The sequence below is a fragment of the Phoenix dactylifera genome, chromosome 7 (genome assembly GCF_009389715.1).
Source record: "Phoenix dactylifera cultivar Barhee BC4 chromosome 7, palm_55x_up_171113_PBpolish2nd_filt_p, whole genome shotgun sequence".
In the NCBI taxonomy this organism is placed as follows: Eukaryota; Viridiplantae; Streptophyta; class Magnoliopsida; order Arecales; family Arecaceae; genus Phoenix; species Phoenix dactylifera.
The window spans coordinates 7633268-7775253 of record NC_052398.1 but is presented as its reverse complement, the minus strand read 5'-3'; the positions used below and the strand labels follow the sequence as shown (position 1 = coordinate 7775253).

Sequence of the window (141986 nt, the reverse complement as noted above, 5' to 3'; positions counted from 1 at the left end):
TCCTAATAAAGTGACTTGAATACTCACTCATTACACCATTTTAATAGTTCTAAAAGTAAACTTATTGTTGTAAACAAACTAAGCGCAAGCAGGCTAAGCCTAGCTCAAGCTTGGTTACTTTTGTAAGCAAGAAAAGCTTATATAACTTGAGCAAAACTCATGAACACCTCATTTAAGAAATCTTGTGAGAGCCTACATACGTATACACGCACGTGCCAATTTATATTTCCAAAACTGAACTTAGGGCTGAATGGAGCTCAAGAAGCCTAGCTCAAGTTCGGTTCATTTTGTAATCAAGAAATGCTTATATAACTTGAGCAAAATTTGAGCTGCTTGTGAACACCTCATTTAAGAGATCTTGTGAGTGCTTGAGATCTCTTGGTGCTTATATATACATATATGTATGTGTATATACACACATATACATACATATATATATACACACATAAACATTCACATATATATATATATATATACACATATACATATATATATATACACATATACATACATACATATATACACATACATATATGTATATATGTATGTGTGTGTGTGTAGATATAATGTATAGACCCACACGTACGTAGATACATACGTGCACCTGTCCTTACTAGAACCTCCTCAGGTTTTTGTTGTATGTGTCCACACTATCTTAAATTCTTAATTGATTTTCCGTCCATCTGTCTTTAATTTGTGCAACTCCTACGGCCTTCTTATATATTCATTTTTCAATCTATCATTTCTAGTTTTACCACAAATTCTTCTTAACGTTCTCATTTCTGCTACACTCAACTTGTTTTCATGTACTTTATTGCCCGACACTCCAAGCCAAACAATAGTGCAGGCTCTATGTAGACAAACCCACACTTGGAGCAAATTTCCGCTGTTATATCTCAATGTTATAGTTGAAATACATTCTTTAATATACATATTATATTGTCTTTAATAATTGCAAATACAAACTAGAGAATATATTGTATTTTAATTATTTATCTATTTCAAGGATTTCTGTTGTTGGAAAGGAGATATCTGGACAGTGACCAGCATGGAACAGCATGTTCAATGCTGATGCAATTGCAGAGATGTGCCAATGCATGTTTAGAGCTATACTAAAACAAAAAACAATGTTAAAATTAACTTAAGAATTTAGAAAAGTCTTTTTGTTCAATAATAAAAAGCATTTAGTGGATGTTGTATTACCTAGCGGCAGTGTTGGTGCTGGACTGACATGGGCAAGCACTTAGAAACCTTGATTTATTTCTATTTCAAGCTTAATTAAGCTGATTGCAAGTGAGGCAAGCTAGCTCTAGCTTGGATCATTTACTAATCATCTGCACTGATAATACTGTAAAAAGCTCTTTTCTGTTTTGGCGAATTGTTTATTATTTCTTAAACAAATTGAAATAGATGAACTTACAGAATGCGAGAAACCATAAATTTAATGGAAGTTGATTGGAAGTACTCAGTTATCAATCTTTTTTTTTTTCTCCCATTGCTTCAAACTAGTCAAATTCTTACAAGCTGCAAAATTTCCAATCCAGGTGAAAACATTGGTTTTACTGGTGTTTTTCGTTTAATCTTTAAACCGTTGGTGGAGGAGTTTCCCTGCTTTGGTGCTGTCTGTTATTCATTGAGAGAGAAGGTGAAAACACTATGTCTAATGTTTTGGTCTTGTTAGTTACTGTGGTATTGTGTATTATATAACGATATACCTTTGACTGTAGAAAAAGCTGGATTTCACTCTCCAAGGTTATTGGTGGTGAAATATCATCTCTTCCTGGAATTTCTGATGCAATTGAGGTTGATAATTCCTTCCTTAGCACATTGCATCTCTTTTATGTGCATGGACACCAATACATACCTACTGATACTATGAAAATAATATGTTCATCTAGGGAACAATACGTGATGCTATTGAAGACACCTTAACATGGCCAGTAAGAAAAATTGTTCCCATTTTACCTGGGGATTACAGGTATAGTCATTTATTGGTGCATTTGTATTGAAAATTGTACTTCCACTTGTTTCACAATGTCAATGACAGTTTATTGCTGCTTAGTGACCTAGAACTGAAACCTGTTGGAATTTTGGAAGTAAAGCTTGTCCAAGCAAGGTCCTTAGCTAATAAAGACATAATAGGAAAATCCGATCCCTATGCTGTGTTGTATGTACGCCCATTACGTGACAGAATGAAGACTAGCAAAACAATTGTAAGTCTACATGCAAATTCTTTCCTTGCTTTTCAGATCTTGTGTCTTTTATCTGGAGTTAACTTCATATCTTATACAGAACAATGATTTGAACCCTATCTGGAATGAACACTACGAGTTCATAGTTGAAGATGCGTCTACTCAGCATTTGACGGTAAAGATATATGATGATGAAGGGATCCAACCATCCGAACTTATTGGTTGTGCTCAAGTGAGGTTAAAAGACCTTCAGCCTGGAAAAGTGAAGGATATCTGGTTGAAACTAGTCAAAGATCTGGAATCCAGAGAGATAGGAAAGAGAGGGGTCAGGTTGGCTTGCATATCATAGATTTTTTTTTTTCTTTGTATCTTTTTTTTTTGTTGTAACAAAATCAAGTATTTTAAAGATCACATATGGTAATGACATGCTAAAGAAGAAACATAAAAATGGAGATGCCTTTCACAAATTCAAACTTCTGAAGTACAACAAGTATCAGACAAAAAAGGTCAGATACTTGTAAAGAATGGATAAATAAAAAATAAATTAAAAGGTAGTAATTTAGTCCGTCGCCTGCTATTTGTTGCATTCTGTTTAATATGAAGATAAAGATTTTCACTCTCCAATTTCACATGCACTAGTGTCTTTATTTATGAGTTTTTGTGTTTAATCCTATTTCTTGATTTAATATTGGGTTCTGTGGTTGGACCTTTGGGCATGATGAAGATCTTAACTCTTAGTACCAAAAAAAAAAGAGAAAAAGATCTTAACTCTAATTTAAAAAGAAAAAAAAACTAGCATGTAGTCTGTTATAGATGCCTGGACCGGATTGCATGATCAGCAAAGCATTCTATTGGAGGCCAGCACACCTGTAGCTTAAACTGGCATGCATTTTACAAATAACTAAATAAAATCGTAACTAATAAATCTTTAGCTTTTCATGGATATAATTGGAAAATGCTCATCCTTATCTATAGATCCATCATTGTTTTTGTTGTTGTTTACTTCTTCTTTTCCTTTCACAAATTCTGGAGCTGGGCAATGAAATGACTGACCGATTAGCTTAAAGGAATTATCAACCTGCATTTTAGGAGAAAATGTGAAAGTAAAGTAGTTGGTGCTGTTCCGTACTTTCCTGTTATTTTGTTTTATGACAGTTATAATAAATAATTCTATATCATGTAGTTTGATTTATAGTTATTTACTAATATTGTTTTCTTGTATTCTTGTCTTGAAGTTTTTTGAATATGCTCTGCAGTTGAATGAGCTTAAACTGCAGATCCGTTAGAGTAGCTCTGTTTCTCCCAAACTGACTGATCTTTTAGGTCTAACCATAGACTCCTCAAATAACTTTAGTAGCCTGGCTCTCCCTCACTTTCATGTTTTGGTGCCTCTTCTTAGGGTTCTATTTTTCCAATGAGGCTGGTCTTCCCCTTAAATTTTCGAATGGTTTTTTTAAGGTGATTTTGAAAAATGTCCTATTGTGTAACTTTCTAAATTAGTGTATAATATTTTTGTAGAATTGTTGTGATCATGCATATGATTGCTTGATATCACTTTTTCTTCTGATATTGTAATATGTTTACCAGACTTCATTTTAATTGGGATCTTTTGCTTCATTTATGCCTTAAAAATCTCCATGTCTGTCTGGAGTTTCTCCAAATGTAGGGCAATCTTGAGGAATTGCTTTCTAGTTGCATGAACTTCAACCGTATGAACTGTAAGGTGGTGCCTTGATTGCTAACTGGCCTTTACTTTGTGGCAAGGCTTCTCTTTTGTCTGAAGCTGCTGTTTGTCACTAGGAAGCACCAGTTTGGGGAGTTGACATCAGGCTGAGGGGTAGTCCTTTTACATTCTCAAACTTTTGTGGATCATAAGTTGATTTATTCAGCCAATCCCATATATGTGGGATGCTTTGTTGGTTAGGGTAAAGGTAATTCTTTCCTAATGCTTTATAATTCAACATGGGAGGGTGCATGTCAGACTGATATCTGGTTGTAATATCTGGTCGCCTTTTTTATCGGTCCTTCCTGGCCTAAAACTTATCAACTGTTATTTAATCTGTGCTGATGAATATTCTGTCAGATTAGGTAGAACAACTTGCTGGGATGAAAGTTGAGGCTCAACTAGTTTACTATTGCTCAAACTTTTGTTCATTATCGATAATACATACTATTTATGTGCATGGTGTATTTTGGACTTCTTGAACTGCCTGTAGTTCCAATAAACATGTTGTGCCTTATCGCTTCAGGTGCATCTAGAGCTTCTGTTACTGTCCTTTTGGCATGGAGAATTGAGTTTTTAAATCCTTTTGTCAGTCAAAGTTTTTCAATGACTTCATTGGAGAGGCCCTCAAAAGTGGGGGTGATGGAACGATGCTGCTGTGACTGACAGGGACAGCATCTCTTAGGAAAAAGGATGTCATTATAAGAGGAGTTCTCTCTGTGACAGTTATATCTGCAGAAGATTTGCCTGCATGGACGTGATGGGGAAAGGCAGACCACCATTTGTTGTTCTGAGTATGAAGAAATTTAGAAACAAAGAATAAAACAAGGGTAGTTTTCTGATCCTCACGAATTTTGAAAACCTTGTACTCTTTTGAAATATGAAAAACTGTGGCCCTGTTTTGCAGGTAGTAAATGAAAGCTTAAATCCAATTTGGAACCAGACCTTTGACTTTGTCGTGGAAGATGGACTACATGATATGCTTATTTGGAAGTCTATGACCATGATACCTTTGGAAAGGTGAGTTCTCTTTCGATCTTTTCATTTTGGCTGCAACAATTAGCTGCATGCGAGTTTGCAAAAGCTTGGGTAGCTTTTAATTATTCCTATAGTATCCTTAAGTACAAATGAATCTTGAAGGAAATTCCCCTTGGCTAAGTTCTTGTTTGTTGTTTGTAACGTCTCAGAGTTCTGATTTGAATGCAGAGAATAAAGAAAACAACAACAAAAAAAATCGAACCTCTAGTCTTTGCAGTTGCATTCAAATTTGGCAAAAAGAATGTTTCTAACAATATCATTCGCCATTATAGGATTACATTGGGAGATGCATCATGACACTAACAAGGGTGATAATGGAGGGAGAATTTACTGAGAGTTTTCCTTTAGAGGGGGCTAAGTCTGGAAGGTTGAATTTGCATCTTAAGTGGACGCCGCAGCCAATTTACCGGGACCTATAAATCATAATGGATGAAAGCCAAGCGTCTCTCTCTCTCTCTCTCTCTCTCTGCCGTGGATTAATCCTCTTATATACCAATTCCTGGATAAGGCCTCGGCTTCTCACTAGTGAAGAGTTGTAAATTTGAATTTTTTTTTTTTTTAATCTGTAATGTGTCATCAAGTCCTCATGGTTGATTGGTTTCTGTTTGTTTCTGGAATCCCTGCTGAGTGTAAATCATGATATACACGAGAATGAATAGAAGAGTGAAAAATGTCATAGGAACGTTCACAATTTGTCAGCACTACGGAACTTATTATATTGTTGAGTAAATAGCGTAATGACTCGCAATTTACCTATCACTCGTTTCCCCATCTAGCTAGAAGAATCGCACCTTGTAGCGGGACTGGAAAGCATCTGGTGCGGTGATGCGTTCTCATAATGTTTCATTTTTGCAGTATCGTTTGAAGTCTTGTAGAGGTCGCTGGTGATATACGGTTGACCGTGGTAAATGAGAATATATATATATTCTGTTTCGTCAATTGGTATATTGGCTGCTTTGTTGTCAGCGATCTCTATCAACTAATTGCTCTCCTTTCGTGTATCCTACTTCTCTGCCTTTTTTAAAAAAAAAGAATACCTCTCAGCCCTATGAAAAAGTGGTATTTTTGATTGCGCTGCAGCGATTGATGCTTCATTGAGTATGCTTTGTTTTCTTGGTCTAAGCTAGAAATGTTACTTCTGTGACACTGATTTGTTTTATTAGTTATTTTTGGTTGTCAGTGTGGGGAGAAGTTTCCGTATAAAAACATATACATAGATTGAATTTTTCCTTTTTTTATATCAAATCTAAAATAATCTTGAAGGTTGTCTCAGCACTGTAGCGTCATGTCAGAACCTCGTAGCCAACGTTGCACCTTGCAGCCTTTATTTATCTGGCTATTTTCATGTAGATGTAATCTCTCGCCAATCAACACGAGCTTAAGGTTTAATTTGGAGTAATCGCGGCTCCATATATAACAATTATGAAGTTGCTCGAATAGGGTTACCAGGTTGTTTGAAATAAATCTCGTGTAGTTCGTGATGCTGCAAGATGGTGGTCCTCTGTCGATCTGTGATTTTCATCTCCCTCTACAAATCAAAGCGAATCCACACACCAAGTGATAAAAACGATCATGGCCATTCGACTTCAATCAGCAATGGGGGGGGGGGGGGGGGGCGGGGGGGGGGATTCATTGTTTGTAGCTTCCCCGACCGCACTCTGCAGAACCGATGATTCTTTTACCCGAGAATTTGTTCCAGGGTTCGAGATGCAGTAGGGATGTGTGCGCACGTCAGCATCCTTATGGCGGCTTCACCGCTATCACCCAAGATCTTCCAGCCAAATGGTTGGAGGCTCCGTCCCGAGCATGAGAAGCTGTAGGTGTTTTGAGTCGTAAACTGTCGTTTCTGGAATCTTGAGATAAAAAGCGGGTAGAATCACACACGCATAGGGATGAGGTGTACTGATCGTTATGGAGAATATTTTATGGGTCCTGCTAGCTAATAACAAGCAAAAAGGCTCTACAACATGAATTGTTGATGTTTGGGTGCTATAAGTGGGATTATGCATATAACAAATGCATGCAAAAAACTAACCATTTAGGGGACAATCATGGTACCAAGTGTTGTTTTGGTACAGTGCCATTGGTACCATGTTTACAATAATAAGAGTTTTGTTAAAAAGACATAAAAAAAAAAAACAATATCAAAATGCCAATTGAACTCATGTAATTAGAGGAAAAGAACATGAACAAGTCTTTTCCCCCCCCCCCCCCCCCCCCCCCCCCCCCCCCCCCCCCCCCCCCCCCCCCCCCCCCCCCCCCCCCCCCCCCCCACCCCCCCCCCCCCCCCCCCCCCCCCCCCCCCCCCCCCCCCCCCCCCCCCCCCCCCCCCCGTTTTTTTCCTTATCCTTTTTGCCGCAAATGAGACTAATAAAACACTCGAGGCATAGTAGCATTGAGTCTGGATGAATATAAGCATTTTGGTAAATATAGAGCAACATTTTGGTGACATGAGGAATTGAAGAACTTCAGCATTTAGGAACTCATTCAGATTACATTTGCTGTAACTGATGTGTATTATAACTAGAAGTTGTATACCATCTGCCGTTGCACCCTTCAAAATCATAGGGTTTCTGTATCAGCCTTGCTGATGGTATTGATGTATCCCCACAATGATATTTTTTTTGGATTTTCGGGTCATTCACCTCGTAACCAAAATCAGATGTAATCCATCTAATTTCTCCCTGCTCAATTCATAAAGGCAGTACTGGTATATGAATCTGTTTCAACTTTCAAGCAATGTTGAAACAACCATCCAAATAATTACGAGATGTTCAGAAGCCCACCTAAAATTTCTGCTCATAGAGGGCTCATCACCCAGGCATTTTGCCATTCCTGTTAGTTTAGCATTTTAGGTAAACCTGATGTCACCATTTTCATCAAAAAGAAAGGTGCTGGCAGTATATCTCGCAACCAAAAAGAGCCCATCAAAGCAAAGAAGATAATGCAGGTTCTGCGTCAATGCATTATTTGCAGCTTTTAATTACCTCGTGGCACGTACGGAGGCATCATCTGCCAAGATCTGCATATAAATAATAGTACACCCATGCAAAGATGAGTTGTGCAGGCTCAAAAAAAATCTTGAAGGAGCTTTCTTTGCCTCTAAAATTCATTAGCATATCCACTTGAGTCATCTCCCATCACTATTGTTACATTCATGGGCCCTTGAAGAATCGGAACGGTAGGAGGCATGTCCAACAGGAAAAAAGCCGCACCACTAACTTGTCTCTCAGCATCACAAGAAGAACAAAAACTATTGGTACTTCTATTCTGTTTATTTATCAACTAATAGGAAAACTAATGTTTCTCCATCAGCTCACAGCATCAGTCGGCCTTCTCCGAAATAAGGCCTGAACTAGCGAAAAAACTGCTACCAGTGCTATCTCAACATGTTCTGAAGTGCTGGTCCTTACGCAAACCTGACCCAACCTTCTATTGTTCAAATTGGCACTAACAGACATCTTCATACCACGGCCAACTCTTAAGTCTGACTGAATACTTCCCCCTAGAACCAACTCTTTATCCAAGGAAAGTAAAGTGGCGGCAAGCACCACTCTATCATCCCTAACAGGTAGTCTCTCCCTCGCATGGTTGCTTCTAAACCCCCTCCATATGCTACCTGACCACAGCCCCCCATCCGCCCAGCGTTCAGCGCCAGCAAAAATCTCCTCCCAACTGAAATGGAGTCCTCAAGTTTGGCACCAATAAAGTGCACACCACCAAATTTGGTCACAGAAAGCCCACCTCCAATTGTGTTAAATTGAAAGTTTCTAAACCTTGCATCTCCATGAACAGTATATACTAAATCCTTACCAGCAGTTTGAATGTCAATTCCTGAAAGCAAAGCATGGCCTCTTGGTTCCACGTACTTCACTGCAGATTCTGCTTGAATAACAAATTCCTTTTTATCCTTGCTTACCTGTCCCGCAAGTGTAGCCTGGAGATTCTTTTTCACATCCAGAGAAGCCTCCAAATTGATCCCATCAAACCCAACATCATGATCCCAGCCTTGGGGATCCAAAACGGGCCTCACAAGCCACTTATCATTGCTAAGAAAATATCGATATCTATAGGTAGGACAACCAGAGTCAAAGCTTGGTGGGACAGTCATATCAGACAATTGCACGGCTTCTTGGGGAAGCACCATTCTCAGAATCATCATTGCCTACAGATGTACCATTTGGTAGGAAGCATGCTTTCTCTTCTACTCCTAAGTTCCTCTTTCCACTGCTTCTTCAGAAACAAAGTTTCGCGATAGTCCAGCTCATTAAGATAAGCATTCCTTGAGCTCTAGATAATTTTTGAAACTGAGCTTTTGTTAATATCCGGATAGGGGGTAGCTGATCATAGTCATCCTCATCATTGTCTGAGAGCTCATCCACCTCATCATCAAAGCCACCGCCACTTGATGAAGAACGGGTGCGAAGAAGTGATGACAGGAGATGTGGCAGTGAAGGCAATCTGGTGCTTGTTGGTGTCAACTGAAAAGCTGTCCTGAAATTTTAGAAGGGAGTTTGCATCCCCCAAGACCTTAGTGGCTATGCACAATACCAAAAACTGAGACATCCAAACGTGACCATTTGGTAGAACCTTTTCGCCTTTTGTATTTCTCATACACAATGAATGGTTCTCCACCAAAAGGACAGGGATCTCAAGCTGCGAGTTGGAAATTACCTGGTTTATATAACGCTGCACCAAATGTGTACGCTGGTCAACGAATGTTTCAAAGCTCACAGGGTAACCATCAGGTCCTTCGGAAGGCGGCGAGGAAGAATGAGTCATGACAAGCATGGTGTTGAACCAGATGGATGAACAAAAACATCAGTTATAAGCTTCAGTAGTGGGTAATCACTGTAGCCCCTGTTGATGGCATCAAGCCGTTCAAAATATAGAACAATGTCTGGTGGAGATTTTCTTATAAAACTTCTCACCGCAAGCATTGAGTTCTCTATTTCGACGTTGGTTACCATGTGCAGGTGAAAGGCCTGGTGTATCTATTACTGTAACCTTGATTCCTTTAATAAATCCAACAAACTTCTTGGATACTATCAGTGGCAGGTTCAAATGCATTAGTTGCTGCCTTTTCTTCATCAAAAATTGAATTTATGGTTGCACTCTTGCCTACACCAGTTCTCCCCAGGACAAGAATCTTAAATGAGAAGTCCACAGGGGGTCGACCAGCAGCCTCTTGCTCTACTGCTATAGCTTTAGCCTTATTGATCGTAAGACCAGGTCTCTTCACATCTGACTCCCCAGCTCGTATCATGCTTGCAAGTTGCAACCTGTATAAAACCTGTGCAACTACAAGATTTTCTGGTGGCTGTCCAATCCGATGGACAAGACGCAAGAACTTGATTTGAAGAGCTTCAAACTTTGCTTAGCGGGTCTGCATTATTATCATCATCATTATATTGCACTAGATGAGAAGCATCAGCTGTAACATTCTGCGGGCTGGCCGGAAATTCAGTTACTTGGTTATTACTGGACCGGGGAGCACCAGAAGATACTGTTCTTGCCATGCTCACCGCATCTATCGTAGCTGGAACACAAAGAACATTACTTGGTAAACTTGCTGAAAGTGCAAAAAAGTTTAGCATTTGGAACATGGAGCTTTAGCAGAATAGCAAACTTGTTCTGTTATTTTAACAAATTTATGAGACAGAGTCATAATGGCAAGGCATAACTCATATATGTTTAACATCCATTATACGAAAATAGATTATACATGAAACCTTTCTTTCGTTAAAATTTACGCTTTTAAATAGTGATGGAGATATAATTAATGGGTTTGACAGATGGCATTGGATGACTAGGTTTAGAAAGTCAAGACAACATATTCTCTTTCATAAATTTATTTCCTTCAGTTTTATAAAGTTTAAAAGGTTTAATTAACCACACATCCATGTGTTCCAAAAATTCCACAGATTTATGCTTCAACAAAGCAAAGGAGATTCAAAACATAAATCAGTTTCCCACTAACTTTTCTCTGAAAACATATTGGCAAAATCAGGGGGAAATCAGAATCCATTCAAAAAGGTAATTATTTTAAAATGTGTTTTCAATTTGTTCAGAAAATGAAGAAGACTTGCCTTGGATTACTGATGTAGTCTACGTCTTAAATTAGGTTTAGTTAATTTGTTGTTTTCATCAAGTCTTCAGAAGGTTAGGTATTTCTTACTTTCTTGCAATTATCGTACTACTTTTTAGAGATATTATTTTTTTACTGGATTATGCAGTCCTGTTATGTGTAGGATTATCATCTAAAAGTCCTATTTTAGGCCTATGTTGGTTTAGTTTTTAAACTCATTAAGGTTGTAGCTTGAAAAGATTTGATGGTCTTTTATGTGGGATCCTATGGAATTACGAATTTATTAATTTTAGAAAATCTTTAGTTATCTTTCTTTTGATATGATGGAGTTTTATGTTGACTAAGAGTCTTATTTCGTAAGTTAGTAACCTAGGTCTATTATAGCTAACTTGGGAGTCTTTTTATGATTAGGAAAATTTGTTTTAAAGTCATTTGAGTGTCCATGAGTCTGGGTCCATGGGGAGTGACAAATTCTATATGATTTATGGATTTTATTGAATAAGCGACTTCTTTGTCAAGGCTTGTCATCCAATATTGTCTCTCTTTTCTCTATACTTCTTCTTCCAACCCCTTTTCTCTTTTCCTCTACTTTTATGCTCTCATCTGCTCTATCATCTGTCAAAAAAAGGAAGAAAATTCAGATCCGTCCAGATCTGAAACCCATTTTAGCAGACAACTATTTTATTTGCACAATAGTGCTAAAGAGGCTGTATTAATTACTTAGACAAGATCTTTCGCTGAATGGGTTTCAAAATTCATGCATCATCAAGAAGACTTCATATTCACTAGAGATTGGAGGACATGAGGCTATACATACTAGCAGCAATGTTTGTGGCTAGTCAAGGGAGTTCAGATATGGATGTAAAAAATTCCTTTTCCTGAATGCTTTGCTTGTGGTAAGATGAATTTTGTGAAACCTGCAAGAATAGTGATCCCCCTTTCTGCCTCTTCTAAATTTATTTATCATTTCCATAATCACAATAGGCATTATCCATGTTCTTCAGACTGCATATCTACACCCTTCAGCCACAGGCAAATTGCCAGCATAAAGTTGATAGCTGTTCTCAAAAGTTGAAAGAGCAAAATGCATATCTGAATTTCACATTCATAAACATCAACAAATGCATCGGTAACTGTTTAGCATGTTCGAATCTTGCTTTTCTTATTCCATCTGTTAAATTCAGCTTTTAGTCCAAATCATGGAATGCCGTACCGGTCCGGTCCTAGACCGGTACCGGAACCACAAGAAAACCGGTATTTTCCGATTTTTTAGCTGAACCGGCCGGTACGGAGCCTGTACCGGTCGGTACTAGCCGATACCGCTTGGTTTTTTTTTTTTGAACCACAGCGCCTCACGCTGTGGTTTTTGAAACCACTGCATACCGGCCGGTACGTACCGGACCGGACCCGGTACCAGTATGGCGGACCTTGGTCCAATTATCTACCTACAATGCAGTAACATTTCTGTATACTATACCTTCTTTTGTAACAATTACTAATGTAGTATGCTCCAACTAAATAAAGACTATTGATTTGTTCTTTGAAGTATACTATTATAATCATCCCCAGTCCAAGCTCTCATAAATTTAATTGCTTGAAAATTGTAAGGAGTAACTTATTTTTTTCCAAAAAACATATAGTAAGTGCATTCACTATGCATATCATGTCATGTTGGTACCAAATGTTACTTCATTTATATTTTGATATCCATGTTCATAACAGATGTCATATGCTGCGCGGTTTGTGAATGAAAAACAATGTGCAATGTGTTATGCAGCAGTTTGAAAATAAACATGAAGAAAGGAAGAAACTTGCATGAGAAATTAGTAATTTGATGGAACAACTTGGTTAAAAACAAGGACAGATAATCAGAGAAACATTTGACATGTTAAACCAAAATTTTCATGAAATATTGCTTTTTGATGTACTCTTACAGGTGAGTGTTGGATAAGCTTCAAGGTACATGCCTATGTTCTTTCATTAAATCTTCCAATTGAATAGATGTTGGTATGACCATAAAAGGCTGTAGATGTTCAAGCCAGAAAAAACATATCCAAATTTGAAAATAAGCATCAATACAAAGTCATTGTTGCTTATGTTCATGTGAGAACATTGCTATTCAGTCATCCTTTTGATTAAATTTTCTATTCAAATTTTTCTACAAAAAAGGGTTCGTTTCTCTACGATTCCCATAATCTTTCCCTCCTTTCTCTTACAATATTCACTAACAAGGTGATCAAACTAAATAAGTATCAATATCTTAAGTAATTTTACAAGAAGCATTGGCCTAGCTACAGTATTTATTTTGATTTTGCAACATACATTCTTGAAAGTTGTAGCATGTGTTTTATGGGTTTGAGTTGCCGAAACTTGACAGGTATAACCTATATAAGTTATGTTTATCACCAACAATTTACACGTAGAAGAATGATTTCATAACAAATGTTATTTGGATAAGCAGAATATGTTGCCTAAATGTTCACAACATTTATACTTATCATGACGAGGCCAGACCTTGTCATATTGATCGGTGCCTGTGCCTAGCATCATGCTGGACGATACATGTGGTCTGTTTGGACTAGATTTTATTAACTCAACAAAAGGCAGGACAGTTGGGACATAGAAAGTGCACAATAAAACAGACGGAGCATGATAAGAAAGGAGTGTTGCAGTAAGTGAATTTTTAAAGCTAGAAACAGAAAAACTAGAAATAGGTAAGGGACAAGTTAAGGATTGGCGCAAGGTAAAAGAAAGAAGATTTCTCTAACAAGATAAAATGTGCCATGAAGATAAAGTAGTTTCCTGTAAAGAGAAGGGTTAGTGCGCAAGGGTCTGAAAAGTTGGGCTTGCATCTATAGATGAAAATTTGCCAAAAAAAAAAAGGTTTGTATTTTGAAACTCAGACATTAACTACAATCAGCCATGATAACGATCAATGGAGAAGAAGGATTCGTAAACGGTAGGCACAGATCATTGGTATTGGATGTATCGTTAGGTTGTGCCGAGTCAAGTCTGCACACAGGCTCCCTATGGATTCTTAGTACATGACAAAGAGCATAATATATGTGAGCACAATAAGAGGATGCAACAAGGTCCGCCGTACCGGTACCGGTCGGTGTACCGGTGGCGTCCCGGACCGGTACGAAACCGGTCCCGTATCGGTCCGTACCGGTGGCGTATCGGTCCGAACCGGTGGCGTACCGGTCCGAACCGGTGGCGTACCGGTCCGAACCGGTTCCGTACCGGTTCTTCAACAATAAATTACCAGTACCGGATTTTACGCTGATCCGGGTACCGGTCCCAGGCCGGACCGGTACAGCAGACCATGGGTTGCAAAACAGTCAGGCAAATAAAGTTTCAAGCCTTGTCTTGTTAAGTAATTACTCCTTGATTTTTTGGTGCAAATCAACATGCACATTATTATACCTTTAAGCAATCGAAGGTAAAGCAGGCCATGATCAATTGACTTTCAAGCATAGCCTACATATTTTTATAGCTTTAGGCAAATCAACCTGCACAGCTATATATACCTTTATGCAATCCAAGGCAAAGCAGGCCATGACAAATTGATTTTCAAGCATAGCCCACACTTTTTTCTTGGATAAGCACCCCGCTTATACTCATTTACAATTTCAAGAAGAATAAATGCTCCATTATTTTCAGTTTGATATTCCATCACTAAACTGAATACCTATATCCCCAAGCAAGGATCACTAAAGATAACCCCTACCACGGTTAAAACCCCCATACATGCACGTGCACATGCAAAAACAAGAATATTTATCTGTTATGCAATAATGCAGGCTTGAACTCAATATCATGCACATAAATAATTGGGTTCATAGATATCTAAAGAGAAAACTGATAATATGGCTTTGCTAATGATCATAAAGAACAAGGATAACCATTCAATAACATGAGATAACTATGTCGCTTGAAGGAATAAACACCTCGACTGCCAACATCCCCATCTGGTGACTCCTCATCAAAGAAGCTGAAAGGTCTTGCTGACAGAAATGATTTAGAAACCAGTTGGCAAGAAATCCACTTTTTAAAGTTCATCATCCTGTATGAAAATGGGAGAAAATCACACTCATATAGTGTAAAATTTCAACAACCATATATCAACAAAATTTACTCTTCTATCATGCTGAAAAGAATTTACAAAAGAAAAAAGTAGCTGTTAGCAAAATTGCCTCAAAAAGCCCATCAAGGTAAACTAGGTTTTCTATATAGATATACCTTTAAATCATAATTTCCTCCAGTCATAAGCAGTGGTTTTGCTTTTTTCATCTTTCGAGTCCTTCTAACATGAGCATTACTGATGAACAAACAATCTTTGTTTGACAAAGGATACACCTAAGATTATATGGTAACATCATCAATCATTTAGTATCCCTTCATGGGTCAGTATCATTGTAGCAGTGTAAAACAATGGTGGTTCCCCAAAGATAACAAAAGTCTAAGTGTTATAGCATCTTTTAAATAATCCAAATCATCATTCCAATATTTGCAGGGGAAAATGCATCTCATCAATTTGTCATTGAAAGACATGTCAGAAAATGGTTTTAGTACGATCACATATGAACATTCTCAAAAGAAGAAATACTTGCAATGCGACTACATATCTGCTGCCATTAGATCATATAAAATTAAATTTCATGGAAAGCAGATTGCATGGAGGTGTCAGGTGTGGGGAGGCAACTTTTATATGTCATGCAGTCTAAGCAAATGTCTACTATGTGCTGAAGAAAAAGCTACGATAATAGACTATTGCTCTAAATGCTTGATGGGCTATAGGATGGAGATCGATTAGTTATAATCCTAATATATATGCATGACATCAACTACCGAACACTGGAATGCAAAATAGGTCAAAAGTGTCAATTTCCAACCCAAGAACATAAACAAATAGAGCTAGAGTATTACAACTCTGGTAAGCAATATATAGGCATTGGTTACCCAATCCAATTTAGCCTTTCTTTATCTCCACAGGTCCTAGATTTTTGTGAAACTCTTCGTTGCAATGACTTGCTTATTCAAGAAACTACGAGTACAAGGCTGGGTTGTGCATTATTTCAGTCATGAACAAAAATCAGAATTCATTTTACAGTTTGAGCTTCTTTCCACAACCAGCTATTTACCTATACCAGAACTCCACCTTTCCATCCGGGCTGTGACTGGCATTACCAGTATACTGAAATTGTTAACAGCATGTATGCTGAAGCAGAAAAGCATTGGCTGTAGTTGTGGCAAGACAAAATAATTTTTCAGTCGTAGTGGGACTTACACCAAGGATCAGCATTGTCAGTACCAAATCAATAACTCTTAACACTTGTCAATTGTCACAGATGAAATTACTCCTAATACAAAAAAGGATGTGTCATAGTTTATATAATTTGCAGATGATACTGTTTGGCCTGATGAAAAAGATGACAAGGTTTTTCAGAACAGGATTAATGGAGGAAAGCCTTCAAGGATAAGGGTCCAAAAAATAGTAAAACAAAATAAGGGTGTAAAAAAGCAATTTTAATGGAAATAAAAAATAAATTAGTAGCCCATGAAAATTGGTGACCATGTGATAATGGTGTCTCCATTTTACATTCTTGGGTATACTGCACATAGAATTAAGAAAGGAGAGAGAACTCATACATGAAAACATAAGAAGCAAAGAGGTGCTCAGATGTGAAACATAATTGGTACATTCCTTGGTCACTTAAAGAAAACATCACAAAACAACAATAAAGCATGGAATAATGAATAATTTAAATGTTGGGCAACTAAAAGGATCCAAGGAAAAACATGAATGTGAAAAAAATGAGATTGTTGGGTTAGGTATGTTGCAAAATTAGGAAGCACAAAGTAAAGGACAAGTATGTTGAAGTCAGATCCAATGAAGATCTGACCTGCTCAATTCTATGTTGAAAGGTCTAGAAAGAAAAAGGGGGAAGACTTAGGCTACTACCGGTGGAGGCTAAAAGAGTATGGAAGAGCTTGAAATGACACTAGAACATAGCCCTTAACAAGAATATGTGTTTGAGGATTCGTGAAAACAACAGCAAGTGTATGGGATAAGGATTGTCTTTTACAGTAATGTAGTGACATTGAAGGCAAACTATATACACTTCTATATACTTTGTCTTAGGAACGAGAAGCCTCTCCCACATACATGCCATATAATTTGGAATAAAATCATAAATTCACTTTACATGGAATCACCAACATGATAAAATGATACCACCATTTAGAATTATTTTAAACAAACTATATTAGTCTCCGCATATGGTATCTCCACCAATCCCCATCATAAAGAACTTGAAGCTTTTGAACGATCAGGAAACATGTCGTGCTATTATTTTGGATCATTTTGGCCTCCTTTTGGCCTGTGGAAAACACTAACAGTCTGCATTTTTTACTTAGTATTTTGCCAGGAAATTTCTTAAGATATTTATACACTTATTCTTTTACTAAGCTCCCCAACATGAAAACTTTGTTTTGAATACCATTGTTAAGTTATAACGATATATAAAGGTTATATATACATGCATACGAATATACATGCAGATAGGTACATAGATGGCAACTGAAAAAATCCATAACGGATAATTTTTTAAATATATATTTGGGACAAGCATGTAAGCTTGCTCCTTCTAATAATACAATCATTAATTTCTTTCTTTTTCTCTTTGAAGAAAAACAAGCTATTTTCCATATCCAAGGTACAGATAAGAGAATTTAAAATTCAACCTCCAACAAGCTAACTAACCAATATAATGGCCTCCAATATCATAATATATTTCCTCCAAGGATGACCAACAAAAGGTGATGTAGTTTAAGTTTAAATTGGGTTTAGCTTAATTATTAATTTTGGATTTTTGTCAATTGTTGCTGTTTGGGGGACCTAGGTAAGGTTTTCTATTTTCTGTTAATTTTTCTACTTAGTTTAGGGCCTAGTCCTTTTAATGGGTTCTTGAGTGAAGTAGGATTGGTGTCTAGAGTCCTGCTTTAGGTTTAAGTTGTGCTAGGAAAGATCTAAATCATTAGGGTTGTGTTTTGGATTTATCTGATGGCTTTCTCTGTGCAGTTCATAGAGATATGAGGTTTGCTATGCATGAATCCTCAATTGTTCAGTGAAAGAACACCCTTCTCTTTTAAGTTGGTCTTAGGAATCCAGACCAAATCTGATAATTATCTGTTTAAAGAAACAATAGACCATGACAGGGTCTAATCTATTCTAGAAGAGTGCCCTAGTTTGTCTCATATATTGCTTTTGGTGATTGTTTAGGATCGAAAGTTCTATCAAGAACCGTTCCAAACCGTCCGGTTCGTAGCGTCCCGAGCCGTAGTCCGAGACGGCTCCGGCGACGAAAACGAGACCGGCGCCGAGAAAAAAGAGGAAAAGCGAGAGAGAGAGCGGGGGGAGGAAGAGGAAGGAAGAGAGTGGAAGGTCGAGGCCAGCTTTCGCAGCCAGCTGGCGAAGGCCGGGGAGCCGCCGCACGAAGGAGGGAGTCGCGGAAGAGGGGATCGCTCTGGTCCTTGTTTCGAACGAAACAAAGGACCGGAGGGAGCCCTTCTTCCGCGGCTTTCCGACGGCTCTCCAACCCTCCATTGGCTCTCCGCCAGCCTCACTCACCTCCCTCTTCTTTCTCTTTTTCTCTCTTCAAAACAGGGGACCGGAGGGAGCCCTTCTTCTACCGCTTTCCGATGGCTCTCCAACCTCCGCCTCCTCCGCACGGCGGCTCTCCGGCCCTCCGCTGGCTCTCCGCCGGCCTCACTCGCCTCCCTCCTCTCTCTTTTCCTCTCTCGTTCTCTCTCTTTCTCGCCTCTTCTACTGTGTCGGTACGGGCCCGGCACAAAACAACGCGGGTCTATACCGGCTCATCCCGCCGAGCAATCGGTACGGTATCTAAAATCGGTTCCGCCGACCCTGCCCCTAACACTATTTTTTTTGGTAGATAATTCCCTCACGCTCTTTAATAAAAACAAGAAGGAAAGGGGGGAAAAAAAGAGGATTGTTCCCTGCATATCCTCAACAGATTCCCTCTTTCTCCAGCTTTCATAAATTAACCTAATTTTCCCTGCCCTTTGCCACCTTATAATATGAAAATGAACTTTGCAACATATATATCATTTCAAGAGCATTGGATTAAAGATAATTATTCCATTAATAATGAAAGAAATTCCTAGATGAAAGAAATTTGATGGCAGTGTTGATCAAATTGCAGAAAATTGAATGGTTCGCTCATTCTATGATAACAAGTTTATGCGATCTTCATGACAGAACTACTTACTGTACCTGTTTGTCGTCTGCAATACTAATAACACAACCTGAGAAACAATGTGTCAGCTCTAATAGATCCCATGTTACTCCTTTATAAATGTGACATGCTACCATGCATTCCTGTCAAAGGTTTCACCTTCTGATGTTGCAAAGCTCTTTTAAATTGATATTAATCTTGATGCCAAAATATTGTCACGAATTGCTTTCACCATTGGAAAGCATATAAATTTCCACATTCTCATTACAATCATTTTCGCCCACTCATTATCTTGAAACACACAACTATGTCAAACCTAAAACTACTACCACATGTTTTCTACACTGACATATTTCACAGGACATCATTCCAAGCCATGATGATATTGAGATCAAAACAGTTGCACAGATCAAGTGGCACAAAAATTTAGTGATTGTACAAAACTAGAGCAAGAAAATATAAGAGAAAAACCTAAGCGTGATAAGAAGCATAGGACATAAACAGACCATCCTGCCTCTTTAGTCCTAGTCAAAAACTAATGAGAATTCGTACAGCAAACAAAGCAACCAAATTATCCCCATGAAGCAGAAGCACCGACGAGTACAGCATGCTTAGCATACGCATCAGATATCGAGAAAAGAATCGACCTTTATGGCATCTGACCAAGGAAAATCAGTTCTGAAGGTTTTCTATGATCAGAAAGATTCCGATGTTAAAAGAAAACTCATTCTTGAAGTCGTTTATTTTGGAGAATCATTTGGTTCCTTCTTCTTGGTGCATTAGGGCATAGCATGAATGAATTCAACATCTCAAACATTAAAAAAAAGAAGAAGAAGAAATAAGCAATCTTGAAGCCATTTAATTAAACAGAAGCCATCGCGAAGATTTGTTCACGTTCACCAAGATTCAATTTTGAAACTATATTTTCCGAATTGACACCTTATCTATCCTAAGAATCACATGATCCGAAGCATTCGGTATCGGAGAAAGAACAAAAGGAGGGATTGAACAAACTACCTTCTTGAGAGGAGAAAACTAGATCGAATCCACCAGGGTTCATGGACGCAATCGCCGCCGCCGGCGCTGGTGCAAGCCCTCTAGGGCCCCTCGGATGCTACCGTTTTGATTGGTAAAAGAATACCTCTGTAATCTATGCACGTCTATAGAGAAATAATACTACTACCGCACTTGGTTATTCGGAGAAGACTCAGAAGAGGGGATAAGAGAGAGAGAGAGAGAGAGGTGCAGACTTGTTATGGCGGCTTCCTTCCCTGACCATCCAACCATTCTAATTTCTTTTTTGTCTGGTCCGACCCCTTCTTGAGTTTTGACGAGAATTCTTATGTAGAAAAGACTCTACAACACCTGACCCAAATCCAAACCCAATGGGATTAATATGTTTGGTTTGGACCTAGTCTTGGTAAAGGATTAGTATTTGTTACACTTTTCTAGCAACTTAGCAACCAAAATATCGTTATAAATACCAGGAAAGATTGGATTGGGGATGATAGTAAAAGCTCAGAACAGATTTGTTTGAGCAAGATCCTGACTGTTTTTCACGTAGTCTCTCACCAAACAATCAGGTGTTAGTGCCTTCCACTAATCTCTTTTGATTATTTTATCTGATAATCATATCTCTTTTTGGTCTCAAATTTTCAGTCTTGGATGATGCATCGTAATTAAAGTGGAGAATAGTTCTTCTTCCTTTGCTTGAAGAAAGTAATTTACTTGGAGCCAGAGACGTGAAACGAGTTACACATGTATAACATATTTGAATTAGACTTCTGAGTCAATTTAGCATTGTTCATCCTTGACAATGTTGGATTCGTGCATTGGAAACTATTGGCAAATGAAATGCTTTTTTCCCCACAAATGGACGGTTCGTAAAATCCAACATTCTCAGGATCCAACTCAGACATTATTGCATTGTGATTTTTCGCACGTATGACGCACATTTAAGTGGAGTGAATTGAGAAGTGGCTTTTTAATTTTTCCAAAAAAGGTGGCGCATTGAATTGCCCATCAACAATGGAAGAATGGAAGATTGGGCGGGTTAACCCGAACCTAATCGGAGTTGGACTGGATGGATGGGTTTAGGCACAACTCAAATTGGGTTCGGGTTGAAAATCCTGACCTCATTCAAATTCGGGTTGGATTTGGATTGAGATATCATGGAACCTGGCTTAATCCGGACTCAAACCTAGATGAATATACAATATACTCTACTCCATTGTAGCTTCATTGTTTGAGATCCCGCTTGCGTTTGTTCGATTATATAAAATCGGGATTGATATTATCCTTTCATAGTCACATGCTACCATTCCTAGCTTATTTTATTTTACTTTTAGATATTATTCAAATGATTTGGAAAAATTAACTGGTGTTTAGCTAAATCGATCCAACAGATCCAACCTAACTCAAACCAATCTGATTTTGAAACTGAGCTCAAAAAAATTGAGGCCGTGTCGGATTCAAGTTGGAAAGGTCGAGTTAAAGGTTGGGTTGGATTTTTTTTTTTTTTTTTTGGTAAATCGGCAACTCACATATGACGGGTGTGAAGCCTGGCCAACAAAATCAGAAAACAAAATGCTACGCAAGGTCGAAGGCACAGCCTCGTGGCCTATCCAAGAAAAGTCTCCCGAATGATGAGCCGCGAAGGAAGCAACTCAATCAGCTGCACCGTTTGCCTCCCGATATACGTGCGAGGCTTGGTAGGAGACAATCTCCCCCAAAGCTCTACGGATATCATGAAGCAGCGGCCGGTCCTCGACTGAGCACCCCCTTCCCGGATCCACCCAATCACCGTGGTCGAGTCCCCCTCGAGAAGGATGTGACCCGCACCAAGTACCCGCCTCGCATAGGAGACACCCTCCCAGGCCGTCCGAAGCTCTGCGGTCATCACTGATGAGTCAAAAATCCTACGTCCACCTGCCGCCACAAGTCTGGCGTCATGATCCCTAATAATAAATCCCACACCTCCGCAGCTCCCATCCGCTGATACGCTGCCATCGAAGTTCACTTTGAGAAAGCCAGGAGGTGGGGGCACCCAGGATACTAGTATCGTCCTGGACGCTGCAAGAGCAGAATGGGGGCCCCAGATGTCCCCGGCCAACCCAGTAGGTGTAGCCTCAATAGAGCCAGTGATCTCCGCCGCAAGCCGTAGAGCTCGGTCCGCCACCAACCTCGGATGGTGGCTCTCACCATTGAAAACCCATGTATTCCTCTCCAGCCAACACTGATAGGCCAGGTAGGCATCACGAGTCCCCCTCTCCTCTCGTACAGACCCCCGGACCGAGGCCTCCAAGTGACGTAGGAACTCCTCAATGGACGCCCACACCTGCCTCTGGTCGGGCTGAACTGAAGCATGTCCTCCATATCTGACTAGCTCTAGGGCACTCAAAAAGAGCATGATAGATGGTCTCCTCCGTTGCCTGACAAGCTCCACATCCGGCCGGGACCCTCACTCCCCGTCTCACCAAAACCCCACTAGTAGGTAAACACCCCCAAGCCACCTTCCACAGGAACAAGGCCACTCGGGGGTGAATGTGCATCCTCCAAATCCAGCCGCAGTCCATCTGTCTCGCAGAGGGCCCTCTACCAATTGCTAAGAGGTCCCGAACTCTCACAGTCGTCCTACCTGTCCTGCTTCATACCCTCCTATCCACTGCCTCCCCTCCGGGATCGGCAAAGCCAGGACGCGCTCAGCAAGGTGCTCCCCGAATACCTGTCGAACAAGACTCGCATCCCACCTCCGCTCCCCCTGGGCAAATAAGGCACCACACTCTACGTCCCTCCAGCCAACCATGGTCAATCTCGGTGGGCCAACCCCTGCAATGCTACCTCAACCAGCCATCTGTCCTCCAAAATGCTGATCGACCGCCCATCCCCAATTTCCCACCTGATGTCTGGCATCACTCCTGGGGCGCGAACGCAGATCTCTCTCCAGATAAAGGAAGCTCCTTGGCCAGTACGTAGGACGTAGTGGGGGGCAGGATCCCCGTACTTCGCCCTCAACAATGAGCCCCAAAGGCCCTCAGGCTCTAGGAGAAACCTGGCTGCCAACCTGGTCGCCAGTAACTCCCTCCCGCTCGACCAATGAGTGAATACCAAGTCCTCCCCCGTCGGTCGGCTGGCAAATAGACTCCCAAAGCCACCAGATGAACGCCCGTCTCTGCTCCCCGCCGTCCCCAGATGAATGTGCGAAACATCCTCTCCAATCCCTGGATCACAGCAAGAGGGACCAGTGTATTGGAGAGCAAGTAAATGGGGATGGAGCTCAACACTGACCGTACCAAAATGACTCGGCCCATCATCAACAATGCACCCGCCTGCCAACTCTCCAAACGGTGGGTGACGCTCAGCTCCATGGATGTACACTCCCTCCGACGTAGACGGCGTCCCGTAATAGGCACCCCGAGATATGTAAGGGTCCCTCCCTGCTCTCCAATTCCTAGAAGACTCATAATAGACTGCCTCACCCCATGGTCAGTCTTCGGGCTAAAGAAAATGGCAGACTTGGTCAGATTAACCTGCTGCCCCCGACATACCACAATATGCCCCCAAGATCCTACTAATGGCCCGTGCTGATCTGCTCGTCGCGCGAGCTAACAGTATACAATCATCAGCGAATAACAGATGCAAAACCCTAGTCGTCCCGGCCGCCGGGCCATAGACCTCCAACTCCTGCTCATGGACGGCCTGTTTGAGTGCACGGGACAAAGAATCTGCACATAGAATGAACAAAAGTGGTGACAAAGGGCAGCCCTGTCTCAATCCTACCGACGACTCGAAGAAACACGATGGTGAGCCGTTAAACAATAAGGCAAAGGACGGGGACAATATGCAACCGAGCACCCATCTGACCCACTGTGGGTGAAATCCAAACCCCTCCAAGCATCGCCGCACAAACTCCCATCTCATCCTGTCGTATGCATATCAAGTTTGACTCCCATTAAGCACCTACACTTAGGCGCTTTCTGGAGGTCAGCCATGAACTCATGAGCAATGAGGACGTTATTCGAAATGGATCGCCCCCCAACGAAAGCCCCCTGCTCCGGGCAAATGAGTCTGGGTAGAATACCCCTCATCCTCTGGACTAGTACCCTCGCCACCACCTTATACAAGGTGGTGCACAAGCTAATCAGTCTGTAGTGGCTCGGCTCAACAGGGTCCTGTCTCTTCGGAATCAGTGTGATGAAGGTCCTCCTCCACTCCACGGGCATCGCTGTCGACACAAAAAACTGCTGGACCGCCGCAATCATCTCCTGTCTGACTATGTGCCAGTACCTCCTAAAAAAGACAGGAAGGAAGCCATCTGGGCCCGGGGCTCTGTCCTCGCCCAAAGACCAAAGGGCCGCCTGTACCTCATCCCCGGACACTGAACTGACCAGAGCTGCGTTCTCCTCCACTGACACCTGCCTCCCTGGTACCGGTCCGCATGCTCCTCCATCTGTACCACCTGACCTCGGTCTATCTGTCACGAAAAAACTGCACCAAGATCCTCCTCACTATCTCCTGATCCTCGGACACCTGCCCACTACTGTCCCTAATCCGGCCAATCCGGTTCCGATGTCTCCTGATGATGGTCGACTGGTGAAAGAATCTGGTATTCCGATCCCCCTTCCTAATCCACTAGATCCTGGACTTTTGCCTCCAAAACACCTCATGCTGCCTCAAAAGGAGGTGTGTCTAGCCAATAGTCCCCTAAGCTCCCCCTGATCCACCCTCTGAAAGACCGCCCCCTCTGTCCTCAAGTGCCTGTAACCTAGTGATGGATGCCTCCGTCTCCTCCACCCTCCTGAAGATATTCCCCACCTTCTCCTTATTCCACCTTTGCAGTTGGCGTCTGGTTAGCTCAAGTTTCCGAGTAACCCTATACATCACATCCCCCCTAACCGGCATCTGCCACGCCTCTCTCACCACCTCCCACGACCGTGGGTAAGACAACCATACCTTCTCAAAGCGAAAAGGACAATGAACTGAAAAAGTATAAGAGGTACTCACCAATACTGGGCAGTGGTCAGAAGCAATCCTGGGCAGGTGGCGCACCCAGAAATCCGGAAATCTCTGAATCCATCCGGGCGTCGCGTACACTCGGTCAATCCGCTCCCAAACACGTGCCATCCCCAGCCTGTTGTTGCACCAAGTGAAGCGCGGGCCGGTGAAACCAAGGTCAGCCAGCCCATTGGACTGTATAAAGTCCTGGAACTCTCTGACCTCAATGTTGTTGGAGAAGACCTTACCCCCTCTCTTGTCCTCCGGGCTGTCAATGCAATTGAAATCCCCTGCCATCATCACAGGGTGGCCAAGCTGAATGAGGTTGGTGGCCTCCTCCCACAAGACTCTCCTCTCCCGATAGTTTGTACTGGCATATGTGGCTAAAAGGACCCAAGGAGGCCCGACCCCCTCAGAAATAACTAGGATCACCTGTTGGTTGCACTTGTGGAAGACATCAATACCAACACCCCCCAACCTCCATAACACAATGATGCCCCCTGAGAGGCCCCGAGAGTCCACCGCATATGTCCCCCATGATCGCGGGATGGGCACGCCTAGCTCGTTCCAAACTAGATCCCGACAATCGGGTCTCAAGCAAAACACAAACATCTGGGTCATGCAAACTCACTAACCTACGGAAGGCCGACCGAAAGGAAGGCTTCCCCGCTCCCCGACAGTTCCAAAGAAGAACCTTCATAACAACCCTTGGGTTGGAGGCCAACCAAGGCGCAACTCGAGATCCTAAGACTTTTACCTGCTGCCTAATCCAACCCAACCTAGCAAAAGAGAATCTGGGTTAGGAATACCAGAGAGGAGAGAGAGGAGAGAGAGGAGCTTGGCTTTTCACCGAGTAGCTGGTGGGTTCGCCGGATGGCAGCTTCCGGCGGGCATCTGACCGGGGGAAACGGGATGTCCCCTTGCTAGGCCTGACTGAGACCACACCACGGTGGGTTGGGGTGGCGCGAGGGCTTCCGTCCCAACCGGAGATGGGTTGCCACCGGTTTACCGAGGAGGAACTGGTTGAGCTCGAGCGACGCTTTCCCCGGGTGGTGACGCTGCCGACGGAGAGAGTGATGCTGGCAAGGAGTGATTGGGAGGGGAGAGCTGTGCACGCCAAGAGCTTGGGGCGGCGCGTTCCGGCAGAGGTAGTGGCTCGCGAACTCAGAGGACGGGCTAAACTTCTGCAACCGGTGGAGGTTCCTTCATAACAGAGTCTAATGTTGATATGAGAAAACCCAGGTGAACGACAGAGTAGTCTCAACTCTTATATATACATAACCAGCATGATCCAAAGTACAGGTTGGTCTGGGTCTGCTACATATTAACCCAATCCAAGTGGCACCCTGCTAATGCACTGAACGCATAGAAAATAAAAGAAAATTAAATCAAAGCATAGAGAATAGAGATTATTATTCACTTCTAATTCCTTGATCCACTGCCTATCGAACATTTGTCTCTTAAAAATCATCATTCAGCTTCTTCTGCAAATGAATACAGTTCACACGAGACACAATTTTGTGTATACGATCCCAAGAGGCGAAGAACCAAATTTTACTAGCATGCATAGAAAGATTTCTTATACTTCGATGAAAAAACTGGTGTAGAATACCTCAGAACAGCAGCTAACACCATGTCGAAGGTCGCTTAATATCATGTACTGCTAACTGCAAACAGGGATATAACCATCCCCAATTATCCTGCAAGACAAATAGTCTGAAATATTTACCTGGAATGGATCTTCGAAGCAGCTTTGTTTGAATGTCGAACACTTCTTGATACCATTTTCCTTCAAGTGCCGTCATCATAGTCTCCTCTTCAGACAAACCATTGATATTGTACATCGAGGATAGGAAATCAGTAAATTCTTTATGGTATAACTGGCTAAAAATTAGAGACACCATAAAGGAACAGAAAACTAGTTAAATACTCAATTTAAAATTCCTGAGTGATAATTTTAGCATCAGTTCTGTCCATCAAGCAGACAGAAATGAGAACTCATAACATCAAATTCTCAAAAATGGACAGGCAATGGACCACGTTAACGAACTGCAACAGAGCACATCCAAGCTTCATATAATTGATGATTTGTGTCAGGAAAAAAAAAGTCAAACAAAGATATCATGAACTGCTGTCACAAATTCATAGCAAACTACTTATTTATGATCATAGAAACAAGTGTCCAATTGTTGGAAGGAACACCTCAAAATTTAGGTTCCCTTTAATCTTGAAAGGCAGTTAGAATATACTCCAAAAAGATCAAATCCATCACATTTGTCGCGCTGTACTAGTGATTGACGACTCATTGGTTAAAAAAGACAGATTGAACAAATAACTAAATGTATCTATTTCAGTTGTATAAACTGGTCAAGTATATGACTTCAAGATTCAAAAACCTTGGCACTCTCTTGTTCCAGCAGGAGTATTTTTACGACCGCCATTCCAAAGATAATTCATGAGGCAAACACATGCTGGCTTGCTCTGTAGTAGAGTATTTTCTGTACATAGAACAGCATATATGCCTGTGAAGCTCTCACGATACTTTCACTGACGTGAGAGACCCATGCATCATCACATTTATACCAGTGATTATTGAGCCGCAGATAAGTTATGTAATGGCCGCCTTCTAGTTTACCACTGTGCGTCAGCACCGCAAATAATTCAAACTCTGAAGCCAGGTCAGTAGATGCATCTGAATCATCCCGTCAAAAGCAAATATGCGGTTGCCATATCTAGCCCTCAAGATGGAAGATGAGAGGTACGGGCCCATGTCAAGAGAAAACGGGAAGTGCAGATGGGCGGTCGACCTTTCTTGACATATTCCTAATTAAGGAGTGTTCAAATCTCTTAATGTGAAAGCAAGTGACCAATGGAATCTTTCTAATGGACATCTGTTTCAAGGATTCTTGCCTCGCTCGACAGTTTTCACAGAAGAATTTCTGATCAGCTCCTAATTTTTCTGGCCTCGTAAAGTGCTCCAAACATCCCATGAGGGTGGAAATTCCATAGGCTTGGCTTGTTAACATCGATTCTGTGTCACTCTCGCATGTTTGAAGTTTCGAGGTAGCTATCTGCACAGCATCCCGGCTAGAATCCAAGTCCAGGGAGATGTCCACACAGGGGTCATAAGTGGTAGATGTGAACCCACAGATAGTACAAGTGACATCAGATCTCAAGATACCAGAGAACACTTTATGAGCAATGCAACAGTCCCCATTGCCTACTGCACAAACATAGCATAGATTAGAAAGTCTGACCAAGGAATTTTAAACAGGGAACCTCAGTTACAATGTATTGATACAGGCATTTTCCATGCAATAATAAACAGGCAATTGAAAAACATTTATGGATGGTCAGAATGGTAGACTACAAATCTCTTCTAAGGAATTCCAGATTCATCTATCAAATGAAGTTGGCAACAGAGATAATAGTCAGGGTCTGAATGGGATATACTTACTACAACAATCATAGGCTAAAGTCCCACAACATCCATGAATCAGGAAAACTCAATAATACCAGGAGTTCTGCAAGATGTATCGATAATTTCTGAGTTACATGCAACTCCATATAACACATGGAAGGGTTGATCCGTATCACACGTTACTGTGCTGTGCAAAGTTCCTTTATAGCATGAATTGCTTCGGTGGAGTATTTTGTAGAAATTCTAATGGGCATGCAAATGAGAGCACAGGTGTTTTTGTAGATGTCCTGAATTGTCCTGAATTGCTGGTGATTCAACATTTATAACCAAATTTCCACCTCAAAAAGTTCGGAACAGTTTGATGAATTATTATACAGGCTTATACAACACTACTTCTAGTACATTCGTGTCCAAATTCGATCTTTTTACTTCTATTAGCTCTCTGGTCCTTCTTATCGCTATGCTACGCATTCATAGACATAATGAAAGGAAAGCATACAAAGGAACGGTCCCCAGTTTTTAGTTTCACTTACAAGTACGTAGAATACATAAAATAAAAAAATAAATAAAAAAACTTAGGTGAACATCAAGAAAAGGAAGACATGCATGCAAGTTAACATTGTAAGTCAGATAGATTTAAGGGACACAACCCTCTCCCCTTACTTTTATCGACATAACAGGTTGTCTAGAATCTTAAAATGTTACATATTTGCAAGTCTAGAGATATATTGCAGGCAATCTTTATCTGGTTTGGCTTTATAGTTTCTCCTCAGCCATTTTATTCCTGTCAAGGGCAAAGTCCTTCATCAGTCCCTCAATAGAAAATATTAAGTTGAAATTCAGTTTGTAGATTAACTTTTATTTTATAGTAGCCTCATAACCTTTCAAGATTGAGAGACTGTAGATTGCAATATCTTCATGGCCTAAGCATATTAACATTGCTAGGGCCAAGTGTGTGAGTACATGCGCGCGAGAGAGAGAGATAGAGAGAAGCAGCATGGGGCAAAAAATAACTGCTAACAGTCTATTCTAACTCGACTAAAACTAATTGCTGTGTTATAATGGATAATATTATAACCATGCAAACTGATTATTCCACAACTCTTAACATGACTAATCTTTTATGATGGAACTCAACATGCATGTGTATGGGTAATTAAAATAAAATCTCAGTAATTATCATAAACTTTAGATTCAACTACAATTAGTTCTTTAGACCTCCAAACATGATCAAAGTTCGAAGAACATGATACCAGCTTGCTTAGAACTGCACTTGCCACAATGGTTTTCTTACATGTCTAACATTAGGACCAGAAGCACAGAATAATTAACATGGAAGCCAGGCATTCAGATCAACATGGAAGCCAGGCACTTGCCACAATGGTTTTCTTGCATGTCAATGCTAGAGAGGCCACCAGTTTATGCTTTCCCAGATACAGTCATATAATGCCTTATGTGCAGATTATGTCCTGCATAGAAAAAGAAAAGCTACAAATTTATAATTAAGCTCTGCATCCTGCTTATACATTTTTTTTCTTATTTGTTGAGTTATTACCCTGATAATTGAGTTCTCAATACCGAGGGCACAGCTTAGACTATGAATGATATAAACTCACACATACCAAGCAAAATGACTAAGCTTATTAAACCAAGATTGTTAAGTGGATGGCTTGTCGACATGAGCATTGAGAACAGAGATTAAGATGTCGACTTGTCAAATGGTTAAGCATAAGCCAAAAGCTGCAGAAAATGCTGAGAGATGGACGAATAAATAAAGTTTTGAAGCATATTACCATGGCTCTGATGTTTGCATTGATCTTGCTCCTTTTCATGGATCCCATCAAGCATGGAAATGAAAAATTCATGTGCATCCTGCTGTTCATAACTAGCAAGATTTGATGCATGTTGCCACCAACTGTGAAAGACAAAGCAATCACCAAAAGTTGATACATTACCATGCTGACATCATAATTTGCTGATTGAAATGCCAAGTGGTGTTATAAGTGTCCATGTGTCCAAGTGTCCAGATACAGCAAAGGAGAACAAAAAACACACACAGAATTTGAAGTTTCTGGGTGACACTGCTTATTAGGGTAACATTGGTAATAAGGAGTGTTTGGTTCGTATTTTTATCATCTGACAGATATATACAACAGGTTCTGATACAAGACAAACAGCAAGTTGAGATAGTCCAATCCATCAGATATGCCAAACAAAATGTCTCAAATGTACTATTTAAGGTGTAGACTACTTGTATGAAGTTAGTCCAAATAAAAAAGTCATGCTATTATTCAGGATTTTTGACTTCCAAAAGAGGTGGTACTTTGGAGCTGTTCATGATGTGAACTGTGACATGCAAAGTGTAGAATCTCAAGGGTAGGGTGGGGGTCTACATAAATAAACATAATCAAAGTTTAGTAGCTAATTCTAGGAAGGAAAAGAATATATCAGAAAAAATGATGGAACTTTAGCAAAATCATCGATGCAGATATCCTGTGGCTGAAAAATATGAACAATCAAGCATCAATTATACGTTAGAAAATCTTCAATGAACAACTAGAAAAGCAGGAGCAGGTAATTTTCATATAATATTCCTTGAATTTGTGATCAAGCCACAAAACCAGCACCATTTCCATTAAACAGAAACTAATTTGCTCTCTCTCTCTCTCTCTCTCTCTCTATCTGCTATCGCTGTGTGACTGCGCGTGTTCTTTTGGTACAAACTCTCTCAACTGTAGCATTGCCAAAAGAAGACATCAGAAAATACGTAAAAAAACCTTCTTGTTCCCATACATACTTAGCCTTCTCTTAAAGGCCTTATCTCTATCTAATGGCGGGAATACCTAATCACAAATCCAGCAACAGTTGAACAAGATTAATCTCCTTCCCTCCAACATTTTTTTTTTGTTTTTAAAAAAATCATCTTGCGGTCTCAAAATTAAAAAAAAAAAAAAACAAGGAGAGAGATACCTATAAAGAAAATTGGCGGGGCTGAAAGGCTTCCTATCTTCGGAGAAAACGGCCGCGTACATTGTATCAAGATCACAGGCCAAGCACACATGCGACTCTCGGGCCGGATTCTTCCGCTCAACCACATTGCTCTTCTCTTTAATCCCACCCTTCTTCTTGCTCTTCTGCTGGCAAACGTAGCGGTTGTGCCGATCGCTCAAGAAGTAGTTCCTCAGCAGCGGCGTGTGGAGCAGCGCCTGGAGGACCGAGTTCATGAAGCAAGTGTTACCGAGATTATTGATTCCCCTCAGTCCCCTCGGCAGAGAGGAGGGCGAGGAGGCGGAGGAGGAGGGCGAGGAGGTGGTGGTGGTAGTGGAGTTGGCGGTGGTGGTGGTGGAGGAGGCGGAGGATGCGTTGCCTTCTTGGACGAGCAACGGGCTCGATCTCCGCCCAATCACCGCCCGCCCCTTCGGATCCGGCACCCACGGCCGGTACTCCACCCTCCTCCGCTTTGCGCACTTCTCCGGCGGCGGCGGGGGTGGCGGAATCCGGGAACACGATAAGGAGGTGAGGGCGATCACGACGGCGGCGTCGAAATCAGGGTCATAGACCTGATCGCGGCAGGCGGCGCAGAACAGCTCGGCGCGGTCGACGTCGAGGGCGATCTCGTGGCCGGGGCGGAGAGCGGCGTGGTCAGAGACGTGGGCGTGGCAGGAGACGGCAGCGCAGGAGAGGCAGGCGTAGAGGCGCAGGCCACGATGGGCGGCGGCGGGAGGGCAGGAGGCGCAGAAGGGGACCTCGCCAGGGTCGCGGCGGACCTCAGCGCGGCTGGGAGGGCGGGGGCGGAGGCAGCGGTGGAGGGAGCGGAAGGGGGTCCCGCCGCCGCCTGAGCGGTAGGCCGCGAGGTGGGGGCACGGTGGCGGAAGGCGGATGGCGCGAGCGGCGGACGAGGAGGACATGGGAGGCGGATCTGGCCCTCGGATCGGTGGGGCGAGAGGGAGATAAGACTCATCGGTCGGCTCGGGCCGGACCGGACTCGGAATCGGAACTCAGTGAGTCACGTGACGCGGGTACTATAAAAAAGAAAGATACTATAATTCAACAGAAAACGCATATGTAGAGAACAAATAAGAATTTTTTTTCGCAAAAAACATAGACTACCATGGAAGAGATTAATGGAAGACAGGTTATGTTTAATCAAAAAAAAAAAAGAATTGGAGAAAATAAAATTGTTTTAATAATTTTGTAATTCGGAGCGAGTGAGAGCGAGGGAGGGGGTTGAGGGTGAGTCGACTCGGTGAATAGGAGCACCGGGAGGGCGGGTTGTCGTCGCTGGACTCAGAGGCGGGGGTTTCCCTTTATGCTCTGCTGGGTTTAGAGGCCTTGAGAGAACGAGTACAACGAAGGCTCGTGCCACCGCCAGGGGAGGATTGGCCGTTTGACGCCGAACAGCGGGGAGACGTTGAAGATTGCCGTCACTTCGTCGCACGTGTGAACCATTTTGGCTGCGGACGAATCCAAGTAGACCTGCAACCTAAGGTGAGCTCCGCATTCCGCGGAGTATTTGTAGACATCTATAGCAGAGCTCCTGCCCTTATTGTACTCTTTACTTTCTATTAACTTGGCAGGATGTACTTATATTAGAGCTATATGAATTGTCGTTTTCGCCCAAAAAAAATAAAATAACTGGGGAGTATGGGTCCCTATGAGGATCCGTGCGGGCGTGTGTTTAGTCCCACATCGGTTATTTGCTGGATAGATCTTGGGTACTTATACAGAATCAAAGAACCCAAATAATATCTTTCGACTAGCCATTTTGGGTGAGGTCCTGGGTTGTTACAAATGGTATTAGAGCGAACCCGGCCTATAACCTATGGGGAGTATATGAGGACCCGTGCGGGTGTGTGTTTAGTCCCACATCGGTTATTTGCTGGGTAGATCTTGAATACTTATACAAGATCAAAGAACTTAAATAATATCTTCCGGCTAGCCATTTTGAACGAGGTCCTGCGTTGTTACATGTCCATATCACCTACGGAAGGACCATGATGCTACAAGGAAAGTCAAACTTCTGTGTGTACGTGTTTTGGGACAAAAGATTTAGCTTGCTCAAATGTGAATCTTGAGCGAGTAGAGTCCCATTAATAGCAAGACCAGCTTCATGCGCGGGATTCCTGCTTACTAAAATCTACTCAAAATCCAAGTTCAGGTGTTACAAGGCAAAGTTTAAGTGCCTGCTAATCTAGCAAGAGTCTGATGAAAAATATATGACTAAGATTTCTAGCAAGAGTCTGATGAAAATTATATGTCTAACATTTTGGGTTGGTCGGTTGGCCGCTTTTTTCTTTGCTAGGGAAAAGGAGTAACGTACATCTCTGGCAGGTTCATACAAGTATGTAGACGTGCCACTAATGTCAAAAATCAGAAAAAAAGAGGGAGTAGAGGATTGGTAGCATGATTTTTATTGCCTTAGGCTTCCCATTTGATATAACAGATAAATACATTTCTAATGCTGGATACTGGGACTTTCTACTTTAACAAAATTTTAGTTTAGGATGAGATTGGAGCTAATTATGAGCCGGATTTAGGTAAAATAAATTAAATTTTAAATATGTTCGATCCGAAAGTCTAATTTTAAAAAAATAAAATTTAGACATGAAATTCGGCCAGTGATCATTCTAGATGCAATGAATCTACGATAGGCTTATCTAGCATGACCCTTCATCATGGTAGATCAAGAGAACGGTTGACCAATTCTGGGTCAAGTCTCATGTAGTCGAGGCATCATCTAATTGTTTTAGCTATAATTTTTGATCTACAGTTTCTTCTTATTTTTTTTTTTTTTTTTTGCTAAAGTAGGTATCTCATACATACAAGTACGGATATATCTAATAAAATTAAAAAATAACAGATCGCAAGTGCCCTAGGCAACTCTCCTTTCCGACCCTCAAAGTGGCTGACCACATAAGCAACCATCTAGTCCACAATCCTATTAGCCTCTCAAAATATATGGTTAATTTGAAAGGCTATTTCATTTCTCATCATTGTCCAAATGCCTCGAATCAAAGGTAACCCATCCACCACCGCTCGGAGATGTGCAGCCCTGGAAGCACAAACCGAGGACTAAATAATTTTTTATGTATATCTCCCACGTGCCTCGCACGTGAAGAGTATTGGCCGATCTCGTATCAGAAGCGCCCCGAAAAAGCCGAAACGGCTCTCCCCGGGAAAGCCGGCTTCCACCGTGAATGATGAGGAGATCCGCGGAGATCATCGCATTTCTTCTTCTTTTCTCCTGCGTTCTTCCGTCCGCCCTCGCTGGTCCCTCCGGGTACCCTCTTTTTCTTCCCCTCCCCCTCTTCTTCGTTCCCTTAAACCCTAATTTAGCCCTCTTTTCCCCCTTCTTTAACTTTTTATGTATTTTTTTGTTTTTCCTTATAATTTGGCAGCCCTGGCGATGGGTACACCATTGCAGGTCATGTGAAGTTGGAAGGTGAGATTCCGCTTTTTTTCATATTTTTTCCTTATTAACTGCGTTCTGTCACGGCTTGATGAGGTCGAGCCCTAAGCGGCACAGATTGTTCCATAATATTACACCAAGATGGAGCTAAAAGTCTTACAAGGTTTTAATTTGATGTGAAAATTGATTTGGTGATCGACAATGTCGGAAAATTCTTGCTTCTGAAGCTTGCTGCTTGCTTGAGTTTGGATGCCGGGTAATGTTTATCGCAGTACCAAATTCCATCTCTTGGAATATTGTCGATTATTCAACATAAAGCTGGGGGAAAAAGTTTGAATCTTGCCTGGAGTTTATGGAGGAAACTAGGATTAGGACATCATTCACCAAGTCTTTTCTTTGATGGGTCTTGCGATAGCTTGCCATATTTGATTCATCGTGGACACGTTCACTTGTAGATCTGTATGTCTGAAGGTAGTTTGTAAGCTGCTTTGGGGCGCCTTTGCTTTATCAATGGTATCATTGGCCACTTGTAAGCGTTGATGGGTCATGGTCTTCTTCAGTACAACTACAATCTCTTGCTTGGTCTTAAAAGAAAAAGAAAAAAAAAATCGAAAACTTAGTAAACTCATAAGTTATTATGGACTGAGATCTTTCTTTTCTTTTTCCTTTAAAAAAAGAGTTTGACTTAGATTCATAACGGTTTATGTTCAAGAATTGTGTTTCTTTATGACCGTTTGTCAAGAAATTCATTTATATTGACTATTTCTCATATTCTCATAACAGTTTTCCCATTTTGTGGTAGGGATGTAATTTATTACCTGGAATATTCCATGTTATCGACTCGTACAGTAGTCTGAAAGTTTTTCAAGATAGTTTTTCACATTGGCGTACCAGATTGTGCGACTGAGTTTCATGCAAATTATCTTGTGCTTTTAGACTCTGTACTTTTAACTATAAGATTCTTGCATCACATCCATTTCATTCTTGGGTTTGAATAAATCTCTCAGTTTATCCTAGAATTTTTCTGCTTGCTTGTTCCAACATTTTGAAGACCTTGCTTTCTTGATGTTTCTTGATGCTTTGTGGAGCTATGAAGAGACAAATGGCTGCACTGTTGGCGAAATGGTGGCCAAGAAAACTATATTACAGAAATGGAAATTTTAACTAATTAATTTCATACGAAATTGAAAACCATGATGATTTATAGAGATGTGTTGGAACTACCATATATTTGCCACATATGCCTCTGAGTTATTATGGAAATCTTTTACAGGTAAGTGTGTTTGGTCAGTATGTGGGTATAAAGAGGGTCAATACACAAAAGATCGGATTTGCATAAGTTAGAATGATAAGGTGGACGAAACGGTAAGGATAGGGAGAGCTTAGGTGTAAGCTATTATCCAAAAGGTAGTTTAGTAGTTGCACCTCAACGGAGATGGAGATTAGACTAAGATGATTACAAGTACTTGTGGTGACTGTGAGCGATGGTGAGGATCTTTCTGAGCGGTGCAAGAAGAGGAGTCTGCTGGTAGGAATTAAGTGATCAGAGTACATGATTGTACAGTGTGAAGTATCTAATAAGAAAATTTACTATTGCAGCAGATCAATGTTGGATTAAGGAGAAAGCAATAAGAAGGCTGAGGTAAGGTATTCTGATGCAGCGTAAGATTGCTTAATTAACTTGGAGTTGTTATGAGCGACAAAGCAAATAGATCATAGACAGAGGAATTAGGCAGCTGCTTGGAGTCAGTTATTCGTTGAAACCTTCTCAATTTAGAGATGCCTCAATGATAATTGTGACCCTGCGAAATTGTAAATTCACAAAATTAGAAAGAATTGAACGTGAAATACTAAATCGATCTATACTTTTGATTGTCTTTCACATTTTCCATTCTTAATTTTTTTCGATAATTTTATGTAGATCGTTTACCTAAGATTATGAAGTCAGCAAGTAACTAAAACCTTTTCATGTAGCTAGGGCTTCAGGGAGGTTCGATCCATGTTCCCAATTTAGGATTGCAGCCTTTTGTTTACAATAATATTCTTGATGGTAGTATTAATGGTTTACAAGGGGCGATACATGCAAAGCCAGGATGATAAAGTCAACATAACATGCAAAACTAGGATGATAAAGTGAACATACCTTAGGTATATAAGAATACTCTATAGGGATGATGGGGTTACTCTCAATAACTCATCACTAGTTCATTTTATGGATATCAATGAGGTTTCTTAGCTGGGATTCCATGCACATATCGAAAGATCAGGTCATAATTTACTATAATTCTTAATCTGTCTAGTTATGACCTAATACTTTTTAAGCACCATAAACAGATAACGTAGACTTATGTCAAAACCTCTTTCTTGTGTCTTGTTGAAACTGGATAAAAATTTCCTGTGTTGTTCAATGGGACATGTCTTGTGGTTTGATTACTGAATTTGGCTGTTGACGTTATTCTATGTAACTACCCTACTCTGAACAATCACCAATATAAGTTGAGTTAGCTTGGTCAGTATATCATATGGATGTTTTATAGAAATTTGTCTTCTCTCATGTCATTTGAAATGGCCAATATTGGCTATTTTTGTTTATTAGCTCCTAAAACAAATTAGCTCTTGTTAATTGATTTGTATTTTTTGGATACTCTGAATGTTAATTTTTATGGTAAAATTTTTCCCTGGAAGTTATTTCTGTGTTTCTTATTACTAGCCATTTTTGACAGGTGCGACATCCAAAGGTTTTACTCCTATGGAAAAGTCAAATTCAAAAGTGATACTTAATGGTGGTCAGAGGGTCACTTTTCTCAGGGCAGATGGTTATTTTTCATTGTATCCTATGTTCACTATCTTTTAATGCTTTTAGTTTGCAAATATAGACTCCATAAAGTTTTTGCTTCATTTGTAGAATTTTGATATTTATATGTCTGCATATTGCATGAAGTTGAAAGCTTTCATAATAATGTATGCATTGCTTGCTTGTGATTTCTTGCAACATAAATGTTCAATAGAAGCTAGCCCGAAGTAATAGGTTCAATTCATGACCATGTCTTATTCAGAAATGATGTAGAAGAAATTTGTGATAAAAGATAATAGAATGAAAGGCTTTTTTTTTTTTTTATTAAAGCAAGTGAACTTGGGTAAAGAATAAGATGCCAACATGAAAATAAAATGAAACTAGAGGACCTTGTCTTATATCAAATCATTGTTTTCATTATTGTATATAGTTCACATAAATGTGCACCGAAGTGAGTATGTTATCACATATAGGGTTTCATATGTACAAAATCCTGTTCATTTTAGTATTGGTAGATTTTTTTTTGTGTTAGCTTGCTTGAAATTTCAGCATACTGAATATAATTTTTTTTCCCTTTTCAAGTTACATGTCGAAGTACTATATCAAAATAGGTTCTAAAATAAGTTCTAAAATAAGTGCAGAAGTTTATACATATATGTATATATATGTACATATATATATATATATATGCATATTATATATATGTATCTTTTATTCTCTGTATGTTTACTTAATTACTTTTGATTATTGACTTAGTGTTATCTACTTATATGAGCCTTATTTAGTTTTTATATATCTAGAATGCCTGCATATGCACTCACATACTGCATACAGTGTATGTCATACTCTCAGCAGGTCACAATTACAGCCACTTTTGAAAACTTTTGCTAGCACAAAAGCCAGCATTTAAATAGCAGAATATAATTTTAAACCAGAAAACTTATGCTCTTGCAAAATGCTGATGGTCAAGGACCTTTTTTTATTACTATTTTTTCTGGGAAAGTTACAATGTTTGAATGTTAAAAGAGACTGAACAGGTAAGCAAGTATGTAATTGCTTGCATTACTCTAATAAAAGAGCAATATCACAAATAATATCATTTGCAATATGCTTTCCATTATGATGTTTAAAGAAAATTTTAGGCTTGGTCTGGAAGAATATTTATAAGGAATATTTATAAGAATGCATCTACCATTTGTTTGGAATGGTCTTTCTCTGGTCTTGCCAGGGCTTTGTAATTCTTTGACCTATTTACTTGAGCCACAATGTGCCAGCTGGGACTCATCTTATTGAAGTGTCTGCAATGGGTTATTTCTTTTCTCCGGTAATTTCTCTTTTTATCGCCGAGTCTGAATTGATGAAAACCATGGCCTGATTTCCCATTTCGATTTTGTCAGGTACGGATTGATATTAGTTCCAGAAATCCTGGTAAGATCCAGGCTGCACTGACAGAGAATAGGAGGGTTCTGCATGAGCTAGTTTTAGAGCCTTTAAGAGAAGAGCAGTATTATGAGGTAGAAAGACTATTGAAAGCTATGCTACTTTCATCTCTTATTATTTTCTTCTAATTCCTTGCTGTTGTTATCGTTTTTGTCGTCATCTTGCAGATAAGAGAACCTTTTTCCCTAATGTCTCTATTGAAAAGTCCCATGGGTTTGATGGTGGGTTTTATGGTGTTAGTGGTGTTCCTCATGCCGAAGTTGATGGAGAATATGGGTAATATTCTACTAGTATAATCGGCTGCATTCTAATTTCCTGAATAATCCACACATGATGCATTGCCTGTGACCCATGATCAGATTCCATTTCTATTTGCTGTTCAACAGTGTGCGACTTTTCTTGTGTTGTTAACAGATCCAGAAGAAATGAGAAGAGCCCAAGAGGAGATGAGGGCGCAAGGGGTACCTTCTCTCTCCAACTTGTTGCCTGGAAGGAGCAGCTAAATTGCAGGATTTTGTGGGACTCGAACAAGGCTGTGCCAGTGATTAGCTACCTGAATGCTTAGGAAGAAATGGTGAGGCCTTGGAACATTTTCTTTTAATCAAAATGGAAGTTTTAATGCTGTTGTTCTTGCGTGTAATCACAATTAATGCCAGTGGCTCGCCATTTGTTTTATGAAGTTGATAGGAATGATACACTGATAACTGATTGATCATGACAAAACATAGATTAGAAACTATGCAAAACTTGAGGATTTTTTGCACAAAGTGATTCTGAAAGTGAGAGTGATTGCTTTACCAAATATTGTTGTTATTAGATAAGTGCTGTGCATTGTTTTGATTCAAATCAGTCAGGTATTACATTGGACAATGAATATCTCATATCGATGATCCGTGCTATTAGATATGATCTACTATATCGAAATTACTTGCATACTAAAAATCATATGATTTGGAGATTCTTAGTCCATGCATCAAACCAGGGTATGCCGGGCAGAGACCGGTACCGGATCAGTGTGGGATCCGGTACCGAGAGCTTTTCATTGAAAAACCGACCGATACGACTATCGTATAGGTACGGAAACGGTATGTACTGGTTGGGCCGGCACCGGTACGCCGGCCGGCACTGGCACGGTGGATCTTGCATCAAACGATCAAAAAATTGAACTGTCTAAATAAAATAAAATTATATATATATATAATGTTTTTTTTAATTACATAATTTTTTGTAAGCAATTTATCGGTAGTAGATCATATCCAACGGTTTGGATTATCGATGTGAGATTCTCATTGTTAAATTGAGATCCGACTGGATCTGAGTAGAGATCTATTTGGGTGCAACCAAGAATAAGAACATCATATGTGGCCATAAAATGAGTAAAATGGAACTTGAAGATTAGACAAGAACGAAGCAAAGGACAACAAGAAGGAAGAGATCGCGGAGATCTTGCACTTTGAGAATCAAAATCACACAGCCTGAACTTCGGGAACCAATGGGACCCCATAAAAAAAAATCAATGCTAACTGTACGCTACCACACTTGCTGGATGTTAAAGGAATACATCCAATTCGCTGAAGGTGCAATTAAATTGGTTATTTTATATGGGGTACGACAATGATGAAGTGAGAGAATAGGAGATACCGGCCATCGGCCCACGCTGCTGGACCAGGAGCTGGTGTATGTCCTTCACGATATCAAACACCGCACCAGGTTGTGCCAGTTTGAGTGCATTCCTTGAGAATTTCTTCAGCTCGTCTCTGTCAGGGCCAAACCACCGAGCAACAAGGCTGGCTGTTTCCTTGGGGCTTTTGGAGAATAGTCCAGCTCCATTATCTACTACATATGGGATATTTCCAACCTCCTGCAAGACCAGAATGAGACCCAAGGCTAGAGTCATCTTTCCAAGGAGTAAATGCAGATGGTCTTGTACTTTGGTTTTTATGAAGTTTGAGATACAGATATGCATGCATACACTTGTGTACAGATTCATGCATCATGATACATCATCGATAACTTCATTTTCTTTCTTTTTTTCTTTTTTTTTGGATGGAAATAGCTTCATTCTGTAAATACCAGTCTTGTTACAATTCTCCATGCACTTAGAACATGGCAGCTAGCTAAACACCAATCTTGTTGATTTAGATAAAGAAGGAAACTACCATGAGCTGGAGAAAGACCTCAGAAATTAGAAGAAACACAAGCCAGCAGATTCAGACTCCAACAAGTAGTTTGAATAAGAGGCCTATCTATGGCATATAGCCCTTTTAATGGAGAACATGTCAATAGGGACTTAATGAGGTTGGAATGAAACAGAGATGGCAGGACAGTAGGAAGTAAACACTGACCTGTCCAGGTATGAAGTCATTGAGGATAATAGGAAGTCCCCTGATCAATGCCTCAGCAATTGTACCAGGCCCTGCCTACAAACACAAGAGCACATTGAAGCCATCTGAAAAAAAAACTCCTTAGCAGACTGATCTGGACATCAAGGAAACCATGGTACCTTTGTTATGATACAATCACAAGCACCCATCCATTTCTCCATCTGGGTCTCAAATCCTCTAATCTGACAACAGAGGCAATATTGAACAGCTCTCAACAAACAAAAGCTTAAAATGTACTAACAATGCAGGCTTGTTAATTATTATCTCAGACCAGCTACACCACCTTCACAGGGACCCTCCACTTAATTGACTGCAATGTGGAACTCAGTATCTGGTTGCGGCCACATACGGCAACAATCTGCCCTATAGGTTTGCCGAGCTCTTCATCAAACAGGGCTTCTCCTAAAGCCATTGCAGTCTTCTTGACTGGACCCATTCCCTCACCACCTCCCATCAGTAGAACTGCAGGCAAATGAGGGTCCATCTCCAGTTCTTCTCTCAAATCATCCTGTAATAAATTAGGATTCAAATTCTTTTCAGCAGAGTGAAAACTGAAAGAGGTGCAATATCAGCACTCTACGCTTTGGCCATGGCACAAACCTTGTTTAAAACTGCACGACAGAAGGATGGTCGAATCGGCAAACCAAAGACACGGATCTGAGAAGGCTTTAGGCCTTCTAACAAAGCCCTGTTCGACACCTCCTCCGAAGGGCAATAGCATCTGTTCACACCAGCATGGAACCTGAAATGCATTGCAGTATTTTTATTGCTTGGAGATCATAAGAAGGGAGCTTATGTTTTTGAGACTGTCGAAGGAAAACACAGCGGACCACCGAGGTGGTAGCACGGTTGGAACAGAGCTAAGATTCCACCGGAGTGGTTCGGGTTCGAAATGCACAGACGTCGATTAAATGCGGAGATCGGTTGCCCCCCTCCTGATTTGTCTGATGGAGTCGCCATCTGGTCCGCTGGTACTTAGGTAGTGCTGATGTGACGTACTCATACGTGGGGCAATCCACGGGTGGAGAGGGTATGAGTAAAACTTGTTTACCCACATCGAACATTCTCCAGCGGAAAGGAGGCTCAGTGGGAGTTGCTACGCGGGTGAGGTCTTCCTCCCCCCCCCCCCCCCCCCCCCCCCCCCCCCCCCCTCTTTCCTTTTTTTTTTTTTTTTTTTTAGCAACAAAAAAAAAAAAAAAGGAAAACACAGCGGCGATCATATTTTCAGATGAGAAGTCGAACATACCACGTCGGGTGGCAGGTGTTGAGGTCCGTGATGACAGTGACAAAAACGACTCTCTTTTGAAGGCTCTGCCATTTGAGAACCCATAGAGGTATGTGCTGCATGAGGGGATGCACGCTTATGATAATGTCTGGCTTGTACTTCATCAGACCAGCCTCCACCTTCCTTCACTCACAAAAATCAAACAACTTAGAACCAGAAATGATCCACACCCCACCCTTTTGCTGCCATCTCCATTAAAGTCCAATAGAGAATAAGAACACGAGCGGTATAGAGTTTTCCTTCTCTTATCCAATGGAGCATCACTTGTGGAATATTATATGGAAAATCCCGAAAGTTTCGAGACTTCGGTGTCAACTGGTAGCGGCACTGAGCAGAGAACTACTACACTATGAACAGAAGAAGAACAAGAAAGAGAGGCCATACCTAGCATAGAAGGCAGCAAGGGCGGCGAGATAGGAGCAATGAACCCAACGAGGATAGGTGCTATGGAAAGCGACCTTCCAGAGGGAGACATGCTTCGTCATGAACTTGTAGGCCCTCTCCATGTCGTTCAGCGGCCAACCCGCATGCTCTTTGCCCAAGTCCTTCACAAAGACCTGTGAATCCAAGCAAGAAAAATGGTAAACCAAGCACGTGAAACCCAAAAGATACATGAAAAGGTGGATTAAGAAACATCCTAACTTTTTCTCATGCATGATAGGGAGGCAATATGCCATCCGATATCGTCTAGAATTCCTTCAAGAAATCAAGCATATATATATCGAGGGGAAAAAAAAAAGAAGCGAGCAAAAAAAGCCAACCACCATCAAGGAATCGGGCTATAGATACAGGTTGCAAAAAAGAGAAATGGCATCTTTACGGACTTCGAAAGAGATTTTGAAGATGTAGAGGGCAATACGTACGAACCCTGTATTCGTCTCCGAATTCAAGGCGGAAGGCGTCGCGGATGGCCTCTGCGGAGGCGCGGTGGCCGCCACCGGTGTCGCTCATGAGGACGAGCACGTTCTTGGGGCGGTCCGCCCCGAGCTGGACCAGCTCCATCGTGCACTCGTCCTCCGCCCCCCACGCGGCCGCTCCGTCCTCGTCCCCTCCACTGCCACCGGCGGCGCCTACATAGAACGAGCACCGCCGCGGCTGCTGCTTCCCGCCTCCGCCGCCTCCCTTGTAGGCGAACACGCTGTGGTGCACCGCCTCCCGTATCGACCTCCTCGGCGCCACCACCGACCTCACCATTGCTCTTAAGAAGAAAAGAAGACGAGAGAGAACCAAACTTGGGAGTATGGTTTGGAAGGAAACAGAGGGAAGCGAGGCCCAATTACGAGCCAGCCGAGGTCCGGATTCAGTTTCCATAAAGCATATTTGGAAAGTTTGCTCCAGTACTAATTGCAAGAGAATATTTGGAATTGGTACACAAATCGTACACCTGGACTGTAAGAGTCATGCATAAATGGTAAAGACTATCTTGTCCATCGCTCACGCGAATTGGAGGGTTTGAGTTTGTTTTTGAGTTGTGGAGTTAATTTTCTCCTGGGGATGGATTCGGTGTTAGATTCGGGAATTATGCCGTTTTATTCCTCTTTCAATATTTTATTTCCGTTTATTTCTTAAGTGGTGGGGGAGAACACGAATCATTAGCCGTTTGATTCGCATCCCGCCGCGGAATCTTCTCCCTAAAAAGATTCGCTACCGCAGCCGGGGAGGAAGCGAACGGGTTCCGGTGTCCCTCAAGCAACTCCGTGTGACTCGGCGCGTTTAGCAAACGGGACACGGCTAGCCAACGGATAAGATCGACGGGAAAGGTACTCCCGAGATCGAAACTTTTTTTTGAGAGCTACGGAAGGAGGGAGAGATCCACTGCACGGCCGCAAACAGAAAACGACAAGCAACGCCTAGAGGTGGCAGTGGGGCCGCATGGAAGGTCCACGTGTCAGCTGATGGTTTGCCGATGAGTGTGTGTGGACTTTTGGATGCGGAGGTCAGATCCAGTTGGACTAAGAGCAGTGGGAGCTTTTCTTTTTTATCCCCTGGGATTACGAAGCAATCAGGGCCGTTGGCTTTATATGAGGATCTTGATGGGTCCAGATTGGGGCCAGCGATCGCAGGGGTAGTGTAAGAAAAAGGATCGGATATACTGAATTTATCAAATAATAGTTTTAAGAGGCAAGGCAAGGAGAGGCAGGGAAAGAATTATCTTTGATTTTATTGCTAATATATACAAAAAATATCTTCCCATTGATAACTTCATAAACGGTCCTAAAATATGAAAACATTGAAAAGTGTCAGGGTTGCCTTAAAAAAATTGTGTGCATTAGGACACAAGCTGGGTTGACCTAAACCTGGATCCGTCCACCTAAGCATAGGGTTAAGTTTAAGTTTTCATAAATTTGGATTGGGGTTGGACTTAAGAAGACACTAACTTGACTTCAAATAGGTTTGAGTTAGAACTAATTTTAAATCCAACCCAAGCCCAGCCCTAACCCAACCTAGACGGATTTAACCCGACCTAATATAATATAAATAAATGAATAATTTATATTTTGTATTTCATATGGATTATTTATATGTTTATAGTTATATCTTCAATTTTGTTAAATTATATATAAGTGCACTATTGAAGTTTATGAATGATTTGGATCTCAATTCAACCAGATTTCTCACGATTAACATGGCGCAATCCAACTAACCTGACCCTGGCCTAGTAAACCCGATAATGTGATAAGTCTTGCATGTTTCACCAATTTATGTGCTATTTCATTATATGATTAAATATGCATTTCATGGAAGCTTTTTTAAAAGATTTCGCCTTCTTAAAACTCAAGTTTGAAGCTGCGCTACTGAGATATTGTACGTTGACAACAACAAATGGGTCTCCTTGCAAATTAACATTAGGAAGACCCAAATTAATGCAAAAGCACAACCTTTCTCTAACTGCAAATTCTTTAATCATAGTGCTAATACGCGTGAAACATTTTCTTCTATAACAAATCTGCAACTAACTCATGGTTTTAGAATTGCTTATTTTAAGTATATAACAAATATATCCTAAGACCACTAGTTTTTATTATAACTCAAAAACATAAGAAAAAAATCTCTAATTTCCTATTGATATTTTACAATAGTCACTATTAGTCATTATGGTGGAAGCTAATATCAAATTATATTACATTCTATGATAATACTTTCAAAAATCTCTTATTACAACGACCGTTACAACATAACGACGGTCATTATCTTAAAAATCTCTTTGCCCACATCTTCCACTCCATGTTTACCCTGGCAAGCATGATTGTGGTCGAATCTAACCACAAGAAGTCGAGCAATCCCAATTGGCTCATGGCTCTCTATGATGGACCCTTGAAAGGAGGATGAATTGGAGGGATGTGAAGGTAATCACGGAGTGGAAGATGTAAGCCATCTCATATCTTGGAAAGAATAAGCGAGCCTACCAAGCCAATGAAAAATATATCAATTATTGTGCATGGCACCAGATCTCAAATTTGCTAGTCTCTCATATCTATATCTATGCCTTCTTTGCTGCCCCACCATTAATAATTACAAGAAAAGAAATGATGCTGCAGAGCAGTCCAAATCACACAACATTACTGTGTGATTCACAGCTTCTGAAGCCATGAACCCAATCATTACAAAGCACAAACAATGGGACCATTTCCTGCAACTGGGGTGTGATCTCCATCTGAACTTGTAACCAGGCAGCAGTTACTTTTGCCGGTGGGTCACACACTTCAAGTGCAACATTAACTAGATGTGCTTTCTCGTTTACCTCATTTGACACTCGTGACATTAGTTGTTGGCCATCCAAGACTCATTTGATTTGCAAAAAAATAAAAAAAAATGAAGAAAGACTATTTTTTTTAAAAAAATATTTTTATAAAATTAGAAAAAAAAAATCATAAGAGACATGAAAAAACTATTTTCTCATTAATTAGAAATTAGAATTTTTTTTCAAAATTATCTTTAACCCTCAACTTTTTCTTTATTAAATGTATAATATATATGCCATACTACTTTTTTATTAATGTAGATGCTCAACCAAATATAAGCTACTCTAAAATGTACCATTTTCTCATGGTCAATCAAACATACTAAAACTATTTTTTCAGGTATCATATTCTTAGAAATTAACTTTTAAAAAAAAATGTTTGGACGAGGATTGCTAACCAAATGAGTCCTTGAAGACTAATTTTACAAATCTAAAAACATCTAGGGAAATTTTAGCATAGAGCTTCTTGATGGATTCTATGATACTTTCCCTTCCTTGAGGGGAATTCTACTTTTCATCTTCTCACCTTTTTTTTTTTTTGAGGAATATCTTTTCACGGTTCTTTCATGCTTCATACAAAATAAATATAAAAAGATAAAGGAATCTCAAAAAGATGTGCATTGGTGGCCGTTTAGCAAGAAGAGTAGCCTTTTGCAAACATTTATAGATTGCACAAGGGGTTATTTGGAAAGCAAAAAAAAGGAGGATGTTATAAATTTCAATAATCTAGGAGCTATATGGGAAAACACTAATCACCTTTTTTTTCCTTTTGTTTTTGCAGAGAGAGGATGCAGTTTGGTTTTTGCTCCTCCTCCATGGACAAGAAAGGGAGGGATCATTAACTTTTAACATTCATAATAAACATAGTCACGCATGTGCTTAATTTACTATGATTAATATAAACACCCTCGAGATATTCTTATTAAAGCATTCATTCACATCTAAGGGATCCCTTGCTCCCCACAATTCCCACCAATCCTGCTATCCCATGCTGAGCTGTGGAGAGATACACCTTGGAATACCTTTGGAATGTAGCAAAAGTGAGCTACTTGATGTTAAAAAAAAAAAAAAAACATTTGTTAGGCCTTTTAAGTAGCATACCCATCCAAATCAACCTAATATTATTTGCAGGGCAATCACATGAAAGCACTTTGTAAACTAACTCACACCAGCATATGTTAAAAACTTTCCATCCCCCTGGAAGAAAAAAAAAATCAGTCTATGTTGCAGAACTTATTTTAGTGTTTGCTTTCCTCTTTGTGAAGCTCATGAAATGCCCTCCTTGTGCTTTGGGCTGTTTGGGGATTTTGGAGATGAAGCCAAGCTGGATCAATTGTTTGGCTCATCAATGAAGTTATTATCAAGCCAAAAATAAATCATTTATATAAACTTTTGAGTAAATTACAAAATTAGGGGTAAATTATACTTACATGTAATGGTTTGAAAAACTCACGCTTAACCCCAAGATTTATTTTTATCCAATACTGTAACTCATAAATTAACAGAATATTAGTCAAATCATTAATCTTAAATAGAACCTAATTACCACGTTAAATTTTTTTTGAAATGACCAAAATAATCTTAGGTGACATGCTAAGCACCCAAAGATATAAAAAAATGTATGCATCCTCCCCCTCACCCTATAAATTGTTTCATTAATATTGTTAATTTAACTGGATGTAAGTGTAGATTTTATAAATTATTGGATGTAAGTATAATAAATATAAACCTGAAGAAAATTTTTAAATTTTATTTTCAACTTTTTTTCTCTAAAAGTAAAAATAAGTGGATCTCTCTCCTAAGATTTTACCCTTTTTTTTTTAATGAAAAGATGGTGATATTGTTTCATTAGTAGCCTAACACTTTGATGTGTCAACGGAAACAAAAAAAAATCTAATATCTTGCTTTTTCTCATGTGCAATGCACGTGACTCTTGCAGCGATGTCACCTCACCATCAAGGAAAAAAATGGAAACCCTCGGTCCTGAGTAGATGTTAAAGGGTCGGCTAGGGTGGGTCGAATCAGATCATATAAAGTTATAAAAATTATTTTTTTAACATACAAATCAATATTTATTTTGTAGAAAAGGGTGAATATATATATATATATATATATCAGATTTTAGCATTATCTTCGAATCCATTGCGGGTCAAACTTATCTCGTTTGGATCGGGTCAGATCAGATATTTGATGGAGCGGAGTAAATTGCTGCCCCTAAAACTTGTTCTATTGGCTTCTCAAACATGCATAAAAAACTAAGATCAAAGCATGTAAAGAATGCATCAAAATAAAATTCAATAGTAAACTTTGATGCTTAATTATTATTATACTTTACTAAGGTGATGTTGTCGCCACCCTAGGTTGCACATTGTGTTGTTGCTACCTATGCCACCGACGCTCAACATCAATTTACGAAGGTCATCGGTTGAAATGGTGTCCAAATTTTTGCCTTTGCCTTCATGATATGCTTGAAATAAAACTGAAAGAAAGTTTTGTACAAATTGAGGCTAGAAACAATCTTCAACATTTGCATCCTCGAACTCAATTATACTATAAATACAAGCTAAATTATGAAATAAAAGGAATCCTTCGTGGTTGATTGCGCACTAGGATGAACAAAGAAAGGCCACAAGAACATACTTTTGTCCAATATGTGATTATAATGGACATCAACTTGAGCAACATTGTAGTGTAAATTGTTTCTAGTTGCTCACCACTTTGCCCTTCCTCACCACCTTTTTATTCATAGATATACTCATATTACCAAAGATATAAGAGGTACATCTATATGGATTAAGAGAGGTTCGATAGAATGTCCCAACCTAGGATGGTGACTACGAAGTAGATGAAGATTAAAATTATTAGAGCATGTTATTCGTTTTGATATATGTCAAATTGAAAGTTGGTTACATAATGATCCCCACCCAATGACCATCGTCGTGGAATAAGAGAAACCACCAATTCAAGACATTGCATCAGAGAATGGATGAGAAGGGAAGCTCATCGAACCGGATCATCATCCATCTCGGCATGTTATCAGATGATAAATGGTACCATATACATAGGTGCAATGCTTCAATTTACTAGTTTGAATGATCATATACACATGCTATTTCATCGATGCTCTCCACTAGAAGATACAATTTTGTTAGGTCATTTTAAACATGTATAACATCTAGGGTATCAATTGGGATTTAACATCCCTGATAATGTTGATGTTCGGGCCGAATCATGATATTGTAAACATTCCTAAAATAAGTAAGATTTTGTTTGTTGCCTTACTGCGTCCCTTATTTATATAGGTTGGGCCACGGTGTGCATGCTCTTCTCTTGTAATGGCTAGGTCAATCATGTGATACCCTTTTCATGGTGATGGCCTTCTTTAAAAACAATTCTACAATTGTATGTCAGAATTAAGTTACACTTCATGATGTAACTTTGCAAGGGTTACATTTTTTAATTGAATGATTATTAAATTTAATTTACTATTTCTAAACTACTTACATATTAAAAATTATATAATTTAAAAAAATTTAGCTTAGGCATCAAGCAGTAAAAAATATATATTATTATATATATTTAAATTATCAAATTTTTGATCATTTCAAGCATAAATTAGGAGTCTCTAAATTCTATAATTTGAGATGATGGATCAAATTCAATGACTTAGATCAATGGCATGAATCATTCATGTAGGATTCTTCATCTAATTAAAAAAAAAAAGAGGGTAGCTTGAATATGGCTCCACGATTATAAAGTAATAATTAATTGAGTGTTATGCTTTGAGTGAAATGTGGTAAAGGGTTGACAGATGGCAATTCCATCAAATGGTCCCCTTTACGTAACCATCCCACGCTTCCACAAGTTCCGGATTTTAAAGAAAACGGAAATCCTGTTTCCCCTTTTTCTTATTTTATTGTTTCCTCCGTTCGTTCCGTAGGATTTCATCCTTCTAGGCCGCCGTTCCGCTCACTCGTTCCACGTGTGGATATCTTGGTCTCACAGGAAACATAAACTAATAGCACTGAAACGCATCTCTACCGTCCATTTAGAATATTTATTTCACCAATCTGGACCGTCCAGTGTTTTGCGCCCCATTAGCTGTCACGAAGTTTCTCTCCCCGAAGGCGCGTCAGCACAGCGAATCATTAAAACGCGCGAGCCATGTGATCCTCCAGATCATTTTACTTAACGTGCCCTCCAGAAAAACCCCGGGAGCCGAAAAACCCTTTGCAACGCAGAGAGCCAGCGATTGGGTGTACGGTTAAGCAAAACTGTACCGCAGCCAGAAAGGAAGAAATTCGTAATTGTTTGGCTCTTTCCGGCCTCGAACTTTTTACCAGGCCCTCCTCTTCGGGAGTCTCCAATCTTATATATGACGAACCGGAGCTCACGTCAGGAGGCGCTGCAGGAAGCCCTCGAACTCTCGTAGCCCTAGTTTTAACTTTCCGGTGCTGGGTTTTGCGTTTCTTGGGGGTTGGGTGCGGCCAGATCCGGCAATGGGGGCGGCGATCCTCTCCGATCTCCTGACGGAGATTCTGATCCCGGTGGCCGCCGTCGTCGGGATCGTCTTCTCCTTGTTCCAGTGGATGCTGGTCTCCAAGGTGAAGCTCTCGCCGGAGCGGCAGACACCGGCGAGAGGGAACAAGAACGACTACGCTGACTACCTCATCGAGGAGGAGGAGGGCCTCAACGACCACAACGTCGTCGTCAAGTGCGCCGACATCCAGAGCGCCATTTCGGAGGGTGAGAACTCTTTGATCGGATCTCTTGCGACTCGATGTTTCTTTCTTTTTCATGTTGCAGATCTGTTTGTTTTATAGTCTGATCTTTCTATCCTTGTAATCAAAGATTCCATGAAGCTTCTTGATTTCGTTTAGATCTCCCTGAATGTTGGAAAAAAAAATGGATTACTTTTCTTTTAATCTTGACTATATCTGCTCGTTATTTTTACAAGCCTCCTTGTGCTTTTGGAAGCTTTTAGCTGATATTTCGGGTATTTCGGGTAGGTCTTTGATATTTTTGGAAGTTTTAAGCTGATTGTCGGCAGCAAAAACAGTTTTTTCCTTCTGGGGTTAGGGTTTCTATGAGTGTGATTACTGTAGCAGAGCTTTTGTGTACCTCATTTTTTTTAACCTGGTTAAGTATAGTTTTCTTTCCTTATCCTAGTTCTGCATAACTAATTCTTTTGCGTATGCCTTCCATACGGGCCCTTTGGTTTATTTGGTGCTTCAGAGATATGCCTTATTTTATATCAGATTATTCCTTTTTCTCTTCATATAAACTTCTTCAAACCTGTATTTGCTGCTGTTTTTATGATATTTATGACTGGTATATGTTAGTTTTCGTCATCGATTACTCTTTTCTCTCCCTTTTTTTTGATCTCTCATATTTTTATTCGTCTCAGAGTAAATTTAAATATTTAAATATTTGTTGAATTTGTTCCATACATATATGTTCGGTGGTCAAAGAAAAAGGTTGTGTATTGTGGTCCTCACAAAAATTCTGGCTTATGTTGGGCACTTGTAAGGAGATAAGCAGTTGCTTATTATGGTCCTCAGAAATGTTTGTTAGACTAGATTTGTCCTGACTTCTCTCTGGATTTTTTTTTCACTCTGCAGCCTTCCTATCTCAATAATTCTCGTTTGTCATCAAGGGATGTGATATGGTGTCAAGTTGATATTATAATATTATTTGTGTTCTAAATGTGGGGTTAGTTATCCTTATAAAAATGCTCAATTCTTCTTTTTTGAATGGTAATTATGGTAGTTTTCTGTCAAATGAGAATGTACCATTTGCTAGAAGGTCGTTAGAGGATGTCCTCAACAGAATTTTGTTAAATGATATGCTAGATTGATTTTCATCTATATATTCCGATTGTTTGACCTTTATATCTAATGATTCTTCAGTCTTAATTTGTAAGGACCCGTGCAGGCGTATGTTTAGTCTCATATTGGTAATGCATCGGATAAATCTTGGGTATTTGTACAAGGTCAGTGAATTCAATAATTTCTTCCGACTAGTCTTTTGAGTGAGGTTTTGAGTTGTTACAAATGGTATTAGAGTAGACGTGGTCTATATGACCAATATGGATTAAAGGACACTGCAAGACAAGCTTATTTAGGTTGACCAATTTTATCGTAGTATTTGTGATTGGATTTGTGATACTTATGATTGGATTTGAATGGACTGATACCCTTAGTTTGGCGAAGATACAAGGACTTCAATGGAGGGAGGATGAGAGGACTCGTGCTGGTATGTGTATAGTTCCACATCAATCGTGCATTGAATGGATCTTGGATACTTATGCAGAGTTGAGAAATCTAAATAACACCTTCTTGGCTAGTCTTTTGAGGTTAGGTCCTTGGTTTTTATATAATCACTGAATCTTATGTGCTGCCAATTGGATCTTGCTATTAACGTTGTGAATTCTAGTACTCTATGATTCCATGAAATTAATCTTCTCAAAATTTGCTCAGTAACCTTATGTCAGATGCTCAGAAGTAGTAATGCACTGTGCTTCTCATAAAAACTCATCCTTTCTTTGATGGTTGTGGAAGAAAACTAATTTCGACCATTGATGTCGCTATGCATAATTCATTTGAGATTTATTTTAGGCTGACTGATCCATGTTTTCTATCTGGTGTCCATTATCCTATTAACAGAAAACACATCATGCCCCCGACTTACTCTTCGCCCTTTGGCCTAACCTGAACTGTTCTGCAAGGGCCATACCCATGCTTATATTTTATTATACAATGTATTCTTTTTATGATTGTATCCATTACCATTTAACAAATTTTACATACATTTCTGATGAGATTTGTGTATCAAATTCACTGCCTGCTTTGTCAAGTTAGTTTCTCTACTATTAGCATTGTAAAACAGAGGTGGAAACAATTTATCTAAAATTTGTTTTTGGAGGGTTTTGATCTATCAATCATAGTTCCCCAGCTGGTCAAAGAGTTGATTGGCTTTGGCTCGGATTGTGTAGAGTGGAAGTTCAAATTATGTTCATAGCTCTGATAACATGTCAGTTGTTATAAATCAATATTATTCAATAGAGTCAATACCATGGATATTATTGTTGATATTACTGGAAAATGACTATATAGTTAAGTTGTGTTGACTATGTGTTTGAGTACCCTACAACCTGATCGTAAGTTATTGCAAAATGAGATATGAACTCTCTAGAGTCTTGAAATTGCTATCTTCATTTCTTTTCTTTTTGCTTTTTCAGTCCGTTCATGGTGTTAAAGTAAAAATAAAATTTGCTTTCTGTGGCATGACATCTGTGGAAACTAATTTTGACCTGTTTATTTATGCAACAGGTGCTACATCTTTTCTTTTCACTGAATATCAATATGTTGGAGTGTTCATGGTTGCATTTGCAATTCTGATCTTCCTCTTCCTTGGCTCTGTGGAGGGCTTCAGCACGAAGAGCCAGCCCTGCACCTATAGCAAGGACAAGACTTGCAAGCCTGCCCTTGCTAATGCCATTTTCAGCACTGTGTCATTCTTGCTTGGTGCAATCACCTCTGTGGTTTCTGGTTTTCTTGGGATGAAGATTGCAACATATGCAAATGCCAGGACTACTTTGGAGGCAAGGAAGGGTGTTGGAAAGGCTTTCATTACTGCATTCCGCTCTGGTGCAGTTATGGGCTTTTTGCTTGCTGCAAATGGGCTTCTGGTGCTTTACATTGCAATCAACCTATTCAAGTTGTATTATGGGGAAGACTGGGAAGGGCTTTTTGAGGCTATTACTGGTTACGGCCTCGGTGGTTCTTCCATGGCCCTTTTTGGGAGAGTTGGTGGAGGTATTTATACGAAAGCTGCTGATGTTGGTGCTGATCTTGTCGGAAAGGTTGAGAGGAACATTCCTGAGGACGACCCTAGAAACCCTGCTGTAAGAATGTCATCTCTTCATGACAACCTTTAGTTTTAGTACATTCATTCATCCTTGGCTGCATATTATCATGATGTAGGTTCTGCCAAGGAGCCCTTATGTTGTTTTCGGCCCGTAACATTATATGTTCTTTCGTCTTTCTGTGCCACAAGCATTTCAACTATTTGTTAGTGCTGATATCTATATCAACCGATTTTTTTCTTAATATTTTCAGCACATTCTAGTTTTTGTTTAATTGCAGATATTTTCTGTTCTTGCCATGGAGGTTGATGTATTTTTGACATGATTTACAGGTGATTGCTGACAATGTTGGTGATAATGTTGGGGATATTGCTGGTATGGGGTCGGATCTGTTTGGCTCATATGCTGAGTCTTCATGTGCTGCCCTTGTAGTTGCCTCGATCTCTTCCTTTGGAATTAACCATGAGCTGACAGCTATGTTATACCCCCTTCTCATTAGCTCCATGGGTATCATTGTTTGTTTGATCACTACTCTCTTTGCAACTGACTTCTTTGAGATAAAGGCGGTGAAGGAGATTGAGCCTGCACTAAAGAGGCAGCTCATAATCTCCACTGCTCTTATGACTGTGGGCGTTGGAATTGTTAGTTGGATAGCTCTCCCATCAACCTTCACAATATTCAATTTTGGTGTCCAGAAGACGGTGAAGAACTGGTAAGCCGCATGTTACTCCTTTTCTTGTTTGTCTGGTAAGGTTTTGCCGCCTTTTCATCAGCACCTTGTTGCATCATGTTGGACTTGTCAGGGAGCTTTTCTTCTGTGTGGCAATTGGTTTGTGGGCTGGCCTGGTCATAGGTTTTGTCACTGAATACTATACAAGCAATGCATACAGGTGCGCTAATGAGTTTTCTTTGTCGCAGCGGTAGCCAACTAGTTTCTGTTACCACATGTTCTAGTTTACTTATTTCCATATTAACTCAACGTCCTCCTATGCAGCCCTGTGCAAGATGTTGCTGATTCGTGTAGAACTGGAGCTGCCACTAATGTTATCTTTGGACTTGCTTTGGGATACAAATCTGTCATCATTCCAATTTTTGCTATTGCCATCAGCATTTTTGTTAGTTTTAGTTTTGCTGCCATGTATGGTATTGCAGTTGCTGCTCTAGGAATGCTGAGCAACATTGCTACTGGGCTTGCCATTGATGCATATGGACCCATCAGTGACAATGCCGGAGGTATTGCTGAGATGGCTGGAATGAGCCACAGAATTCGTGAGAGAACTGATGCTCTAGATGCCGCCGGAAACACCACTGCTGCCATTGGAAAGGTGCAGCAATTACTTCTTGCGATAAAATCATTTTCTTAATCATAACATGTCTTGGTTGCGCATTTCAATTTTTGGTACTTCTGTTTCCTTTTTCAGGGATTTGCGATTGGTTCAGCAGCCTTAGTGTCTCTGGCACTTTTTGGTGCCTTTGTGAGCCGAGCATCAATTTCAACTGTCGATGTTCTCACCCCCAAAGTCTTCATTGGGTTGATTGTTGGTGCCATGCTTCCTTACTGGTTCTCAGCCATGACCATGAAGAGTGTTGGCAGTGCAGCTCTCAAGATGGTTGAGGAGGTCCGCAGGCAGTTCAACACCATTCCTGGACTCATGGAGGGAACTACTAAACCAGACTATGCAACCTGTGTCAAGATATCCACGGATGCTTCCATCAAGGAAATGATTCCTCCTGGCGCTCTTGTCATGGTCACCCCTCTGATCGTTGGAACTTTCTTTGGTGTGGAAACTCTGTCAGGAGTCCTCGCAGGCTCTCTTGTTTCTGGGGTTCAGGTTAGCAGCGATTCCTTGTATCCAACATCATTCAAATTCTGATGTGGTATTTTTCAGTCCTGAATTGGTTTTAATATGGGACAGATTGCTATCTCCGCATCCAACACTGGCGGTGCATGGGATAACGCGAAGAAATATATTGAGGTAAATTATTTCCAAATTTGAATTTTTTGTTTCCCAGGCCTTTTGGAGCCATGGGGTGTGAATTAACCAAGCCTTTAACCTTTATCATCAGTAAGTGAGAGTTGTAAGTCCTTGAAGTGTGAATTCCATTTTCCCTGTTTTTGTCTAGGCTGGAGCTTCGGAGCATGCCAGGACCCTTGGTCCCAAAGGTTCAGATGCCCACAAGGCGGCAGTGATTGGTGACACCATTGGGGACCCCCTCAAGGACACATCAGGGCCATCGCTCAACATCCTCATCAAGCTCATGGCTGTGGAGTCGCTTGTATTTGCTCCTTTCTTCGCCACGCATGGGGGTCTTCTCTTCAAGATCTTCTAAACGAGAAAAGAAAGAAAATTAAAGCACGCATCCTACCCGTCTACACTGCTACATCCTTACCCGATCCTATCTTCTCTTCTACTTACCCTTTTCCCCATCGTCTTTTATACTCCCGACTCCCATTTTTATTTTTATGTTCGGTGCTTAATTTCACCTTGTAGGCGGTGTCGTGTCTGAGTGCCCAGGCATGGCTGGACGCGAACGGTTAAATTTTCCTTTTGCTAGATAAATTGCGATGATGATGATAAATTTATGAGGCTTAGCTATGTGCGGTCTCTCTGAGATCGTGTAAGGGTGTTTATTGTCCCTTTTACTTTAGCCAGAGAGACAGAAAGAGAGGGACAGTGTTCATAAAATCGTGGTTTACCTGTTTGTCGCAATTCTTGTGTGCCCAAGCTCAAGTGATCTTTCCGTTGTATTTTCGTATATAAAATCTGACTGCTACTGTGCCAAGGGTACGAATCTTCTATTAGGTATCACATGCTCACCGAGTACTTCAAAGCCTCGTCGTATTTGGTGTCAGGACATCCCAATAGAAACTACAGCTGCAGGAAACTTCTGGGAGGCATGGAAGCCTGCTCTGTTTTTCCTTCATCATCGTTCTCCATCTGTCCTCAGAATCGTTCTAAAGATGGTAATTTGGAATATGCTCCGGATGGGTTCGGTCCCCTTCCAGTCCACAGCATGAAAGGGGGCAGTCAGCATCTTCTGAAAATAGTGCATACTAATTTTGTTAATGATCTAATTGGTGATATAAAAATGTCAATGTCTTTTATAGTCCAACTTGTAAAGTGAATTGAAAAAAATGATCAATTGGAAACATGGATACTTCTTGAGAAAGAGAAAGTGCATGCATCACACAGAATGATAATTAGTTGCATGGTGAACAAAAAGAAAAAAGAAAAAAGGAGAGATTTATCAATGATAGGTATGGTTTAGAAAAGGATTGTATGTAATATGTCACCTTCCAAAGTAAATTACACTTATGTTCCACTTGCAAAAAAATTTCTTATTGGAGTTGCATATCGGAATTTTAATAAATAAATTACTAAAAGTTACACTCATGAATAAAATGTAGACTCTCTTGTTAGGTTTGCCAAAATGGTCGGCTTAGATATACAATTGATATGGTGAATTTAATTCGAACGCCAAACTTGATATTTATTATCATAAAATTACACAAAAATTTATAATAGAGATTCATCACATTTTAATATTAAGAATTATCATAATAGAAAATAATTATAAGAATATTTTTTTTAATTTTTGAATCATTTTACACATTGTCCCCTTTCGTCCTATAAAGTCAGATATCATTGAAGACATCACTCTTTTATTCATACTTTTTTTTTTTATTATTGCCCTCATTGTACATTTCCATGTGGAATATGTACTTGTGGTTATATATATATATATATATATATATATATATATATATATATATATATATATATATATATATATATATATATATATATATATATATATATTATAAGATGACATACTTATATTATCCTACCATAAATACTGCTCATAGTATTAAAAAAAAAGGCACATTCAACAAGGATCGTGGAATCGATGTGGCCAAGTCCCAGATGACTGAACTAGTATGGTTGACGATACATAAGATGACCTAATCTACTATACTGTTGGTTTTCTGTAAACATAAATTTCTAAATGATTGTAGCATAGAATTCATTTTTCTTATATCAGCTAATATAGGGTGCAAGTTGCCATATATGGTAGTTATCTCCGACATTTAATTAATCACTATTTTGGAATCACCCTCGAGCACTATATTGGTGGCCTTAGGAGCAGAACTTGTATAAACGAGGCTTTTCAAAGCTCCTCTTAACTCCGCAAATGATACTGATACATGCAATAACCTCTAGCCACCGTTAAGCCCCTAATTGGAGATAACAAATACTACTTCTCCCTCTAATTCATTATCCAAAATATTACCGTCGAAATTAATCTTAAGAAAATCTGTGGATAGAAGCTCTCAGGTGAAGTGAATCACTCTAGCAAATGTGGAGCCTGCGGCATGAGAGTCCAATTTTTTCTGATTGTTAAAGACCAACTAGCGATATGAGCATGGATCAACTCGGATGCCTGCACCTGAGACTTCATAAAGGTTTTGAGAAGACTCTGATCTTTCCCCTCCATCACACAATTATTTCTGGATACCCAAATGTGGTTTAAGTATGCAACTTAACGTGTTATTGGTCCCTCATTTTACTATCAATCCTTGATTCTTTAAGAGCTCGTTTGGTTTGCGGAAAAAGAAGGAAAAAAAGTATGGTCAACGGAAAAGTAATGAGATACCTCTTATTTGGTTGGAGTTTTCAAAGGAGAGAGACGGAAAATTTGTATTCCTACGGGAATATGATTCCCACATTTCATGAAAAAGTTCTTCCCATGAGAAACATGAGAGAAAGTTACTTTCAGGCCGGAATCACTCCTTTTTTACTTTTTTCCAAAAAAGCCTTCAGCATTAAAAAAACATTAAAAAAATATTAAAGACCTAATTTTTATTAAGGGTATAATAGAAATTATATATAACTTTTCCAAAAAATGGATGGCCAACCAAACATAAGCATGATCAACCAAACATGTCAAAAATACTTTCTTAAGCATCCTCTTCGTAGAAATTTGTTTCATAGAAATTATATTGGCCCTAAATCATCACACGCCTCTCCTCACGCGCAAGTCACGTGCCCCCGTTGTTTGATCCTCTCCTCTCATTCTCCAGCTTCACGAGAAGCATAAAAACCATCAGCCGCCGGAATGAGCGAAGAAGAGTAGAGAACCAGAGATAGAGAGAGAATGGGAACCGCGTCGCTGAAGCGCTACTGCCTCCTCCTCCCCTCCGCCTCCTCCCCCTTCTCTACCGCGAGGACGAGATCCCGACTCCCCTCGCCATCTCTCCTTCCTTCTCTTCTCCTCCAATCGAGGAAGACGCGGCCCTCGTCCTTCTCCCAAGCCCTCTGCTCCTCCTCCTCCTCCTCTTCCCCCTCCCCCCATTCCCCACCCCCCTCCACTGATGACGCCGCCGGAACGGGGCCGATTCCTGCCAGATCGAAGCCCTCCGCCGAGCTCTATCTCTATAACACCATGACCAAACGGAAAGAACTCTTCCGGACGCGGGTCCCCGGGAAGGTGGGCATGTACGTGTGCGGCGTCACTGCCTACGACCTCAGCCACATCGGCCACGCTCGGGTCTACGTAACCTTCGACGTCCTCTACCGGTGACTTCCCAAGCAAATTGGTGATTTTAATGTTTTTTCCCCCCCGATGTCCATCTCTCTGATTTCAGAGTTTTTGTTCGTCTGAGTGGTTTGGGATTCACGAACTGTGGTAGGGAAGTGGAGTGATCTTTGGATTGTTGGATGATTGATATTGTAGTATAGTTTTGTATCTGGTGCGCTTATGTTTTTTTTTTTTTTTGGTGAAAAATTGAATTTTAAAATTGGGTTCTGATAAAGATACAATGTTGCATGATGGGTTAAGTTATCTCAGTGAAATGTTTTGACCTATATTCTGGAAAGTTGTCAAAGAAGGATGGAATATAACCTGAAACATGACAACTAAACCTTTTCTAATCGTTTGAGGCAGAACTCTGAATCTTGCCTCGTAATTAATTCGTTATTCTAGCTTTGTCAAATTCTTTTCGCTCACCCTGAACTTTTCTTACGTTGTATGCAAAGCTACCTCAGGGCAAAACCTAGTGTACTCGAGTACTTTGCATGAAATTGTTGTTTATATCTATAAAAGAGTAGTGATAACTGTTGAAAGTCGTCAAGGAAAGACAATGTGCAGTTATGTTGCATATGAAGGTTAGCTTATATAACTTTATATTATCGTGGGTATATATATCACTGATGCACAAGAGAAGTTGCTCGGGTGCAAGTTTTTGGCAAATCGTGTCATATTTATTTATGATACAAGAAAGATGTTTGATTATAATTTGAATATTGAAGTAAAACTTTGGTCAACAAGTGTTTGGCAATTAGTAGAATTAGAATAAGTTATATTAGATGTGGTTTTACTTGAGACATAAATGGACTCGAGGGATGAAAGAATTAGTGGCCAAAAGATCATCCAAAGGGATAGTTTATATTATCTTGGAAGATTATTAAGAAAAAATAGCAAAGAGAACAATTACATATAGAATGAAATTAGTGCCAAATGGATGAGGAATTGCTTCTGAGATGTTATAAGATAGAGATATGCCTTTGAAACTTAAGGGGATTTTTGTTTTTGAGATAAAGAATAAGGGATGTTGTTGTATTCTTAAACATATTGGGTCCAACGAGGGTCTAAGCACATTAGTGGAGGGCAGTAGAGATGTCATAATTAATACTCCACCAAGTTGCCCTCAATTAGTGCAACTTCAATGATTCTTCTAATATTATCATTCCTCGTTATATGCTTTTCGGTTTTAGAATATGCTCCCCAATATAAAGGAGAGGGGTTTGGATTCAGGAAAATAGAGCTGAGGACTTAAGATAAATGAAAGTTGTGGGAAAAGGATGGGGAGAATCTAGTGTTGATAATAAACTTACTCCTTAATTTGAATGGATGGAAAAGGACTTACAAAATGATGATAAAGATTGTTGTTCTGAGAATGCTTATGGATTTAACATGTACCATATACCGCAAGCTTATTTATCAATACGCTTGGAGCACAATATCTCATCTGTATGGTTCATATGATCCATCAAAACTTGCATTTAATTGATTGGACTGCCATCTGAAATTAACCCTATGAGTCGGTGCTGGATTCTTGGTCAATGCAATTTTGGGTGATGCAAGCTTGCATGCAACTGTTGCAGTATGAATCTCTTAATAACTCAAAAATAGGACCTTGACCTCCTATCAGCCACATTGTTCAGTATTTAAGAAGTAATTGGAATATTCTTCCGGATATGTAGTTTTCATAACATCTATTTGTAATTATGGTGCAAACCATGTGTGAGCACATGTTTTTTTTATTGTTTATCTTAAGATCATATTGCTGATTTTGGCTTCTTAGTTTTTCCATAAGATATAAATATATCTATTATGTGATAATATGTTTTGTACTGCAAAAAAAAATTCATTATGTTTATACTCATGCATTTGCATATCGCACACTCAAACTACTTCAGTTATTTGTTCTTACACAGTGTTGTGAATTTCTTACATACCTGCTTTTATGAACGTGTTGTTATTATTTTGCTAGTCAAGCCATGTTGTTCGAACTGATTGGTAATCATTATATAATTTTGATAAATTTGTCAGATATTTCCAGTATTTGAAATATGAAGTCTGCTATGTGCGGAACTTCACTGATGTTGATGACAAGGTGACTACTCTAGTCTCTAGTTGATGTGCATATCTGTTCTTCCATTTGATCAATTCATCCAAATAGTCTACTAAATGCATGGTTCAATATTAGAAAAGCTAGAATTTTCTTATTATATGTTTAATTTGAAAATTATAACATCATGCTTCTTGGAACTATTGTAGAAATTGAGCTGGCTTGTAATTCATACTTTCTAATTCAATAAAGTATTTGTTATGCAAGTAAGAAGCTACTAACAAACATTTGAATGTTGATTGCCACACAACCCTCTTTCTTGAACTTGTGGTGATGTGGTGTCAATATGTTCTATGAAAGTGCCGCTAGGACTTTAAAACTTGCTAACTTTTGTAGGTGTTGAGCAAGGTTTGTCGTTTTGGTACCGGACCCCATACCAGTACCATCCTATTATAGTATCGGTACATAGTATGTACGAGACGGCGGGGCATACAGAGTGTCGGTCTCATGCTAGTTAGGTACCAATACGGTATGACAAACCTTGGTATTAAGAGTCTTGGACACCTGATTGACCGGCCTTATAGTTAGTGGAGATCAAACAAACTAGTAACTGCTACAGTAAAACTTAGAGGAATTTGGCGATTGGGAAGAGACTGAGATCCATATTGTGTTGGTTGTCATTAGAGTATTTTCCTAAGTTCATATTTGAGATAATTTGGGATAGGTATGGTTGAGCTTTCTTGTCGACAATTTTCAGGCAATGGGCTCGTCGCTGAATCAATGTAAGAACAAGATTATGCGAGAAAAATATACTAATGTGGATAAATGGATGGAATGAGTTCAACTTGTCTTCTTACCTTTTTCTTTCTCTCTTATGTTTTATTTACTATCAAGATTAATCTTTTATTTTGGCTTATTGACAATCCACTTTAAAAGAATAAAAATAGCTTTTATTTTATAGTCACAGGTTGTTGAATTTGGAAGACACTTTTGCAAGCTATTAAACATACTATTCGGTGATACTAAAGGCATTGGCATTTTCATAGAATTAAAGATACTGGATCATTAGCTTACAGTAACTAGAGTTAAAAAGATTTGGTATTTGATAATACAAATGAAATTTCATGAAATCATGCAAATCATGAAATCAGAAATTTCTATTTTGAGTAGAATTTTCTAAGTTCACAACTTTTGCCTCTGTCATTTTGTAACTTTCCATTCTTAAACTTTGTTTTCTTAGCAACCAAACATCTAAGAAAAAAATCTGAACTTTTAAAATTAAAATGCATTTTTTTGAAATATAAGATGTTTGAATGCAGCTTAAGATTAGTTACCTTATTTTAGAAGCTGTCTCCAACCAATAAAGGAGGTGAGGAATAGCAGAAATTTAGGGCGATAGGCCGTACTGGATTTTTCAGGAGAAAAGAGGCCATCTTTTATCAAATGGATATGCGGCCATCGCTGAGAGCATTTTCAGTGATGGATGCATGTCGCTGCATGATCCTTGCCATGCAATCTAGTGTTTTTACTTTTGTGATATACTTTTAGATGTAAATCTAAATCTCGCTATGGCATATGTGAATTAGACTTATTCTAGGAAGTGCCAGAGGGATCGGATTTAGAACAAAAAAAGATAGAGGACATACAAGAACAGTGAAGTGCACTGGGTTAAAGTCTCAGCATATAGCAAATATTAATATCTACAAATGTTTATAATGAGCAGTGGCATCAACAAGCTGGTGGACAGGAGAAAATGCAGGCCTATATAAGGGGACTTGGAAGTTTAAGTTATGGTATAGCACATTGTATTAAAGGTAGCCAAAGAAATCTTAGGATTCCAAGTTAAGCAACACATCTAATCATGGTAGTGGTGTTTCTTTTCTTTTTTGGGGGGTTTAGGTGGGGGAATTTGGGTTTGTTTTGTTTTGGGGCTCTCCAAGGAAGAAAAAATAACACTTTGGTCACATCATTCAGCAGTTATTGTCGAAACAACGTATGAATCTGCACATATGTATAATAAAATCTAGATTTTTGATATACATGGATAAGCAATGCAGAAAGACCATCCAGTATGCGGCTTGCATGTCCCATACATCTAGCTCCAGCTGATGACTCGGTTCACAAGTTACAATCTGGGTTCTTGTCTGTTGCTTTTTTGTTTTTTTTCTGCAACACCTTTCTTGCTGTAGTCAAGGATCAAGAAGCTATCTTGGTTTGTGAAGACTGGTTTTCGCATCATGCTGCGCTATCATATTCTTTCACAGTTTCATAACAAACTTGTAAACCGACTACTTTCTTACATATGTATGACAGGAAACCTGAGTTCTGCACTTTTGGAATTCTGTAGATAATTATTAGAGCAAATGAACTTGGGGAAGATCCTCTAACTCTGAGCAGCCGCTATTGTGATGAGTTCCTTACTGACATGGCTTCTCTTCAATGCTTGCCTCCAACTGTCCAACCACGTGTTTCTGATCACATGAACCAGATTATAGATATGATTAAGAAGGTAACTTTACAATTTATGTTATGCATATATGTAACTGATATGATTATAGACATTGACTTGGTGATGTAATTGTATTGTTTTTATTAATTTCTGTTGGGGATTAACCTGGTTATTGCAATTGCGTGTGTCAAGTATTACATATAGATTTGACCATATTTTCCTAGTTTAAACTAAATTAAATTTTCATATTTCATTAATTTTCTTCAAAACTTGTTCTTAGGTATCACCTTCTTGCCTCGTCACTAAACTTTCAGGTATTTTGCAGTCTACCTTATGTATAACTTGGATCTGTTAATGCATTAATTCCTTCACATAAAGAACTAGGCAAATGTGAATGATGCCTTAATATCACAATGCTACATCTGAAAGGAGTAAATGGAAAGAGGAACATGATGTCCACTGTAATCCTTTCTTTTTGTTTTTTGTTAAGTAACACTGTTTTTTGGTTGAGTTGAATTAACACTTATTGTTTATGAATGCCACCATTTTCTTGGTGACTTGAGGCATTTGTCCTTTTGGCCCCCTCCTAAGTTGCACTTTATTTTACTTTGATTGATTTAGTATGCTTGCTTGCTGTTCATTGCTTGCTGCACTGGTTTATGATTACTTGTTTCTACCAGATTCTGATATCTGGTCTGATGTTCAATGGTGTATTTAGTCTTGTCAGTTGTCACAAATGTCTCTTGACAGGACACTACAGCTTTTAGAGTTTTCCATCATCCTTTCCTAATTCTGCACCTTTTTCTTTGTTCAAGATTTTATTTCAGGCCAGAATGTCTGACCTTCAATCTTATTCAGAAAATGATTCTTCATTTATCAAAGTAACCATTATGTCAGTGCATAATCATAATGGGCAGGACATTGATGAAATAGTTGTATTATTCTCTAGCATCCATGGGTTGATAGAATTCACAAAAGATGATAGACATTTCAAATCTTTGACAATTTTTTTATGATCTAAAATAACAAGGATATGATGCCAAACTAGTGATCATATATTGTAACAAAGTTTTGCTGTATCAGTCGGTACCATACCGTGCCGGTGCCGAACCAGTACGCCATCTCGTACCATACCAATATTCAGTATGCTTCGTCGTCTCGTACCATACCGTGTACCAACATTGTAATAGGATGGTACCACTATGGAGTCTGGCACCGAGATAGCGAACCTTGATTGTAACAGTAGCAATATGGCCCAACCTGTGACCACCTGTTCTAGTATGCAAATGATGACATAAATGCGACTACCAGAGGTTACTTAAGGTATGCCCTGCAAATTTGATTTGTCAAAGCCTTCAATAATGGATCTAATCTCTGCATTCTTCATATATGCCCATCAGCTCCCAATGAAATTCAAAGACCTTGGACTGCTAATCCTGAAAAGACTCTCAATCTCTTTTTGACTACTGATCTAAAAAATAATTAACAAAAGATATTTATTTTGGGTAGGGTCCTATTCCTGCTACTGCAATCGAATCTTCTGTTATAGTAGTTCACTTTTGCAGGAATATAATTAACTATGGATCTTTTCTTATTCATTGTGATGCATGTGGTCTATGTTTACCGGGAAGTCCTCGATGACAATTTGTCCACCTCCCCTTTGTGAGAAATGAAGTCATGTTTTGAATCTGACATCAATAAGAGCATCAGCTTTTTTCTATACCAGTGATATGGTCACACAAATATTGGTATCACTGCATAAGGGGGTTATATTTGTAACATCTGCACATAATATAGTTAGTACACTGTCTAGCTGAATCAAAATGTTCCAGTGTGCAATTTCTTAGTGCATACTAGGAAATGAAACTTAGTAATCCGTTAATATTTGATTTCATCTTTCTTCTTAAAAAAATAATGGTGTAAAGAAGGTCGGCTCATACATCTTTTTTTTTTTTTTTGAACAGATTATTGATAATGGTTGTGCCTACAGAATCGATGGGGATGTTTACTTTTCTGTTGACAAATTCCCTACTTATGGCCGATTATCTGGACGGAAACTAGAAGATAATCGAGCAGGAGAAAGGGTTGCTGTGGATTCAAGGAAGAAAAATCCTGCTGATTTTGCTTTGTGGAAAGTAAGATAGTGTCTGTTTGCAATTGATTTTCTGTTGTTCTCCCCTTGTTTGTGCTCCTTTTATTGAATTTGTTGAGACTACTTGATTTTGTATTTCTCGCAGTCTGCAAAGGCTGGGGAGCCATATTGGGAGAGCCCATGGGGACCAGGAAGGCCAGGATGGCACATAGAATGCAGTGCCATGAGTGCAGCTTATCTAGGACACTCATTTGATATACATGGTGGAGGGATGGACCTTGTGTTCCCGCACCATGAAAATGAAATTGCACAGAGTTGTGCTGCCTGTAGCAACAGTAGCATAAGTTACTGGATACATAATGGCTTTGTCACTGTGAATGAAGAAAAAATGTCAAAATCACTTAAAAATTTCTTCACTATCCGTGAGGTATTTGAAAGTATTATAATTGGTCCTTTATTTTTTTGGTTTGGCGCTTGCTTTTAACTTCAAATTTTCTCAGGTCTTAGAGCTGTACCATCCACTGGCATTGAGGCTTTTCTTAATTGGCACACATTATCGGTCTCCGATCAATTACTCAAGAGTGCATATTGATGCTGCATCTGATCGTTTATTTTACATCTATCAGGTTTCACAATTCATTCCTTATTTTTTGCATTGACGTAATGGCTTGTGCATGATCATTTCCTTTGGATGGTTTCAGACCTTATGTGATTGTGAAGAAATTTTGAGCCAGCATGGTGCAAGAAATCTGAAGGATTCTATACCACCTGATATCCTGAACTGCATCCAAAAGTTTCTTGCTGATTTTGAGAACTCAATTTCAGATGATCTGCTCACTCCTGTTGTATTAGCTGGCCTCTCTGAACCTTTAAAAACCATCAATGATCTTCTACATACTCGTAAGGTAAAAGAAATTTATACAATCCCATAACTATAACCGGAAAGCCATATCCCATTTAGTTCTGGTAAACTTTTAGAATTTGTCTGTCATTCTTTTTAATGAAGGGTTGAATTCTCTAGCAAAGTTTACCTTCTGAAGTCCATGCGGCTGATTTAATTTCTGTTCACGCTTGACATTGCAAGCAGGGAAAGAAACAGAACCTTAGAATAGAGTCCATTTTTGCTCTTGAAAAGGAAATAAGGAATGTTTTGAATGTTCTAGGATTGATGCCTCCAAGTTATCATCAGGTGAGTTTATATATAACATATATATATATATTTGAGTACATTACTGGAATTTTCTCTTTTCAAATATGGAAACTATGGTTGTAAGCAGGTATTGCAGCAGTTGAGAGAGAAGGCTCTGCGGAGAGCTGGACTTACAGAAGAGGAAGTTCTGCAGAAAATCGAAGAAAGGAGTTTGGCACGAAAAACTAAACAGTACGAGAGATCTGATCAGATCAGAAAACAGTTATCTGCTGTGGGAATCGCCCTGATGGATGGCCCTGATGGAACATCTTGGAGGCCCAGTGTGCCTCTTGCTTTCCAAGAGCACGCCGTTTCAACTTGATTTATCATTAAGTTTTCCATCATCGGACATAACCACTTGGCCGCCTCAATTCAAGTTCTTTTAACTGAGATGATGTTGTGGTCGAAAGGCTGACAGTTCCCAAGTCACTGCAACTGAGGTTCAGCAAAGTCGGAGCGATATGGTGCAGAGTCGAAGCTGACAAGCTCGCCAAAGCTACTGCCGGTTTGGACCATATATCTTTGATGGCTTGATTCATATTTAACTGTCTCACTGTATCTTTATTTGTTAAGTGGAAAGAACTAGTTGACCTATAGTTTATTGGCTGCCTGTACTTGTTGAAGCAGCGCCTTTCTGGTGTTTGCTTTGTTGTAGGTGCGAATTCTTATCTAACTGCAACTCCATAATGCAATCTAAATGCTGCAATATGAGATATGACGATATCGACTGTGGATCAAGCTGCGGCAGTCTTGAATGATAGAATGCATCCATGTTAGGTGACACTGGAGCTAAGTGAAATTGCTAATTCTAGTTCCATGCAACTCCTGTTAATCGACATCTTCAATCACCAGCAATCTTATAAACCTCGACGATTTCATGTTATTTTTCTACTTCAATTGCCTATTTTATATGCATTGCTTCAATCCAGATAGTAGATCCGCTTGCCATTCTAGGCACAAAATTAATCATCAGAACAAGCGGTCTCCTGGTTAAAAATTGGACGACGCCCATCGTATCATCGAAATAATTGATTTCCACGTGTACTGCATGAGCTGATGGCACGTGGCACCAACGTGACATGCGGCTGCGGGCTCTTATATACGACGTGGCAAAATGGTCATTGCCCCACAAGCACATCATGCAAAGGCCCGAGATCCATACTTCAACGAGCCATGGACCCTCCGCAGATTCTGCGACATGATAGAGTAACATGGAAATCTAGAGCTGGGATGCGGTGTTTCTCTCTTATTCCTTCACTTTATATCAGTACAGTTTACTATTACAAATGCTCGGTAACATATAAAGTGTATGCAGCTAATGAACAACTCTCCACTTATTTTTTTTTTCTCATTCAGAAAAAAAAAATCCTCTCCCACTAAATATGGATCCATCACTCACAACTTAAACTATTATTTTTCGAATAATAGTAGAGTTTATATATTACCTACATTTTTTTCTGTCTGAGGTTTGCGTTACCGTAATGCTATGGAAGAGAAACGAGACATGGATGAGAAATTGTAACGAAACTTCCGTGTTATCCTTGCACCGCTTCGGATGCTCCCATGCGTCGTGACATCGCCGTAGTAGACAGCCAATCGCGCACCGCCGTAAAATGGTTCCAGATTCCACGATTTAAAAGCAACGACAATCCTCCTCCCACAAAGCACCAAGCTTTCCCTCTCTCTTTCTCTCTCTTGCCCTTTTCTTTCAGAAGAAGCAAAGAAAGGCCTTGCAGAAATCTACCATCTCAGTCGGGTACTCGGTAGTGTATTTTCCTCTGCTCCAACGAGCATGTCTCCTCTCTGTCCCTCTACTTTTCTTCCCTTGAAGAATTTCTAACCAGTGCCTTTTCTCTATTCACACACAGGCTTTCATCTCTCATTTCCAGTAGTCTCCTTTATATCCATCGGTTCAAGTTGAAGCTATCCATCAGTTCTCTTGGTCCTCGTGGATGTTCGTTGTGATTGGTGAAGGTGCTTCTCTGCGCTTGGCTTGTTTTATGCTTTCTGCATAATGATAGATATGGAGGCCTCCAAAGTTCGCTTTTTTTTCCCTGAAGCATGGAGGATATGTTACTTGAAAGAAAAAAAAAACTACAAATTTTGATTGCTATATCAGCTTAAAGTTGGTGCTTTGGGTACTTTGGAGGGCTGTATATCCAATAAATGGATATAATTTTGGAAGATGAGGTCTTCCGAATGAATCAAAATAGAAGAGGTGCTTCAGTTCGGCCTTGCGGGAGCAATTCAGTGGAAGGGTTCTCTCAGAAGCAAAGGAGTGGGAAAGAACCAAGAAAGCAGAAGGGGGTGTCAAATTTAGGAACCAGAGGAAGAAACTGGGAGGATGTTTCAGAAGCAAAGGCTATGGTTCGCTATAAGAAGATAAACAGGGCTGGGATTGGTGGTGGTGCTCGTAAGATGAAGGCTCGGCCTGACTTGATCGATCGAATCCAACATAAACTGCAATCACTTGAAGAAGATATGTGGCTTCTGAAGAAAGTCTTTCTGCGGCGTGTGGAGGAGAGAGCTGCACTAATGAACGAGGTAGTTCAGCAATTCCACATAATAACAGAACGTTTAGGTAGTCTGAAGGCTAACTGTAAATCTCTCGGGGACCATTCACTTGCCATTCCTCACAAGGTATGCCATATGGGATCTTCTGAAACATTAGTGTCATGCGTCCGTTTATCAGATTTACTTTAGCACATACTAATGCTCTATTTTTGTAGCTTTTCTGCTGAGATTGTTTACTGTTACAAGTGGTTTGATATGAATATAATGTCGTATCCTATACCGATGAGGAATGTGTACCGATGTTCTTTCCTTCATGCAGTTCCGTTCTCAGATTAACTTCACTTGTATTTAAATATGTATATGTCTTAATCAGCATCCTTAGATTACTTTTGTTTCATTAGAATGCTTTAGTGGGAGTTTACATTGGTGTCTTTTTCAGTTATCCTACTACTCCTATCAACCAGCAAGTTCATAAATTGCTTCGGATTTGCTCAATAACCAGTAAATATCTACCAAAGAAGTGGAATGAACTATATATGAGCACCGAACTCAAAACAAACTGAGATTTGGACAGAGGGGAGCAATGACCCAAAGATTTATTGATATGTGAGCTCTTTATATTTGGGAGACTCTTTGATACCCATCTTAAATTCAATATGTTCATGATGAGTCATAGAAACTCTGTATTCTGGTTGATATTGCTTGGTGGCATGTGAATTTGTACACAAGTTGGTAATCAGCTTATACATGGAAGATTAGGAAAGAATTATGGCAATGAAGTACGATAGCCTTAATATGTATGTCCACTTGCAGATAGATCTCCAGTGCTAGATGTCCAGAAATCACTTTAATTTTCCCATAAATTAGTGTAATTCATGAAATCAATAGTTGAGTTGTGAATGCGTATGCAAATACTATGATAAGTTGTTGCCATCGTGTTGTGATTATTGTCGACAAAGACACAAATAGCTAGTAGCTATGTTATAAATATAGGGGCCTTTATGTGGGTTGGTACATAAGTGAACTAATGGTGCTTCTGAGGTATTAAAGATTGCGAAGAAGAGGTGCTTGGTGATAGAGGAAAGAACATTGGAAAGTTGCTTGCCATGCAGTCCATATGAACAATGTCAGGGAGGGAAGGCTGGTCTCTGAAAAAGCTACTGATAATAGGTTAACTTTTGAAGAGGTTAAGTGTTGATAGTATGGAGCTTCGCATAAAACTCCATTTTTGATTTATGTTTGTTAAGCTGTTAACTTAAGTATGATCAATAAAAGGACAACTGAGGTCCTAGAAGTAATGTTATGCCAAAATTTTGCTGATGGTGTTGCCTCAAGGATGAAACATGGAGGCATCAAGTTCTCATTGATATGTAGATGGTCAATGTTGTAGATAGAGTGATACCTTATAAGATTGGTAGGTTATGTAAATTATCATATTGCGAAAGAGGGGGGGCAGCCAATAAAACTGTCCTAATAGGGAGGTTATGTAAATTGCCTTTTTTCCATTTTGTCTATCAAAAGGACTCCTAAACAAGGGGCTCCACTTATGTGCTAGATGGTCTTCCTTAAGAAAAACAATTTAAGCCAATTTCCTCAAAAAATAAAGAAAAAAAAGAGATCAGTCCTTTTTTTGTATAGATAAAGAAAAAGAATCAACATTGGACCCTACTATTGAGAACTCTAGGAAAAGAAAAGCGCCTACCTTTAATAACTCCGGGGAACAGAAAAGATACAACAGCTAAGAACTTCATATTTTGCTTTGACATCTTTTTCTTCGTCTTCTTATTCTCTCTTCTTTTGCTTCACTCCAATAGACCTTTAATTCTTTTAACTTTGCATCACTTCTTTGCTTAAGAGAGATATGTGTGACAATAGTAAAAGATTAAAGTTGTCAATAATTATCATGAGAAGCATAGTCATGTTAAGGATTAATGACTAATGCAAGTGTTGCTACTTATCACAAAAGAATATGAACAATGTATGCTTTTCCTTACTGCATGGTGACTAATACTTACAGAGCAGATAGACATGAAAATTCAGAAGAAAATGATTGCCGCTTGGTGCTATTCATAATTGACCTTCAATGCTCGAGAAATGAGCAAATTGTTAAAATTGCATAATGTTATACTACATACTTTTTTTTTGTTGCAAATAAACATGATTATAACTGTTTACGCATTTGCATTTTTCAAGTTTGCCCCCCTTGTCCATCTACTTATGTTGTTTCAACTTGCTTCATAAGCAATGGCTATGTATCTCCAGGTTGGGAGCAAAAAAGTTGGCTTGTCAGAAGTATTGCACCAAGATTTAGCTCCATCTGTTGTCACTAGAGATATGAAGGTCAACTTGAACACTTTCCAAGTACCATCCTGGAATATATGAAGATGCTGAAGGCAATGCATGTTAGTAAGGAATACTTTTGTAGTCATAGCTTGATTGGTGAACATGAGGTTTGTGTATTTTCCTGACTTTCAGGCAAAATTTCCATGTACAATTTGGTTTATACCGGTTTTCCAGGACCTCTTTTCTACAATTGTATTGCATATATCGCTGCAATTTAGTTACAAAGGTTTCATTTGGGATCAAAATAATCAAACTGACAAGAGTTGGAATATGGAAGTTACTGGTACTGCCTGCAAGGTATCTGGCTCCATCTTTGTTGTGATTTTGATTTTGTTTTAAGTATGATGTTCATGTTATGCACGCTCATCATGGGAACACATAATATTTATGGCATTCGTAATGTCAAAATACAAGAGCACTGACAGTTATTTCAGTTAGACAATTTTCATGCATAGCGAAAAGTGCCCTCTAGTTTTTGTCTTTACTAACATGACTGCAGCATCCGAATTTGAGCTCTGAAACTATTTGTGATAATTCTACAGGTTAAGGTACATTTCATCAGCTGTTATTCCTGCATAACATCACTTCCATTTGTAATGCCGATCATCTTTTTTTTTTCCATTTAACGGAAGAGGCTATTTCGATTATGAAGTGAAGAAAAAAGGTTTCCTATCTAATGTAATATTTGTGCTCAAAATATGAAATGGAAACCAGGTTATGGTATTTACAGGGCAAGCAGTTATGGCCTCCAAATAGGCTAATTAAGTGCAACATCAGCATGACTTATGTAATAATAATATCTCGGATACATAGAGCGGATGAAAACATTATACAGAGCAGTGGCACAAATTTTCCATGACTGGTGTTGCATATATCGGTCCAAATTTTCCATTGACTATTGATGTTTCTAACCATCGAGAGACCTGCCAACCAGGAGGTGGCATTTTATATCTGATTGATATTGCTCAGGTGCTAAACCATTTTCTTGACTGGAATTCATCTTTCTCTCTCTCTTTTTTTTGGTTATATTATCATGATACAACTATCTAATACATGTTCCACTGGCCACTAACCATTGGATGTGAGGACAGCTCCCTGGTTCTTCCAAAGAAGGTGATAGAAAACAATGACACCCATCCATCTTTATTTTTCACTCATGGAGGAGTGAAGGAGAGGATATGATTGAAAAAAGAAGACAAAGAAATGAGGAAAAGAGTATGCATATTTGTTTTATATGCAATTATCTTGTTGTATATAATTGTAATATTTGCTTATCTACAGAAAAAGAATGCTCGAAATATTTAGTTTCCCTTCCAGCTTATACATGTGAATACCTGTTCTAAGTTTGGAAGTATTCTGGGAATGAAACGGATGCTTGTTTTTTTTTTCATAATATTGGTGCAGGGAAATGCTCAATCTATTAGAGAACTAGTTAGCAACTGCAGCACCTCAGCCACTGATCAAGAGCAATAATTCCCCTTGTTAGGAAACAATAGGTCACAGCAACTAGAAATTTGCAAATTATTTCTGTATTGAAGGACCGATCATGAAAGCCTTGCAAAAGCAACTTCGTTTCAGTGCTCCTCATTATGCATTGCATATTATAATGCTCCTCATTGTGTGTTTATCATCCGCTGCTGCAATACTTTTAATACTCCATAGTGTGTGCTTTGCTGCAATGACTAATGATTTTATTCTCGCGTGCCTGGATAGGGAAGATAGGGAAGATCGAAGTGAAGGCGGAGGATAGGGAAGAGCTCGAAGAAGCCCTCCGCCAAGTCTCCCTCAAACACCCCCGGGGCGGCCAAAACCCTAACCCTAACCCTAACCCTGATCCCCTCCACAAGTACCTCGATCCCAACCACGCCTCCAAAGCCCAGCGGATCGGCCTCCTGAAACCCTAGCCCGATGGAGGTCGAGGTCAAGCTCCGCCTCCCCGACGCCGCCGCCCACCAGCGGCTCTCCGACGCCCTCGAACCCCACCACCTCCGCACCTACCTCCAGGAGAACCTCTTCTTCGACGGCGCCGCCGGCCAGCTCTCCGCCCGCCTCGCCGTCCTCCGCCTCCGTTTCTACGACGGCGACTCCCGCTGCGTCCTCTCCCTCAAGGCCCGTGCCCGCATCGCCGGCGGCGTCAGCCGCGTCGAGGAGGACGAGGAGGAGATCGACCCCTCCCTGGGCCGCGTCTGCGCCGCCGAGCCCTGGCGCCTCGCGGCCATGGCCGGCTCGTCCCGGATCATGGGAAGGATCAGGGACGAGTTCGGTTTGAGCGGTGAAGCGGGAGTAGAATCGGAGGAAAGGAGCTCTTTTGTTTGCTTGGGGGGGTTCCGGAATGTCAGGGCGGTGTATGGGTGGAAGGAGGGGCTGCAAGCTGGAGCTCGACGAGACCCGGTACGACTTCGGCACGAGCTACGAGGTGGAGTGCGAGACCGCCGACCCGGAGAGGGCCAGGGAGTTGCTGGAAGGCTTCTTGAAGGCGAATGCGGTTCCTTACTCCTACACGGAGTCATCCAAGTTTGCAGTTTTCCGGGCAGGGAAACTGTTACCATAGGTGTGTCTTTTGCCCCTTTTTAAAAAAATCTATGAACTATTTCTTTTGAATTGAGAGAAAACTCTTCATGTTGAATTGATTTTTTTTTCTTTGATTCTGTGAACGGCAGAATAAAATGGGTAATATATCTTGACTGTGTTTTTGTGGACTCATGTTATTCTTGATAAATTTCTTTATAAGTGGGTTGATATGATGCATTTCAGTAGATATTCATATGAATATGTTTCAATATTTAACCATGCTGGTATATCTAATTCCGTTCTACTATTTAAGTAGCCCTTTGCAACTGCATGGAAGTTGTGGAAAATGATTTTAATAGGATGCTAGAAAGTATTATAATTTTTTAACGTGTTAAGTGATTGTAGGAATTTTTGAAGGGATCGGGGCTCGGTTTGTTGTTAGAATTTCTTGATTTGGTCTGGTTTGGGATTTGGGTGCTTATCTTGGAGGTGTTTATCCTTCTGAACATAGACAGAGCACATCTGGGGCTCCTTTACATGAGAGTCTGGGGTGAGAGATGGAGGGAGGAGAAGAAAAATTGGTCCTGCATCTTTTAGAGCAAAAAACAGGGGGAAATGTTTGCTCTGGTAGTGAAGATTTTGTGCCCTAATTCTCCCTATATTTAATTTAAAAAATTCTTCTATGCTATACTTAGACATGTCCATCTCCCGACAAAGGCCAATTGGATATTTAGAACGAACAGTGCAGGCATTAGACACATATACCTCATCAATGTTTCCACATTAAAATAGTTTGTCTTCAAAAGGGATAGAATTGTCTGTCTAATTTGAAGGGGGGCAACTTTAAGGGCGTGTTTGTTAGCAACTGAAATCGGAATTAGAATCAGAATGGATTGGAATGGGAATCGGAATGGCCATCTCTTCTAGTGTGTTTGGTTCGTGACCATAATCAGAATCGAGATGGAATTGAATATTAGGAGAGAGTAGGGACTGGGTTTTGAGGGATTGGGGCAATTTCCATTTCCCTCTAGAATTGGAATGGAAATAGAACCCTCCTCCCCTCCCCAACCAAACGGCTGGAATGTCAATTACTCATTTTCATTTCCATTCCAGAGTCCACGCTCCCCCAGACAAACATACCCTAAGATGAATTGTAAGGGAACATTTTGCTCGTTTGAATGTTTCCAAATGGATATGAGAATATCCTTGTAGTCTTGCCATATCGTGCAGCTTCCTTTCTATTAATCCATTGCTTAACTCATATTCCTGTGCATATCTTCTGCAAAATACAGTGTCTCTACCTGTCAGTTCAAGGGTATTTTTCACCTTGGAAAGCATTCTCCTCTTCCATTGTGGGACATAATTGGTAAAATCTTCCATCAATTATTGGTAGCAAAATTTTCCTCGCAATTGTAACAACATAATTCAATCCCTCTTCTCCATCTATGTAAATATTTTATCTTATAAGAATGGCTTGTGTTCATTGGAAAGTCCAATACTTCAGGTTGATCAAGTTGGATGTGTTAGTGCGGGTCCATTATTTAAGACTCTCTCCTTGCAACCATTACCCAGGTCTTGTGCCAACACCCATGTTAAAGTGTCAGGTGCATACATCTGACGCCAAATCAGAGGGTTATCCCCCTACCACCGGCATGTTTTCTCCTCAATCTTGCCAGTTGCCACAGACAAACCGGCATGACAATACTACTCAAAACTACTTTGATATGATTGCTTGATTTACTTAAGAATAATCAGGCAGTGTCAATCTTAATTTCCTGTGTAAATAACTATTTGATCATCTCCTCTATATCTAGAAAACGAACCCACGGTTAATGCTGCTTTTATTGAGCACTTCATCTTGTTTAATTTCATTAGGACCTTGAGCACTGCAATCTCTCATAATTACACTAAAATGCCTTTTGCAGAGTCTGCCATGAGCAAACAACATGAGAATCTGTATCCAGCTTTCATGGCCTGATGCTATTAACCATATGGTTGATGGTAATTAGTACAGTGTTGTCACTCAAGGATGAGCAGATCGCGGGAGCATGCATTGGAATTACGTGGAAATGCTGCAGTTTACATTGTCAATCATGCTTAATTTGTACTGTGTAAGTTTTCTGGGAATACCTTGTCCAAATAATGCAGTCCTTGCTTGTTCCTTTTGCCTCTCTCTTTCTCCCTTTCTTTTACAGCCTCTTATTTTTTGGCCCCCAGTGGTATGGCATAAAATGTATAGTTGATTTCGCCTCCCATCCAACTTCTAAGGTTGAAAATAAGGCTCCTAAAACTTGCAATATCTGTCAAGTGTACCAGTTTTGCAACCTGAAAGATTTAATCATAATTATTAATTCCAAAGGTTCCAATTTCATCCAAGTGGTTAATTGTTCTTAAGCTTACAATTATGATTTTTAAAGTATATATTAATATACTTAAGGATATTATATCATAAAAATAAAGAATAAAATATGAATGTTAATCATAATTATTAGTTCAAAAGGTTCCAATTTCATCCAAGTAATTAATTGTTCTTAAGCTTACAATTATGATTTTTAAAGTATATATTAATATACTTAAGGATATTATATCATAAAAATAAAGAATAAAATATGAATGTTTATTTATAATTAAGTGAAAATAGATGTGATGTGGTTATTGAGATGAAAAGGAGAAAAAATAATTTAAATGAAAAGGTTTATATGATTCCCGTACTTGGATTGAATCGAATCAAGTAAGGGTCGGGACTCTCCCTCTTCTTATTTTTTTTGTTTTATTAACCCAAATAAACATGGTTCGGATAAGAGCCAAGGCGGTTTGAAAAATACAAGACCTGAATCCAACCCGGAATTTTTAAGATCTCATTCGATTTCTGAACCTGACCTAATCCTCGCGTCTTCAAATACAGATCAGCTCGACATAGCGTTGGGTCGCGAGGCAACGAGTCACATTTGCACCTAGTTGAAAAAGAGCCGATCAAACTGGAAAGGCAGAACCTACCCTGAGAACAAGCTCTTTCCATTTATCAAGCTGCAAAAAGTCACCTAAAACCTCTATGGAGTAAATCCTGTTTACTCTAAGAACATTCTCAGGATTGGTTACCCAATCAGCATATACAGATAAACACCTGCATATATAAAAATATAATGTTCCAGAGTAAAGGATAGCTAGATTGACATTTTCTTTGAAATATTTGGATCAGAAATGGCCACCACCGCTACAGCGAAGTGCAAAGCGCAAGTCAACCATCTCACCCTGATCCACGACAGAGAATCAATCCAGCACGCCTGCTTCAGTAGAAACCAACTTCAATTCCCAAGAAAATATAGTAGAAATCATCCATGCTGTTTCAGAAGACATCACCAATGCAAGGTTGCTGCTCATTGAAGCAGCAAAATGGAAAATAGACAAAACCACATTGGCTATCCACAGTTGTAACTATGGATCATGGAGATTCCTTTCCATGGAATGTTCTTCTCACCACAAATGACTAAACTACTCCCACATTGAACATTGCTAACATGTATTCTACTAAGAATGCTCAGAGAGAGAGAGAGAGAGACCCTTGGAATACAACGAATGTCCATCAGCAATCTGATATTTCAAGAGTAAAACACAGAAAGGAGGGAAAAAAAAATAAGAGTTAATTCACAACTGGTCACTTCTCTTTTTCCTATCCTAAGACAACCAAGACCCCATCCACAAACTAAGCCCCCCATAAATCTATCCTCTAATCAAGAAAATGTAGCATTACCTCACTTCCTCTTCTTAGAAGGAGGCTGGGGGAGCTCTTCTTCGTCTTCATCATCTTCTTCGTCATCCTCATCCTCCTCACCATCATCGTCGTCGTCATCTTCATCATCATCGTCGTCGTCATCCTCCTCTTCGCTTCCTCCACCATTAGCCTCGGGGTCTTCATCATCATCTCCTTCATTATTGTTACCTTCCCCGCCTGAGAGATCATCTTGATCTCCATCATCGTCTTGGTCCTCTCCACCATCTTCATCATCTTCATCATCCTCATCATCATCATCTGATTCGCCATCATCCTTATTCTCAGGCACACATTCAGCTTTGCTTTTTCCAAGTACCCTTTGAAACAAGGACAGATAGTATGAGTGCATCTAACACAAATTGAACCCACTTTGCATGGGTAAGCAGGCTGGGTACAAAACCCTAAATCTCAAGGTTGCGAGTGTCCTTGATAATTGAAGACTGACCCACATGTGCCAGACTTCATCCTGTAATCAGACAGAATGCAAGGAAATCAAGATCCTACCCATAAATTACTTCTGGCCTTCTACCCAATACGTCAATTTCGCTTGATAATGAACCCACCTGAAACAAATTTAATTTATATATGCAATAAATAGGAGATAGATTCAAATGAACAGAAATCTGTAATGTAATAAACTGGCAAAACAAAATATCCTGAATCATAATAAAAATTCTTTGCCTCAACTCAACAAAGGTTCGACCCTGGGTTGACTATGAAGATTTGACCCCAAAAAAAAAAGAATAATAGTTAAAAGTGTAAAATAGGCAGCAAGCATGCAAGCAATTTGGTGATAGAGAATCAGTTGACATAAACCTACAACTAAAATACTTTCAACTAGAAATTGTTATCTAATAGATGGTCCAGAAGTCCCGATTAGTTTACAAAATAATTCAAAAAAAAGAAGGAATATGTTATAAATTTTTAAACATAAAAAATTACTGCACTCCCTCAGCTAGTTATAAGAAGCAATGTGTAAACATAAAAAGGTATATTTTCCTAATGGAACCTATAAATAGAAAGCATAAAAATAGACCTGTATAGCACCAAAAGAAACATGCAGTCGCCAGTTTAGAAAACTTAGAAAGTATTCAACATCCGATTAAATAACTATGAAGCAAAGCAAGTGTGCATCAATGTCCATACAAGCTAGAATACCAGATTCAGTTCAGATGAATGCAACATGCTTGATCCCAATAAACAAAGCCCACATATATGAAAACCCAATGCAGCTCTAGAAACATATAGTGGAAGCTTAAAAATTCCTGAATGACCCTGGATCTGGAATCTCTACATCACATAACAACGCCACACTCCTCAACCTTGCCCATACAATTATAAGCTGGATGTTGCTACTAACTATCTAATGGAATCCTAATTCAAGTGCAAGTAAACCAAGAAATGGCCAACAATTACACCTTGATGGAAAAAGGTCCTTCATTTCAATGTATATAGAAACTATTAAAAGAAGGCTCCCCGCATTCTCAACTATCAAACACAAACTAAACCATAACAGCCCGAACAGAGAAGAGCATTCCTGTAAAATTCTATCTTTCAGAAAAATCTAAGGCTGACAAAAAAAAGTAGTGCCTGATCCACTAAAAGTGGAGCTAGGGAGGCTTTTTAAAAAAAATGAAAAAGAAAACATTGGTCAAAAAATGAAAAAAAATGAAGTTCATTTGAAGCTTGATACTGGATTGACACATCCAAAGAAGAGGCAATCAATATTTAAAGAAGAGAAAAGGTAATAGGAGACATCCTACTCTCAAACCTTCTAACGAGAAGCTCTTGGAGGGGGGGAACCCTAAGTCCTGCCTCGCAAATGAAGGTAAAGCAAGGAAGAATACACGCTTGTTCCCAAGGCTAGAAGTAAATAAACATTGCAAAAGATTCATATCGTTCGCAGTTCCCAAAAATATATTTATAAGAATTTGGAAAAAGAAAAAAAGGAAATTAAACATAAAAAAGGAGAAGATGATAGGGAACTCTCGAACTCTAGCGCTTGAAGCCCAAAAATCCCTGTTCCAGAAAAACCCGAAACCTTAAACTCCAAATCAAAACTCTAGCACCAACAGAAATCAAATTTTCACAAGCCACGTAAGCTCTGCGCCTTAGAAAGTCCTAAATATCATTCCCCACGTGACAAAATCACAACTTTATGCCACTACAATTGAAACCAAGATGGCAAACACAAGAAATAAGCCAAACCACAGCGAGAAAAACAGCAGAATAGAAAGGAAAAGGTCATCCTTACCACCAGAAGAAGCCAAAGGAGAGACCTTTCCGCGGCCAAAAAGGTCTCCGCCACCAGGAGTTCCATCATGGAGAAGAGAACAGCAGTTCCACTGCTCTCGCTTCTGCACAACGCCTCCATCTCTACAACGAACACGAGATTTCGTACCCTTTTGACTATTTTAAAAATAAACAAAACAAAGAACACTATCGGAAGAAAACCTAGAACCGAAACCTTGAGAAAGATAGAGGAATTAAATCAAAATCCTAATTAAGAATCGACAGAGAAGAGAGAGAGGACAACAGAACCTCACCTCACCAGAAGTCGAAGGGAGAACCTCACCAGAAGTCGAAGGGCGAGAGAGGAAGAGAGGGGCGAAGGGCACTCGCGAGATTATCACAGTGCGAGTAGGGTTTCTCCCAGAATCGCTCTCTACGGTGTTGGTAATAAAATAAAAGAGGGGCAAATAAAAGGGGGTTGGATTAGGGTTTTGGACGAGGGGGGGGGGATGTTAGGGTTTAGGGCCGTCCGAGTTTATTTAGGTTTTTTAGGGTTGTATCCGGTTCTTAAACGGCGGACAAGCGGGCAGGATCAAATCCGGTGTACAATAGCTTGTATTTCCTTGTGTAACGTACTGTAATTATTATTATTATTATTATTATTATTATTATTATTAAATAAAATACAAATTTTTTAACATTTATATTTATTATCTTTTTATTTAATAATTTATAAAATTTATGCTTACATCCGGTCGAGTTAACCTTATTACTATATTAGTATAAAAAATTAAAATTAATTTTGGATAGAAAAGTAGATGAAACACATTTTTATATTTTTAAATAATTATTATATTATTTAAAATTAATTTTTTTATTTTTAAAAAATTTCTAATGTTAATTTTTGGATTCTATTTAAAATTAAAGGTTTGATTAGTATTTTGCTAAATTATGAATTATAATATTAGATAAAAAATTCAAAATATTTTTATAATTTATTTTTATTATTAAAAGGAAGAAAAATATGGAGCTCATTGTGAAACTTGTCATGTAATATTGTTGACAAACTGTACGACAGCCGCTGGGTGAAAAATTAAAATGTTTGTACTTCAGATCTTGGCAATCCAGTGGACGCGTCAGATCTACAATAAAATAATTGCTGGTGTGTGTACACGTGGGAATGTCTTGATGCGACAACTGTACATGAAGGAGGTGCAACTATGAAATTATTTATAGTAGAGACACTTCTGTTTTATGAAAACAAAGATTTTTCTTTTTTTTTGTGTGTGTTTTATTGGAGGGGTGATCTGAAAAAAAGGAACATAATACCCTTGCTGTGACTTTATCTTAGCGTTCATCGCCTTGGATTAGATAAATTAGTATGGAAGTAAACAATGTCCAAATAAATTTGAGCTTAATAAATTTTTCCTTTTTTTTCTTTATTGATAAAAGTAATAGTGAAACCAGTAATGATTAGTGATTTCCTTCGTGATATTTTGAGTGCAAAAATGTCATTTGAAAGAAAAATGATTCAATAGCTAAAGTTTTTTATTTAGGGGAGCAAGTATAGGGCTAGGATTGGGCCGAATTATGCCTATGCCTAAGCTTGGCTTGAAGTTATTTATTTATCTATTTGTTTGTTTTGGGGTAGAGGGGTCGACCAGCCCAAAATCTAACTGGGTTGATTTAATTTAAGGTAGGGCCGACACAATTTATGCTCACTCCTTTCTCCAAAATCCTTGATTCTCTTCTCAAAATTACTCTTATAGTTACTTGAAACTCACTTCCTAGTCTGCCTCCTTGAGCTTCATGATTTTCCCCTTGTGCTCGTGCTTCATCGATTTGCTCAATGGCTCTAGTGGCTCTTAGGGACCATTGTTCCTATTGGGACCATCAACACGAGATGGTGGTGAATCATCTTGCTTCCATGCCTCTTCGTGTGGGCAAGGGTTTCCATCAAGAAAGATTCTATAATAAAGAAAGAAGCAAGGAAGAAAGTGACGGGATCACTACAAATCTAGCTTAATCTTAGAAAGTTTGGTGGCTATGGGCTCCAAGAGAGGAAGAGAAGGGCCATCAAGGGTGTGGAGGCGGGGTGGGACTCAAAGATAAGAGTGGAAGGAGGGTGCATTGTGAAGTCGAAATTAGGTCAAACCACTTTAACCTACAAAAAGGGTGGGCATCAAGCTCTTGCCGTGTCCAAGTCGAATCAATTATCCACCCAAACTTGGCCTCAAATATCTATGGGCCCTATTTTCAATCCCAAATCCATTTCGAATCGCCTTGAGCCTAATCCGTAGTCCAATTCGACATCAATCTAAACCTACTTCTAACCCTAATTGTAATTGAGGAGATTAGAGCAGTTTTTATCCTCTTTGAATTTAGTCCTTTTTTTTTGTACAATTACAAGTAATGACATTCTAAGTAATTAGGTAGCTCTGGATGACCGTGGATGCATATTTGGATGGTTATTATTTTCATTATTTTATTATCTCTTGGCTGATTAAAGAATTTAAGTTATGGAGTCGGTTCTCTTTGATAAAATGAGTGTTGCTATACCTATGGGAAAACATTATAAGCAAGCTAGGGAGGAAGACCAGTATTTTCGAATTGCTCTGCATTTTCTTCCACACCTTCTAATTCTTAATCTCAAAAAAATCTACGTTCTTAAAGAAATAAACAAACAGATAAATAAAGACCAAAAACAGCGGCAGCAACAACAATAATTTGGACACCAATATCCCAAAACTTGACCTCTAAATTTTTCTACCCAGGTATAATTTTCAACTAAGTCTCGTCAAGTCAACTAGGGTCAAATGGGTTGATTCCAGTGAGGTCTAGGCTGGGTTTGATTTGACACTTTGGTATGAAAGTACATATTGTGTTCAGATTTCATTAGTTGGTTGGATCATTTGATTTGGGCTATTTTCTAGTTGAGATTTGCTGAACCCCTTGTTAGAGAAATTTAGGTTGCGGTTGGATTATCTGATATCCAACACTTCAATCCAAACACAAGATTTGACATGTCCTTTTTTGACAAGCATAGCTCAACCCAAGTTAGGTAAAGATTGACCCTATCTTCCCAATGTCGGGATTGGATCAAAATAGACATATTAAAAAGAAGAGGATGAGGAGCTTCTAGAGCTGCAAACTTCCCAGTGCCTCAGACAAAGGATTCGAACTTCATTGAATTGTAAGGCCAGACGAAAATTTCTGTTCCATTATGTTATATGATTCTTATTTTGACTCTTCTTCAATCTCATATGATCTCTATGACATAGATAAGGCTAACCAATTCCAAAGCAAAATGTTGTTGCAAACCAGATACATGAGCGCAAAAACGAGGCTATTTTGTGAAGCAAAGAAACATCAGTTATTTTCAACTCAATCTGGACTACATGACAAGCTAGAGCACCTTGTTTCTTTTCTCTTTCTTTCTTTCTTTCTGTCTTTTCTTCTTTCTTTCTTTCTTTTCTCTCTTTTGTAATAAGAGAAAATTAAAGATACCTTCTTTTTTCTTTTGAGAAATATCTCCCTTTCCAAACAAGATAAGAGTTATGTTTGTAGTGATTCAAGAGATATGCTCCATGGATGCAAAGCATCTCAACTCATCACATTTAGGTAGACTCCATAAGAAATGAATCAATGTATGGTAAGTTTTCAAAACACAACATTCACTTAGACATGAAAATCAATTCCAACTAACTCTACTGCAGTTTTTATTTGATGAATATAGACATCGAATGTCACCCCAACCTTGAATGAAAAACCCTACACCACTCCATAGTCTATTGGCATACCTTTTAGTACATTCGGAACTCGTCCAATTAGATTTTTGTAAATCATACAAGGGTGGGTGGGTCATGAAAGTTTTTCCTACAGTTTGAATAAGCCTATTAGATTCTTAGGATTGAAACAAAATTTTTAGCATTGAAGAATATGAGGAGGCCTAACATAACCAATGTCAACAAAACCTCTCTTGTACATTCTTCAGAAAGAAGAAAAAAATAAATGCTTGTGTTTATATGGATTTTGGACTGGTTTATTCCAACGATATTCTTGTGAACTCTTTATAAAGGCCCAGTTCTGAACCTGTGAATCCTGCTTGATAGCTTTCAATATCTGGCCCAAGGGGGGAGGTGGTAACCACTTCCACCAGCTCGTGCTCACCTCCCAGCCCAGCCTAAGAAACCTATCACCGCGGTCACCACCCAACCCTTCAAGTCTCAGCTAACAATCCAACGTCAAATATGGGCAAGGCTAAGACCTATATCCTGGGGTAACAGCACCGGAAACGGTGACCCGAACGCCAAGGACTCATCTCCGGTGGTGGGATCTAACCGGTTCCGGCTTCGATCCCCCGAACTCAGTCAACGTTGCCGTCGTGGTCTTCTTCCATTATATATCTCTCTCTCGCTTCCTCCGTCCCCCGAAAAAACCCCCAACAGAAGGGGCGATTCTTCCTTTTTATTTCTTCCTTCTCGTTCTCCGTCTCCGCGTCGCGGGATTGCGGTGGGGTTTCCGAGGCGGGTTCGCGGCCGGAGATGTCGTCGGAGATCGAGGTGGTGGAGGAGGGGCCGGCCGCCGTTGCCGGCGGTGTCGGAGTTGGAGCGCCACAGGAGGAGGAGGCGCTGAGGAACGACGTCTACACCGCTGCGGCGTACGGCGATCTGGAGAAGCTTCAGCGGCTGGTGGAGGTGGAGGGTTGCTCCGTCTCCGAGCCCGACGGCCTAAGCTACTACGCCCTCCAGTGGGCGGCCCTCAACAACCGCACCGCCGCCGCCCAGTACATCATCGAGGTCTTCTCTCTCTCTCCCTCTCTCTCTCTCTCTCTTTTTTTGATGATTTTCGATAGAAATCTTGTGTGTCTCGCCCAATTATATCTACTGTTTTTCTTTAGGGAACGATGAATCTTGGGATGTCTTGAGATCATTTGATTTAGATGATTTTTTTAGTTTTTTCTCGATCGAATGTATGATGATGGTTATTGTGCTTGTATCTGTGATTGATTGTTGATTTCTGGACAGCACGGAGGAGATGTGAATGCGGCGGATCATACAGGACAGACGGCGCTGCACTGGAGTGGCGTGCGCGGCCATATCCAGGTTGCCGAGCTCTTGTTGAAAGAAGGGGCTCGAGTGGATGCAGCAGACTTGTGTGGTTATCAGGTTTGGGTTCAAGCAATATACTTCCTCTATCATGCCGTGTTCTGTACTCTGGGCTCTCAGCTCTCTGGCTTATGTTGTTTTCTTGGATTTGAGTCTGGAGGAAAGTTGGAGTATCTTTTAACCGACGATGATGGGTTGCATTTGAATGTTTTTGGCAAAGTGTTATTTTGGATACGTATGTTCGCAAATTTTGGGTTCTTGTTTGTAATCATGATCACAAACATCAGGCCCAGTCCCAACTATTTGGGGTTGGCACTCAGCTTTGTGAGTCATTGCTTGCTAATAATACATAATAAAGGATACTTCCAGTGCTGTAAGTTTCTGAAATGCCTACTTGGTCTAACCTGCATAGACCATCTCTATTGGTTCTTCGTGACTTTGTCCCCATTTGGTGGAACTCCTGTGCCTCCTTTAATGTCCTTGTTTTTCACTACATAGTTCCTAGTTTTACCATGCATTCATCTCAATTTTTCATTTTTCTTCTTTCCACTTTCATCTTGTTTACTGGTTTTGCATGCTAATCAACATTATAAGACTTACTACCATTTTTTAATTATTTTTCCGCATATCACCAGTGATCTTGAGTTGAGTACTGAACTCGTGCATCTACCAAATGCCTTAGGAGAGATTTAGTGGTTTTGAAGCCCAATTCTCCTTAAAAAGGTGTAAAAGCTAAATGGATAATTCAATCAATTTTTCTAATTCATGATAAAGTTTCAAGACATTCAACCTCCCAAATAAGGGTCCATTGCATCCCTTATACAATGCCTTGATGAAGATTTTGTGCTTCTACCTCATCATCGAAATCCAACCTTGTCAACAATTCAAGAAACTATGTCTCCCAGCCTGTGACTTAATTTCTTATGTTTCAAGTCAATGCATCGTAGGCATGTTTTGTTAAGGAGTGTGGTTTTGTTAGAACTTGGGATGAAATCAGTCCTTTCCTAATTTAAATGTACTTTTAAATTAAGTTTCACTTGATTGCAGACGACACATGTTGCAGCCCAGTATGGACAGACAGCATTTATTTATCATATTGTCACAAAATGGAATGCTGATCCTGATGTCCCTGATAATGATGGAAGAAGCCCTTTGCACTGGTATGCAACTCCTTGTCCTTTGCTTTCAGCTTATCCCATGTGGAACAATGGTTTAAACTTGGTTGGAATATAAATTCTACTTTTCTCCCCAAAGTAAAATTTCTTATCTTGATGTTCAATCACAAATGTTTGCTTCCTCAATTAGAAATATATCACTGCAGTATATGAGTAATATTAGCTCTCCCAGTTCTGTTGTCTCTCCACATTATGCGGATGATGTATATTCCAATGTATGTCCTTTTTCAAATCTCGATGTCATGGTGTCATAGCATTGCAGACTGTTTTTCTTTTTTCTTTTTTCAAATATAATGCAAAAATGAACTGTAGTTTATCATCTCAAGATGATCATGGACTATGATCCTTCTTTTTCCTAAATGTTCTAATCTGATATTTTGGAGCTTGCAGGGCTGCCTACAAGGGATTTGCCGATTGCATACGTCTTCTTTTATTTCTGGATGCTTATAGAGGGCGGCAGGATAAAGAAGGTATGTACAACCTTTTCTTTCTTATCATTTTTTTTTGTTCGTTCTGTTGCTAGAGCATAGAGTGCCTTGGCCGATGCATTCACATCTTCCTTAATCTGTATTATGATCGCATTTTCAAAAATTTTGGCACCTGTACCAAGTCAGAAACTGTTGTCAATAGGTTGCACTCCTCTTCATTGGGCTGCTATTAGAGGGAATCTAGAGGCATGCACAGTGCTGGTTCAAGCAGGGAGAAAGGAGGACCTGATGGTGACAGATAATACTGGTTTTACTCCTGCACAACTAGCTTCTGACAAGAATCATCGGCAAGTTGCTTTTTTCCTCGTAGGTATTCTGTGTTTGGAGTTGTTAACCTTTATTGTCTTGGAAGTAAATCAATGGTTTCTTAGTTTTTGTATCTAGAAGCTTTTATTTGCCAGATGCACGAATGTATTTAAACTTTTCCTTATGTTTAACCAGCATTTAAAGAGGCTGGTTCTCAGTATTTAGTGCTGTTTTAAGTTATTATGCATGCTACCTGGCATGTTCAAAACTCATTGAAAGCAAAAGCCTCTTGTTTTCTCATTTTTAAAAAATGTCAAGCATTTTTTTCCTTTTGATCGATATTTCCTTCATTGGCTGCATTGTTCTTTGTTTGTGGAAGATCGATCGGTTGTTTTATTCATATTTAAGTTCCCTCATTAAGAGACATATGAATAGTTCAATTTTATGTTGTATTTTGCCATATATGTGAGTTCTCTTTTGCAACCTGCAGAAGCATGTGATGCTGGGAAGTAGCTTTATATGCATTTACATTGAGTTTACTGGAGCAACTAACAGGAACAAACTTCATAATGAATTATAATATGCACACGGTGTACAAACTCAAAACAGGAATAGGAAAAAAACGATACAAATGGATAGTTTATTTAACTTTTGTGTTCTACCCTGTAAATAAACTAATATATATTAGTAAATCAAATGACCTTCCATTATTATTCATGCAGTAGACCTTGTCAGATTAAGTAGATTGATAGATTCTTTCTGTTTGCATATTTCTAACTAACCATTTTATGATCTGAGCAACGTTGATGCCAAAGGATGTAGTCATTCCTCAACCACTTCTGTGAGCTTATGACGAATGGAACTGCTTCCAACCTATTGTTATATCATAAACCTTCTGTCCATTCCCATACTTAAGAAACCACAGGTTACTGTGAAATTTCAGTATTAAACTTAAACAGTTATATGGAATCTTTTTGAGCTTTATGTTATGGTTCCCTTATTTTACCCATATATTATAGAAGCTTTCTTGAAGAAAAATTAAAAGAAACCTTTGCTAGTGCTTATAATAGATGAGGGAATAGTGAAATAAATATAAATGTCAAAACCAAGCCTTATGCTGTCTGTTTGTACACACACACATACACACATATATATATTATATGTATACATACATACAGACATACATACACATTTGTATATACATACATGCATACATACATACACATTTGTATACATATATAGATATACATATGCATACACAAACACAAACACATATACATATGTAGATATACATATATATTTATATCGATATCTATATCTATATATATATATATATATATATATATATATATACATATATATCTACGTATATATACATATCTACATATGTACATATATTTATATACATGTATGTACGTACGTACGTATGTATGTATGTATATACACATATACATACATGTATAAATTCATATACATGTACATACATATGCATACATATATATACAGCTTCCTGTTTTTGTAGTTAGATGATGAAACATGATGCTGGAAGCAAACAGCATATGTTGCTCATGCTGAAAAGTTTGAAAGGTTTGAGGCTTGGCAGTTGCAGTAACTTCTGCCTTTACTGATGCCACTCCCACTCCTGGATGCTTCAATGAGAACACATTGACTTACTAGCAATTCTACAGTTATTTAGGGCATTACACTTGAATCCACACTTACTGCTTTTCCTGCTTCCTACCAGTACAAAATCTTTCACAAAGGTTGGAGCAGGTCATCAAGGTTTTAATGGAACTAAAATTTGTGCAGGGTAATGCTAGAAGGCTGTATGACAGGCGCTGTGATGGGAATAGCCATCTCGGAAAGTTATCAAAATTAGGACTTGCACCTGCTCTTTGGTGTGTAATTATTGCCATGCTTGTTACATATATACATTCAGTCATTTCAGGTAATATTTTTCATGAGTTCATGAGTCGAAGTGTATCCATTATGTCAAGCCAATGTGTTTGTATTATTTTTATCTTTTATTTTTTGGATGCAGGATCATATCTTTTGAAGTTAACAGCTGCACTTGGGCTTTTTGCATGGTTAGGGGTATTCCTGGCAACTGCTGGACTATATATGTTTTATAGGTGTAGCAGGTATTATAAGTTTTTCTTTAGTATGATTTTTCTTTATAACTGATGAATGCTAAATGGATGCAAATGCATGGTTTGGTATCCATGAAGATTCTGGAACTGTTACATCTGACAGCTTTTTGTCAGTTTTATTTTGCAAAATATTTGGAACTCGTTACAGTTTATGCATATGAGTTTTACTATAATCAATGCATTCTGATTATGTTGCACAGTTGGAGAATGCTCATAAAGATACTAGCTTTTTTATATTATGTTTTTCAGCAAGCGTGTATTGTTCACTTATGTCTGAACCATCTTACTGACTCTGCAAGGTGCATATTTAGATACTTATTTTGTACTTTGTGTGGCCCCTTTTTCTATAGTAATGCTTATAAATGCCAAAAAAAAAATGACGAAGAAAAACTTTGTATATCGTAATAGATATGGATTTTTTTTGTATTTCTTTTAAAATTTTTAAGTATTGTGGCAAATATTATGTGCTTATGTTTTCTTGTTGTCTGTTAAAGTCATATGCTTCCTACCATCAGCATCATGGGTTTGTACTTATTAAATTCATTGGCCTGTTAAGATATTTATAAAACATTCGTTCTCTTGGATGTAAGTAAACTTTTGAGACCCAAAGCGTGCCAAGATTCTACACAATTTAGACCCATTTATCCCAAAAATATGGAGAGCAGGTCAGGTACTATGGCTGATGTATGAGTTTGCCCAAATCTGACCCAAATAAATCCAAAATTACTCACTAGGCTCCACCAAAAATTGTTCCTAGGTGCTAAATTTCTGAGCAAGACTACCTAGGCTAGAGATGGAATGCCGTGAGACCAAGAAGGCTAGTTGGCATACTAGAAATCTACCTTGCTAGTTGATGTTTGAACCATGGATTAAAATAATGACTATCTCTTTTTTTTTCCTGGGCTTCTTTAATGTTATACATTTATGTAACTGCTATTATTTAGCTTTTATTAAGTTTTAACGGTCATGTAATGTCAGTAGCATACTGTTATCCTCCATCTTAAAATGTTAAGAATTACATTTTAATTTCTCTGTCTATTAAAGGCAGATTGATAAACATACTCCCATTTTGGTCATATTCTCTTTCGCTTTGTCTAATACATTTATGCGAGATTGTGAGAGATTTATCATAGTGTGATTGGGTACCCAGAACCCAGATTTTAAGGAAAAAAATTACAGTTTTTTTTCATAGAATTATGGGCACTGTTTAAAGAGATGACCATAGTGGGGATGACTTTGATGGCCTGACCTTACCCTCTCGGTTATTTGTAATAATAAAATAGAGAGGTATTAATCCAAATTTATTATATCACAAGTTGTAAAACGATGTTTTTCTCCGTCAATTTTATAATAGGTATGATGGCTGTTATAATAGCTGTTCTTTTATTCCCCAAAGGCTGGACTGGGCAAGTAACAGCCATTATTTCCACTGTAATGGTCGATGGCACTAACCCTTGGTGTTTGATGGATAAGGTGCTTTTTGGAACCTTGATTTAGCTATGTGCCTATGTTTGCAATTCTCTAAAGCTCCGTTAGACTTGAAAAGTTCTAGACGAAGAGAAAAATAGCACGTGGATAGGAAGCTGTGCTTATTCGAGGCACAATTTGTAAGCTGGAGTGTTAAATCAGAAAATATGGACACATACAAACCCATTCATGCATGCATGTGCGCACCACACTATTGTGCATCACTTCTTATTGTGATACTCTGATGTTTGCTTGTGTACAGTTAATTTAATACAAATTATTGTCTTCTATTCTATGTGACCTGGTGCAGATGCTAATTTTGATGCGTGATGCTCTATTTCATTGCCAATCTTTTATGATTTGCTACAGGAAGGATCCTGGTTATATCAAAATGAATGTCCGGGATTCACAAAATCAACGAGACGATGTGAGTTGTAAATTGGCCTTGCTGAATAAAACTAATTACAAGAAACAACCGATTTTTCTTTTGTGCATTTGCTGACTGAAACATAATAACAAGCTGTTCTTCATTTTTGTAGTTGTTTAATAAGTTAGACTACTGTATACATTTTGCATTAGAGTAAAGCACATAAGTTTTCACCATGTCCTCTTTCTTTGCACTTTCAATACATTGTGAGTCATTCATATATACATGATATAAGGCAATAGCTTCACCAGGGCTCATCTCTTTCTTATCAAAGTCTTTCTTATACAACAAATTTTAGCTTTCTGCCTGCTGTTCCAAGGATGTATGTGCCTTATCGGTAGGTATATTCTACAATTGCATATCGATCATCCCATTGAATAAGCCAGCCTTTTTTTATAGCTGTATGTATTTTTCATTAAAAAAATCTTAGGAAAGTTATGCATATGCTGTATTTTTTTTAAAAAAAAATCCTACCTTTCTTTCTGCGTTCAAGAGAAAAGAATGAAACACTTTATGATAGAAAACAATTCACGAATACGTGACTCCACATTGTACTATAAAGTTCTCTTATGCAGTGCAGCATGCAGTTGGAGGCAAATGTACTTTAAGATAGCTTGTTGTTTTTTATACCTTATGTGATGTAACACAACTTTATTAAGTAAGATTCTCTTTGTTAGTTTGTTGATATGTTCCTGCCAACATGTCTCTATTTGAACACAGGGAGATTTAAAAGATTTATCCCATGTTAGATCATGCATTTTCCATCTATGTTGGTTTATATTCTAATACATATTGAACGTTTCATTGGAAAGTTTTGAAGCTATAAATGTGAGATTGAATCATAATGTATGTTAAACAGAGCTTGTTTTTTAATTATGTTACCTAATGTGCCGGAATTCATTCTCAAGGATATTTGTAAATTTTAAAATAACCTATTTAAGGGTGCTTTGAGCCACTTTGCCAAAGAAATAGCCTAAATAATAACATGCTTGGAAATGCAAGGATTTGTTTGTCACCTCATCTTTGCTGCTGACCTGAGTAACTCATACCCTTTAGCTTACTGCACAGTTCTTGCACCCAACACTTAGAAATGGGTTGGGGTGTGACCATGATATGCTGTGCTAGTACCGAGCACCGGATCGGTTGCCCGGCGGCATGGGTCGGTATGGGCCTGCACCATGCCGTGCCGGGCTTGTACCGACACAGTAGAGGAGGCAGGAGAGAGGGTGAATGGGAGAGAGGAAAAGAGAGAGAGGAGGGGGAGAGAGGGAGGAAGAGAGGAGGGTGGCGAAGGGCCGGCGGAGGTCGGCGCCCGGGCAAAAGGCGGAGGCCGCGACTGGGTCCCCTATTTCGTTTGAAACGGGGCTTTGACCGCTTTTAATTTTGCGATTTTTAAGTGAAGTCGGCAAATCACACCTTTTTTTATTCACGATATTTAAGTGAAGTTAACAAATGATTTGCCAATTTTACTTAAAAATCGCAAAATTAAAAAACGGCTGAACTCTTATTTCGAACGAAGGAGGGGGACCTGTTTGCGACGTTCGCCTCCTGCCCGGACGCCGGCCTCCGCCACCCTCCTCTCTCCCTCCCTCTCCCTTTCCCTCTCTTCCCTGCTCGTTCTCACTTTTCCTTTCTTTCCTTCTTCTCCTTCTCTAGCAACGGGTTTCGTTTCTGTTGTCGGAACCGTCCCGGTCTGCCGCCGGAACGGCTTCGTACGGCTAGAACCGCCCGGTTCGGGACGGTTCCGTCGACCCTGGGTGTGACACTTGGGTATGGATGTGCAAGAAGAAATTCTTAATGACTAAAAGGATCCTACGGTTAGACATGTAACCATACCCAAGTAACATAGCTGTCAACACTGTTGCCCAAGGTGACAAGCCAAGAGGGGGGGGGGTGAATTGGTTTCTTTTAATTTTAACTATCTTACTTGTGTTAAATGATGAGTTAGTGAACTTAAACAAATCACAATACAAACAACAAGAAGTATAGTGGTTCGGTGCTCTCCTTAGCACCTACGTCCACTCCCCAAGCGACCCCTTGGGAATTCACTATAATCCCGCGGATTACAGTTGGATTGTTTTCCGGGCTCACAATCCAAAAATCTTTACACTTTGATTTTCCGGGTTCACCAAAAACCTATGTTGGTTTTACGGGCTCACCAACAAACCTATACAATTGGTTTTACGGGTTCACCAACAACCTACGTTGGTTTTACGGGCTTACCAACAACCTATGTTGGTTTTACGGGCTCACCAACGAACCTTTACAATTGGTTTTCCGGGTTCACCAATCAACCTATTCCGTTGGTTTTGCGGGCTAACCAACCAACCTTTACAAGTAGTTTAATAAACAAAGGAAGAAGATTTAAACTCCTAGATGAGCAAATATAACAATATAATCTACAAAGAAGAGTTTAGAGAATATTTATCGCTTGATGTGACTTCTCTCTTCTTTGTTAAGGATGCTTCACTCTTCAAGGGTGGATGGAGCTCTTGATGACTCTTTGAATCTGCTCAATCACTTTCTTTTGATTCTTGAATGAAGCACTTGGATGAAGCTTGCCTTGCTAGGGTTCTCTCTTGAATGCACTTGATGTATTTTCCAAAGCTTACTTCCTCTGATGAATACTCCCTCTTAAATACTTCTCCAACCTCCAAATAGTCCTTCCTGACCGTTGGATTGAAGAAACTAGCCGTTTATAGCCGTTGGGAGTCCAAAAAGCACTTCTGCACAACTAGCCATTATGCTTCTGCCCGTGCTTGGGTCGACCCAAACTTTTCTTGGGTCGACCCAAACATTGGGTCAGCTCAAACTTTTTCTTGGGTCGGCCCTCTCAGAAAATTCAGAACCTTGAATTTCAGCCTTTCTTCACTTGGGTCGACTCAACCTTTCTTTGGGTCGACTCAACCTTTCTTTGGGTCGACTCAACTTCATCTTGGGTCGACCCTCTCAGTAAATCCAGAGAACCATTTTCTGAGTTGTTTGAGGATCTTGATGTTTGGGTCGACTCATGCTTTCCTTGGGTCGACCCAACTCACTGTTCATCTGTGCCATTTTTGCAGAAGTGTGCCAAATGATTTCTTGATGTGCCGGGGTCGACCCAATCATCCTTTGGGTCGACTCAATCCACACTTTGCTGCATCTCAAGGTTAGATTCATTCATATAAACAATGAGATGTATCTATATCAATTTTATACAAATATACTGAGAGTAACAGACTTATAAATGAAGTATCGTTTTAACTTATAACATACTCTTGTTAAATGCTTGTTAATCATCAAAATAACACTATCATTCTCAATCTCCCCCTTTTTGATGATTACAAAATAAAGAGTATGAGCCTATTGATACTTATCTTAAAATCAGTTTTTGAAAGGGCTTAACTTGCTGAATTTCATCTTTTCATATATAAGAGTGAAGTCTCCCCCTATATCATTCAAATGTTGCCGGTTTGACTTTTTGAATTGTTCCCCCTTTCATTTATAATTCATTAAAGATGAAACTCCAAAAATCTGAGATAAAACATGAGTTTCAGATTATGTATCGAGGTGTGAAAGGTGCGTGCCAAATTCTGAAATTCTATGTGCCAAATTCTGAAATTTGATAGAAATTTTTGATTTGATCATTTTCATTGTTACAAATTGCTCCCCCTTAAATGTATATGCTTTCCTATATGATTTTCAATTTATTTTACCAGTTATTTCTCTTTTCTTACACAATTTCTTTACTTCTCCTCTTATTACTCTTTCTTTACTTCTCCCCTATTACTCTTTCTTTACTTCTCCCCCTTTTTGTTATCATCAAATAGGTGCATGGAAAAAGACACAATAAATAACAAACATTCAAACTTCATTGATCAAAATAGGAACATTTTAGTACATTCATGCCAAAAACAAAAGCAATTACAATGTTCCTTAATCAAAGTTTAAAGATACATGATAAACACAAAATACATATGAGAACTAGATATCTAGCCTAGGCTCTAAACAGAAATGCTAATATCAGCCTAGGGAGTATCTAATGGCTGTGATCTAATCCTCATCCTCCTAGTGTACGTGGCGAGGGGAGGTCGGCTCTGTAGCTTCTCTTTCCGCACGTTGGATCCGTGAGACTCTCCCGGATCGCTTGGCTACGGCTCTCTTGGGTCCCATTTCTCCAAGATCGTGAAGTAATCTAGTGTTTGGAGATGATTGGAGGAGATTGGAGAGTGGGGAATAAGGTTTTCGGAAGAGGACAAAGGGTAAACAGTGCCCTAAAAAAAAGCTCACGGGTCCCCCTTTTAACAGTAGGGTCCCGACGTTGGGTCGACTCAAGAATTTTCTTGGGTCGACTCAATGTTGGGTCGACCCTATTCTGGGTTGGGTCGACCCAAGTTCAGAAATTTTTCCTTTCTCTTCCTTTTCGCTTCAAATAATTTTCCTTGCTTCCAATCCTTACAAATTCTTTCTGGGACAATGATACATGAGTAAGGAATCTATAGATTACAAGTTTGACTCATGTTTCATGGGTTTTTAGAAATGGGAGGAATGTATCATGAGACTGCTTGCTCCCTTTTATATCTATTCAATAAAAAGGATCACATATGCCTAATTTCCTCCTTAGCGTGCAGACTCTATCTTCACTCAAGGGTTTTGTGAATATGTGAGCTAATTGTTTTTCAGTACATATATGCTCAATACATATGTTTCCATTTTGCACATGATCCCTAATAAAATGATATCTTATTTCTATGTGTTTGGCTTTAGAAATGAGACATTTAAGATGTGAGCCAAAAGAAATCTCTAAATGTAGATTCCAAAGATATTTTTTTTTCAAATCAAGTGTAGATGGAATCTTTTTCAAGTTATTTCAAGGAGTATCAAGAATAATATTCAAAGAAGGCATGAATGAAAATTCAACACCTTTATATATATATATATATTAAGTATATAGCAAGATGAGAGCAATCTAATTAATTTTCAGAGTATAGTATAAGAGCAAATAAAGATCAAAACTTATATACTCGAAAAACATAAGATTATGTTGAATCCTTAATTCTTAATGACTTCAAAGTTCTTTCATGATATAAAAGTATTGGGGCATATATACCAAAACATGAATTTATGCAGTGTAGGATACATAAAATTCAAGGCTTTGAAAGTTCTTTTAGAGCTCTCTTAAAAACTTTCTTTTACTCATTTAAAGATCATAGCATCAAAATCAATTAAAATGAATTGGCTCAGGATTGAAACACTAAAGTGCAAGCCAATAAGAACTCATAAGTAGATTCCAAGATAAATTTTCGAAACTAAGACAGATGGAATCCTTTTCAATTAAATTTTCAGAAATAAATGATTTACCGATGAATACAGATGGAAATCCAACTTTCAAAAGATATTCAATGAAGCACAAAGTTTAATACCACTTTACATTTAGTATTCTTTGTCTCATCTTTAGATGCGAATTTATACGATTAAGTTCTATATGATCTCTTACTCTGAAATTTTCTTTCTCCCCCTTAATTAATCATTCCATTTGAGAGTTTAGAGTTTGAAGATAATTTTCAATAAAGAGATTGAGTATTTAAAGCTCCCCCTCAAAAGATGCATTTTCTTTCAAACCTTTTTTTTTTTTGTTCTTCTATAATATCAAGAATGTAGAGTGATCTAGAATTTTTCAAAATTTATAGCAATCACTCTTTTTAATCTTTCAAGAATAAATTATATTTCCTCTTATTTTTTTTTTTGAATATGTATGGAAATATTAATCAGAAAATAATTCTTTTGAAGCTCAAATTTCTTTCAAAAGTAATTACATTTTCTTTCCTATAAGAATTATTGAAGTGAGTTGAAATATTCTAAGCTTTAGGATCATTAACTCTCTTCTTAAAAATAGCTTTTCTTTTTAATGATAGAAGCATTTAATTATGTAGGAGTGTATATTCAAAATATTAATTTCTTAGACATAGTTTTTCAGCGATGTATATATGAAGCACCATAAATCTTTTTAATATCAAAATAATATTATATGTTTAGAACCATTTGTTTGCAATCAAGATCATTGAAAAACGCATCATTTAGACTAATTTTAATAAACTTATAAGATAGAAAATGATATGTTTCAGATGCGTATCGGAGCAAACAATCAAGGCATCAAAAGTAATTCTATTTTTCTTAAACCGTAGTTTTTATCTAGAAATCATATTGAGTTATTTTTCAAAATGATGCAATCATTGAAGCATATAATGAAAGTTACAAAAAGGCAATGATAGAAGCATTTTTAAATTAAGTTTAAGCTTTTATACAAAATCAGATTCTGAATTTCATAAAAATTTTCAAAGAGGCTTTCAGGATTATAATTTGAGATATGCATCTTCTATATTGTAGCTTATCTTAAATTATTAAGATTGAAAACACATATTTCAAGAACATTAGAGCACATCCAGAATCTTTGTAATTCATATTGAATTTTGGTACAAATTGGAGGACATTATGTACTAATGTTAGGCAAGATAAAAGATAAATCGGAATCAATTCATTTTGCCTAACTTGCAAATTCAAATTATTCTTTTCTTTTATTTTTCAAAATATATTCATTAAAACAAAATGATGTTGTTGTTGGTAATAACATGTTTCAATCAAATTTTATAGGCATGAAGCATTACAAGTTATATTTAGGAAAGATCTTTGTTATTTGAATATTGAAAACATATAATTCAAAACATCATGTGACATGCAAAATATATTATGCATTAAAATATTAAGAACAAGCATGTCAAGGATCAAAATCAATTCTTTTCAAATAAACTCCCCCTATTTAAATATAATCTTGTACTGATTTCATCCTTAAAGTGTGTTTTCAAGTGATTAAAAAATTTGACTTGATTCTTCTTATATACTTTCATTTACTTTGTCTTTCATTTTTACCTTCTTATGCTCTATACTCTATTTGCTCCCTATCCGGTGGAGTTGGAAGGGGCACGAGGTACTACCACTAGCCTCCCTCTTGTGCCGTCCCTAATATACCCTACACCGAATAGTTGGGTCAAATAGTGCCGGGTACTACCACTAGCCTCCCCATTGGCACCATCCCTATGATGAGCAAAATAGAAATGTTAAAATGTTCACTTCAAACTCTCCCTGTTTAAGTGTAATTAATTACGGATTTTATCCCTTTTACAAGTCTCACAAATGTGCCGAATGTATTATGCTTGTTTTTCTTTTCCTTAAGATTGAAGTATTTGCCTTTACTTAGATTTTACTTCTCTTGAATAAGATCCATTTTCTTTTCTTTATCTCTCTCTCTTTTTGTTATTCTCAAGTAATTTACATGAAAGAGCAGAATAAAGAAATAATCTTATGTATCATATAGATGTATATCATGCAAACAGCATTTTCATTATGCTCAAGAATTCATAGCTTCTCACAAGTCAATTCAAATCAGCATTTTAAGCATATACTTGTGTATTTGATGGTTATAATATAGGCAAAGGAACATTTTAGTTTGAGCAAACCATGAATCAATTTCTAAAAGCATAAGTCAATTAATACATATATAGACATGATATCAAAAAATTAATAATTAAAGATTTTAACCATGCCACAATAAGATTTAAGTTATAGACATTGCTCAGCTAATTTATGAGAGAGGTATCTAAAATTACCGATTCATTCTATATTCTTCAAGTCAAACTAGATTTCTTATGTGTGAACGTTTGGCTGAAGAAGGTCCTTTCTCTTGTTTGCATGTGAATGTTTATTGTATCTTATGTGGAGGTGTCCTTCAAGTTGAAATCTCTCATTTTCTTGCTCAAGGATCCTGCATTATTAACAAACTTCTTTTCTTTCTTGAAAGAAAGTCATTAGTTGCTTCAAGATACAAAATATTCATACAACATATTTCTTAACTAGATGACTCAACATAAGATATGACAATAATTGAATGTTGAGTCACTTTACTCAAGAGATTGCCTAAATATAAGCAAGCACATGTCACTTGAACTAAAGAGATAGTTTCATTAACCAAGATGGTTCAAGAATAAGCATGTGAGGCAATAGGAAGATTCATCAAGGTCAAATCAATTTCTTGTTTTCAGAATCAATTTAGCTTAGATTCTATTAGCTTAAGATAACTATCAATAAGACGTGCTAGCTAAGTTTTAATCAAATTATCTTAAACAGTTGTTTCTATCAAAATTCAGATTGTTACATAGAATCAAAATGATAAACTATATTCTCAATAAAGGATCTAGTTTTAATAAGAATAGTATGAATTGATATCTCTACAACTAGTATCTTTTCATTGAATATTCTATATGCATTGCTTGAAGAGTAATATCCAAAGAAATATTTGTTTTATCAGATTTGACATTATTTTCATAAGAACATATCAAGCATGACATGTATGACTGAAAAATATAAAAGATATACAATATATCATTTTCTATTTTTCAGAAGATCAAAAGGAGTTTTCTAATAGAAACCATATGTATGACAAGCAATGATGATAGCTTTTAACAGAAATCATTTAAGTAGATGACTATCATACAACATTGTCTTTTTTATTTCTTCAAGGATTCTATCAACTCTATTTTATTTATGGTGTTCTTGGTGTAGAAACAATTGTATTCAATATTATTTTCTGTGCACAACTCAATAAGAAATTAGTTTTCAAAACTATGCCATGATACAATTTTATTTTCATAGTTTGCAAACCTTTTCATTTGAACCCTTTTTGTGAGTTTGTGCCAATGCAGAAAATATTTTAATTTAAGTGCCAAGAACAAAACCAATATTAGCTTTGAGAAATTTTCCACAATTACAAAATCAGAAAGCTTATCTCCTAGGTTCACAATCCTAGAGATCCAAATAAGTTCTTATGGAGAATTTTCAAAGGCTAAAGGTGAAAACAATATTTTCAGATTTAGAAATGATTCTAGTTTATTTTTCTAGATGACATACATAGCAAACTTTGACCTTGCAAAAATTAATCTAAGTGAACCAATGACAAGGTCTTTTGAGATTAAGTCCATACTAGTATGAGTTGATTTTATACGCCAAAACTAGTCTATTTAATCTTGGTATTCTTAATGTATATATAAAAAAAAAATATATACCAAGTAGACATTCTTGTGTTTATGATCAATAGAAGATAATGACGAGGATAAGAACTCTCAATTAAGTATATAGAGAATTCAAAGAGTTATTCTAAGAGTATTGATTAAGTAAATTATCCATCAATAACTGAAGCATAATATAGGAAGATGGAGTGATTTGGATATATTTTCTTTTTATACCAAAAGTATCACTTATATCACAGAAATGATTAATACTAGCTACAATTTGAATATGAGAGGATGCAAGGATTACTAATTTCATTATTTCTTCCATTTTGGTCACTCTTCTTAATTATATTTTAAGTTCTATTCTTTAACACGTGTCTAGAGAACCCATTGTCCAGATTCATTGGAATCTTGGGTAGCTAGACACATTTGCTAAAAATGATCATGTTTTCAACTTAGAAACCCAAGCTCTTTTGGATCCTTGCAGGTTAGCTATAATTGTTCCTTTTGGAACCCATATTCTCTTAATTATCATTTTGTCTATTAGTTTGCAGGTTTTAGAATTACAAGTAATATACTTCTGCATATTCTTGCTAAATTTAAACAACATAGATTTAGCAAAAACAGATAATGAATTTTCAGTTTTCTGTTTCTGTTTATTAGTTTCACCAGATTTGTGAGAAATTGTTTTAGGATGAATAGTGGAGGATTTTAGAATTATATTCTCGAAAGATTTTTGAGTGTACAAAGGTTGATATCCCAATCCAGCTTTGTCATATACAGCTCTTGAATTTTCTATCATTAAATGTAGTTTTTCAGAGCTGAGAGTGAATCTTTCAACAATAGGTTTCAAATTCTCAACTTCTTTAGTTAATTTTTCATTATCTTCTGAAAGCAGTTCATTGTTTTTCTTAAGTTTATCATGGCTTTCAGTAAGAAGTTGATTTCTCTGATTTAGTTCTTTATTTTCTTTAATTAAGATTTCAATTTCATTAGTCAGTTTTAGTTTTTCATCTATTAGGATTTGATTTTCATTCTTCAAGTTCTTGTTCCTACAAATAAGTTTCTTATGTTCTAAATACAAATCAGAAAAGACATCATGAAGTTTATCAAATGTAAAATCATCTTTAGTTTTAGCATGTACCTCATATATCTCATCTTCATGTGCCATTAAGCATGAATTTGCAATATGATGCTGCTCTTCTTCTACACATGATGTTTCAGATTTGTTAGTGCATTCATATTTAACTTCAAGCATATTCCATATTTCCTTAGCAGTTGTGCAAAAAGATATGCAATTAAGTTCACTATCATCTAATGCACAAAATAGCACATTCATGGCTTTTGCATTTTGCTGATCCATTTTCTTATCATGATTAGTGCTTGTGTGTGGTCCATTGACTATGATACTCCATAAATCATAGTCATGTGCTTGAATGAAAATGCACATGCGTGCTTTCCAATATGTATAGTTTATGCCATTAAAAAGTGGAGGTCTATCAATTAATTGTCCCTCTCCTATAGAACATCCCACTTGGGTTGTCATGATCTTTAACTCTTGATTGTGAGATCAATGAGTACTATTGGAGCACCTTGCTCTGATACCACTTGTTGCCCGAGGTGACAAGCCAAGAGGGGGGGTGAATTGGTTTCTTTTAATTTTAACTATCTTACTTGTGTTAAATGATGAGTTAGTGAACTTAAACAAATCACAATACAAACAACAAGAAGTATAGTGGTTCGGTGCTCTCCTTAGCACCTACGTCCACTCCCCAAGCGACCCCTTGGGAATTCACTATAATCCCGCGGATTACAGTTGGATTGTTTTCCGGGCTCACAATCCAAAAACCTTTACACTTTGGTTTTTCGGGTTCACCAAAAACCTATGTTGGTTTTACGGGCTCACCAACGAACCTATACAATTGGTTTTACGGGTTCACCAACAACCTACGTTGGTTTTACGGGCTTACCAACAACCTATGTTGGTTTTACGGGCTCACCAACGAACCTTTACAATTGGTTTTCCGGGTTCACCAATCAACCTATTCCGTTGGTTTTGCGGGCTAACCAACCAACCTTTACAAGTAGTTTAATAAACAAAGGAAGAAGATTTAAACTCCTAGATGAGCAAATATAACAATATAATCTACAAAGAAGAGTTTAGAGAATATTTATCGCTTGATGTGACTTCTCTCTTCTTTGTCAAGGATGCTTCACTCTTCAAGGGTGGATGGAGCTCTTGATGACTCTTTGAATCTGCTCAACCACTTTCTTTTGATTCTTGAATGAAGCACTTGGATGAAGCTTGCCTTGCTAGGGTTCTCTCTTGAATGCATTTGATGTATTTTCCAAAGCTTACTTTCTCTGATGAATACTCCCTCTTAAATACTTCTCCAACCTCCAAATAGTCCTTCCTGACCGTTGGATTGAAGAAACTAGCCGTTTATAGCCGTTGGGAGTCCAAAAAGCACTTCTGCACAACTAGCCGTTATGCTTCTGCCCGTGCTTGGGTCGACCCAAACTTTTCTTGGGTCGACCCAAACCTTGGGTCAGCTCAAACTTTTTCTTGGGTCGGCCCTCTCAGAAAATTCAGAACCTTGAATTTCAGCCTTTCTTCACTTGGGTCGACTCAACCTTTCTTTGGGTCGACTCAAGCTTGGGTCGACTCAACTTTATCTTGGGTCGACCCTCTCAGTAAATCCAGAGAACCATTTTCTGAGTTGTTTGAGGATCTTGATGTTTGGGTCGACTCATGCTTTCCTTGGGTCGACCCAACTCACTGTTCATCTGTGCCATTTTTGCAGAAGTGTGCCAAATGATTTCTTGATGTGCCGGGGTCGACCCAATCATCCTTTGGGTCGACTCAATCCACACTTTGCTGCATCTCAAGATTAGATTCATTCATATAAACAATGAGATGTATCTATATCAATTTTATACAAATATACTGAGAGTAATAGACTTATAAATGAAGTATCGTTTTAACTTATAACATACTCTTGTTAAATGCTTGTTAATCATCAAAATAACACTATCATTCTCAAACACTATCATCTTTTTGTGAAACCTCTTAGACCTTATTAATAATGATGGTTATGGAATTTTTTGATAGTGATTTTATCATTTTTCCTCCTTGTATATGAGGAGGTATTAAGAGAGATAAGGTGATCAATAGAATATTAATGAAGTGGATGGAAAGAAAGGTTTAGAAACAAAATATGTAGGTGCAAGATTGGTATTATAGAGTTAGCATTGCTTTGGGAGGGGAGGGGGTCCAACATCGATGATTCTAGCCAGTGGATGTTATCGACTTTCTCTAAACTGCTTACATGCCAAAAGTTATATGATTTGGAGACCCATAGACTATGCATTAAGTGGTCAAACAAATGCATTGTTTCGTGTTATTTAAACTATCAATTTTTCGTTCATTCGATTTATAGACTGGGGATCTCTAAATTACATGATTTTTGGTGGTTAAGCAATTTAGGAGTAGTGGATCACATCCAACAGTTCGAACTATCGATACTAGACCCTGTTGTCCAATTAGGATTGACCGGACTTGAGTTGAATCTACTTGACCGGGTTTTAGTCCACCTCTCGATATATGACCTTTTTTTATTTTATTGTATATCTTGTTTTCACTAAATTAAAGAATTTCTTCATTTTATTTTGCAACATAATGTAAGAAAAGGCAATTCTTTATGCTGGATAACAATTGAGCTTTTTTTTTTTTTCTCTTTAACTTTGCACCATCAAAACCAACAAAGTTGGTGATGTATCAATGATCTGAAGGTCTGCTAGATTGAACATACCTTTTAGCAAAAATATTGGATTCTGATGATCATCGTTTTGTTGGAAAAATATCTTTGATATCTACAATTGATATTTCATAGCTCTTGGCCAAATCCCAACGTGTGAAAGTCAAAAACTGGCCAATATTACAGTTGCAATTTTGTGATGAACATACTCAGTCTTTTAATATTCCAAGTAGGAATCCTTTTAGTTAGATCTAAAGTCTGACAAGAAGTTCCCTTGAGTTAGTTTTGTTGGGGATCTATTTATGTAGCTAGGGGAAAGGCTTGAGCAGATTGGTTTTGAAACTTGATAATTATGGTATATTGATTTTATCTTGGGGAATTCCAAATTTCCTCATCTTCTCGTAACTTTCTTACTCCTATCTTGATGCTTTCTTTACAAGGATTCTTTGGCCATCCACATTTATCTGTGGTATTAGTTGCCTCTATCTTGATATCTGGTGTTAGCTGTGTTGCTGATATTGTAATTATGGTAGCTCAAAGTAAATCCTAAATTATGTAGTTTTCTCTCAATTGTGAAAAGAAAATCACATTTTGCATACTCCTGGCTGCTGCTGGAGCATTTATCATTATCTTGGGAAATCTGAATTTTAGCACATAAAAGAAGATACTGATACAAGCTGTTATTTTATATAATAATGTAATTGATTGGTTGTTCAATCTTTAATCCTCAAGGCAATAATTATTGAAGGCCCATTTGGTATTGCTTTTGTTTTCGAAAATCCAAGAAGAAATATGAACTAATCTGAATATATAACTTTGTTTCTTGAAATTGTTTGTAAAACCTTCGGAGTTATGGTAGCAAGGATTTATTGATTTCAAAAAAGATTGAAAAATCACAAGGAATAGTAGAAGTTCTATACAAACTCCACTTCAATATCAATCTCCCTCTGGTATTTCACTAATTCATAGAGAAACAAAAACACAAAAAAACAATGATGCCAAACAAGACCTAAATTACTGATTTCTATATTTTTGCCTACAGGAGCCTTTACTAAAGATGGAACTAAATAATCCTGCTCTGCTATCTGGAAATTGGTCCCAGCTCTGTGCAACGTGCAAGGTATGTTTTCCATATATTGTAATTTTAAGGATATTTTCTGCCCATTGGCATTTGTACTCTAAATTTCTCATTCAGCTTATGCTTGAATATCTCCTAGATTGTCAGGCCTCTGCGTGCAAAGCATTGTTCCACTTGTGATCGCTGTGTTGAGCAGTTTGATCATCACTGTCCTTGGGTATCAAATTGTATTGGCAAGGTGCTTCAACACTCATGACTTGCTTCTCTGTTTCTTTCTGTCTAGCCTTTTCTGTGCCTCTTATCTATCCAGAGGCACACGGTTTTTCTCCTGCTCCATATACTGTGCCTCTTTTTATTATTAAATAAATGATAACTTGTAATTGCAGAGAAACAAGTGGGATTTCTTCATGTTTCTCATTCTAGAAGTTTCTGCTATGATTGTTACTGGTGCAGTAACCATAATTAGTATGTGTTAATGAAGTTTGTTCTTTTAAAACTTTTTCCTTTTTAAATTGTGCCAATGTTCCACTTCCACTTGCATTGAAAGGAAACTAATTTTGTGTTGTAGGAATAGTAAAAGATCCAACTGCTCCAACATCTTTTGGTTCATGGCTGAGCCATTCTGCTACTTACCATCCCGGAGCCATATCATTTCTGATGATGGACTTCTTTCTTATCTTTGGAGTTGCAGTTTTAACAGCTGTACAAGCATCACAGGTGTGCATATTTTCTTTAGCTTTTTGATAAATGCTTAATTTGGCGTACTGCCGTTCTTATGCATTTTGAAATGGCATGCAGTGGTGTCATAAAAGTTTTAATGCTGCAGTTCTTTTTTCCAATTGGAAGCAGCACATTTTAAGTTTCATGATTTTGTATATTTATTTTTATTCTTTTGGCTTACTTAATGATTGATGTACCGAATATTCTGTGGCATGGTTCTATTTGCACATTCTTATGCTTCCGAGTTTGGATCACAAATTATCTTTCAATTTGGTTTTTTATGATATTAAAGTTGAACTGTGTAATTACTTTAGAATATTACGTTCCATTACTTATTGGCATCTCTCTGTATGTCTCTCTGGACTCTTGGTTCAGAGTGATATTGTTGTTTACCCGTTTCCCATTTGCCCATCTGTTTTAAATCTGCTGCTAATTCCAAATGTTTGTGAGAATACAATCTTCTTCCCTGGTAATCTATGAATATGCAGGATTTTGATTAAGCATGCTTTTAAAGAAATTGTAACTTCAAAAACAAATTAAACAATGCAAGCATAAATTAGGGAAAAAAGAATTAACATATCAGAGCTAGAAAGTCGCAAATCAAAAGTGGGTCAAGTTCATTGAAAATAGAATTTGACTGGGCCTAGTCTTGGATCCTAATATGTGCTGATGGGTGGAAATTTTCATTTGTAAGCTTCATCACCCAGCAAGGAATGGTTCTGATAAATTATGTGCATCAAAGTTCATTGTGTCTAATTATTAGTGCCATAGTTGCAAGCTTCCAGAATAATGTTATGGTGCATTCTTGTATCAGCAAATTTGCTTTTCTTGTCTCTAGTAGTTTTTGTTGATGGAGACCAAGCCTTCCTAATTGTTTCTTCTTTTTATGCAGATCTCTAGGAACATAACAACAAATGAGATGGCAAATGCATTGCGGTATAGCTATCTCAGAGGACCAGGCGGTCGGTTCAGAAACCCATATGATCATGGCATTCGCAAGAACTGTTCAGACTTTCTGATAAATGGTTACAATGAAGATGTTGAGTGTCCAGAGCAAGCATCACCTTCTGAGGAAATGGGGATGATTCCAATGACAAGGAGTACGAATTTGCAGAATGGAGATGGCCATTCTCAACATGGAAACAGCAATGGCCATGTTTGCATTGACATGCATTCCAAAAATGCTAGATCTCATGGACATGTAAATTCTTCACAGTGCAACCATAACCGTAACACTGATGGGGTCCCTCTGGGGTTGGGTTTGGGCCTTGGCCGTAACAATGTTCGTCACAATGCACGGTCGGTCCTTGCCTCGTGATCCGTCGTTCCATGGGGAGCATGAGATTTGTGCTTTTTGTAGTTGTAACTGTCGAAATGTCTGCCATAGCTTCTGTTTGTTTATAAGTTCATTTGATACTAGTTACTGTTCTTTGAGAGCAGTTTTTGCCCCACGCCTTATGGTAAACTTGTGGATGGTGTGGCGCATGATGCTAGATTTTGTGCACAATCTTTCTTTACCAATGAAGGGCAGTTCATTGATGTGACAATGGAAGTGAGTTTGAGGCTTACAACTAAAGGGTATGAGATTTTCGCTGATTCATGGGTGGAAAAAATGGTGATGACAAATGAGAGCTTGGTAAAAGGCTGTGCATCTAATCACAATGGAGGCGGCGCTGGAGCCTAGTCTGAAGGGAAAAAGCTAGCCGGAACCCATTATCTTACAACAGATGCAGGTTTATGAGCTAAATTTTCTCTGATACCATTTTAATAATTCTAGACCTCATACAAAAAAGCTAGCCGAAACCTATCATCTTACAACAGATGCAGAACTAAACACATGGACCCTAACACAAACAATCTCAAGCCAAACAACTCTCTACAGGTCATCACCATATGATACGAACATCTTCACCAATGCCTCTTAATAGTAATTAAACCTATATGGCCTTTGCCAAATTAGGGAAAGCACAAAACACTTGGGCTAAGCTCTGGTAAGCAGATCAAACATTAAAGCTCTTTTACAGTTCCAATCTTTGATGTGCTCATGCAATAGGGTAACATGTAGAAATCCTCTTTGTGATTTAGCGGGTCTACACCTTGAACGAATGGTGATGTTATGATCTTCATCAATGCCTCCTAGGGTAATCAATATAAATTGTGGAACACCTCAATAATCAAGTCGTACGACTTCTATAATGATAGAGGCACAACCTGCTAGGGTCAAACCCTGGTCGGTAGATCAGCCGTTGTAGTTCTTTTAGGAGCTACTTGGTTAGCTACGAGTTTTTTGTTAAAAAGATAACTGGAAAGCATGATTCTATATGATGGAATTTATGGAAAAGAGAGAGACCAGTCTTCCGTAAAGGTTTCTAAAGTTTCATAACAGTTTCGGCAGAACAGATTTTATCAAAAAACAACAAAACGACCACATTTTAAAACTCAATAAGTTATAAGTCTTTCCTAAACCTGTTCTAGCAAAGATTGTCAATCAAATAGCTTGTCAGAGTTTTACCTACTCACACAATGGTACAAGATTTAAGAAGATGAAAGTTAAAACACATTTTAATTTAAGAATGGATACGTGCCATTTGAAGTTTTTGCCTTTATTTGTGATTTGGCTGGCCATGGTCTTGAACCATCTGTGAAATAATCCATCATGGAGGTCATTCCTATCAATATAATTAGTGGAATCTGAAAACCACCAGTAAAGTGTTTCGAGACTGGAAGGTTATATCCAGATTTGCCCACACCAAAACAGGACGTTTTGCCTTTGAATGTACCAACAATCAGGCTAGAACCATTAATTTATCCAACAGACTAATTCACTAAAATTCTACAAGGATTGGACAGGCCAGACATATTATTATCATCACCTCTGTGGTTGATCTGAACCTGAGGCTCCAGCTGGGGGTGCTGTGGACATGCTGCTCCCTGACCCATTCTCAGCAGGTGGAGGAACACCCCATTTGCCTTCAGATTCCAGTGGCTCGAAAACATGGACACCCCCATCTGTTAGTCCCAAAGCAAACTGATTTGGTTCTGATGGATGTGCAGCAACCACAAGTGGATACACATTTGAGCTGAAACAGGGAACACTTGCAAGTCAGCAACAATAGCTGGTCATGGCATCTTGAGCATGCCTTCAGGGCACACCCGAGGGTTGGGCATGGTACTGACATAACAATAACAAGGCAGGCGTGCAATGGCAAGTTGCTTTATGATATAATTTCAATTACAAAAAAATCAAAGAAATGGAGACATCGCAACGTAAAATGACAAAATCAGTAAGAAATGATGTTACACAAAAAATGGTACACCTTGATCACAGAAGTAATTCATGCTGCTGACCAAACAGTTAATAGACCAGTTGTAATTTCAAAAAGCACCGGAAATATTTCATTTATCTAGTTTGTCTGATAACCAAGCATGATGTAGGTGATAAATGTACATGCAGCATAATTAAGCAGATAACATCCATATACGTGGAAGTGGTCCTTTCTAAGATACCTGATGTTAGCAGGGAGATAAGCAGCTGGACTTATCCGACATCGCATCCTGAGATTTGCGACACTAAATATGCACACGGTGGCATCCAAAAAGCTTACGTATATCAGTTGACTGTCACATGAGAACGTGGCATGCGTGATTGGAGCAGAAGATTCACGCGGAACCCACTGAGAGCAGAATTCATTTAAGAATGAGTATAAAGTGCATGACATTTGTAGCATTCCCTATATGGAAATGTATCTGGGTCTCATATGGAAGTGTAAGACTACCTGCTTTACACACTCTAACTTATTGGTTTCAAATATAGCAATCTGGGTCTCATGTGCAGCCAGGAAATGTATCTGATCCTGGTGAAACTGTACACAGGTATCTGAAAGTGCACTTGGAGTACGCCCAGGCAGAATTTGCAAAAATCTGCTCCTCTGCTTCTCCCACCCATCTGTTCCCCACACGCAAATCTGCAAGCAAGAAACATAATCAGATATGTCGTTGAGAGGTCAGAATAGGATCTAATAAGAATGTAAAATTTTATATGTCAGACAAGAATGCCACAGTAATCCAAAAGAACTGGTCATTTAACCTGAGCATCAGCTCCAGATGACACCAGTACATTTAAAACATGCGAGAAGGCAAGACCAGTAATTCTTTTAGAGTGACCTTTTAGTTTGCTTTTGACCTGCAGAAAGATAACAGGTTTTAAGAATGATGAACTGGAGCAGTGGTGCAGACAGTGGTTTCTGTTTGTTACCTCGTCAACACGAACATTATATATCTGGACTGTGGAGTCATCCATTCCTATAGCGATTATGTTGTTATCCTGAGGATGAAATGCAAGAAATGTCGCTGCCGGTGGTGGGGACATAAATGTCGTCATAGTCTGCACTTGATAAACGTGAATTTAAATATTGAAAACATTGATTGCAGGGCAGAATGTAAACTGCAACTTCGTTTTATAATAGTTTCAAGCCAACCTTAAATGTCATCATGTTAAATAGGGAGATTTTCCCGCCTGATGCAGACATGACATAAGAATCATTCTTTGACAAAGCAAAACATGGGACTACTTCCTCAGGATTTGCATCAGTTATGTCATTAGTCATCAAGATGCCACTTGGCGGTTGCCATAACTGTGGGGAAACACTTGCTGTAGCCTACAAAATAAAGCATTGTTACTGAACATCACCACAAATTTGAACTTGTAACAGTAAACTGTAGCATATGTAACTATCTATTTCTTCATACTTTCCCACTTGAATTGCGTTCATTACGAGGCCACTTCCAGAGTAGATGAATTGCATTGGATGCCAAAGCCAAGATGGCAACTCCAGAATTGGTATAAATTAATCTTGATATCTGTAACCATGGGAAGAATAAGGACAATAAGAATCTTACACTGTTTCCCACATGGTATGCTATACAAGCTTGATGATAAAAACAGTCAAGGAAGCATCTAATATCTTAGTTGCCTCTTAGACAAATGTGAAGAATAGTTAAAAATTGTATATGTAGTTCTTTTAAATGTGTTATCTGGTATATGCTACTTGTTTTTCAGGGCATTGTCATTACGCTGCCAAGTTACAAAAGGTATAGCTGTGTATTGTAAAAAAACAGAAGCAAACTGTGATGCTTGCAGCCTAACTAGGAGGAATAAACTCAGAGGAATGCGATGCTGCTGGAAATCTAAATATTTCTGAATCATATGAAATATCATAAATTTGCATTCAAGAATGGGAGAAACATCAGCATAGTTTTTTTTTAAATTGTTTATAGGGCATGGAATAGAAGAGCACAGGTTCTGTTTAGATGCTCCGCTACCCTATCTGCATGATATCCATTGGATAAAGGGGAAGAAAAAAAGAAAGAATGCAGGGTACAAGTGAAGTTGTTGATCCCACCAATCCCCCTATGGTAAGGATGCTGAGCTTCTTTTAAATTGGTGATTCAGTATCTCAGATATCTTGAGATGGTTCATTGCTTCAAACTCATCCTTCTTCCTCTGCCTCCTCTCTTCTTGCCCTAGCACTTGTATTGAATGCATTACACAGAGAGAGTGCTTGGGCATCTAAACAATCCTTAAAAGACGACGTTAAGCCAACCATGGGCTTCACTAGGACAACCAGGTCGGCCATTCCAAATTTTGTGAGTGGCCTTGCAGGCTGATGTTAAGCCAACAACTCGTTAATTTTTTTATAACATGCTGATCAGTCGAAGTGTTACCCCTACCGGAGTCTCCTTATGTTGCTAGCTCTAAGCTTGAATTTTTCCTCAAACTCATCTCTTAGTCTACACTTAGCTGACTGCCTTCAAATCTCATTGACATAAGATGTCCAGTGTATTTGATTCCATAAAACTGAAGCCGCTCCACCGGCAAGCTGTAAAATAGAGACATCATCTTTCAGTTTTAAAGTGGCCAAGGATGTGCCTTCACTCTCTGAATCAAGCCGAGAATCAACATCAGTTCCGGCTAAACATGGCGGACGCCTTTCAAACTGAATTTTAATCAAATAGGCATCACATCAATCCACAAAGTCCTTGGCCATGGCAGGTCAGGGAGTGAAGGGGACAAAGTTATCCTCTGAACATGACCCTTGACAGAGAAAATCAGCCAAAGAGATCAAGTTCAGATTAGTGATGACAAGCCGATTATAAAATGAAGAGTTCAAAGAATAAAGGGGTAGACAAGGGATTGCTTGGATGAGGCCGGATTGGTGAGCAAAGAAATTCGAAGAATAGTATTCAACCAAGCTTTATTATTGCCAAATCACTCAATATTGGGGCCTACATGAAGGTCCCTCGGGACAGAGAAATTATTGCCCCTTCTTTCTCTTGGGTTGAGATGGGAAGAACATGTTTATGGCCAGGTTGGATAGATGTACGAACATGCCACCAGTGATTAAAGTGGAAAGGATAGATAGTAGTGGGTTCTGCTGCTTTGACCTTCAAGGACTTTCACTACCGAAATGCTGCCTTCTCGAGTGAAGGAAGAGGTAACTACAGTGCTATGCTAATGGGTAAAAAAGCTAAAAGCTCAAGGATAAATCAAAATAATTGAAAGATAACTGGATAGATAAAAATAGAACTAGTAGTTATTATTGGCGAAGGGCCTCTTCTCCAAGTGGTTCCTATTAACTGTTGAGATAAGTGTCACTATTTAGTTTTGATATTTACTCTTGTTGGCTTGCGTTATATGGGCCGCTATTGTTATGCATGGTAGTTACTTCCCTTCCAGTACTCTTAAATTCTAGGAAGTAGGCATTGATTCGGAGATGGAAGATCCATAAAAGACCTCCGCAACTCCAAGTTCCCTAGGAGTCTTCTCTAAGGCCTCATTAGATATAGGCTAAGACCAAAGGGGCTATAGCTATAGCCGAGCAAAGACGCACTTTCAATATCTTGACTAATCGAGGGGGAAAAAAAAAAACAAAGCCCTACAAACCAAGACAAGAAAGAAAGCTAGATACCCTTATTTGGAGATTGAACTAGTCCGTTGGCTGAAGGCTTTTCGATAGGAGGTATAACTAGCCTTTTTACCCAGATCCAAGTCAAACTCGTCATCAAACACTTCAACTAGTGTACTAGCATGGGACACTTCACTAGGCAGCCTAAGATTCAAAATAGCCCCTAAATCTAGAAGGCTAGGACTAGTTATCCCATGATTCAAATGAAGGTTGTTGGTCGAAGGCACACAAGCAAAGAGCAACAAAGATAAAAAACCGATTTGCTATTGTGGGAGATTTAGAAAAAGAAAATATCTGAGAGGCCATTCTCCTCCCAGATTGAACACTTTTGTTGGAAGACACAGCCGAACAAGTAATCGCAGAAATTGGTCTTGGTCAGCCAAGGGCCCAAGACCAATGAGGGTTAGGGCTTTCTCAAACCAAAGTCTTAAAACTCGGTCTTTCTTAGAGAGGTTTCATTGAGATGATGAGGAAAGATGGGAGAAAGGGCCTCAAGGATACCTAAGTTAAGGAGTGGATCTAGGATGAGAAGACTAGAGGGATCATAGAAAAGTACCTACAAGCTCACAGATTTAAGAACTCCATAATGCTCAAGCTCTTCTTGCCTTTGCTGGCCATAGAATTGGGCACTAAGATGTCCGAATATATCTTCGCCTGGGAGAAGGAAGTAGCAGATTGGGGATGAAGTTGCAGAAGACCGATCAAGGAAGAAGGTAATGACTCTAGAATTAGGGCTTATGGAAGTGATAGGATAAAAGAAAGAGGATGAGACTTATTTATAGAAAGGCTACTGCAGCATACCGAGCCATACCCGAAAGGGATTCTAATTGGTTGCAATAATTCAAAAGGTGGGCAAATCATGCAGGCCATCAGCCTATATGGCTACTAACTATGATTGAAGAGATATATTGGGCCACACTTTAAATAATGATAAGGGCTAATTCCAAAGGAATGCAGGAATTACAATAGTTTAATGCGTTTGAGAAGTCCATCAGACGACTAATCAAGGTCGTGGATGTGGTATCGGATATATCCCATCATCCTTCTAATCATCGATTGACGGGATGTGGGAGGGCATTGTTTACTTCACAGTCAAATCAATACTAAAGGTGTGAAGATTGGCTAAGATGAGACTAGGCAGTAACGCTTGAGCAAGGCCGAATGATGGTTAAGAGAAACTAAAAAATGACATGTCTGTAGGCCAATTGGGCAACCACATAGCATCACAGAGGTAGGCCAAGTGACGATTAAAGAGCACTAGTTGCAACAAGACGAGCGATGAATCGCTCGAGGTATAGGTCGAGTCTTGAAGAAAAGTTGGGGCGAAATGTAGGTCGACTGAGCATGGCATATTTGAGAGGCTAAGTGTTGAACTAAAGGCAGATCATGGTCTATGTTGTTTGTGCTGCTAAATCATTGACCTGATACAATGTGAAGATCCAAGCAGTTGAAGCAGTTGCCAAGAGCTTAGGATGTGAAGAGAAATGGCTTTAAGATTAAAACTAAGTGCGACAACCATCAAGAGAAAATGACAGAAGTCGCATTAACCAAAGATGACGGATGTCAGCACTAGAGGGTGACATCTGTCTAGTGATTAAAAAGAGAATGTATAGTTATCAAATTGTAAACCTAAGAACAGGCCTTTTTGCCAATCAAGGATCAACAATTTTATTTTTATCTCTTTAGTTGTTGTTATTTCCCTTTATCCTTTAGCTTTTATCCCCGGTATAAATATCAAATTGTAATCTTAAGAATAGGCCTTTTCGCTAATCAATGATCAACAATTTTATTTTTATCTGTTTAGTTATTATTATGTTCTTTTATTCTTTATCTGTTTAGTTATTATTATGTTCTTTTATTCTTTAACTTTTATCCTCAACAGTAATAACTTAATTCTTTCAGTAGCAAAAGTTCTTGAAAGTTAAGGCAACAAAATCCGTCATCATCTATCCTTTCTGGTTCAGACCGATGGCATGCTCGCGCATTAATCCAACCCAGTTATTTATTGTTTCTCCCTCTCCCATGCCGAAAGCACAAACCTTTTAGAGAAACAATAATACTACTGAAAGTTGACAAAGAAACCGACCACTTTATTGCCATCCACTATTGAGTTTTGGCACACCAATTAATGATCCTATTCCTAAAATCCCCAAAAAGCTAAAGATCCAACTACACTAGCACAACAATAGGGTCCTTTCCTACTTATCCATGCACATAAATATTAATAGTAGATATAAGGAACCATGTTAACCAACACCTAGCCAATAAAGTAGTGGAGTTTAATTAATTACGGAAATTTATCCAACAGAGTAATAGAAAAAGGTTTAACTTGAACCTTCATATAACTTGTAATGAAAGAATCCTGTTTTTAAGAAAAGTTGGCTATTAGCCAAAATTTGTGGTTATACATTTAATATCTGATTTAACAAAAAATGTGTGATTGCAGCCTTTGATAGGAAAAAAATACTAAAGAACCTAGAATATGGATTAAAGTGCATATTGACTGCAAAAACATAAGTGCAAAAAAAATTGACATGAAGATCAAAATAGCTACATGTGCACCTCATTAATTTGCTCAATGTGTTCAGAGTGTATGATGCCAAATGCATGAGGTACTTCTGATGATATAAACACATTAATCTATGCAATTTCCTGACTCATGATGCTTTTGCAGGCCAAGAATAGGCAACTGATTTCTAAGGATACTCATAAAGGTTTTTTGCAATGCTGTAGCAAGCGAGCAATCATAGATAAAAATGATGTTCCAGATGCAAAAACCTTACCTTGCTTGTTCTCATGTTATCTACAAGCCTCAGGGATTGACATTGAACCAGTTCATTGATTTCAGTGAGCTTCCAGATCTTTAATTTGTCCATCGACTCATCAACTAATCTAGGTTTTACATCTACCAAACTTCTGTTGTCTCCATTCTATCAAAAATAAAATATAAAGTTAGTGCAAAGTAGTGGGTTAAAAGTCTATAAAAATCTCTATTTGATGCAAAATGATGGAAGCAAGGTATGAGTGTGTTAGTTATTTGTTTAGCATGAAAGTACAGAAGCAAGACCAAAATAAAGTAGCTCAACAACACCATCCATCCCCACACACAAATGTCAATATGATAGCTGGTAGGAGCACAAAATCAAGGATGTATCTTCCCATATTTAGAGAGATATGATAGCACAAAATCAGGGATGTTTCTTCCCATATTTAGAGAGATATGATAGCACAAAATCAGGGATGTATCTTCACAAAATCAGGGATGTATCTTTGTACAGTTTTCTATTTAATGAAAGGCACTCTCACATTGAGAGACATTCAGCAAAATTGACATGGTATCAGAGCCATTAGTGCTCTCCGAGTTTTCTAGTTTTTTTGGCTTTCTTTGGTGTTTAGCCCTAGATATCTAGGGCTCTTGGGTTTCGGCTTTCTCTGCAGCATGTTTTCTGGATTTTTGGATTTGTTGCAACGTGTTTTCTAGTGTTTTTGGTCTTTCGGATTTTCTGGTTTTCTTGGTGCTGTGTTGTTCGAAAATCCTTCTGTTATTCCTGTGCTGCTGTGTTATGAATTGACGATATTCTTTCACCATGCTGCAAGAAATTCTGATACTTTCAGTGTCCGATTCACTGGAAAGAACTATTCTGCCTAAGAATTTCAGTTTCAAATATGTCACAGAAAAGAATTTGTGAGGCCATATAGATGGAAGTGATCCAGCCCCTACGGATCCTATAAAGTTGGCTCAATGAAAGGTCAAAGATGCTCGGGTGATGACCTGGATATTAGGGTTTGTTGACCCTCCTATTGTTCTTAATCTGAGGCCATATAAGACTGCCAAAACCATGCGGGATTACTAGTTACTCTCAGGGCAATCTCTTCATCCAGGACTACTTTTCTGGCTTTCAGAACTTTAGGCAAAATTTTCTGACATTGTATATACTAAGGTACTTGCTGAATCTCTCTTTGTTGTTCAAGTAGTTCATGAGCAAAGCAAAAGAGATCAGTTTTTGATGAAGTTGCGACCTGAATTTGGGGTTACTCGCTCCAAATTGATGAACCGTAACCCTCCTCCATCCTTAGATGTTTGTTTTGGAGAATTACTTTATGAAGAACAGCGTATTCTCACACAGGCCACTTTCGAGTAGGAGAGGATGCCATCTAATGTCGTTACGGTTGCTTATGTGGCTCAAGAAAAGGGGAAGAGTAGGGATATGCGCAAGGTGCAGTGCTATAGCTGCAAAGAATACGGACACATTGCTATCAATTGTAGAAAAATGTTCTACAACTACTGTAAACAGCAAGGACACATCATCAAAGAGTGCTCCACTCGCTCTCAAAACCGCCAAGCCAATGCTTTTCAGACTGCCATTAGCACTTCTCCAAATGGTCAGTCTTCAGCAGGGACCAGCAATCAGTTTACTCCTCCTGCAGTGCCTACCAGCACTTCTACGGTTGCTAGACTAATTGTTCTTACTCTTGAAATAGTACGGCAGATGATTGTTTCGGCCTTTTCAGCCTTAAGGTTATAAGGTAAGGGTACTACATCTCAGCCTTGGTTTGTTGATTCTGGTGCATCAAATTATATAACAAGTTCATCTGGTATGCTTAGAAATATTTGTTTGTGTCATGGTTCATCACATATTCAGATTGCTAATGGAAGTAATTTACCTATTATTGCTGTTGGGGATATTACTTCATCTTTCAAGAATGTTTTTGTATCGCTTGGACTCTCTTCTAGTCTTATTTCGGTTGGTTAATTGGTGGATAACTGTGATGTCCATTTTTCTCGTGATGATTATTTTGTGTAGGATCAGGTATCGAGGACGATAATCGCGAAGAGGCCTAAAGTTGAGAGACTGTTTTCGCTGCACTTTTTCATTTCTAGTTTCATATCTTTGGCTTGTACCATTGTTAAAAATAAGAGTGAAGTATGGTATAAACGTTTAGGCCATCCAAATTCTACTGTTTTGTCTCATTTGTTGAACTCCGATTTGTTGGGCAATACAGATCAATTTTCTTCTCATAGCCTTTTCTTTGATTGTTCTACATGTAAATTAGGAAAGAGTAAGACTTTCTTTTTCTTCTCTTGGTAATCGTGCAGAAAGGTGTTTTGATATTATTCATAGTGATGTTTGGGGCATTACACCTATTATTTCTCATGCTCACCATAAGAACTTTGTGACGTTCAGTGATGATTACAATCGGTTTACCTAGGTGTATTTTCTATGTTCCAAATCCGAGGTCTTCTCTGTTTTCCAAACCTTTCTGCCATATGTTGAGACACAATTTTCTATTGGTATTAAAGTGTTGAGATCTGATTCTGGTGGAGAATATGTCTCACGAGTTTCATAATTTTCTGCATCAAAAAGGTATTGTCTCACAACGCTCATGCCCTTATATGCCACAGCAAAATAGCATGGCTAAATGGAAGAACTATCATCTTTTGGATGTCGTTCGAACTTTATTACTTGAGTCTTCTGTTCCATCTAAATTATGGGTTGGGGCTTTACCTACAACAGTTTATTTAATTAATAGACTGCCATCTCAGGTGTTAAACCTCAACTCTTCATATTATCGTCTTTACCGTCAGCATCCTAAGTATATTTGCATACTTTTGGCTGTGTTTGCTTTGTGTATTTGCTTTCTTATGAACGCCATAAACTTTCTGCTCAATCTGTTAAATGCGCCTTTGTGGGTTATAGTGTTTCTCAAAAAGATTTTATTTGCTATGATCCATGCTCTAACAGTGTTTCTCACAATGTTGTCTTCTTTGAGACTCAGTACTTCTTTCCCACTCATGTTGAGTCATCTCCTGCAGTTTCTATTCTTCCTAGCTTGATGACTTGACCCCTCCTGAGCGGTTCAAGCCTGGATTTGTGTATGAACGACATCGAGCGACTTTGCCCCTTTCCGAGACTGATCCACCACCTGAGCCTGTTCAGGCTGCTCCTCAACGATCTACCAGAGTCTCTCATCCTCTTGATGGGTATGGTTTTCCTCACACATCTCTCAATGCTACTTTGTCCACTATTTCGGTTCCATCGTGTTACTCAGGCTGTGAAGCATGAGTGTTGGTAGAAGGCAATGCAAGAGTAACTTTGAGCTCTTCAGGAGAATCATACATGGGACATTGTTCCTTGCCCCTCTACCGTTAAGCCCATTGGATGTAAACGGGTTTACTCAGTTAAGCTTTGTTCAGATAGGACTCCGGATTGCTACAAGGCACGATTGGTTGCTCTTGGTAACAAGCAGGAGTATGGGGTGAACTATGAGAAGACATTTGCTCTTGTGGCGAAAATAACTATGGTGCGTACAGTTATTGTCATTGTCACTTCACAGGGTTGGCCACTACATCAAATGGACGTCAAAAATACTTTTCTCCATGGTGATCTCAAGAAGAATATTTACATAACACCTCCACCAGGTTTGCTCTCCACATCTACTTCCGACGTCTGTAAGTTGAAGAGATCTTTGTATGGCTTGAAACAAGCTCCCCGGACGTGGTTTGAAAAGTTCCAATCTACCTTGCTTCGCTTCTCTTTTGTGCAGAGTCAATATGACTCCTTGTTTCTTTGCAAGACATCCTCTGGTATTGTTCTCCTCCTTGTTTATGTAGATGACATTGTTATTACAGGGACATATTCCTTGTTGATTATCCGCCTTCAGCAGCATCTCCAGGACTCTTTTCATATGAAGGACCTTAGTCCTCTTACGTACTTTTTGGAATTGGAGGTTCATACTGATCCTTCTGATGTGTTCTTGCATCAACACAAATATACGCAGAATTTGGTTGCTTTGGCTAGTTTTTAGGACTCTTTCTCTGTGGACACTCCTCTGGAAGTAAATGTTTAGTATCGTCGTGAGGAGGGCGATATTCTTCCTGATCCTACTCGATTTTGGCAATTAGCTGGCAGCTTGAATTATCTGACTATTGCACAATCAGATATCTCTGTTGTTGTCCGGCAAGTTAGCCAATTTATGCAATCCCTACGGCATCTACATTTGGCGGATGTTCGTCATATCATTTGGTATCTTCAAGGTTCTCCTAACCATGGATTGTTCTTTCCTATTGGTTCTCCTATTCGTCTTGTTGCTTTTAGTGATTCTGATTGGGCAGGATCTCTTGATACACATCGCTCTATCACGGGTTGGCATATGTTTCTTGGAGATTCCTTAATATCTTGAAAGAATAAGAAGCAGGATCGTATTTTCCATCTCGACTGAGTCAAAGTATTGTGCCATGTCTGCTGCTTGCTCTGAAATTGAATGGCTTCATGGGCTCCTGGCCGAGCTTGGATTTCCTCCGTCAGATCCCACTCCTCTCCATGCTGATAACCCGAGTGCCGTTCGGAATGCTACTAATCCTATTTTACATGAGCGTACCAAGCACATCGAAGTGAATTGCCATTCTATTCGGAAAGCTGTGGATACTCATGTCATTTCTCTTCCGCATATTTGCACGGACCTTCAGATTGCTGATGTGTTTACCAAGGCTGACCCGGTTGCGTCATCAATTTCTGGTTGGCAAATTGATGCTTCTTGATCAACTAGCATCAATTTGAGGGGGGATGCCAATATGATAGCTAGTAGGAGCACAAAATCAGGGATGTATCTTTCCATATTTAGAGAAATATGATAACACAAAATCAGGAATGTATCTTCCCATATTTAGAGAGATATGATAGCTGGTAGGAGCACAAAATTAGAGATGTATCTTCCCATATCTAGAGAGATATGATAACACAAAATCAGCGATGTATCTTTCCATATTTAGAGAGATATGATAGCTGGTAGGAGCACAAAATCAGAAATGTATCTTCCCATATCTAGAGAGATAATGATAACACAAAATCAGCGATGTATCTTTCCATATTTAGAGAGATATGATAGCTGGTAGGAGCACAAAATCAGAGATGTATCTTTGTACAGTTTTCTATTTAATGAATGGCACTCTCACATTGAGAGACATTCAGCAAAATTGACAACAAAAAATGTGAGAAAAAAAAAATTAACAAACCATTCCAACTACAGACACTGTAGGAGCAGCTTTGTCTGTTCCACTACTAGTCCCAATTGCAACAGCACACAATAGGCTTATTATGGGATGCATCATGGATAAAAAACACAACATGATATTGTTGGCATTATTGATCAGGACAATCAAATTAGCATAAGGAAATACCTTCATTACAGTCTCCGATACAACCCTCGAAGTATCAAGCAATCGATTTTCAAATGTGCGCAACAAACGAAGTCCATCAGCATTTGCCAAGATCTTGATCCCATTGTCATGTGTAGAAACGGCCAGCAATGTACCCTCCTTGTTGAATCGTATACGCGGGCTTGCCTAAAGATTAGAACAAGTTCAAATTATGTGAGAACTTAGTCTTTCTATTTTCCTTCTACATAGTTGATCATATGGCACGGGAACTCTATATAACAAACTTACTGGGAGTCCACCTTCAGCATCAATAGACGTCAAAAGATTAGTATTATCCATATCCCAAAATTTTATTAGAAATTCATCGCCAGCAGCCAGAAAGCGATTCCTAGTGGTGTCAAATTGTACGACACCCAAAGACCGTTTCTGCAATCCTAGAAAGGTCCTCTTAACAGCCCCTTCACTTTCATTCCATTCAACAATGTATGTTTCTCCATCTTTGCTGGTCCCACAAGAAAATAATCTACAGAGATTGAAAGTAAAACTTGACACATAAATAAGGAAAAAAATTAATTCCAAATGATGAGATAGAGCCAGCCAATTGACCGTGAACCATCAGCACTGTATGCCATCGTAGTGCACCAGCAACCAGGGGCATCATAATCAACTCTAGAACCCAAATTATCATACAACCATGCCTTGATCTTTCCATCTAATGCTGTCGAAAAGATGAACTGTATAATCAACAAAGGATAGCATTAATGTAGCATTAACACAACATGAATAACAACAGCATCGCAAATACAGAAAATGGATATTTGTCCTATAAACATAAATAAATAATCAATCCAGGAACTAACTAGTGTCTGATAAATTTATTACCTGAATGTTCTCCTTGTGGTGAGGACAAACAGAATAAACAGGTGCCTCATGGCCTTCAAAAGTATACTGTTTGGCACCAGTAGTGGCATCCCATACCTAAAATTTAATAGCCATACATAAATTAGTACTTCGAAAGTACAGCATCTACAAATCAGTTCAATACTTAGATCTAAAACCAACCTTAATTTTCTTGTCATCTCCACAAGTGATTACACACAGTTGTTTATTGGGGTTAGAAAATGCAAGATCATTGACACCACCAACATGAGCATCAATCTGCAAATGTGATTAATTCATCAGTGTCTAAGATATCGGAACAGACCGGTAAAACTTAATAAATGGCATTGGTACATTCTATACCTCCAAGTGTTGCCTAATATCATCACCACCATGATAAGAATATATCTGCACAATATGCCTTGAGTATGCAACACCTAGAGAAGTGGCAAGGAAACAGAGATTCCAGATATATCACAATCTCTTGTTATGGATATTTGGTTTCTATATTCAAATATCTGCTGCTATATACCTACCAAACAAAGAGCCTTCTGGACTCCATATTACACGGTTAACTGACACGCCTGAATCTTTAACTAGAGCAGTCTGGGTTGCAGCAAGTCAAAATTCAAATTGCAGTGACAGGATACGGATTCAAAGTGAAATAGAACATGATATTGTATACAGTTTCACAAAATATCTTTAATCAATTAAAGGAACAAACCTGAAGAGCCATTGGGCATGCTGCAGGTTCCCAAACCCTGAAATTTTTCAGAACTAGTCTCTCCCTAGTTCCAACATCCCATAATCCAATGTCCCCCACATTTGTACCGACTAAACCATATTAAAAGCAAAATCAATACACATCAGAAGTACTAACTGAAAATAACAGATTTTCTAAGATATATCTATCTGTTTGTGTATCATGACAGAACAAAAGCTCACCAAGAAGAACTGTCTGTTGAGTAGGATGAAAATCCATGCTCATGGGAGTTGAACCCTGATTAAGTGCTCTTGCAACAGTCTTGGGCAAGTCGTCTAGAGGGTACATAGATTGACTGCGATTTTGAAGATAAGTAACTGGCAATATATTGACAGGCAGATTCACCTTCACAAGCAGTTGAAAGAACAAAGAGGAGGTCAGAAAACTTGTAATTTTTAAGTTCTGCAGCTGTAAGAGCTTATAAGCATCAATAGTGGTAAGAAACGAAAATAAAACAGGTTCCACTAAAGGCAACCTAGCACACCTCATGAGAAATCCCAATGGGCCTTGTTCGTTTTGATACATGATCAGAATCTGCTGAAGGGTAATCTGCGGCAAGGTTGTTGGTTGGAGTCCTAGGATGCTTCAAAATTGCAGCTACATTCAAAGCAACAAACATGAACGGCGAACAGCTATATATCCATATCAAAATTTGAAGTCTTAACTGATCTACACAATTTTTTTACTTTCTAAAATAACCTACCAGGATTTGAAGGGGCAACGAGTCCAATGGGCCCTCCAGAAACCGTTGGATGAGTTACTGTTGGTGGATTAGACATCCAACCAGCAAGAGGCGCATGTATGGGTGCTGGTGCAGTTTGAAAAGGCTGAATGAAACCCACTAAATTAAGTCTGAAAGATTACGTACCACTTTACAGAAGAAGGTGTATAGATTAAGCTAGTTTAATTACCGCATGTGCACCCAAAGGAGGAAAACCTCCTGGCTTTGGTATAGATCCAAGCAGAGGATTGTTTGCAGGTGATGGCGTGCGCACACCATTTGGCTGTCCACAAGAGTGGTCAACAAAAAGGGTTTTTATATCTGGATTAGGCCTTGGATTTTTGCAGAGCTGGTGCTGCCAGTTTAAACTGCCAAATTACATGATGACATCGGTTCACCCTTAAGAAGCCACACTCTAAACAATAATATTTCGAAGGCTAAAAATGAAGATAAATTGCTCAACTACACAAATAAATAAGCAACAAATCAAGAAGCAGCTTCATATGCACTATTACAAACACATGGGATAATGATCGTGCATGAGACACCTTTTATTTAAGAAGACTCATTCAACACATTATTACGATGAATACCTGTATATATGATCGCATAACCATCATATGCTATACAGGTTCAGGACCAGGTGTTCATGTGCACATGAAAAATATATACTACAAGTGGAATAGATATGCATGCATCTATATCTGCATGAAGCATTAATTTTTATACTCGCAAGTGAAGTTGTATGTAGGTTGATGTATATGCATTTCTAATATGTATATATGCATGAATATATGAGAGATCAAGAGACCCCAATAGCACACTACAGGCATGCCTTATGCAAATTTATGCTGCATAGAAGGCTGCATGTTATATGATGCTGTGAGTACTATAATAGTAGAATATAGAGAAAGAATGATATGAAAACTAGAAACTTTAAGTATTCTAAGCCCTTTCGACATGTCTCTTTTGCATGTACTTACCACTTGTAAGTTAAAGTAATGCTAGAAAGCAGGGCATAAAATTTCATGTCCTTTTTACACAAGTTCGCTACTAACAAGCTAAAGCAATGTGGTTTATGCAAATTCTGGATAATCCCAAATTTCGACCGTCATATTTTGTTGAATATATGAGCAACTAGAAAGAAAAATACGGACTAAACTAGCACCACACTGTAAATGTGGAAGGCATGCCCCATTGATTTACCTCTGATTAATAAGAGTGCGTAGCCTGGAATTTTTGAGGGTTGGAAACTGCAATTTGTCGCGGAACAGAGGGTTCGCCTCAATTAGCTTCTTAAGCTCAACAAGCATTATTGTCCTTGCTGATTTAGTATCACCATATTTTGAGAGCTGTTCATTCTCCCTTTAAAACAAGCATATTTCTCAAAACAATCATTTACCAAACCAACAGATGTAGATAAAATTGTTATAAAGCCTTACCTGAAATTCTCCAATGTCAGAAGCTGTGTAATTTCCTTGAAAAGATCCTCGTTAAATGAGGAGAAGACTTTCAGATCCTTCACAAGGATATCGACAGCCTTTGCACGATCACGCCTAGAAAAGGAATTTAATAAAAACCATGCTTAATTATAAAATAGAAGAGAAACAAAGGGTCGTCATATAGGATAAGAAAGATCACGGAAACAATGCCCGATAGGTAATATTCCGGTCAAACAAAACAGAGAATGTCCAGTAAAACCACTTTCCTGTACAAGGGCTCATTCAATCACTCCAAAAGAAAGCCAAGGAAAGGGAAACTTACTTATCCAATGCCTCAAGATATTTCTGTTTCCGGATTTCAAAGAAAATTTTCATGGAATATCGGTTGTCATCAACCTTAGTGAAACCAGAGAGGTACCGCTCCACTTCATCCCAGTTTCCCCTCTGCACTTCATCTTCAAAGTACTTCATATTGAAATAGAAACCAGATTCCTGCTCGAGCCTATTACCAAAAGAAGAAGAAGGAGAGAGGTGACAGGGGGGAAAAACAGAGCCACAACTCAAAAGCGGTGAGAAAACGAATTACTAATGAAATATCGAAATCTTTTTCAAAGGCAAACATACTTGTGGACGGTCTCTTTAAACTTCTCCTCATCAAGAAACTGCAAGATCAAGAAAACCAGCTCTCGACTAAGGGAAGACATTGCTACGCCAGGTCTTTCTCACAAATATCCACACCACTGCCCCCAGTCGTCACATTCAAACCCTAAATCATCGAAAGGAAAGAAACAAAGGTCATATCTATCTTCAAAACACTAGACCAGGCGCAACAAGATTCCCACGAAAAAGCCAGAATTCAGCTAATCAAAACTTTCCAAATCGAAACAAAACTCAGAAAGAAACAAGAAACGAGTACTAAATCACTCAAAAACCTCTTCTTTCCTCCCCACAAAGATCCGCCGGCGACCAGAAACTCTGCCCAGCGTGAAAAAATTCTAGGGTTTCCGGAGATCGAACACGAGGAATCAGAGATAGCGCAAGTAGATGGAGAAAAGGAAAAAGGCAAAAGCTGAGTCTATAAGACAAAGATTCCGAAAGAATTCAAGAAAAACCCAAAGAAAAGACGCTCACCTCACAGTCGGAGGCCAGAGAGAGAGAGAGAGAGAGAGATCGGAGACGAGCGGCGAGACGAAATCTCTCGCTCTTTTCCTCCCACCAGCCCCTCCCAAGAAACGAACGACAAAAAGAAACAAAAATGGGAAGGGGTTAAAAAAGACAGAAAAAAATCGCACTCGGGATGCCGAGAGGGCTTATTTATAGGGGGGAGGAGCCGCGGGGGGGCAACCCGAGGAGCTGATTGGCTTATCAGTGATGGTGAGACGAACAGTGTCCTATCATTTGATAAGTCAAGCGAGAATGATAGGGACGTGTGCCTTTTGTCCCCGCAGGGGCCGCCTGCGTGGCTCGTCAAGTTTTCCGTAGCGGGATCTAGTTACCGCAGCTGTCCTTCTCCAATAACATAGAACAGCTAAAATGTCCGATTCCCTGCCAGCCACGCGTAACTACATAAATGTTTCAAATCGTTGGTTTGTGGTTACAGATCTTCCGTGTTTAGAAAGAGGTGCCGATCGAGTTACGGTGAATGGGAGAAAACGACAAGAGGACCACGTAGGAGGTGGAATGACGGTACAGGACAAAGTTTATCACGGAATTACAAAGAATGCCACAGTTTTTTTGCCTTGCTTATCGGGAACCCCGTTTCGGCTCTTTATCGAGAAATAAAACTTTAATTTTAATTATACGCAGGATTGGTAAAATATCGCGAGCTCACAACGGCGATAAATCGGCGAAAAATTCTTGATTTTTTATTAGCTGTAATGGCTATTAGTTGTAATATTAAAAATAATCACCGAAATAATAGCTAGTATAATCTTTCTTTTTATCTTTTATTAGACAAAATAATATACTTTTGGTCCGTATATTCATTTTGGAAGGAATTTTGAATTAAAATTTATTTTAAAAAAATACAAGTGAAAATAATAACTGCTATTTATATTCTAATTGTCCGGTATAGAAAGAGATTAAAAAAAACAAGGGTAATTATATTTCTCGGTTTATTTATTTCAATAATGTAATGGGGTGAACAAAACCATTTTATAACATCATTATTTTAAGCTGTGTGAGAATAAGTAAACCTCTCTACGGGCTTGTGTGGAGAGTGGGTATTTGGAGAGGTAGAAGTGGGTTGATGTTTGAGGATTCCTGGAGCCACCAATGGGATAGAAGTTATGTGGGAGAATCCTGTCAGCTCCCAAGAGGGAAGGGAAGGGGGAGGGGGGAAAAAAAAAAAATCTTTGGTGGCTGAGCTGCTCATTGCCTTTTGTGGAAGGAAGAAAGAGCTGCTTTTCCTTCTTTTTGTACTGCAGGAGACTGTCAGTTGGGGGCCTATCTCTTAGGCTTCTAAGTCCTTGTGATGGGATCTAAAGTGCTGTTAATAGTAGTTTACATAACTTGTTGCACATAAAGATAATGCGCAATTACCTAATGGTTCTTATGATGCTTTAGAAGGCATTGCATAACCAGAAGTGGAGGTCTTTGTCTAGTTTTCACTGCCTAATAAATAAAGTATTGTTTTTATCTTAAATATTTTATTTAGCTAGTAATATTTAGCATGTTGACATTTAATTAGCAGTCAACATTTTTTTTCTTTTTGACTTTGAAGGAGAGGGATTTTTTTTTTTTTGTAGAGTATAGAACTTAAAGATATTTGATGTTTACTAAATTAGAGCTTATTTAATGATTCATATGATTTATCCTAGGAGGATTAGGAAGCTAACAAAAGAGTCTTTTAATAATTGGGTAATAATTGGCTTTAATGGAAAACTCGTACAACTAACATTAGCATGTGGGATACATCTAAGAGGTGCCAAATTGGAGACGCCAAGGATGAAATGTCGGTATTTGTCCCAAGTGTGCTTGTAAATCATGTGGTGGTGATTGACATGCCCCAATAGTCTTGCTAAGGACCTAACCCACATCTCACATGCAATAAATCCAAATGGGTCTATTCCTCTAATAGTCACAGTATCCTCCATTATTTTTATTAAAAAATAAATATTGACCATTGAAAAGAGAAATTATATGCCATTCATAATTACTTTTCTTCCTTTTTTTCAAAAAAGTCCTTAAAATTCCTTAGAAATTACCTTTCTAGAGCTAAGTTTTTACTATAAACATGCATGCTTTTTCACTAGTAGCAGAAGACATTTTTGACTTGCTATGAGAAGTTGATGTTGTAATCTTCTCATCTCTAGTGTCCATTTTGTCTTATCCCATCTAATCACCAAACATTTTCAAATGAGAATCTATTGCAGGGATCCATCTAAATGGACAATCATGTAATGGAAGAAAATAAGAAGTGTCCTATAATAACTTCTTTTTCCCTATTTGTTTCTGCTGCAATTGCAATATCCCGCTAGCCTAATATGTATGCAAAGTCTCTTGTAGTAGATTAGGCATGGTCAACAAATCTGCCCGGCAATAAATTGTATAGAGGCTTAGTTGCAAGAATTTCTTTCAGCCTGCTTACAATTACAAGCTACAAAAAAGTTTTTCCGTGCAAATTGATGACATTATTACTAAAGTTTTTGTTTGTTCTCTCTCAACTAACGACTAGTGAGTTTGCTCTCTCTACACCACTCATCTCCACCTAAATTAAACGGCCCTAATTAGTTATAAATTTTATAATATTCAAACAATATAAATTGCTCATATTTTTAAGCTTTAAATATCTTCTAAGTAGTACAAGGTTGAGTTTTTATTTGCACATACATTGCATGTGCTAAATATTATTATTTATTTTGGTTACAAAATATTACTCATTGACAATGTAAACATTTTAACTATATCTTTTATTTTACATATAATATTTAGTAAATCCGTTTCTCTTGGTTCAATTACCATTTTTCAAAAAAATAAAAGAGAAGTGCATCAATTAAAAGTGAACCATATTTATCAACTTATATAAATAATTGAAACATAAGATTGCATCCAGGTCTGTAGAAGGGCTCAATTTGAATGTTGTTTTCGTCCAATCCAAATGCAACCCATGCGAGCCCTACGGAAGCCGACAGTGGCCTAAAAATACTCCCCATCGGATGCTGTTCGTTGTATTTAATAATTTGAAAGCAGTTCAGTGTACCAGGCGACAAATGCCAAGCAGCCATCACATCACGAGATATATAAAGATATCAAGATACAACCGAAAGGATTCTCTCCGATTTCTCCAAGATCTGCAAACGTTTGCCGTCGTGAAATCTTTCAACGTCTCGTTAACCCGACCCAAAGTTTTTCTCGTATCCTCCTCATCCGAGACAGCTGAAATGGGTGTCGGCATCCCGCAAACAGCCATTTTTTATATCATAATCACAAAAAATTATTTTACGGTCCCTCTGTACGCATATGAATTAAAAGTACCAAAAAAATGAGGCCATAAGAATATGATACTGGTCGATTTGAATCACGTTACGAGCAAATATTTTTTGCAAGCGGAAAGCACCGTGGTTTCGCATGCACATGGAGGCTGCTACGGACTTTAGCGCTAACGTCTTGGACTGCATTATTTGCCATGTTCCTTCCACCCGTTGGATGGGACATTTTTTGAAAAAAATAAAATGAAATACTGTTACAGTCACTATACACCATTCCATCATGATAAACAATAATGATGATGATGGTATATTGGATAGAGTAAAAAAATTATATCCTGCACTATATATATATATATATATCACCTTATCTTTTTCTTCTTATGGTTCCCATTCATCATGCATCATGTAACTGTGCAATTTATCTTTTTTTATGAACTTTATTTGTCATGTATTCATCTCGAAAAATGAACTGGCTATATTAATTGGTATATGCTTGGATATAATTTGCTGGTAAAAATGATCATTCAGATATTATGGTATTATTTTTGCCTACTAACTAAATAAATTTAATAATTTTTTTACCATTTTCTGCACATATTTTTAAAATGTTGCGTATTCATTAGACAGTGGAAAGGAAGTCTATGTTTTCTCTCTTGACCGTATCACTTATTATGTCACAACACTGACTAGTTAGATCCGTTTAGTTGTTATTTATTGCTTATGTGTTGGATGACAAGAAATATGAAATTATTTAATGCTATAAGCAATATGTTAAGCACCTAATTATGCTTTACATGCACACTGGACTGCCCATTACAACCACCATCTACCCCGTGTTACCTTAACCATTTTTGGTTGATGGATGATCATAATTTGAACTTCTTACAGTACCTATTATTTTTTATATCTATTACCATTGCAGCTATTATTATTATTATTATTATTATTATTATTATTATTGCAGTTAAACTATTTTTGGATACGTAATTTTATTAAATTATAAAGCTGCCCTATTTTAAGGATATGCAAATCTGCCTCTGAGTAAGGATTTTTCAATCCTGTGGCTAGGAAATTAATCGAGGCTTCAAAATTGAAATCAATTGCCGTTATAATTTCTAATTTTTTTGATTATCTAAATAAAGCAAAATCATTCCAGAAAAAAGTAAAAAATTTTGTACACAAGAGATAAACTCTATTTATATACCTCCAAACTAAATTATCATGTTATGATTTCTAAATAGTGAATCTTATCTATTAATGTCAGTCATGCCATCCAGTAGCCCACCGTGACAACTAATAGTAAATATTGCAACAGCAAACATTGCATTCTAGATTCAATGCATTGCCGTGCTTTCATTATAATCTATGTTATATCAAACCTAAAAGGTCTCGGGACACAATTATCCGTATGGATGTTATTCAGTTGAGAAAGATTGGAATTACACCTAAAAAAAAATTAAAAATGTATTTAATCATCAAGTTACATAATCAATAAAAAAATAATTTAAAAATATACTGAAAAAGCACAACCATCCATAATTTTCTGACATGCACGGTACATGCCATACTCAAGACGATCAATAATTGCCACCCCTCGGGCACATTTATAATAATGTAACGGGATAACGACTTCAAAACCTCGACGGATCATTAACGTTAAGTGAGCCTCTGAAATTTTACTATACTGGTGGCTTTCAGATAAGGTTTTAACGGCCGTTACCTCTCATGGTGGGCGCAAGTAGGCTCGGAAAAAGTAAAAACATGAGAAGGATTCTTTCAGGAGCAGGTAAAGTGGCATCAGTCTGATTCTGTAGTGGCCTGACTGCATGCGAAAGTGGGAAAGGGACCTGGCATGGAGGAGGAAGATGTTAGTGCCTCGTGGGCCAGTTCATAGAGTTGAGAAGACCACATCTAGCACAAGCTAAGCTATCGAACTCTTAACATAAATTGCTGGAGTTTCCAAATAAGCCAAAACTTCTTCTTCTAGTGATTGATTTGCATGAAAGAATTATGTTTATAGTTACTGTATTGATGCAACTATTAGCTCATCTTTTCTTGCTTTTTAGACCAGACGTCACTGTATCCATAGCCTCGTATTTTGAATCGGCAACTGGCACCTCTCGAGTCTTGCCCTATTAGCACAGTCAGCGGCTTTTTTCTTGGTCTCTTTCTCTCTGTGTCTTTGCCCTTTTGAAACTCTTCCTCCATCTTTGTCCTTCCCCCCTTGAAACTCTCCCCGCACTCATAACCTCCCCTGTCCAAGCCGAACCCGCTACAGCAGCACAGGAATACGAATGAATCTTTGCTTCTTTTTTTCTTTGTTGTTAGCTCTTTGACTTGTCCCCTATCAACTACTCTTGCTTCATCCCCACCACTCTTATCTAGAGTGATTGAACACCAACCAAACTAATTTCATCAGGAGATTGGCGATGCTAGCCATTGCAGAACACACTTGTTTTCATATATTTATTTGAATTACTTCAGTTATAGGCGTATATTTTAACTGGCGGAATTGGAACAAACACATGATACAACGTCGCCTACTCTGTGATATACTGCAGGCCCAGATGCCTCAATTGCTTGTAAGTTGGATAAGCCGTGCCAGGCTCGCCCTGATGCACCACAAATCCTGCCCATTTTGCTGCCTGCATCACAAAGATGCCCTTAGCTGGTGTTCTATTGCTTCCAAATTCTAGCTAAAGATCCCCATACTTCGACAGAAATGGATCATGAATGACTCGATATAAGAGGTCGGCCCCTAAGAAGTTACAATGGCAACTCCAGCTTCGGGAGGAATGGTAACGGCAGGGACTGGCACAAACATATCAACCAAAAGGAGGAGAATAAAAGAAGCAGGGACTGGCATGGAGAGGTAAATCGAATATAATGTTCAATAGGTGGCTCCAAGTAGAGAGCCAGGTTGTGCAGACAATGAGTACCATGATCTTGACAACATAACTCACATCATAGCAAACAGAATTTGCTCCATAAACTACACATGATCTGGGAGCTTTTTGTTAATTTGAATTAGGGCTCTGTGTTCTGCCTTGCAACATGAGAACCGGACAGTAAAGAACTGCGGCTTTTATGAACTTCCAGGCAATTGTGGAGCTGCTTCTAAACACAACTGACAGTCTACTGAATCAAGATGCAAAGGTTCAACCGCATCAGCTATCTACCTTTGCAGCTGCTGATGCGTAGCTAACACTGCTCTCTCGCATGGTTTTGCACTGGCTTGATTGTTCGTATCGGACGAAACCGATACTAATCTTTGTCGAGCAGTTCCTCAGCATCTGGCAAAGACAAAAAAGGGGTAAAAAAAGGGAGAGGGCTTTACAGATTCTAAAGCAAATATTAGAGTTGATAAGACTTGATGAATATAAGAAACAAGCCACTCTTACATGGAGGAAAACACTGATGGGATGGCGTCCACAGATGGTGTTATCATATTCCTGCAGATATTGTTTGAATGCATCTGGATCCCCAGTCTCAATGATTTCCATACCCATACGATCCAGGGCCTCAATGGACTTGTAGATAGGACCTTGCTTCTTGTCATAATATGTGTAGTTGAACCTGTTACAATCATGCAGTGAAGTAAAGCATCAATTCTGAGTGCTTTGGGGCATGCTGCCAGATAACCTGCAGCATGAGATAATAAGAGAAGATAAACAAGCTAACGTGCATAGCAATAAATAATCACATTAGAGTCCAGTTTAAGTGCTTATCGTGTATACATCTCTTGGCTTGTAATTAAAACCAAATGGTAAAATGCTCTCCAACAGGTAAGTCAATGATTGAGTGACACAAGGGCTCCTTTTTATACATTAATAAAGAGCTAAAGCCTTTCAGAACAGGCAGCTGTGACTTTGTGATAAAAAAGAGTTTTTCCCCCTTTTTCGAGTATTATTTTTGATAAACAATAGAAAATAATAAAATGGTGCTTTTTCTTTCACACAAGAAAGAGGTATGTCCAGAAGAATTTTGTCTTTATTTATATACCATGTAAAACTTTGTCTCACACCTAAAGAAAAACAATCAGAAACTGTTTCTAGAAAAGCCAAGGTTGGACAGAAGACACCCCAAGGGTAAATAATTTAGGCTAAAAATGGCACATATTGCTGCCTGCTGCAGTACTGATTGATTAGATGGTTTATGACACTAGGCAACTGAGAAGGCTGAGTTTTAATTTATTGTGCTTCCTGTAGACTATACAGTTTGCTGGTTGTGAAACATGCCTAGGCTCTTAAACATTGCAGAATAATGATCCCTGGCAGTTCCCTGACATGAGAGGTAATGAAAATGATGCATGATTCATCAGTAACTATCATCCATTTAGGATTCTGATTCGCATATAAATAAGCATGTCTATCATTTAGGCTGGACCAGTTTTGCATGTGTAAACCAACGCAGGTTATCCCATCTGGGAACATATTTATGAATCCATTTTCCACAATTCATTGTTTCAAGCTATATCCTTTGTGTTGCAAATGAAAAGAAGTTTGACAAAAATGTTAATATCCTGCAACCAAATTAATGTTACAAATATTAATAAAAGCAATTTGCTTATTATAAAACATCAAACAACAGAATTCTTACACTTAATTTATAATCAACATCACATAATATTATTATACAGAACGTGTGCATCCTTTGGGCCTTAGCAGCATCATATGATACCCCACTATGTTGGGGTTCTCCAAATGTGTCTGACAGTATCAGTCATGGACATGTAAGTACATGACAGGTTTCAGTGTTGCCAATACTTAAAACATAACCAATTATACTAAATATGAGCTTATTTATTTTATTTTATTTTTTTGAGAACATGTTTAAAAAACACCATTCACTTCCTAACACTTCTATCATTGACTTCTTGCTCATAAACCATTGTGCAACAGTAGTATAGGTATAAAGAAAATGGAGGATAATGTAACAGGGACACCACCAAGGTGGTAGCCCAGTTGGAACGGAGCGTTTGCTTCCAACCAAGTGGTTCCAGGTTCGAAACGCGCGGGCGTCGATTAAATTCGGGGACCGGATGCCCCATGCCTGGACACGGGGTCTGGAAGCGCTACTGGTTGGCTGGTAGCCTGGGTGGTGCCAGGTGTGACGTACTCACACGGAGGGTCGGGTCGGGTAACTGAGCCGGCCCACGGGTGGGGAGGGTATGAGTAAAATAGGTCGGGGTGCCCAACACACGACTCGGTCTACCCGCATCGAACATTTTCCTGGCGGGGTGGGGGCCCAGTGGTCGGGGCTGCTACGCGGGGGTGGGCTTGTCCCTTCCTCCCCCCTTCTCCTTTTTCTTCAGCAAAAAAAAAATAAAAAAAAAAAATAATGTAACAGGGACCTTTGAGAAAGAAGAATAGACCTTGCAAGGGAGGAGAAGGTCAAGTTAAGGAGGAGGGGGGGGGGGGGGGGGGAGTGAATTGGAGGAAAAAGTAACCTTAATTTTGGGTTTAGTTCAAAAATGAAGTAGACTTTGCATTTGCTCAAGATCTGTATAAATATGATATGATGATTGTAAAAGAATCATCAACCAGATTTTACACATCCTAAAAGGAATAGTGCTCAGAGCCTTAGATCCGAGTTACCTTCAGACTATTCTTTTACAGGAATATGAAATTGCATTGTGTTGCAAAGAGAAGCAGGAAGGGAAAAGGGAATGGGGAGGGGACAAAATAGAAGATGAGGCCAGAATACCATTTTTGTTACAAGAATGAGTGATCATAGAGCTATCAATACGACCAACATAACGCTGAACAACCACTCCTTAAACGTACAGTTCTTTACATGGATGGGATCTAATGTCGTTCTAATGTGGCCCATTAGCGTATCTAACAAAAAAAACAACAATAATATGAAAAAAGAAACACAAAGGGAGAAAAAGGATTCAACACTCTCCCTCAAGCCTATGAACAGAACCTTTTCTATGCACTTTTCCTTTTTTTTTGTTGACATTCTTACCATTTACCTCTTATAAATAACAACCAGCTATTTTTGCAAAAAATATAAAGATCTGAAAATAAGATTTTGAAAAAAAAAAATTTATACCCCAAATGACTAAATCACCTACATTACACTAAGAAGAAAGAAATATTTAGTTGATTCCTTGAGTAGTTGAGTTTCTTCCCTTGCCAATTTTTAGGTGTTTCTATTTCTGAACACTTCTAGTGAAACTATCCAGATACAAATGGCTGGCCATTCATTCCTAACACTGCAGACAGTCATATGATCCACTCATTCTCAACCAGATGGCTATGCAACAGATCACGATGCTTAACCTAGAAAAATGTCATACAACTATTTAGATCTGAAAACAAACTTTCATATAAAAATTTAAAGTTACCTTTTTATGTAGGTCAAAGAAAGATATGGTTACATTGGAAAAGAAAATCTAAACTAAGTTCATACCTAGATCCCCAATGGCAGAAGTCTGATGACACAGAAAAGAAGTTCTTGGGGTCATCCACATACTTAGCAAGCAATCTCCCGTACATGGCTTCATTTTCTGAGTTAAGAGCACCAACCAAAATAGGTACAATTTTTACAGGATAACTGTAACAAAGAACAACCCTCATAATCAGTCTCCATGCTATAACTCAAGGGCCAAAGCTCAGCTCATAAGTATAACTACCCATGGAACACTTTGGCAATGTAAGGCAAATGCATCTCCATGCTATGCTCCGCTTCATCCACATGAAGATCCATAAGTTCAAATTTTCCTGTTGCTCGCAGCTCATCATTCACTGGAACCAAGATACAGAGTAAATGATTCTGGTATATTTTTGGATCTATCACTATCAATAAAACAGCAAAGGGAACAAAAAAATGTGCCAGAAATGACTCTAGGAACTTTAAAGTACTGATACAGGAGTACCTAATTAGAAGCTCAACTAGACTGACCCATTCTGATAAATTAAATAATATTTTACCTCATTTAGATAAATCTGACTGTAAGAAGTACTAGGCCATCCTACGGTTGTGCATATAGGAAGTGTATAATAGAGTCAAGAATGTTTCATGAAATGAAGTCAATATAAGATGCACACAGCAATCAGAATAAAAAGTATTTATGATAGTACCTTCCAAATCAATGGGCAAGTCTCCTACAGGCGTACTGTAAACAGTGGCTCTAGTAAGAGCACATCTTGGAGTGTAATAATGGTGAGATGGACCAAGTAGAAACACCCGTGAACTGTAATCATAGAACAATATATGTTTTAGTGAAAGCAATAGAGCAATTGCACCATGCTAAAAGGCAGCATGTATCTGTTGAGCATAGAACTAGCTTTAGATGGTCATATTAGCATGAAGAGTTGAAAGAAAATCAACTAAAAAAGAGAACCTGTAAAAAGAATAGGCTTAGCCTCGAGACAACTTGTGTTCCTTATTTTAGTTATTAGATTAAATTTATACTAGTAATGATGATGAAGGACTGCATTTGGAAAAATGATTCGCCAGTAAATGAAAGAGGAACACCAGCAAAATCACATCAAGATGAAACAGGATGAACAGTTCTGTTAAAGGAACCCAAATGGCAATTCTTGACCAACTTGAAACTACAAAGTGCAACGTACATTCATTACTAATTGGAGTCAAAGCAGTCAGGACTACTTCTGTAGGTTTCCACAGCCTTGACCAATGATGTTGACAAATTGCAACTCATTTTCCTTTATCTATCTGTTAACTGTCAGGAATTTGGCAATTTGCTGGAAGAAATAACCAGCGTTAAAGGCCTAAAAGTCATTTAGAATGCTAAATCCAACACAGTTAAGAGTGTGTTTGCATCTTCCTCGTCACATGGGACTCAACATGCCTTTTGAACTAATTTACCTGATGGACTTTGGAGTACACTAACACCATTGTCAAAAAAAAAAAAAAAATACCACTCCTCGTACAAACCCAATGGGACTACACTAGTCCATAGAGTCCATACTATATAAAAAGGGTCAATTTTGCCCATGGACCTATTGGTTTTCCTACTCAATCATCATCACTAGTTTTTTTAAAGTAAAACTTTATTCAAAGGATAATATTATTATAGAATATTGGTGTGAATACTAATAAAATCATGTCTACATGCTTAACTATCTCTCCCATACCTTTATCCATGATATCTCTTATAACCTTATTTATCCACAAGATTCATTTGGATTGTTGATGATTTTTTTTTAAGCAATCTTCTCTGCCCAAATTCCATGCTACCCACTCATTTGAAATGTTAATAAATCATTTTTCATTTATAGACATGCATTTGCACTTGCCCGCAAAAATCTAATCAGCACAAATGTGTATGCAACCGCAAGCAGTGGAGGTAGCAGGCATAGCTTCACTACGTTGCAACAATAATTGAAGCATGACAATTGCCAAGAACATTGAAACATAGAGGACCACACAAACCACGGAACAAACTGTACAGTGTCAAGAAAATTCACACATTACTCTTTAAATCTGAATGTTGTTCAATGGATATCACATATAATAAGCCTTACGCCATTAGCTCGAATTGGAAACTCTAATAGGAAAGGATAATGGTGTAGTCCTGTGAGAGTAATAAGCTCCCATATAGGTCAAGGTTCAAATTCTCAATTCAAACGATGGTCAAGCAATGACTAAATAGCAAGGTCAAGACTTGTCTTCCTCTTGCGGCATTGCATAATCTGCATCAGTGGAAATATATTCATAAAATTTGGCTCCTCCAAGTGTAAATCAATAAATTAAGTTGCACTCCATTACCAAATTAGGCATACATATGTACAGAATTACCAGCAGCCATGCAATTGCGTTATACTTGAAAAACTTAATTGTGCAGACTGCAGAGCCTTGCTGGTTGTATAATAATGAACTCTAATAAAGTCAGCACCTTAGTTTGTTAATACAAATTACCAGCTTCGATTCATTAAGTGTCAGGAGGTCATTGCATAGCAGGCTGAGGTTAAATTGGTATGAAAATTGAAGTTTAACATTTGAATAATTCTGTGATTAATAAATGAAACTTAAAGGGAACGCATAATCAACTCACATGTTTGTTGGGTCTATGTTAGCAAATGAAAATGCTGCACAGCGACCTGAATATGAATAACCAGCATGCCTGTAGTGGGTAAAAAAAAAATGCAGCACAGTAACAATGGAGCACAGTGATGTTTTTAGTCGGATACACAACATGAAAAGATTGTGGGACAACTCACGGGGCAATTACGCCTCTAACATTAGGAGACTTTGCCAGGCCAGTTTCTCTGAGCCACCCATCGAGTTCCTCTTCCAGTTTGTTGGCTGTTAAGATTTCATGAAGGAACTCTTAGAAAAATCATTTATCATGAAGGTTTCTATGGTCACTTTAGTCAGTTCCTTACTCTGAAAGGTGCCATATAATTAAACAATGATTAAATGGAAATACTATCTATAAAGGGCAGCCGAAATCTAGCCAGAAAAAGAATAAGAGGAACCATCAGATAAGGGATCCAAAAGTCCTTGATATTGCCTTAAACAGATAACAGTAGAGCTCTTCAAGATGCAGCATTAAACCACAACCATGACCACGAAGCCTTTCACCTTTATTAGGGAATAGCCTTCTCCATCAAGGTAAGGTTCTGCACTTAACGGAATATAATTTTAAGCATTCGTGCAACTAAATAATTCTAGAGGCATCGAATTCATCTTTTATGTGTCTCTTTTTCCCCCTTTTGCGAGTACTGACGTATATGCATTTCCAACATATCATTTTCTATTCCATGAATCCATAATGACATCTAAACAATTGTCGACAGCTGCCCCTAACCATCAGCTTCTAACGGAGTTCACCAAGCAATGCAATCCATTCCCCATGAATTGGTCCAATTTCCACTAATTACTTCAAACTCTAAAATAACCAAAAACCACCGACATCCAAATAATTCCTTCAGAAACGAATGGAAGCACACACAAGCTAATAGCACTGTTCTCTGCGATCGGGCTGTGAAAATATCCATTTAAAAGATCGAAAAGAAGAGAAGGGATCGAAAGGGATGAGATTCACCGTTGCTGGTGTACCAGGATCCCGCATGAGCCGCTCTTCTGATCCTCTCCATCCCGAGCTCTGCACAGAGAGATCGAAAGCGAACGCCACAGAAAGAGAGAGAAGGGGGGAGGGGGAAGGGATGAGCAAAACCCTAGCTTTCTCGGTGGAAATGGGAGCAAGAGAGATCGGTCCTTTTTATAAGGTCGGAGTGGTTGGAGTGGGAGTCCAAGAAAGCGGTGGAGATGGGACACGATAAGAAGCGCCACGATCAGCAGAAGCAGTTTAACGCTTAGCGGATCTCGTATAAGTTGGATTGCAAAATTATACTGCAGTTCCCTCAGATGCGCCGCATCTGTCTCGATCCAACGGTCTTTCTTTAAGGGTGAGAGGCGTCTGCCCTCGTGAGTACACGTGTTCGAGGATGAGAGGCATTGCATCCTGGCATTTGCGTGTGAGGCGGCCCATCTGGGTGACTTTCCTTTGCGTTGGAAGCACGCCTGGCTTTCGTCTTCCGTTAAACGATCTGAATCGCGGGCGGACCGGCTCGCCGTCTCCGTTTCAGGTTTCTAATCGCTGGTGTGCACGGCTAGAACCGGAATGGACTTCCAAGGATGAGTTTTAGCTGACAAAAAGGACCTTAATTTATAGTCCTCCAAGGATTGTAATATAGCTTGACAGACAAACTTAGATATTTATGAATAAAATTCAATGAGAGTTGGTTTAAAGTCTACACCTTTTATTTGGTTTTGGTAAAATCTATACTTTGCACTTCAGTTATTCTCATTTGGTTCGTATGGATCAATAGCTATCATGATTAATTAGGATGGTTGCAAGGTGGCATAATATGGTATCTATATTTTCTTGTATTACATTAGCTACAATAATTGGTATGAAGGGAAGAGAAAGTGGAAGGATAGATTGCAACCGATGCATCTCATCTGCATCAAATAATTACTCAATACCACTATTATTGCTTGAGTAAAATTAACCATTTGCTCGCGTATTTTGTGGCATAACCATTGTAAAAGTAATAGAAATATTTCTATTCAACATGGCAAGAGCCTTCAATTATAAGAATTTGGATGTTCTAAATTCTAAATCAAAATGTGAAAATGTGATGACATTGCATATTGATAAATTTTGATGGTGCAAGACATTTTGTTTTTGTGTGTATGTGCGTGCACGAGTGAGTGTGTGTGTGTGTGTGAGAGAGAGAGAGAGAGTAATAACGGACCAGCATCACCAGCATCTCCAAAAACGGGCCTCAGCCTGAACTGAGGCCAAAATACAATTTGACGTGAGTATGCTCCGATTCCTAAATTGGACAACGCAGACCAATTTATAAGGGTTAAGTGGAGGTCCATTAGGAGCCCATAGAGGCTTGCTGAGAGCAGCAAAGCGCGAATAGCCCCGGCCTATTACCGCTTGATGATTTGGTCAGATATAGTGAGAAGTGCAAAAAAAATGTGGTCTAATCAGCTTGCAGATTGCTAAATTTCAATTAATGGATCTAAGTCTAGAACTCCACCTAGTTTTTGCAATTGATCGGTGGTCTAATCTGGAGACGTTTCTAGTGGGAAAATAGCTTAATTATGCT

At 38.7% G+C, this 141986-nt stretch overlaps 12 protein-coding genes, 1 long non-coding RNA gene and 2 pseudogenes across 24 annotated transcripts; 7 read left to right on the top strand and 8 right to left on the bottom strand.

The window, feature by feature from the left end:
- The window catches only part of LOC120111400, an 8215-nt pseudogene extending 5674 nt beyond the window's left edge, over nt 1-2541 (top strand).
- A 2126-nt stretch (nt 2542-4667) lies between these two features.
- LOC120111333 lies at nt 4668-5709 on the top strand. Its single transcript, XR_005512526.1, has 3 exons — nt 4668-4745; nt 4823-4935; nt 5226-5709. It is a non-coding gene; the product is annotated as an uncharacterized LOC120111333 (long non-coding RNA).
- Nucleotides 5710-7593: 1884 nt separating this feature from the next.
- LOC120111332 (translocase of chloroplast 90, chloroplastic-like) lies at nt 7594-20590 on the bottom strand. Its single transcript, XM_039128175.1, is given in 13 exon segments — nt 7594-8527; nt 8530-9085; nt 9087-9153; nt 9155-9242; nt 9245-9440; nt 9442-9767; nt 9770-9893; nt 9895-9993; nt 9995-10321; nt 10323-10492; nt 14992-15107; nt 15284-15400; nt 20317-20590. Coding segments are annotated over 11 exon segments (2331 nt in total). The 5' UTR covers nt 15107; nt 15284-15400; nt 20317-20590; the 3' UTR covers nt 7594-8264.
- Nucleotides 20591-21919: 1329 nt separating this feature from the next.
- LOC120111399 lies at nt 21920-22708 on the bottom strand. Its single transcript, XM_039128449.1, has one exon. It carries the CDS (start codon nt 22706-22708, stop codon nt 21920-21922), a length of 789 nt encoding a protein of 262 aa, XP_038984377.1.
- A 2294-nt stretch (nt 22709-25002) lies between these two features.
- On the bottom strand, nt 25003-27137 carry LOC103706536. The gene is made up of 3 exons (XM_039128448.1): nt 27023-27137; nt 25303-25865; nt 25003-25251 (listed from the first exon to the last, which is right to left on the bottom strand). Exons 1-3 carry the CDS (start codon nt 27135-27137, stop codon nt 25003-25005), a joined length of 927 nt encoding a protein of 308 aa, XP_038984376.1.
- A 285-nt stretch (nt 27138-27422) lies between these two features.
- LOC103706479 lies at nt 27423-33240 on the bottom strand (annotated as a pseudogene).
- Nucleotides 33241-34765: 1525 nt separating this feature from the next.
- On the top strand, nt 34766-40124 carry LOC120111331 (ER membrane protein complex subunit 7 homolog). The gene is made up of 7 exons (XM_039128173.1): nt 34766-34994; nt 35113-35156; nt 37847-37952; nt 39178-39241; nt 39315-39431; nt 39525-39633; nt 39772-40124. Exons 1-7 carry the CDS (start codon nt 34912-34914, stop codon nt 39858-39860), a joined length of 612 nt encoding a protein of 203 aa, XP_038984101.1. The 5' UTR covers nt 34766-34911; the 3' UTR covers nt 39861-40124.
- LOC103706476 (probable monogalactosyldiacylglycerol synthase 2, chloroplastic) lies at nt 36494-44438 on the bottom strand. Of its 2 annotated transcripts, XM_026804431.2 has the most exons (9): nt 43894-44438; nt 43411-43583; nt 42988-43149; nt 42342-42483; nt 42025-42249; nt 41861-41923; nt 41703-41777; nt 40999-41218; nt 36494-36925 (listed from the first exon to the last, which is right to left on the bottom strand). In XM_026804431.2, the coding sequence occupies exons 1-9, from the start codon at nt 44335-44337 to the stop codon at nt 36897-36899; spliced, it is 1533 nt and encodes a 510-aa protein (XP_026660232.2). In that variant the 5' UTR covers nt 44338-44438; the 3' UTR covers nt 36494-36896. The 2 variants fall into 2 exon arrangements, with proteins under 2 accessions (XP_026660232.2, XP_008788804.2); XM_008790582.3 differs by lacking the exon at nt 36494-36925 and having other exon boundaries at nt 40722-41218; nt 43894-44437.
- Nucleotides 44439-51132: 6694 nt separating this feature from the next.
- On the top strand, nt 51133-57346 carry LOC103706475 (pyrophosphate-energized vacuolar membrane proton pump). Its single transcript, XM_008790581.4, has 8 exons — nt 51133-51514; nt 54100-54674; nt 54968-55347; nt 55439-55525; nt 55630-55960; nt 56057-56467; nt 56552-56611; nt 56760-57346. Exons 1-8 carry the CDS (start codon nt 51268-51270, stop codon nt 56964-56966), a joined length of 2298 nt encoding a protein of 765 aa, XP_008788803.2. The 5' UTR covers nt 51133-51267; the 3' UTR covers nt 56967-57346.
- A 2393-nt stretch (nt 57347-59739) lies between these two features.
- Nucleotides 59740-68735, top strand: LOC103706535 (cysteine--tRNA ligase, chloroplastic/mitochondrial). Of its 6 annotated transcripts, none has more exons than XM_039128167.1 (9): nt 59740-60214; nt 62250-62313; nt 64616-64777; nt 66682-66852; nt 66955-67236; nt 67310-67435; nt 67511-67714; nt 67897-67998; nt 68087-68735. In XM_039128167.1, the coding sequence occupies exons 1-9, from the start codon at nt 59793-59795 to the stop codon at nt 68318-68320; spliced, it is 1767 nt and encodes a 588-aa protein (XP_038984095.1). In that variant the 5' UTR covers nt 59740-59792; the 3' UTR covers nt 68321-68735. The 6 variants fall into 6 exon arrangements, with proteins under 6 accessions (XP_038984095.1, XP_038984097.1, XP_038984096.1 ...); XM_039128169.1 differs by having other exon boundaries at nt 60079-60234; XM_039128168.1 differs by having other exon boundaries at nt 60079-60234; nt 64582-64777.
- Nucleotides 68736-74257: 5522 nt separating this feature from the next.
- LOC103706473 (triphosphate tunnel metalloenzyme 3-like) lies at nt 74258-77538 on the top strand. The gene is given in 4 exon segments (XM_026804430.2): nt 74258-74473; nt 74569-75222; nt 75224-75406; nt 77292-77538. Coding segments are annotated over 2 exon segments (642 nt in total). The 5' UTR covers nt 74258-74473; nt 74569-74763; the 3' UTR covers nt 77292-77538.
- A 1312-nt stretch (nt 77539-78850) lies between these two features.
- On the bottom strand, nt 78851-81895 carry LOC103706472 (phosphopantothenoylcysteine decarboxylase subunit VHS3-like). Of its 4 annotated transcripts, none has more exons than XM_008790573.4 (4): nt 81685-81895; nt 81393-81547; nt 79643-79701; nt 78851-79455 (listed from the first exon to the last, which is right to left on the bottom strand). In XM_008790573.4, the coding sequence occupies exons 2-4, from the start codon at nt 81510-81512 to the stop codon at nt 79119-79121; spliced, it is 516 nt and encodes a 171-aa protein (XP_008788795.1). In that variant the 5' UTR covers nt 81513-81547; nt 81685-81895; the 3' UTR covers nt 78851-79118. The 4 variants fall into 4 exon arrangements, with proteins under 4 accessions (XP_008788795.1, XP_008788797.1, XP_008788799.1 ...); XM_008790575.4 differs by having other exon boundaries at nt 81709-81895; XM_008790577.2 differs by having other exon boundaries at nt 81393-81514; nt 81709-81895.
- Nucleotides 81896-85515: 3620 nt separating this feature from the next.
- LOC103706471 (protein S-acyltransferase 24-like) lies at nt 85516-108575 on the top strand. The gene is made up of 13 exons (XM_008790571.4): nt 85516-86169; nt 86398-86538; nt 87526-87638; nt 88044-88123; nt 88284-88447; nt 90197-90335; nt 90429-90528; nt 92374-92431; nt 106273-106350; nt 106448-106546; nt 106695-106773; nt 106877-107025; nt 107921-108575. Exons 1-13 carry the CDS (start codon nt 85915-85917, stop codon nt 108344-108346), a joined length of 1881 nt encoding a protein of 626 aa, XP_008788793.2. The 5' UTR covers nt 85516-85914; the 3' UTR covers nt 108347-108575.
- Nucleotides 108576-109594: 1019 nt separating this feature from the next.
- On the bottom strand, nt 109595-127042 carry LOC103706469 (protein TPR3-like). 2 transcript variants are annotated; one of them, XM_026804429.2, is made up of 26 exons: nt 126889-127042; nt 126581-126722; nt 126279-126458; nt 125957-126070; nt 125721-125879; nt 124705-124882; nt 124497-124620; nt 124278-124390; nt 123976-124138; nt 123755-123864; nt 123567-123636; nt 123394-123467; nt 123214-123309; nt 123034-123129; nt 122758-122885; nt 122440-122674; nt 122197-122337; nt 122008-122094; nt 116777-116923; nt 111778-111888; nt 111507-111686; nt 111284-111412; nt 111116-111211; nt 110805-110993; nt 110536-110702; nt 109595-110108 (listed from the first exon to the last, which is right to left on the bottom strand). In XM_026804429.2, the coding sequence occupies exons 2-26, from the start codon at nt 126658-126660 to the stop codon at nt 109898-109900; spliced, it is 3378 nt and encodes a 1125-aa protein (XP_026660230.1). In that variant the 5' UTR covers nt 126661-126722; nt 126889-127042; the 3' UTR covers nt 109595-109897. The 2 variants fall into 2 exon arrangements, with proteins under 2 accessions (XP_026660230.1, XP_008788791.1); XM_008790569.4 differs by lacking the exon at nt 122008-122094 and having other exon boundaries at nt 122173-122337; nt 126889-127041.
- A 6188-nt stretch (nt 127043-133230) lies between these two features.
- LOC103706468 (protein MEMO1) lies at nt 133231-140841 on the bottom strand. 2 transcript variants are annotated; one of them, XM_008790568.4, is made up of 8 exons: nt 140408-140576; nt 139581-139665; nt 139415-139483; nt 137475-137587; nt 137027-137138; nt 136804-136947; nt 133788-133962; nt 133231-133679 (listed from the first exon to the last, which is right to left on the bottom strand). In XM_008790568.4, the coding sequence occupies exons 1-8, from the start codon at nt 140457-140459 to the stop codon at nt 133554-133556; spliced, it is 876 nt and encodes a 291-aa protein (XP_008788790.1). In that variant the 5' UTR covers nt 140460-140576; the 3' UTR covers nt 133231-133553. The 2 variants fall into 2 exon arrangements, with proteins under 2 accessions (XP_008788790.1, XP_038984093.1); XM_039128165.1 differs by lacking the exons at nt 139415-139483; nt 139581-139665 and having other exon boundaries at nt 140408-140841.
- Between the last annotated feature and the right edge of the window lie 1145 nt (nt 140842-141986).

What these genes read in the sequence shown, in the direction of transcription:
- LOC120111399 (XM_039128449.1), bottom strand. Translation starts at nt 22,708, where the DNA reads ATGCTCTTTTTGAGTGCCCTAGAGCTAGTCAGATATGGAGGACATGCT.
- LOC103706536 (XM_039128448.1), bottom strand. Translation starts at nt 27,137, where the DNA reads ATGTACAATATCAATGGTTTGTCTGAAGAGGAGACTATGATGACGGCA. An exon ending in GCTTCGAAGATCCATTCCAG is followed by an intron (nt 25,866 to 27,022) that starts GTAAATATTTCA and finishes GTCGGGATCTAG; the next exon opens with TTTGGAACGAGCTAGGCGTG. An exon ending in CTGACCACTGCCCAGTATTG is followed by an intron (nt 25,252 to 25,302) that starts GTGAGTACCTCT and finishes CGCTTTGAGAAG; the next exon opens with GTATGGTTGTCTTACCCACG.
- LOC120111331 (XM_039128173.1), top strand. Translation starts at nt 34,912, where the DNA reads ATGATGAGGAGATCCGCGGAGATCATCGCATTTCTTCTTCTTTTCTCC. An exon ending in AGGTCATGTGAAGTTGGAAG is followed by an intron (nt 35,157 to 37,846) that starts GTGAGATTCCGC and finishes CATTTTTGACAG; the next exon opens with GTGCGACATCCAAAGGTTTT. An exon ending in GAGAAGAGCAGTATTATGAG is followed by an intron (nt 39,432 to 39,524) that starts GTAGAAAGACTA and finishes GTCATCTTGCAG; the next exon opens with ATAAGAGAACCTTTTTCCCT.
- LOC103706476 (XM_008790582.3), bottom strand. Translation starts at nt 44,337, where the DNA reads ATGGAAACTGAATCCGGACCTCGGCTGGCTCGTAATTGGGCCTCGCTT. An exon ending in CTTGCTGCCTTCTATGCTAG is followed by an intron (nt 43,150 to 43,410) that starts GTATGGCCTCTC and finishes TTGTGAGTGAAG; the next exon opens with GAAGGTGGAGGCTGGTCTGA. An exon ending in AGTGGAGGGTCCCTGTGAAG is followed by an intron (nt 41,924 to 42,024) that starts GTGGTGTAGCTG and finishes CTCTGTTGTCAG; the next exon opens with ATTAGAGGATTTGAGACCCA.
- LOC103706475 (XM_008790581.4), top strand. Translation starts at nt 51,268, where the DNA reads ATGGGGGCGGCGATCCTCTCCGATCTCCTGACGGAGATTCTGATCCCG. An exon ending in TATACAAGCAATGCATACAG is followed by an intron (nt 55,526 to 55,629) that starts GTGCGCTAATGA and finishes CCTCCTATGCAG; the next exon opens with CCCTGTGCAAGATGTTGCTG. An exon ending in CCACTGCTGCCATTGGAAAG is followed by an intron (nt 55,961 to 56,056) that starts GTGCAGCAATTA and finishes TTCCTTTTTCAG; the next exon opens with GGATTTGCGATTGGTTCAGC.
- LOC103706535 (XM_039128167.1), top strand. Translation starts at nt 59,793, where the DNA reads ATGGGAACCGCGTCGCTGAAGCGCTACTGCCTCCTCCTCCCCTCCGCC. An exon ending in GTTTATTTTACATCTATCAG is followed by an intron (nt 67,436 to 67,510) that starts GTTTCACAATTC and finishes GGATGGTTTCAG; the next exon opens with ACCTTATGTGATTGTGAAGA. An exon ending in TGCCTCCAAGTTATCATCAG is followed by an intron (nt 67,999 to 68,086) that starts GTGAGTTTATAT and finishes GGTTGTAAGCAG; the next exon opens with GTATTGCAGCAGTTGAGAGA.
- LOC103706472 (XM_008790573.4), bottom strand. Translation starts at nt 81,512, where the DNA reads ATGGAGGCGTTGTGCAGAAGCGAGAGCAGTGGAACTGCTGTTCTCTTC. An exon ending in TCCTTTGGCTTCTTCTGGTG is followed by an intron (nt 79,702 to 81,392) that starts GTAAGGATGACC and finishes AATTTGTTTCAG; the next exon opens with GTGGGTTCATTATCAAGCGA. An exon ending in AGGCCAGAAGTAATTTATGG is followed by an intron (nt 79,456 to 79,642) that starts GTAGGATCTTGA and finishes CTTGTTTCAAAG; the next exon opens with GGTACTTGGAAAAAGCAAAG.
- LOC103706471 (XM_008790571.4), top strand. Translation starts at nt 85,915, where the DNA reads ATGTCGTCGGAGATCGAGGTGGTGGAGGAGGGGCCGGCCGCCGTTGCC. An exon ending in CCGCCCAGTACATCATCGAG is followed by an intron (nt 86,170 to 86,397) that starts GTCTTCTCTCTC and finishes ATTTCTGGACAG; the next exon opens with CACGGAGGAGATGTGAATGC. An exon ending in TGGTGCAGTAACCATAATTA is followed by an intron (nt 106,774 to 106,876) that starts GTATGTGTTAAT and finishes TTTGTGTTGTAG; the next exon opens with GAATAGTAAAAGATCCAACT.
- LOC103706469 (XM_026804429.2), bottom strand. Translation starts at nt 126,660, where the DNA reads ATGTCTTCCCTTAGTCGAGAGCTGGTTTTCTTGATCTTGCAGTTTCTT. An exon ending in CGTTGCCCCTTCAAATCCTG is followed by an intron (nt 124,391 to 124,496) that starts GTAGGTTATTTT and finishes CTTTGAATGTAG; the next exon opens with CTGCAATTTTGAAGCATCCT. An exon ending in CAGTGTCTGTAGTTGGAATG is followed by an intron (nt 116,924 to 122,007) that starts GTTTGTTAATTT and finishes TATTTTTGATAG; the next exon opens with AATGGAGACAACAGAAGTTT.
- LOC103706468 (XM_039128165.1), bottom strand. Translation starts at nt 140,826, where the DNA reads ATGCAATGCCTCTCATCCTCGAACACGTGTACTCACGAGGGCAGACGC. An exon ending in CTTGCCCATTGATTTGGAAG is followed by an intron (nt 137,139 to 137,474) that starts GTACTATCATAA and finishes TCTTGGTTCCAG; the next exon opens with TGAATGATGAGCTGCGAGCA. An exon ending in TTCTGCCATTGGGGATCTAG is followed by an intron (nt 133,963 to 136,803) that starts GTATGAACTTAG and finishes TGATTGTAACAG; the next exon opens with GTTCAACTACACATATTATG.